This window comes from Cryptomeria japonica, chromosome 1, assembly GCF_030272615.1.
Source record: "Cryptomeria japonica chromosome 1, Sugi_1.0, whole genome shotgun sequence".
NCBI lineage: Eukaryota > Viridiplantae > Streptophyta > Pinopsida > Cupressales > Cupressaceae > Cryptomeria > Cryptomeria japonica.
The window spans coordinates 235,672,726-235,816,904 of record NC_081405.1 but is presented as its reverse complement, the minus strand read 5'-3'; the positions used below and the strand labels follow the sequence as shown (position 1 = coordinate 235,816,904).

At 36.3% G+C, this 144,179-nt stretch overlaps 1 protein-coding gene across 1 annotated transcript; it reads right to left on the bottom strand.

The window, feature by feature from the left end:
• Positions 1-33,543: 33,543 nt before the first annotated feature.
• Positions 33,544-142,698, bottom strand: LOC131857173 (cell division control protein 6 homolog B-like). The gene is made up of 17 exons (XM_059209358.1): positions 142,402-142,698; positions 132,484-132,580; positions 132,136-132,392; positions 131,800-131,874; positions 131,550-131,671; positions 111,787-111,893; positions 111,602-111,661; positions 111,054-111,127; positions 110,807-110,857; positions 108,476-108,479; positions 38,513-38,558; positions 38,051-38,183; positions 37,473-37,568; positions 35,717-35,779; positions 34,094-34,189; positions 33,901-33,983; positions 33,544-33,781 (listed from the first exon to the last, which is right to left on the bottom strand). The coding sequence occupies exons 1-17, from the start codon at positions 142,696-142,698 to the stop codon at positions 33,742-33,744; spliced, it is 1,701 nt and encodes a 566-aa protein (XP_059065341.1). The 3' UTR covers positions 33,544-33,741.
• Positions 142,699-144,179: the final 1,481 nt, after the last annotated feature.

The following is a 144,179-nucleotide window of genomic DNA, read 5'->3' as shown; positions in this document are numbered from 1 at the left end:
TTCAGTCTTTGTCAAAAACCTATAGTTGAATCTGGGTCTGCAAACAAGAGGAGAAAAATAGTGTTTGGGGTTGTATAGGGGTTTGCCTTAGTCAAACCCCATGTTGGGACTCAACCCTACAACAATGATGAATAAGAAATTTTTAATTTGAATTGAAATGATCAATTTAAATTATTATACCTCCAATTGATGATGCAATGCTCTTAGGATAAATCCTCCATGTGTTGATGTAGTAACATAATAAATTATCATAAAACCCATTATGAAATCATTATGAAAACATAGTCTAAGATGCCTTGTTGTAGATTTTTGCTCCTTAGAATCAATTCTCTTCTTGAATTGGGATAGCTCCCTTGAAGTGAAAAAATGATATAATAATGAGATGATAATGAGAACTGATGAAATGAATTAGAGGAGATGTCTTATATAGGGATCTCAAGGTGAAATACACTTTTGGTTGACTTAAAATTATCATTTTTCACATAGATCGATAGTTTTGGAAAATACAAGACCAACTTTTTAACCTCTCAAAATTTTGGCCAAAAGCATCGAACAAAAAATCTAGGTAGGATTGTCTTGACAATCTTTACAAAATAGGCCCAAAATTTTAGGGTCATGAGATAATAGGATCCTAACTCCAAAACTATAATTTATATGGAGTTATAATATTTAAGTGAGAGAAAATTTATTTTGAAATTTGAAATAGGGTAGGGCTTATAATGAATCAAGATGATAAAAGATAAAGGGTATGCCTAAAATTAAGGGCCCAAATAATAGAGTGTTGATGTATTAAATGAAATAGGACTCATAATATTGAATAAAATATTAATTTAAAGAAATAAAAGGTCCTATAATGCATAGAACAATGGGAAATACTAAAATGAGTGCTAGGAATGTGAAATTGGACTCCATAATTAAAGGAGTACAATTTATGAGACTATACTATCTCTTTGCCTATCAATATCACCATTGATATCTCTCTATATCTCCCCCTCTCCCTCTATATTTCTATATCTCTCCTACTCTATATTCCTATCTCTTTTTATCTAAATACATCTCCCTCTACCTCTCTCTATCTTTCTATCTATTTTCACCTCTCTTCCTTTATCCCTATACCTTCATCTCTACCTATATCTTCCTATCTCTCCCCCTCTATCTCTACACATGTCTCCCTCTCTCTATTCATTCATCTCTCTCCCTCTCTCTCCTCCTCTCCCTCTCTATCTATATCAGTCCCCCTTTGTTGCTTATTCACTCCTACTTTATATATCTATTTCTCTCTTTTTATCTCCCTCTAACTCCTCTCTCAATCTATTTATATCAACATATTTATCTCTCTCTCTCTCTCTCTCTCTCTCTCTCTCTCTCTCTCTCTCTCTCTATATATATATATATATATATATATATATATACATATCTCTTTCCTTGTCCCTCTCTCTTTATATTAACCTCTATCTATATCTCTCCCTCTCTCCTTATTCATCTCCCTCTCAGATAAATTGAGCTATCTCTCCCTATCTCACCCTCTTCTCTCTCTCTCTCTCTCCCTCTCCCCCTCTACTTTATATCCCTTCTCTACCTATCTCTCTCCCTTCTTCCCCCTTCCTCTCTCTATCTCTCCCCATCTCTCACAAGTACTCCCTACCACATATCTACCTCTCTATCTATTTTTCTTCCTCTTCCTCTCTAAATCTATCTTCCTTCTTCCTTTTTATCTCTAGACATGTCACCCTCTCTCTATTCATCCATCTCTCTCTCTCTCTCTCTCTCTCTCTCTCTCTCTCTCTCTCTCTCTCTCTCTCTCTCTCTCTCTCTCTCTCTCTCTCTCTCTATCTAATATCTCCATCTATTTCTACCCCTATATCTTTCTCTCTCTACCTCTCTCTATATATTACTTCTCATTTCTTCCTCTTAAATGCTCGCTCTCCCCATCTTCCTCTATCACTCTATTTCACCATATTTATCTCTCTTTATTCATCTCCCTCTTCTTCTATCTCTATCTCTTCCTCTCTATTCTCCTCTCTCTATCTCTCAATATTTATCTCTCCATCTACCTCTATCTCTATATCTTTATATCCCCCTCTTCCTCTCTTGCCCTATCTTCATCTCTACCTCTATATTCCTCTCTCTCCCTCCTATATTTCTAGGCATGTCTCCTCTCTCTCCCCCCTCCCTCTTCTTGGACTATATATATATATATATATATATATATATATATATATATATATATATATATATATATATATATATATATTCCCTATCCACTCCTATACCTAGATCCCTCTCTCTACCTCTTTCTCTACATCACTTCCTATCTCTATCTTTATCTTTTTGTCCATCACTTTGTCTCTCCTTCTATATGTTTATCTCTTGTATCTATATCAAAATCAAAGACAACAAAATTAAGTAAATCAACACAAAAATAATCAAAGGCAATAGAATGAATCAAGGGAAATAAAAATTAAAAATAAAAGTATAATTTTTTAAAGGGGTCAAATGAATGGATAAATCACAAAGATAATTTTAAAAGAGAAAAGTCTATTACATGTTATGAAGTTGTGGAGCAGAAGGGCATACAGGTGATCAATTTCCTAGAAAACCACATGTAGGAGGGCAAAGAAAGTTTTAAGAAAAAAATATAATCAAATTTTGATTAAGAAATAATGAATTTGAATTGTAGCTTTAAGAGATAAGAGTGATGAAATCTATTAATTTTTAGCATATGTATATAAGATAATTTGCAATACTGTAGATTCCGAGTTAAAAGTGAGTTGTGTCATCAAAGAATTGCTCACTACAATCATCAAAGTTTGGCTATGCTTTCAAAAGTTGAATATAATATATGGACTTCCTCAGATTAAGGTAAGCACAAATGTGTCTATAAGATGCATGGTAGGAAAAAAATATAGAGACAAGAACTAAAGGTCTATATATAGGGAAAGTAAATCTCTTCACCTTGTGCATAGTTATTTATGCAACATTCACTATCATAATTGAGCATTAATTTCCCAACATCTTCAATTGCATCTTTATGCTTTTATTAGTGGAGTCTCAAAATTATCTATTAGTAGGTATAATCAAGCATGCATTTGAAATTGATTTTTCATAAGATTTTTTTGTAGATTGTGATGATCCATATTTTTTATTTAGGTGCGCACACACACAACAAAGTTAATATATTAGTCTTTTTTTCTAGTAAACTCAATTTTAATTCATTTACTTACACAAAACTTACAATTATTTATAAATACATTCCTATCAATTAAGAACAAACCCCAATTTACATTCTATTGATCTTTATGTCAAATATTATACTTTATCCAAAAAAATTATCGACGTAGACATTACACACCAACAACGTACAATTGCTAATTATAATTAAACTAAATTTTTAAAAATATATTATTTAGATTTTATTTGTATTCATTTTAATAGCTAAAATCTATACTTCTACTTTTCTTAATGGCCCCAAAATACTCTCAGGAAAGGCTCCCTATAACTTTGGCCTAACCTGAAACTTGTCAGGATCAAAATTTTCTAAAATTTTATTAAGTTTTGTTTCTTGTTTCAACGATTTCCTGTATCGATTACTTTTAGTATATTGAGATGTATGGCAATGCAGACCCTTAAATTTGTTTATCTTTTGGTGGGTTATATTTGTATATAAAATTTCATTCGTTTAGCTTACTAATTTAATCAAATGATATCAGAGATCTTAGAAGTTGTTTTTTTATTTTTTGATGTTACTGTTTGATTTGTTTGATTGATTTTTTATTTATTTATTGTTTCTATTTTATTTGTAATTAATGGATTTTTCTGTTGGTTCTTTTGCTTATGATTTGAATAATATTGTCTTACTGTCTTTTTTTGCTTGTGATATGAATGACAAAATTTCTCAATATTCTTTTGCTTAAGACATGAATGGCAAAATATCTCAATGTCCTTTTAATTGTGATATGAATAAATAACTCAATATCTTTTTTGCTTGTGACATGAATGACAAAATGCCTCAATATCCTTTTACTTGTGATAAAAATGACAAAATTCCTCACTATCTTTTTGTTTGTGACATGGATGACAAAATGACAATAACCACAAACATGAATGATAAACTTGCACACGATCTTATCCAGAAATCTACTACAAGAAAAAAAAATGACAATAATTTTTTAAAACTTTAAAAAATCATTTCTATGAAAACATGACATATAAACCCTTCAATGTGATATTTCATAGTATTAAGCATAAAAATAGTGCACAATCTAAATGTCCAATCCTACTATAACCTTATTTACCCACTTAATCAAAGCTAGTGGGACTAGTTTCTGTGTCTGAACAAATTCAAGAACTCTCCGCCCTTTTTAAAAAGTAGGCAACTCTTGTTGACAAGATACAATAGCAATTAGCCAAAATACCAGAGGTTAGTGATGCTACTAATATTTGGCATATTAGCTTGATTGCATTTAGTTTTAATTTTTGATTGAGAACTTTTCATATGTACTTCTTATTAATGTTTCATAAAGTTTTTGTAAACAATTTTTTTATCATTTGAAGGAATATAAATATTTTTAAACCCAACTGTAGATGTATAAAAATGACCATATTCCTAAATGAATATTTTATGTTCATTTCTCTATTTAATTAAATCCAATTTAATTAAATTATCCACATTCCTCTATTTAATTAAGTAAATTACTCAATTAAATTCACTATACCCATTTAATGAATAAATCATTTTATTCAATTAAATCCCCCCCTATCCATTTTTAATTAAATTCAAATTTAATTAAATAGTTATCCTAAATTAAATAAATCTAATTTATTTAATTGCAACCAAATTGAATGAAATTCATTAAATTCAATTAAATCCTATTATCCCTCCACCCACTTGCAAAATCCTGCATTTCCCACTTGCTTCCTAAACCCCTTCCTAATTTCTTCTAGACTCTTCTAATCGCTTCTAATTAGCCTAACCCATCTTCTAAACTTTGTCACATCCCTAAACAAAGGGAAGTCACTTCTCAAAACCTTAAAGTCTTTGATAACCATTAAAGGCTTCAAATCTTCAACCACTTAATATCCCCAAAGTCTCCCAAACCATTAATGGTTAATTCAACCCTCTTACATGGTTAGAGACTTTTTGCCTAACTTAACCTTCATCCAACCCAAGGGTCTCATCAAGCCTTTGATGCTTTGACCATGATTATCTCTTAATCATTTGCACAAGAGTTTATCCTTGGATTAACTCTTAATCCAGTGGGTAATCTTAACTTAGGCTTAACCCTTACCCTCTAGATAACCATAAGGTCTTCTCAGGCATTTAATGCCTCCAACCCCTTCTCTCAACCCAACCCTATGTTGACACTTGTCACCATTTCATTGGTGCAAATCGCAAACATGGATTCCCAACTTTCAAACTTAGCCCTTGATTAACTCTTTCAATCTTAACCATCCATTGCTCTATTTTTGCTATAAATAGAGCTCTCATTCCTCCATTTTGATAATCCAAGTTTGTAGTATCATACTTATGCTCAAATACATTCAAGCTTTCCTACCATTTTTATGCTCATCATTTTAGCCTCTCTTTAACTAGGAATTAGTCTAAATATGCATGTTTAGAATAATTTCTTTATCATTTTAGCTCAATCATAGACTAATATATCATGTTAGGATAGTATTTATACTAACCATGTCATCTTATAATCTAGTTTATGGCATTTTAAGATCATGCATAGCCTAGGATGCATCTCATATTAAATCAACAAAAGGCATCCCTCGTTCTTGCATTTACCATCCCTAAACCATTTTGCTCAGTGATCTGAGAGCAAAAACATTGGTTTGAGGGATCGTGTAAGATAGAGAACCATGGGACCAACCTTGGGAAGCTGAGTGATACTTCATTACTCCATAGCTTGCACCAAGAAGTCCTGTGGGTGTGTGAGCATGGCTCCATAGAGCTCCATTTTCCACATTTTGAGTTCTATCGACCTGCTTTTCCCGCATACATCAACTATCATCCTCAAGGTGCTTGAATGTAGAGCATATGGAGTCTCTAACCTCTATTTGGTATCACTTATGGAACAATTTGCACAAGCAAATTTGTTGAGTCTAAGTGCAGCTTAAAATTTGGCAACAAATCAATGCAGAATAGTAACATGCCTTCACACATAGAGTTTTGCAAATCAATGTAGAATAGTAACATGCCTTGGCACTTGAATTACAAACTGAAATCATTTAAATGATAATTAGTTTAGACCTAATCATACATTTTTGCAATATTTTCATTTTAGCTATAGCTTGAGCTATTCATATGGCTTTCCCAAAACATACAACATCATTAATTTCATTCAAGGCCTAAATGTTAGGGTTTAAGCAAATCAAGAGCAAATACAAATTGACAATTATACGTACATACAAACACAAAAGATGAAGAAAAAAACATAACATAGATGAGCTACATCCACATAACACAGTCACCCAATCTTTTCTTATTATCCAATAAATCAGTACAACAACATTACAATACCTTTTTATATTTCAACCACTTATAACAAGCAATATTTAGGGCAACACTCAAAGTCCCTTATTTTTTAGGGCACCCCCGAACCCCAGCAAGGATACATAAGAGTGTACAATACTTGCATGATCAATCACAACATATAAACACTAAACCTAATCTAACTCATCTCCAAACCTCACAAAACCAAATCCTCCTGAAAAGCCTGAAAATTTATCCATTACCACCTATGTTCTTCTAACAGATCCATACTCGACAAAAAAAAAATTCTTTTTTCAAAAATCTGAGAGTCTAGGGTTACAACATGTGATAAACCTTCGACAAAAATGTGAAAGGTTGATCCATGTTTGTGTTACCAAAAACTATCCAGTTAAGCTTGAAAAGATTTGGGGTATGATTGCCCAGTTAAAGCTTGAAAAGCTTTGAGGTATGTGGAAGCACTACCTGCATGGTGAGCTTCCAGAACTCTGGCAGCTGCATCATGGCTGCTGACCTCCAAGACCCGTAACCCTTTGGATTCTCCCTTTTTCCTCTAATGGATACAAAATCATTATTAAACCTGTAGATAGGAATCTAGAAATCATCAAAGCAATAAGAAATTAGCCTAGTTCAATCACGAAAACTCAATTGCAGTGACAAATCCTAATTACATTCAATGAAAACATGAAAACAAGACATTCAAAATGAAATCTAAGCAAACCAAATGCAAATGTCTCCTTCATGTGGCTCCATTGTCCTTCTTTCTCCTTCAAATAGCTTTTGTTTTGTGGATCTCACCTTCAAGTGCATACGCATGAGATGAAAGCAAGATTGACAAGATAGCATGACAGCATAAGGGTACTAGAAGCGTGATTGATTCGGCCCTTTTGATAGAAGAAATTCATCCAATTTATAGACAAATCGAAGAAAAGACAAGATTAGCATGACATTGATATTAGAGGCAATTGATTTCAAAAATGGCACAATTGAGTGGAAAGAAGAAGGTTATGACACCTTCTATGTCATGAATTATGACATGTTGCCAATGCAAAGGTTAGAGGACTAAAAGCCTATGACATCTTGCTATGCCAATAGTATGACGCATGAGAAATTCATGCTTCCACCGAAGCACAAAAATAGGGAGAGACTAGAGAGAAATTAATTAGGTGGAAATTGAATTTGACAAATTAGAAAATGAGGAAATTAGAAAATTAGGTAAATTAGAAACTGATGAATTTAGAAAATTAGGTGAATTAATTAACAATTTTTCATTCATTAATTAATTCACAAGAAGAGGGGGAATTAATTAGCCAACTAAATAAATATTTAATTGTGCAAGAAGAATTAGGATAAATAAATAAATTATTTAACCTAGAGGGAAAATGACAATCAAGATTAAATGAATAAATCATAAAATCCTAGAAGATGAATTAGAAATGCAAGGACGACAATTAGGTCTTGACAAAAGATAATTGATGTCGATTCAATCATGATTTTAATTGGCAGAGGATCAATGTTGATAAATGATTTGATTGATAAATGCACCAATTGACGAGGAACAATGATTAATTGATCCAAATTGATATGATTGAGAAGGACGACGATCGATGACAAATCGATCACAAAATGACAAGATTGACAAGTTGATAAGGATCGACCAAAATCATGACTGAAAATTGTTATCGACAAGACCTAATTCGAAAGCGAGAAAAATGAGGAATGCAGAAGAAGGACTCGATGCTCGCAAACGATAAAGACCAAGTGCGCAACATGGAAGAAATGTTAATGCGACGCAAAAACCCTAAAATAAGGCAATGCGCAAATGGTAAAGTATGACTCCGCAAGCATTGACCATTTTTAGATGTCTACAAAACCCATAATCCTAATGGATACAAGGAAGATTTTTTTCATTCATCTAATCCTTGAGATCTTCCAGCGGGTCAGTTCTAATTGGTAAAGACTGATTGCTTACGTCAATGTTTTTAATTAGATCATCAGAAAAAAATGGAAGACATAGCAAGCATTCCAATATTCTCGGCCTGCATTATAAATCTGATGTAACTCACCTTACATAATCCCATTATTTAAACCGTAATAAACCAGAATTCATATGGACACGTAGAGTGTTATTGTGTAGAGATTTGCAGAAATAAAAAAGACAAGTTTTAAATCTGTGTGCCAAGTATTATATGACCTGCCATGGATATCTGCTCTCCAGAAAATACAATTAAATTGATAAAATAGTATACAATTAACGATTCTCTTACAAAATAAAGTAATGTTACAATTCACGATTCTCTTCCAGATCTTTGCAGCACATAACCCCATTCAGCAATAAGTTAAAAATTTGTCAATTTTATTTATCTTACAAAACAAAGTAATGGAATATATAATATTATAAAAAAAATCTAAAAAAATTAAACTTATAATATTTTTTTAAATTTTAATTTATTCCTTTTTTATTTATATCTTATATTGTTAATTATTTTCTATTAAATTAAATATTATTATTCTTATGTTTTATTATTATTTTATTTAAATAATTTTAACATATAAAATATATTCATTTCTATAATGACCACACTTATCCACTACAACTCTAAGGGTAATAGGAGCATGTTGATTTTTTTTATCATTAGACCAAGTTTTCAAGATGCTTTTATTTCATTAAACTTTTGGTATTGTTTTTATTTATTCTCCTATTCTTTCTCCTCTAATTTTAATATGGCCCCAAATTACTCACAGTAACTTGTTACGATACAAAATTTACAAAATTTTCTAAAACTTTATTAAGTTATGTATCTTGTTTGCTCCTTGCTGCTATATCTTCACTGTTTGATTCGCTTCATTGATATAATTTATTGTATGGGTTTCAATCCCTTTCAACGCCCCTCTTTTACCAGTAATTAATGAAATTTCCTCATAGTTCTTTCACTTATGACCTGAATGATAGTTGTCCCAATGTCTTTTGCTTGTGACATGAATCTGTAATGTCCCCATTTGGGATTTCCCTTAATTTAAACCTGAGACAATATCCATTCTAACTTCAAATTAGAATAGTAATATATTAATAAATATAATTTTATCAGAATTAGATATATTTTACTATAAAATTCTGAGATTAATTCGAATAATGGAACTTATCTTTATCAGCTTTCCGGATTTTGACAATTGAAGATATGTTACGACTGATAGAGTTAATGATACCAGCAGTTCTGAAGGTGTCATTCATTGATATGAGTATGCAATTTGTGTCTATGACTGATTTTGTAATGGCAACTGTACTGTCATGGTTTGTGTTATAGTTCTTTGTCACTATGCTATGTATATACTGTCATCCCTGACACCAGTCCATGTATTCATGCGATCTGGTTTACTGACTGTGTGCATGTAGAACCACCCAACTGGGCCATGACCAACCAAAGACCATTGGATATGTATACTTCTCATATATATATAAGTTACCCTACTGATATTAATTTGGAGGTGAATTTAGCATGACATTGTCCATCTTATGTTCATAGATTTAATGTATATTGTCCTTGTACTATTTTTTTTTTGATCGGTAAAGGCAGAGCCAAATTTATATCAATTTTGGTTAAATACAGAGATTACATCTCGCTGAATTTCATAACATTCAAAAAACACCTGTTCTCAGAGAAACCAGCATAACATAGTTCCCTCTGTTGTCATAATTAGTCTTATTCCTTTATACATGTTACACTGCAGTCACTTAATTTTATTGATATTATACTGTTATCATGACATATTTATTGTTGCTATATTGTTGTCACGATATATTTATTGTTACTATGCTATCATGATTTTTATGTCATGTTAAGCAATGTTAGTCTTAATTTGTAGAAATTTTACTCTCTATATCCTTCCCCAACAATAACAATCTCAAATATATTTTCCATGAATGATGCCATGCAATGAGAAATTCACTCAAATTCAACTACACAAAATGGAAGTGCTAACTATATGATTAGCTTATAAGTTTTTAATTTTATCGCAAGTAGGGAGGATGCTAGCAAAGGTTGTTGAATCCGGCTTTTCAACATATGCATTCTATTTGTATCCTGCAATAATGGCATTCCATGAGTGCACATTTTTGTCAAGCATCATGTCAAACAGTTCATATATCTTGTGTATGCTTCCACATTTTGCATACATATCTATAAATGCATTTGTGATTACAACATCTCTAACATTCTTTGATGGATGTTCATTCCCTGTTTCAAAGCTCCCACTTTGCTGCAAGCTAATAGAATACTAGAAAAGGTTATGGAGACTTGTGTTACACCTGCCAATGGTATTTACTTAAAAGTTTCAAAGGCCTTTTCAACAAACTCATTTTGTAAATATCCTGCAATCATCACATTCCATGATATGAAATTTATTTGAGGCATTTCTTTTAAAAGTCTAAAAGCCTCGTCTAGAACACCATTATGTGCATATCCTGCCACCATTGTAGTCCATGAGACAACGGTTTTTTAGGCATTTTGGGTAAGTGCACAAAGTTGTGGTACCAAAAAGGTGCCACTTTTTACCTTTTCATAAAAATGCTTCAATGGCATGAATACGTCGTCCAAACCTTCGAGTTGGATGCCCAAGGAAAAACCAACCCAAAGGGTTGGTATTTTCCCATACAAAACATTTGGCGAGCACCAAATATGGCGCTCGCCAGATTCAAATTTTTGAATTTTCACATTTGGCGCTCGCCAAATCTGAAAAGTTGTTTTTTTCATTTGGCGAGCGTCAAATTTGGCACAAGCCAAACCTGAAAAGTCATTTTTTGCATTTGAAGGATTCGTGAGTGTGCAGATTTCCCATTTTGGGCACAAGTTATACCCATCCTGAAAGGAGAATATATACATGAAATATAACATTTAAGTATAAGAAAGAAGATTCTTATACATTAAGTTATATTTCATGTATATATTGGCAGGAGGTTTGAGAGTTGTTTCAACACTATAGGAGTTATAATGTAGATTTTAGTTTTTAGAGGATCATGTAAAATTTCAGACTTAGCCAAATTTCAGTAATCAACATATCAAATTTTAGTAATCAGCATGCTCCTATTAGCATTATTTAGCTATGTAGATCTAACTCTCTTTATCTTCCCCAAACTTTAGACCTATCTCTATCCCTCTCTATCTCTCTCACTTCCCTCTCCCCTCTTTAGGTATATCTCACCCTCTCTATCTTTTGTTCCTTCCTTAACTCTATATCTATCCTTGACTCCCTCCCTCTCTTCTTCTTTTTCATTCTCTTATTATTTCTCTCCCCTCCCTCTCCATTCTCTTGGTCACTACCTATCCCTTCTATCCTCTCTCTCCCCATATCTAGGGTTTTCCCTCCCTTCCTATTTACCTCATTACCTCTCCCTCCCTCTATTAATATCCACCTCTCACCCTCCCTCTAGGTTTCTCACATATCTAATTGTCCACCCTCCAGTTCTCTTCATCCATCTCCATCTTTATCTCCCTCTCCCTTACCCTATCCATTTATGAACTCTCTCTCTCTATTCTCTCTCTCTAAACCTATCTACTTCATCATTCCTTAGGTATTTGAATTCCTCCATGTCTACCTCTTCATCTATCCCCTCTTACTCATCTCTTTACTCTTCTATCTATTCCCTCTCTTCATTGTCTAGGTCATCACCTCTCCCTCCTACCATCTCTCCCTCTCAAATTTATAGGTTTCTCCCTCATTCCCTCTCCACATATATACCTATCCATCAATATCTCATTAGGAACCCATCTCTATAAACCCCCCCCCCTCTCTCTCATCTAGGTATTTAACCTCTCTCTCACACTCTACATATCTCATCTCTCTATTTATCCCCTCTCTAGTTCTCTCCCTTCCTCTCCATCTATCACCCCTTACCAATCTCCTTTTATAAACTTTCTCCTTCGTTTATCTCTCCTATAACCTCTTTATCTTACATAAACTCGACCTCTCTCTCTCTCTCTCTCTCTCTCTCTCTCTCTCTCTCTCTCTCTCTCTCTCTCTCTCTCTCTCTCTCTCTCTCCATATCTATCCTTCCCTCCCTCCATCTCTCTTCTCCTCCTATCGTTTCTCTCCACTCTCTCTTTGTTCTCTTTATCACTACCTATCCCTCCCAACCTCTATCTCCACACCTATTTTTCTCTCTTATTTTCTTCTCTCTCTCACCTATCTACCCCATCCCTCTTTAGGTCTCTCAGTCACCCCCTACCCAACTTTCCCTCTCTTCTTATCTCTCTCTTTCTCTTTATTCTTCCCACTCTCCTCTTCTCTCTCCCTCCCCTCTCCAGGTCATCACCTCTTCCTCTCTAATATAGTATTTAGATAATGGGTTGTAGGATATAAGATTTACGGTATAAGATACAAAAGTAGTCAATGAGCCTCCTTTTGTGATGAGCAGTGCGCTCTAGGCTGTTGGCCTTCCTGCATGTGCAGGCCCCTTATTGTAATATTTATTCATCTAATAAGTGGATAGATATTGTGGGTCTCCAATCCCACCATGGTTTTTCCTCATTGAGATTTTCCACATATAAATTTGTGGTGTTATGGTGTTCATCTTTATGGTTGCATTGTTACTTATTGTTATATGCTTTTGTGTTTATCAGTTGCTGAGTTGTTGTATTAACAAGGTTTAAATTCATCATTTTGGCAAAACATTGATTCACCCCCCCCTCTCAGTGTTCTTAGATCCCAACAAAATGAGTGCTAGGAATGTGAAATTGGACTCAATAATTAAAGGAGTACAATTTATGACACTACACTATCTCTTTGCCTCTCAAACTCACCATTGATATCTCTCTATATCTCCCCCTCTCCCTCTCCCTCTATATCTCTCTTGCTCTATATTCCTCTCTCTTTTTATCTAAATATATCTCCCTCTACCTCTCTCTAGTCTTTATATTTATTTTCCCCTCTCTTCCTTTATCCCTATACCTTCATCTCTACCTATATCTTCCTATCTCCCCCTCTATCTCTACACATGTCTCCATCTCTCTATTCATTAATTTATCTCCCTCTTTATCTATATCACTCCCCCTCTTTCTCTTATTCACTCCTACTTTATATATCTATTTCTCTCTTTTTATCTCCCTCTAACTCCTCTCTCAATCTATTTATATCAACATATTTCTCTACCTCTATCTTCTAATCTCTCTATATATCTCTCTTTCCTTGTCCATCTCTCTTTATATTACCCTCTATCTATATTTATCCCTCTCTCCTTATTCATATCCCTCTCAGATAGATTGAGTTGTCTCTCCCTATCTCACCCTCTTCTCTCTCTCTCTCTCTCCCTCTCCCCCTCTACTCTATATCCCTCCTCTACCTATCTCTCTCCCTTCCTCTCTCTATCTCTCCTCATCTCTCACAAGTACTCCCTACCACATATCTACCTCTCTCTCTCTCTCTCTCTCTCTCTCTCTCTCTCTCTCTCTCTCTCTCTCTCTCTCTCTCTCTACCTATCTATCTATCTCTCTATATATAATCTCTCCTTCTATTTCTACCCCTATATCTTTCTCTCTACCTCTTTCTATATATCACGTCCCATTTCTTCCTCTTACATGCTCTCTCTCCCCATCTTCATCTATCACTCTATTTCGCCATATTTATCTCTCTTTATTCATCTCCCTCTTCTTCTATCTCTATCTCTTCCTCTCTATTCTCCCCTCTCTATCTCTCAATATTTATCTCTCCATACCTTTATATCCCCCTCTTCCTCTCTTGTCATCTCTACCTCTATATTCCTCTCTCTCCCTCCTATATTCCCTCTCTCTGCCTCTTTCTCTATATCACTTCCTATCTCTATCTTTATCTTTTTGTCCATCACTTTGTCTCCCTTTCTATATGTTTATCTCTTGTATCTATATCAAAATCAAAGACAACAAAATTAAGGGAATCAACACAAAAATAATCAAAGGCAATAGAATGAATCAAGGGAAATAAAAATAAAAAAACTTTTTAAAGGGGTAAAATGAATCGATAAATCACAAAAATAACTTTAAAAGAGAAAATTCTATTACATGTTATGAAGTTGTGGAGCATATGGACATACAAGTGATCAATTTCCTAGAAAATCACATGTAGGAGGACAAAGAAAGTTTTAACAAAAAAATATAATCAAATTTTGATTAAGAAATAATAAATTTGAATTGTAACTTTAAGAGATAAGAGTGATGAAATCTATTAATTCTTAGCATATGTATATAAGATAATTTTCAATACTATAGATTCCTAGTTAAAAGTGAGTTGTGTCATCAAAGATTTTCTCACTTCAATCATCAAAGTTGGGCTATGCTTTCAAAGTTGAATATAATATATGGACTTCCTTGGATTAAGGTAAGCACAAATGTGTCTATAAGATGCATGGTAGGAAAAAAATATAGAGACAAGAACTAAAGGTCTACATATAGGGAAAGTAAATCTCTTCACCTTATCCATAGTTATTATGTAACATTCACCGTCATAATTGAGCATTAATTTCCCAACATCTTCAATTGCCTCTTTATGCTTTTATTACTAGAGTCTCAAAATTATCTATTAGTAGGTATAATCAAGCATGCATTTGAAATTAATTTTTCATAAGATTTTTTGCACATTGTGATGATCCACATTTTCTATTTAGGTGTGCACACACACACACATAACAAAGTTAATATATTAGTCTTTTTTTCTAGTAAACTCAATTTTAATTCATTTACTTACACAAAGCTTACAATTATTTATAAATACATTCCTATCAATTAAGAACAAACCCCAATTCACATTCTATTGATCTTTATGTCAAATATTATACTCTATCCATACACTTTCAAACTTATTAAAAAATTTATCGATAGACATTACACACCAACGTACAATTGCTAATTATTATTAAATCAATTTTTTTTTTAAATATTATTAAGATTTTATTTGTATTCATTTTAATAACTAAAATCTATACTTCTACTTTTCTTAATGACCCCAAAATACTCTAGGAATGACTCCCTATAACTTTGGCCTAACCTGAAACTTGTCAGGATCAAAATTTTCTAAATTTTTATTAAGTTTTGTATCTTGTTTCAACGATTTCCTGTATAATTAGAAATAGATCTATCGATTACTTTTAATATATTGAGATGTATGGCAACGCAGACCCTTAAATTTGTTTATCTTTTGGTGGGTTATATTTGTATATAAAATTTCATTCATTTAACTTAGTAATTTAATCAAATGATATCAGAGATCTTAAAAGTTGTCTTTTGGTGGGTTTATATCTGTATGTTTCTGAGCAGGTCCCTTGGTAGTGTTCAAAACTCTTTGGAGTATTTTGGCTTCACACGGTTTTGTGACTATCAGATTTTTTATTGTTATTTGCTTTTCTTTGAGTATGTTGCATATGTATCATGTTTTCAGCCCTAGACTGTTTGTTTCTTGATGTTACTGTTTGATTTATTTGATTGATTTTTTTTTCATTTATTGTTTCTATTTTATTTGTAATTAATGGATTTTTCTGTTGGTTCTTTTGCTTATGATCTGAATAATATTGTCTTAATGTTTTTTTTCGCTTGTGATATGAATGACAAAATTTCTCAACATTCTTTTGCTTAAGACATGAATGTAGAGCATATGGAGTCTCTTACCTCTATTTGGTATCACTTATGGAACAATTTGCACAAGATACATTTATAAGGAATTAGTTTTGTTAAGCAATTTGATAATCTTATTTGATATGCACTTTCAAGCAAATTTGTTCATACATATTTTTGCTCACTCAATGGAGGATCTTTAATGTTGTGCTTCTAAAGTAGATTAATGTATTGTAATTGGTTGAACTGGTATATCATGGATAGGACTGAGTCCAAGTGCAGCTTAAAATTTGGCAACAAATCAATGCAGAATAGTAACATGCCTTCACACATAGAGTTCGGCAATTCAATGTAGAATAGTAACATGTCTTGGCACTTGAGTTACAAACTGAAATCATTTAAATGATAATTAATCCAGACCTAATCTTACATTTTTCGATTTTTTTTTTTAAGCTATAGCTTGAGCTATCCATATAGCTTTACCAAAACATACAACATCATTCATTTCATTCAAGACCTAAACCCAATCCAACTCATCTCCAAACCTCACAAAACCAAATCCTCTTGAAAAGCCTGAAAATTTATCCATTACCAGCTATGTTCCATACTTAGCACAAAAAAAACACTTTTTTTCAAAAATCTGAGAATCCGGCAGGGTTACAACATGTGATAAACCTCGGACAAAAATGTGAAAGGTTGATCCATGTTTGTGTTACCAAAAACTGTCCAGTTAAGCTTGAAAAGATTTGGGGTATGATTGCCCAGTTAAAGCTTGAAAAGCTTTGAGGTATGTAAAAGCACTAACTGCATGGTGAGCTTCTAGAACTCTAGCAGATCATGGCTGCTGACCTCCAAGACCCATAACCCTTGGATTCTCCTTTTTCACCTTAATGGATACAAAATCATTATTAAACGCATAACCCTAATGGATACAAGGAAGAAATTTTTCATTCATCCCGTCCTTGAGATCCTCTAGCCAGTCAGTTCTGATTGGTAAAGACTGACGACTTACAGCAATGTTTTTAATTAGATCATCAGAAAAAAAAAAAGAAAGAAGACAGAACAAGCATTCCAATATTCTCAGCCTGCATTATAAATCTGATGTAACTCACCTTACATAATCCCATTATTTATACCGTAATAAACCAGAATTCATATGGACACGTAGAGTGTTATTGTGTAGAGATTTGCAGAAATAAAAAGACAAGTTTTAAATCTGTTTGCCAAGTATTATATGACCTGCCATGGATATCTGCTCTCCAGAAAATACAATTAATATGCAATTAAATTGATAAAATAATATACAATTAACAATTCTCTTACAAAACAAAGTAATAAGTTACAATTAACGATTCTCTTCCAGATCGTTGCAGCACGTAACCCCATCCAGCAATAAGTTAAAAATATTATTATAAAAGTTTGGAAAAATTCGTCAATTTTATTTATCTTACAAAACAAAGTAAAGGAATAAATAATATTATAAAAAAAAATGAATCTAAAAAATTAAACTTATAATTTTTTTTAATTTAAATTTATTCGTTTTTTATTTATATCATATATTATTGATTATTTTATATTATCATTTTATTTAAATAATTTTAACATATAATTTATATCCATTTTTATAATGAGCACACTTATCCACTACAACTTTAATTGTAATAGGGACATGTTGATTCTTTTTTATAATTATTAGATCAAGTTTACAAGATGATTTTATTTGCATTAAACTTTTTTTTATTTTTTTTTAAAATTGAATGTTTATTTGTTTTATATTTGATTTGATTATGAAATTGTTATTGAATATTTGATTAGCACAGTGAAGTATTCTTTTATAGTGCTGGTTTTCTTTCTGAGATGTTAATTTGTGTATGGATAATTAATGTTATATATTAGGTTAACTTTGGAAGTGCAAAGAATAAAAAATATGGTGTTTTTCTCTTTGGGGTATGATAAATGTGGTGTGGAATTTGTGGTTGTATAGAAGATGAAAAAGACCTTGCAAGATAACAATAATTTTGTTCTTTGTAAGTTCATATGGAGGTAAAATAGCAAATTTTGCCCCAAAAAAAGAGTGAGATAATGTTTTACGTCATTTTAAAGTATATGGAAAATCGATATCAATATGTATGGTTTTGGTTAATTTTGTAAATTAACAAGAGTGCTTTAATTCATGAATATAACTTTGTTAAATATGTTTTGCAAGGTTGATTTAGAAGTGTTTTTTTTCTTATGGGGTATGATAAGTGTGGTGTGGAATTTTTAGATCTTTGTAAGTTAATATGGAGATAAAATAGCAAGTTTTGAAAAAGAAAAGAGTGAAATAATGTTTTGCATCATTTTAAAGTATATGGAAAACCAATAGCAATATGTATGGTTTTGTGTAATTGTTTAAATTAACAAGGGTGTTGTAATTCGTGAATATAACTTTGTTAAATATGTTTTGCAAGGTTGAATTTAGAAGTGTTTGTTAAGTGTTTGAAAGGATCAATAAAGATGCGAGTAAAAGAACATGACAAAAGAAGATAAATAAATTGATTTAAATTTATTGAATGTTTGGAAATAAGCTAAGTACAATAAAACCCAAAAACAAATATAGATTTATTGAATGTTTTGAAAAAAAAATTAAGTACATAGGGAAAAATATGATATGAATGTATAGAGTATTGCAATTTGGAGAAGCATATGCACAAATAGGAAAAGAAGTAATATTACATTTTTTGTGTGAAAGATTATAGATAAAAGTTAGAAAAGAACAATGCTATGTTAGTAAGTTACAATTATTGTACAATAATAAGTATTTCATATCAACCACTATAGGCAATGAGAACATTTTAAACAATTTTTTTTGTGGTTTCTATGGAAAATTGCAGATGCAAGCAGCTTTAATCTTGTTCTGAAGAAAATGCATTGAGGATAGTTGTAATGTCGTTGGATCCTAGCATCAAAAACCAAAAATGTAAGTGTTAGTGTTTTATAAGAACAAGGAAATGGAAAATAGTAACATGGTAGAAGCATGAAAAGGAAGATTTACCAACAAAAGTAAAGATCACAAGGATGCAAGAAAACAATGGCATATACCTCCAATAAAATCTTGTTTCTACGGAATGAGCAAGTAAATAATTTTATCAGTATGCATTAAGAAGAAGGGTAAGAGTTTTCATGAGAATGGTTGTAGTAATAATTGAAATGTATAGGAATAAAATGTACAAAGGAATTTAAATGTACACAGAGTGAGGTAGCATAAATTTGAAATAAGAACCTACCAATATAAGTAATCAGTGAAAGCAGATAATAATAACATAATGGGCAAGGTAGTGATCTTATCTGCAAGTAATAAACAGGGATAGTAAGCAAGCAAATGGAAATGTATTGAGGAATATAAAAAAAGTGAAGGAATAAATGAAGAGGGGAAGTTATGCGTTAACAAAGTTGCAAATAAGTAAGGATGAATATCCATGGAAGGTGTAGAACTTGTCTTCCAATTAAGAGTTGTAAAAAGATGTAGAGTCAAATAAAGGAGCAAAGATCATAACAAGCTTGTAAATTTTAACAATCTAACAGGGTTGCATTCCAACAAGAGATTGTGGTAGAACTCAGAGAAGTATTCCTGCAATGTAATGTTTAAAATGAGATAGGTACTTGGTGGAAGAGATAAATTGTACATAAGAGCATTGTAATAAGACAAGTGAACCAAAATTGAAGGATTTTTTAAAGTCCAATACTTACAGTTAATGAAATGATCATGACAAGCTTGGCTAATATGTGAAGAAAAGTGTGTGCATGTATACAGTTAAACCTAAAATTAATACAAATGTAACAGTTAAAGGATTAAATGGATGTTGACTATAGATATAATATAGATGAAAAATAGAACTGAAATATTTAATGTTTTGTACCTGGTGAGAAAGCATGTGTTTGTCAATTTGTGTTTTGTGGTAAAGTAGTTCAATACAAATGAATAAATTTGAATCCATAAATAATCTTCAATTGGTAGAACCCCAATTCCCTGCCAATGGTTCTCCACCCTCCTCCGCTGATTGAAGAGAATTATGTTTTTTCTAGTCGCACAATGTTTGAGCAAGATGCACACCTCGGTCAAGTGCACAGTGCTCAAGATGTGCAATGGGTGTTTTGCATTGTGTGGTTCGTGTGCATAGCCAGTGTGTGAGCCATGCATGACATGGTATGTCCCAGAGAAATAGCTTAGCGATTATAAGTGTGAGCTAAAGACAATGCACTTCAATGGTGTGTAAAAAATATGCTATGGAGAGGCACTATAACACCTACCATGACATTTTTTGATGGCTTCGGTTGTGGCATGAAGATCCTGCAATAATTGTGGCTAAAGAGTTGGCCATTCTTAGCAGCCAGTTCTATCATTGCCAATGTAATGGCATATCTGATTATGGATTTTCATTCGAAGAAGGCATGCTAAGTTTGTAAAACTATATATACTTGTGTATATATATAATATACATACTCAAAAGTCCATAGAATCAATTTCTAATTATTTATGCATCCGGTATACTTGTTGCTAGATGGATATAGTGCAGAAGAAAGAAATGAATGTCAACTTCAAAATATAAAGGAAGAGTGTTAGTCAAAGTAGGAAAGTGCAAGCTTACTTGGGTGTTTTTCTTGAGCTATTGCGGAATGAATGTAATCATGATGAGCTTCACTATTGACTGATTGTGCAATAGGCAAACTCAAAAGAGCAATATCAGCAGTGGAAGTCGATGCAATTGAAGTGAAGAGAGAAAGAATCTACAAAATTGCCAATAAACAGGAAAAGTCAGTAAAAAGTGTGAAAGTATAAAAGTTATGGAGGAGAGAAAAGTAAAGCTATGCACCTGCGAAGAACTTGACAAAAGCAAGTGTAACCGAGTTTCTTCTTTTTTCTTAGCGTAGTCAAAGTATTGTTCAACATTCTAGACTACCTTTCAAAAGTGAATGGTGAATGAATTTGTAAGCCTTCAATAGTTTTAGGATGAATTCATAAGCCTGCAATGGTTTTAACTCTAGAAATTGTTGTGAAGGTTAGGCCTTGCCTTTCATGATTGCCAATGTGAATCGTAGAATTTGTTAATGTAAGCCCTTGTGATTTATGAATAGTAATAGCCCATGCCATTTTCAGTGGGAGTTGTGTACAGTTGCCCCATGTTATAGGAGGCACAAGAATGTATTTGGGGTTCGAGGAGGACCATTATAATTGTTGAACTGGATAATAACATAGGCAGACGGATCAAGAGGTTTACAATCACTTTTATAAACAATTGTTTTGATTTGGCCTAGTGATCCATTGATAAGGTCACATTGAACCCAAAGGGTTGATGTTAGCATTACATGTTGTCCAATGCAGAGGAGGAGCTCAAAAGACAGCTGATCATCATCATAACTGGTTGAATTTTGTTGAGGCCTTTGAGCATTGCTAATGGCAATAGGTACATTGAGTAGTTTCACCATTTTTTTGTTGTGTGTTGCTGCTAGTTTGTTTGTTGCAAAGAGATAAATAGTTGACTCAAACTTCTCTCTCTATTCAGTAGATAACATTGCATGTGTTTGATTCATAAGTATATTTCAGTCATGTTCAAAGGGTTCAACATTACGGATATTCTGCAGGATTTTGTGAAATGCTTGTTTAGTGTTGTCACCTTGTTGATGGAATATAGTATTCAAAGTAACAACTGTAGTAAAAGTGTGCCACAAAGGAAGAGCAATAGAATACGATGTATAAATAGGTATATCCATAATCAGTAGTAGCTGACCAAGACTGCCAACAAGGATAAGAGAAGCACCACCAAATGAGTGTTCATGTTTGTGTGGGTATGCTTTTCACAACCGAGAATCAATTTTAAGGAGAAATTTTGGGCCCAAGAAACTCATTTCATCCATCAAGATATGTTTGACATGTTAAACTATTCTTTGAAAACCGTTAATGATTGTCCTTGCAAAGAATTCATTTCCTTAACAGGTATACGCAGAGCAGAATGTATTTTCATTGCATGGATGTTGTAAGAAGCAACACCAGTTGGTGCAAGTGCAAGAAATGGTGTTATGTTACTATTGATTGAGGTATCCAATTCTTCATGCGTAGTGTTGATCAAGAATGATATTCTTATGCCTGTCATGCCCTGAATAATCATACACAATGGCTATTGCAGGAGAGGGTTTTGATGGTGGGTCTTGACTATATTAAGGGCCAATAATTGTTCTAAGGAAAGCTCAAAATTGTTGCTCTATTTGATGATTGTTGGACAAGAGGTATTGAGATTTGTGATTTACAGAGTGAAATGAAATCAACAACAGTATTATCCAGTTCAGGTGGTATAACATGTGGACTCCATGAATGAGCAAGATCAAAGCCTCGTCTGCCCAATAAGTCAAGCTCATCAATGTTGAAGTTGTGTGTTGCACCTAATCTTGATAGCATTTCCCACTCATATTTATATGTCGGAGCTTGACAACTAGTATTGTCAGAATCACTGTCTAACTGTTCTTCAGGGGCAGGTATGGAAGTGGTTTTGTCAACATGCAAAGAATGGTAATTGCCAGTAGCTAGGAGTTTCCAATTTGTTGCAACAACTTCTTTCTCAAGACCTATATCAAGTTGGACATTTCTAAAAGGTTTGTATAACAATAGCCCAAACCAACAAAATGTTTCATAATTATCATCTGTTTCATTTGGTATATCCTTAAAAAGAGGGAAAACAGTAACAACTGTAAAATTAACCCTTAGGCGCCATTTATCTATTTTGTGATAAGCACCATATGTGTATAGTTGTGTTGATCTAAAGAGACACAAGAACTCCATCTCGGAAAGCCTTTGCATATAATGGTGGATGTAAGCAATTGTCAGTTCGCTTTCTTGAATATCAGCTGCAGCTTTTTTTATGCAATGTAAAACTTTCCTTCCTACATTCAGGGAGATAAAATTATGACTACATGTGACAAGTGGCAATTTTTGTAACATGTCGCAAGTCTCTTGAGCACTAATGTCACGGTCAACAACAATATTCATCATAAACTATTAGTATGCTAGCAGCGCTTTATCTTCAGAACTATCTATATTTGCAAGTCTTTTCAAGATAATAGAATATGACTCAGATTTTATTTCAGTTTTTTATGCATATTTAAATATATGACTTAAAACAACTTTCCTGGATGTGATTGGTTGGCAATCAACATTAGCGCGCCAAATTGCAAGCATCTAAGGGTTTTGTATATTTAAACGGTCGTCATTCCTTGCTAGTTTGTAGCTTTTGTTTTGCTCATTATCTATACTCAACGATGAAATGAGTTGTTCATGTCATGGGCTTTATAACGACATTGTAATTGTTGGCCCTTTTTCCTTAGGCATGTGTATTATGTGCACTTTGTATGTCTTTGGATAGTATTTAATAAGGCAGTGTAATCCACCAATGGGTCAATGAAAAGGATATCAACAGCTGAGAGGAGGCACAAATCATCTGCAAGAGTATGGTATGTCCTATTGATTCTTTCAAGGTGGGTGCGTGGGTTCCAAGAAGAAACATATCTGTCAAAGAAGCATTTTGCTTTGCCTATTTCATGCAAGTTGTTCTAGTCAAGTTCATCCATATTTGGGGTACCGGGAAGCCAAATGAATCTGTGGACATGAGCAGATCCACGATGTTGCCATTCATATATATACCAATGATCTTTTGCTTGCAAAAGTTTTTCAATGACGTCCTCACGAAAGGCTGTGAAGCGAAGGTGTAGATACAATGTCGTGATATGTGGATTTTGGATGATATTGTCAGTCAGTTGTTTTCTTGTTCTTTGAGATGCAAGTGCATCAAAAGGTGGAAAGAATCTGTGCAAGTCAGACCATTTAGTATCAATTGAGCTCAAGGTAAAAAAAAAAGTGTGGGTGTGCCTAGCTATTGGATCATTGTTGTCAGCTGGACATGAGATTTGTTCTAGTAAGAGTGTGTACCTTGCAGAGATGCACCAAAGAACATGAGTTGACTTATGAACTGGGAGTTAGGAACATGTTGTACTTCATCACGCAAGGCACCCAAAGAGTGTGGGACCTTGTCTTCAATATTTTCCTTCACAAAAATAGATGCAGTTTGTTGTCTATGATGTCTCATTATAATATTATGTGTAATAGTGGAACCAAACATGGATACCAAATCTACTATCATGGTATCTTAGAAGATGCAATGCATATTCATGCAAATGTATTTGCACAAGCCTCGATTGAAGAGGGAGTGCTTTCCCTATTGGAAACAGTGTTGGAAAAGCCATGGAAAATAATCCTTCAGGGGTAGAGTTTATTTTAGGCCATGTTATATATGATTCATCACAGCCTTGGAAATGAAGCACTTCTTTAATGCCCTACAATTCTCGAGGAGGGTTTGGGATCTTTGTAACAAAAGATGATGAGTTGGCAGGCTCATCAAAGGTATCATTAGGGTCGTTGATGTTGTTGTTGATTGATATCTATCTTGTGGAGTGTGTTGAACAATGTGTAAGATGTTTGATACATCTGTACTTGACTCAAGGAGCAAATTAACAACTTCAAGATCAATGATAAAATCATCATAGTAAGGGTCATTTTGTATTTTATACTTAAGTGCATTAAGCACATTGTATTTGTTGGCATAACAATCATAGTTCTTACCTTCAGTGTTTCTTCTATGAACAATGAGTATTTCTATCTCATGAAACCTGTGAGGCAAAATTTGGACAATGTTTGAGATATCTTGAGGGAAACTAATAGTATGTCCATTGTATTTATACTAGCCACCCCTTGCATGTGTGACTTGCAAGGCAGGTGCCACCCTGGCTATGAGCATTTCTTCAACTTGAATAAGTTGTTTAAGGGCATTGGGTTGTGGACCAGGGTCCAAATTATTGACAAATGAAAAATGATGCGTACATTTTTCAATGTAACATCTATTACAGAAAGTTTCTGGGTGATTTGTTCTTACAGACATGTCAATATAGCTTTCTTTGTAGATGGAACATATATTTTGCATGGACAATGCATCAATCCAGTCTCGGAACCGTTTCAATGATGTAGAGTAAAGTGGTGCAAAAGTATGTTCCAATTGGTGACCAAATTGGGATTCGCTGTTATTGCATTGTTGTGTTGATATTTCCACTTGCAATGCATTATTGTTTGTAGTTGTATGAGCATCTGTTTGCAGGATATCCATTTTCTTTTGGAGCCACAATACACGATGACGTGCAGCTATTTGATCTCTATGTTGGTTGTAGTATGTTTTTTTTTTTGTTTTTTTTTATATTTCTTTGTTTTAATAGGCGAGCACCATATGTATTTGCAAGTTGTGACTGACCATACATTTCCTACAAGGGCAATTGTAGAAAACGGGGACCAAGCTTAAACAAATGAAAACTCTATGTAAAGTAAAGTTAGCATCAATAAGAAACAGGGACTGAGATATATAGACACAAATATGTCTAATTGAGTACATCACTATGCATAAGAATAGGTAATATAGAGCTATACATCTAAATATATACATAGAAATGTGTGTATGCATTTCCTTGTATTCGATTCACAATAGCAGGAGACATTGTTGAAAAGAAATATTTTGTTTGTTCTTTGCATGATATAAGCACAAATGTTTCATGTTGTATTGGTACAGATCACTTGAAAACCTGAGGGAAATCATTAACGGTTTTCCAAGAATTATTCAGCACATACAGGTCTGCATCCAATGATTGGAACAAAGGGTGAGGATAAATCTACATGGTGGGTTGTAGAGGAAAGTAACCACAGTGACCTGTATGTGCAATGGAATCAAGGAAATCTAAAAAATAATTGCAAAGATTGTTTTTTACTATAGAGCACAATGGAAAAGCGCAAAGAATGAAAACCCACAATGAAGTGTCAACTTCATTTGGGCATGGGTAAAGTGACAATCACAGTGGCAAAGTGTAGAGGACACACCATGAAGGATCTAAGTTTTTATGTAGATGAAGGGCAGGTTTTCAACATCACCGAGCAAGACATCCACAAAGGACATGGTAGGCAATAAACGACCTCAACGTAGGTATAAAGGACATTGTTGAAGTTGTGGTATCATTGGCCAGTAAACGGATGTTGTCCACACAGGAACCTGAAAAATAAGCAATAATCAAAAGGTGCACATTTTTTTGCAAGCTAACTACCATGTGAGGAAGACGTTATTTAGCAAACACATATGTACATATATCTACATTCCACCGCAACAGTAGATGTGCATGTGTACACGTGTTTTTACGATACAGAAAAAACATATAAATGTATCATTCAAGCAATATGTTTTTTTTGCAGCTTCACCCAATAAATGGTAATTACCCAGAAAGTACTTTTGCACCACTTCAGACTACAACATGTGTCCACAAACGTAATTGGCCAGAAACTAATGGATACATATTTACGGATAGATCTGGTTGTCATGCGGTATGAACTACAATATGTTCCTGACTGCCAACTCACAAGTATCCACTAAAGGAACACATGTATCCAATAATGTTTTTTTAGAGACAAACACAAATATATCCAGTTATTTATGCATGGATACACAAGCAACACATATGTATACCTTTTCAAGAAACATTGTAGCAAACAATAACACACATGAGCATGGTTATATATGTATTGGCGTGAAAGGGCATTGCCAAAATGGACTATCTCAAAAGCAAACACATAGACACATATGCTTCTCTTTCCATTTCTGCATGCATAGCCTTCCTAGTACAAATATATATACAGTTCAATACACCTACATATGTTCTGTATATGTGCATTTTAACACACTAGTACACATATAGCCATACACATGTGGATGCATGCTGAACAAGGTATATATTTATGCTTTTGCACTATATCTATTTGTATTTTTGCATACAGTGTTGGGTATATATGCATCCATCTCCACAAACATATCTATTTACAAAGCCGGCGAAAACACATATAGTTATACTTGTGTGGCCATACATGTCTATCTGACACATACAGGTTTCGGTATGTAAACATAGATATATGTATGCATAATTACAAATACAAATGTTTTTTTTTTGAAGGCAAGGAACATAGCCAGACTAACCAAGTTCTTAAAACCATTTAATGGAGGTTGTCCAAATGACCAAAAAAAAATGAGTAGAGAACATGATAGGTGCTATATGACCTCACTATCACATTGTTCTCTGGTTTTGGTTGTAGTTGTCTCGTCATCAGCTAGACAATAGACGATGTGGCAGAAGATGTCTTGTCATCACCCTGGAAAGAAGAGCTTGCCAGAAACATGCTGAGAAACAAATTTATATACAGATCTATGTATTGCTATGACTAGCTATTATCCATACCTAGTACGACAATACAAAAGGAGAACATATGATGCAGGGAGCAGCAAATGAACCTTGGCAACAACCTTTGCAATAAACAAAATTCCACATTTACTTATCGATGCATGATGCTATCAAAACACACGAAAAAGTGCAACATCATATATAGAAGAGGGAAATACAAAATGAAGAAGCTCAATTATGTGTATCTATGCAAATGCAGCACCTCACAAACACATAAACCTAGAAAAGCGTATATAAAAGCAATTGAAGGGACACGGAAGAAAACAATTGCAGTAGCACATTATTGACAAGTTGTTTAACAAAGAAAAAGTGCAAACAAAGAACAACTCATTAAACTTACAGGATCATGCGCACAAAGGTCTTTGACAACATGAGCCGGGCGTGGGCCCACCGACATAGCAAATAAAGTATCCTCTAGGGCACATCAAGCAGAGTTTGTTTGCAATTTGTAACAATGCATTCTATATGGTAAAATAACAAAGTAGATGATTGTTTTCCATACATTTTGTGTGCATGTAAAGCTATCAAATACAACAAGTGAACCTCAACATAGACAAAATAGAAAGCAAGCATTTTATTTGTTGGCATCAATGTACATCCACACATATCCATACGTCTATATGTAGCGTCATTGTGAGCAACCACATAGTTGAATATATGTATACAAATGTGTGTGTGCGTGTGTATATATATATATATATATATATAGAGAGAGAGAGAGAGAGAGAGAGAGAGAGCATATTGACAAACATTCCTTTAACTACACCTAGACCTATGGGAATACATATACAGTGTGCATATATACACAGACCAACACGTAAATATATGAACAAATACATGCACAAATATACATTGTGATCACAACAAAGATCAAAATGCAAAGAATGGAAACCCAAAATAAATGGAGGTATAGCATTCACAATGATAGCAGTGACGGAAAGACTGCCCAATTACACGTAACATGCCTAAAGGCAACCAAGTCTTTAGTTGCATCTAATGCAGGTTGTTTATGTGACCACTGAAACAATCAATACAAGACATGATAGGTATATTTCTCTTGCAATCAATGAAAGTATATTTCAAGCTCTTTACATTTTTTAGGATTCGATCATTGTTGGTTTGCATGTATTTTTTCTTTGTTACATGTATATGATGTTAGGGTTACACTATTTGCATTTTCACTATGGGGCTCAATCATTCTATACATATACAAAAATATATATATAAAGGTATGCATACCAATATATGTGTGTATATGAATGCATACCTATATATATGCAAACTTATATATATGTTTGCACATATAACAAAAGCCATGCATAGCAATATATGTATGTATACGAATGCATGTGTGTGTGTGTGTGTGTGTGTGTGTGTGGAGACAGACATATATATGCACATGGACATATTTGTATACGCACATACATATGTGCAAAATATGCATTTATTAGAGTTTCAGCCTTCCACTATGTGCATCTGTTGCGGGTTTTTTTTTGTTTTTTGCTTAATTTAGGGTTTCGAGATATATTGCTATGTTTATTTATTTTCTTAATTGCACTCACAGTGAATGAAAGGACATTTCAGGATCTATGCGTTTTTAGTTAATGAAAGAAAATTTCAAGTTCTCTACGTTTTTAGGATTTTAGGATTCAACTATTTGTATCTGTTGCAGGTTCTATGTTTTGATTGCTTTATTATTAAGAGAAAACAAGTTTTGAAGGGACCTGAAACCCACATCTAAAGATATTCAAGAATAACCACTAAACGAAACTGAACTAATACGAGAGAAAACAAAGCCAAGAAAGGGGATCGAAAAAGTGACCCACCAAAATGAAAAGTTGCCTAACAAATAAAAACATATGCATGGGAAATCTATAGGTAGTCCGATATCCAAAAGGTGAAACAACGAGCAGTAAAAAGTTTCAACTGCCCAAAGGGGTTTTAACAACAGGCCCCCCTAACCTGGAGCAAACCCAACATTAGGATTTCCCTTTGGATCCCTTCTTTTGGGATCTAAGGGTCATGTCAAAAGAAGGCGAAGACCTTTCAAAATGTTTGCTTTTAACTGAAATCCAACCTTAGCAGCCTCAACTTGCCAATCCAACGCAAGAAACCGAATGCCCAAGGAGGGGCCACCAAACAACGAAGAGCTAGCAAGCCCAGCAGATCCAGGGCCAAGCACATCCCTGGAAGAAGAAATAGACAAAGGGACAGCTCTAGCAGACGCATCAGAAGTAGAAATAGGTATAGGGGCAGCACCAGCAGACGTACCATCCAGAATCCTGTCACACCCAGTTGCAGGGGTAGATCCAACAATATGTAATATATCAAGGCCACCAGATGGCTTAAAAGGAATCAAAGTAGGAATACCATTTGAAACGTCAGCAGAAGGGTCAGCACCAACAACAACATCCACTGAAGGAGTATCAGATCCCGTCCCAGGGACCAGGGGGATAGGTCCGGCAAAATCTACCACAGGCCCTTCAGAGCCATTGATAGGAAAATCTTGCCCAACCGTCTGAGAAGAGCTCTTGAATACCGTATAATGTTGAGAAGAGGCACCTTTCCACCATGAAGAGGGCTTCTTCACTTTAACTTTCTCTAAATCAAATTTAGGCGCGACATGCCTAGTCTTGAAGCATCTTCTACATCTACAGGGAATCCCTTCATAATCCAAAGGTTGAATCCAGAAACCCTTGGGGGTCGAAAGTTTGATCTCTGTTGGCAGCCCCTTAGAAGCATCAATATCTACCAATCTACATTTCGATTGTTTTTATGAACATACATTTCCAATTATCTATGTTATATATTTCAAAAATTCAGCATCTATGGAAATATGTATATGTATATATATAGACACACACACATATATATCTTTACATATTTTAAAAGGTATACATACCAATATATGTGTGTATATGAATGCATATATATATATGTGTGTGTGTGTGTGTATGTGTGTGTGTGTGTGTGTGTATCTATATATGTGTATATGTATATGTGTGTGTATGTGCGTGTGTGTGCGTGTGCGTGTGTCTATATGTATATATATGTATGTGTGTATGTGTATATGTATGTGTATATACACATATGTGCACACACGCGTGCGCACACACACAGGCGTATATATATGTGTATATATGTGTATATATATATGTCTGCACGTATGATGTATACGTATACATATATGCAGACAAAAATATATGTGTGCATAGTTATATGTACGTATATATTTATATATATTGTACATATGAATGCATACACATACATATATGCAGACATACATACATATGTACATAGATATATGCACATATACATTTATATATATGCACATACATATGTTCAAATGCACAAATAAATAGAGCCACAAAATGGAAACATGGACAAGGAAACCATAAATTGTTATCAATAAACCGCAAAACTAATGCAAACAAACAACATTTGACAGGCAGGAAACACCCGCTTGAGCCTAAGGCACCAATAAGCGATCCATTAAACCAAACCCAGGAAAGCCCTCAAGAAGCCCAAATACAATGAAAACGCACACAGTTTCAACACAATGAAAACCATAAACAAATTGTGAACTCCGTGTCAAACAACAACAGGTATAAAAAAAGAGTGAATGAAAACCCAAAAAATAATGATGGTATGCCATTCACAATGTTAGCAGTAAGCAACATATGTCTGTATACATATCTATATATGCCCAAAGATGTCCAATGGTGAAAACACGAACAACAAAACCCTTAATCGTAACCAATTAATCACAACATAAAAGTAAAATCGCCAAAACAGCGAAGGTGAAATAATCCCCAACAAATGCAGCTTGTACAAGTCTCTAACCTTAAAATCGCAAACGAAATACAACATTTACAAAGCAAAAAACATAAAAACATAAAAAATGCAAACACTAAAAGGCGAAAACGTCAAATTGAAAAGGTACCTAAAACCAAATAAAGTTGAAAACAACCATTCCAACGAAACCACCAAAAGCCTCAAGAAGGCCAGTGGTAGGTGATATAGGACCTCACCGCCACATTCCTCTCGAAAAAAGCAGTAGACGACGTGGTTGTAGCTGTCTTGTCATCGACTATCCAGCAAACGACGTGGCAGAAAATGTCTTGTCGTCACTCAAGAAAGAAGGGCTCGTCGGAAACATGCCTGAAAACGCATCTTGCCGGAAGGATGACACTTTGGCAGGCAAAAGCCCGCACAAAGAGCCTATTGGCTAATTAGAAATAGATCCATCGAAATTCTCCGCTAACAGTCAGCAATTAGTCGGTGGTCTTTCTGCAGTCAATTCTTTGTTTTAATACATAGAGATGTACGGCATATGAGGCCCTTAAATTTGTTATATTTTGGTGGTTTATATTTGTATATGAAATGTCATTCGTTTAGCTTAGTAATTTAATCAAATGATATAAGAGATCCTAAAAATTTGTCTTTTGGTGGGTTTATATCTCTATGTTTCTGTGAGCAGGTCCATTGGTAGTGTTCAGAGTTCTTTAGAGTATTTTCGCTTAACACAGTTTTGTGACTATTAGATCTTTTGTTTTTCTTTACTCCTGTTTGAGCATGTTGCATGTGTGTCGTCTTTTCAGCCCCAGGGCTGTTTGCTCCCTGCTGCTATATCTTCATTGTTTGATTCGCTTTATTGATATATTTATTGTATGAGTTTCACTCCCTTTCAACACCCCTCTTTTACCTGTAATTAATGGAATTTCCTCATGGTTCTTTCATTTATGACCTGAATGATAGTTCTCTCAATGTCCCATTTGTAACATGAATGATAGTTGTCTCAATGTCCTTTTGCTTTGTAACAGGAATGATAGTTGTTCTAATGTCCTTTTGCTTTGTAACATGAATGATAGTTGTCTCAATGTCCTTTTGCTTCAATATCTTTTTGCTTGTGACAAGAATGACAAAAATACAAAATGACAAAATGCATGTTAAAATGTCTTAACGTACAGGAGCTTTTGAGCCTTTAAAAAACATGTATGCTTAAAAGCCAGGAAATGCTTCTGCTAATATGTTATTTGGCATATAAACCTTTCTTTGTGACATTTCATCATGTTAGCTTTAGAAAATAGTGCACAATGTAAATGTCTAATCATACTATAACCTTGTTTAAGGCTCAAAAGCCAGGGAATGCTTCTGCTAATATGTTATTTGGCATTAAGCCTTTCTTTGTGACATTTCATCATGTTAGCTTTAGAAAATAGTGCACAATGTAAATGTCTAATCATACTATAACCTTGTTTATAACCTTGTTTACCCACTTTATCAAAGCTAGTTGGATTAGTTTTTGTGGCTGAACAAATTCAAGAACTCTCCACCCTTTGAAAAAAAGTAGGCAACTCTTGTTGACAACATACGATACCAATTAGCCAAAACACCATGCTTTCTACTAATATTTGGCATATAAACCTTTTTCACAACCAAATGCCGAGGGTAATTTGCTGTAGTTTGATTGCGTTTAGTTTAAACTTTTTATTGAAAACTCTCCATTTGCAGTTCCTATTAATGTTCGACAAAGGTTCTGTAAACGATTTCTTTACCATTCTCAAACTCACTTGGACCGCAGCATTTTAAATTTCTTTTAATTTATTTAGGTTATCATTATGATTGAATGCATGAGGATGCTTGAATGTAGACTGTATGGAGTCTCTAACTTAACATCAGCAAATATTTACATTCATGAACTCTACTTGGTGTCACTTACAGAAATTTAGGATAGTTTGATTATGTTGAACAATTTGCACAAGATACACTTATAAGGAATAAGTTAGTTTCATTAAGGTTTGCACTTGATACACTTATAAAAAATTAGTTTTGTTAAGGAATTTGATAATCTTATAGTTTGAGTTTGATTATGTTGAACAATTTGCATAAGATACACTTATAAGGAAATAGTTAGTTTCATTAAGGTTTGCACAGGATACACTTATAAGGAATTAGTTTCGTTAAGGAATTTGATAATTAAATTAGTTTTGTTAAGGAATTTGATAATCTTATTGATCTGCACTTTCAGGCAAACTTGTTCATGTATATTTTTGCTCGCCCAGTGGAGGACCTTTAATGTTGTGCTTTTGAAGTTGATCAGTGAATAGTCCATAGAGTGCAGCTTAACATTGGCAGCAAATCAATGCAGAATTGTAACATAATGCCTTCACTCTAGAGTTAAATTGCCATTTGCTCACTAAAGTTTCTCTTCAGTGATACAGCAGAAATGATGGATATAGTAACTCAAATGTAGATGATCTTGTCTTTCCAGTTTTCAAGAAACTAAATAAACCTCTCAAACAATAGGTCCCAAAAGGTGCATTATTGAAGACAGTTTCTGAAAAATCGTATTCCCTGCAACATGATTTCAAAAAACCATCTTTAATAAGAGAAATAAGAGTGATCTAGAAAAGAGATGAAACTAGAGATAAGAGATGCCATGTCATACAAAGTAGGTTGAAAACTTACATACCTGTAAAGGCAAAAATTACATTTCCTTCATCGACCTTCAAGGTTACTCTCTTCAGCCTGTCTTCTCGGGATTGACCTAGGTTGAGAAGGGCCTAATTTGCAAAGCACAAATAAGCATTATATCACAAGTTGAAGCTTTCATAACTTTTGAACCCTATCATGATTGGAATTTCATATGAACCTTAGGGGCTGTCTAACATACCTGATCACTGAGCACCCTACACATAGTAGAAAACTCAGGCCCAGTAAGAGGGTGCATGGATGTGGCTTTACAAAAGTCCAAATATGCTGCATTCAGCTGCATTAAAAACAGTAAAAGCAGATGAAATGAAAATTTCATGAAGATCATAATTACATATATCCAATTTGAGAAAGCTAAAAGATTGTCTTAAAAATGTACCCAACAAAAACATCATAGAACAAATACTTACAAACATGTGTAAAGAATTTAATCCTTACAGTAATTACACATTTCGATATATAATCTATAAAGCACTGTATAAGAAACACTGGAATTTCCTAAATAAAGATATCAATTGCTTTGTATTTAACAACCTACAACGCCATTTAAGGTTCGATAAAAAGTTAAGATAGGAAGGCAAGTTGGACAAACTTGAATACTGTGCTTCACTTTTAAAACACTTGACAAATAATCAACTTTGTGTATTATATGGAAGGCACCTTATAATTACAAGGTTAACATAGAAAGTTTTGTCCAAAATAGGTAGAAAGCTGAAGATCTTTGTCTTCACCCCAAGAGGCAAAGAGATCACATTTTGCTGGACAAAATTTATTGGTCCTTGTACATACAGAGCCAAATACATTTAGAGTAAAAGAGACATGCCATATCATTTATTCTCCCAAAGAGAATATAAGACAGCATTATCAGGTCTTGTTTGAACTTTCACCAAATTCATTGAATTGAGGGTATATTGATGTCAAAGAATAACCAAAGATAGGTCAGTCAAACAGGAGAACATTAGTCCAAATAACAGCCAACAGGAGCATCGAGCAATGGGCAACATCTTCAAAATTTGAGAGTAAAGAAACAAAAAAATACAGATTGAATTGTAGAAACAAAAAACCATCATAGTCCGCTCCAAGATTGGTGATAAAACCAACAATCCTCACTCGGAGATGAAAACATGTCTAAACAAAGTCCCTAGTAGCCCTTATAAATAGGACTGGAGGTTACATCCAAACTCAAAAACTAGATCTCGCACCAATTTAGAAGTTATATAAATGAAAAACTGTCTTGATCTCAGAACTATCACTATCATAAAATGGTTTTCTTACACTTTGAAATGAGTATTGGAACAAACTAAAGCTTTAAGCTTCATTTGTGTCCACACTTTTGTTCTGGAAGCTAATAAGAAATTTGTAAAACCTTTGAATTATCACTGACCATCCTCATCTATAATGTGCCTCATTCCCATCCTTGCAGACAGGCAATGCCATCCATTTATTTGAAAACTCATTGAAGTGGATGGTCAAGGATCTGCAACTGGTACTTGGCATAAAACTGGGTAATCAGAAAAGGAAAGAAGATCAGCAAAAAAACTCCATTTAAACTATGAAGAGAAGCAAAATGAATGATATGCTCCATTCTCAGGCCATACAATTGGCATTTTGCTACTAATTGATCGGTGATATTTCTACAAACTTTAAGTGGCAGTAACAAAATATCAAAAAAGAATGACTATTGAGATCTACAATTCAACCTTTAACAACTATCTAACGAATTCTTATTTTCCATTAGATGTCAAGCATGTATGCTATGGTTATGTTTCATGAACATTTGAAAAATATAAGTTCTTCATCATACCTCCCCTAGTGTAGCATCCTTCTTCCCACACCGAAAAAACTTGACTGCTATACATAGCACTATCTGCACCATAAGTGATATAAATTATAGCCCAACAAATTTTGCCATATCTGAGGAGTTAATAAACACAAGAATTACAATTATAACTTAATACTGAAAAGAAACTGTATTATGATACTTTTTTGACTCATAATGTTATAATCCCTAATAAAACTATGACAAGAAAACCACAGTTAATAAACAAGAAGAACAATATGCATAAGTTGCAGTGATGAAATCCAGATGCTTTGCATAATTACTAGAAACTGTGCTGCACACCAGACAAATGTTACAAAGAGCAAAAGACATGGAAGTTTGTTTTTGGATATGCAACCAAGGCACACCATGACAATTCCACTGACAAGATTTTCCTTAAAAACATTTCCACTCCTTGCTTGAGCTCCTTAGCGAACCCTTCTGAAGGTACTCTTCATTGTTTTACATTCCTCAATGAATAACTCCAATAATTGTTTGCAATTTTAACCAGATCTTATGAATGCCTGCTGTTCTTTTGTCTTATTTCAAATTCATATGATACCATTATTAGGTTTGTGTTGTAGGACTTCTCATATAGGAATTAGTTCTTTTGTAATAGAGTCAATTAAGGATGAGGCTATTTCATAAGCCCGTACCGGTAGGTGAGTTGGCTTGGGCAGTGGGTTTGCTCCCCATCGGTCTTGGGTTCGACTCCCTCTCGGATTTAAGATGGAGGACTGGTTGCGGGCTCTGGATTCTCTCCCTAGGGGACTAGTCTCGCCTCAGTTCGCCCCTTCCTGGGCCCAACTTGGCAATAAAAGTAAGCCCAAGGTAAGGCAGGTTGGGTCGCTGGACTGGGTCGCGGGGATACCCTTGGCGTACTGAAAAAAAAGGATAAGGCTATTTCATAAACAATCTAATAATTAAGAGGTATCCTAATTCAATTCCACTTAAAGTTATAAAGAACATAAGGCAAACCAAATGAAGGACCAACTCTGCAGGCATTGTTTATCCAGATTAACACTGAGAAAGACCGTGTTTTAAAAACCAAATCCAGGGAATGTACAACCTAGAGATATGCAGGGAACCAACCTGTACATTAAGTGAAACACATTTATTGGTATAACTTTTAAACTTGGTTGAAGGTTGCCAGATTGCTTCTGAAGGCAACCACGCAATATACACACAGTATCTCAGCAACACATTCTCATGTAAGGTATCATGCCTCAAATCAACTGGCTATAGAAAGAAGGTTCTGTCTTCGGAACAACTAATTGGTGCCTAGACACTGCAGTATCCTTGGGCATGCACTGAGAGGTGCTTCTGTGAGGCATCAGAATCCATTTCAAAAATATTGCTTTTACGATATGCTTAGGCTCCAACATCACTTGTTTCAACTTAGAGTTAGAACTGATACAAGTTAATGTAAATGGGTATTAAAGAAAAAGAACAAAGTGGATTTGGACTAACAGTTGATATTCGATAGATAAAATTGTAAAGCTCAGAAAACTCAAATTTAAAATTTCCTTAGGCTGGATCCAGAAGCATTATCTGTATAAAAGAAGCCCTTTCAGCAAAATATCGAAATGCATGCATTGATACGATCATATAAGATTCCTATCATGTATGTGACATTTAAAAAGTTCATCTTCATCGCTTCTGCATGCTACCAAACCCAATTAGTAAATAATATAATTGTAAGATGACCATGGATATAGAGCACCACCCAAATAAAATATACTTGTTGGTGTTGGGGTAAAGACTGTATGGTGTCACTGTCAACAACAGCTGACCAGAATGTTCTTGCCAGAGCCCTGGCCATATGATCAATTCTTACCTACAAAACCATATTCCAGCATTTTATCTATTATTAGAAACCTTCCTGGCTATTATTATCAATGCACTCCATCAAATTGTTGTCAGTGCCGTTTTAGAAACAAAATCATCAGCTTCATATGAAAGAATGAATGCAATTCATAGCTACAGAAATACTAAAGTCACAAACTGCCTCGGGCTCTATGCAAGGGGCCATAAATCACCATAGGCTATCAGCTGTGAACCTTTTGGCTTTTGCTATTCAAAGTACTGTGTAGGTTAAATCCCCAATTAGCTTGACCTCAAACCTAGACATGAAATTTGCATCTTAACAGTAGCCTACAAACAGGCAAACCTTACAAAACAATGTGATAATAGTAAGACTAGCTTCCAGAAACTAGAATTTTATACCATGCTGCCACTATTCATATGAACCATTTTGTAAGCTTCCTGAAAAACAAAACCATTGACACTTGGAATCATATATTAGTCTTAAGTACTCACCATGGGCGTTTCCTGCTTTGTTAATTTGCCCTCAATTGACAAACTTGGATCACTAGGCAGCTTTTCAGAAGAAATCTTGTCTGGAGAATACACCGCATCAGCTAATTCAGCTTGAAGCATTTCAACAGCATCTCTATAATGAGCAAAATCACTAGGACATTATAATGAAGTTTTAAGAACTTGTAAAAGCGATAAGAAGTGTTTCATGAAATTTAAACTGAATGCCATTAGAAGTAACTAAATGAAGAAACTTTCAAATACAATGCCACATACGTCTTGGAATAATCAGGCATCATACGTTGTGAAATGCCTTGAGTCTCAAAATTATTGATGACCATAATACTGCTATTGAGACATTTATGTACAAAATGAGAGTTTTTGTTCACTAGATCCAACTGGCGTCAATTTTTAAAATGTGTAACAATTTAAATGCAATTATAGGATTCAATGAAGATAGCAGACCTGCAGACATTAAGAGCTTTCCTCATATCCCCTGATGCAGCAGCTACTTTTTGCAACATCCCAGAACATTTTATTTAGAAAATGAGGATTTTGCTGGTGCTATAATATACACTTGCAATCACAAAACCACATAGCATCAATTTCTAAGCTCCTTATGTAATCTAAAGGAGAAGAAATTCTGTTATTGTCATTTGTAAATTTTGTTGCATCATGCAGTATCATGAACCATCAAGAAATGATCTCAATGCATATCACTCCTTAGAAATGTTGTCACCAAGATTGCACCCATGATGCTCAAGCTGAAAGCTCAACAATCTTGTGAAACATTGGATGATTTCCAGGCCTGTGGGTTGCCTGTGGTGAAAATTGACCTCCAGAGTGAGTGAGTTGCTTCTCTGGTGAAACCTCCTAGAAAAACTAACTTGACTGAGAAAAGGGGTAAAGAGCTTTCTGGAAATGAAATTCTACTGCTATAAGGAAGTGATGCACCAATGGGTTTAATGATATTACTCGCTGTCCTAAATCTTTATCAGCTTCATAAGACTTAAATTCTGATTCACAACTTTCACATCCTATAACTTATTGAAAATCTAATAAACACAGCTCATAACCTGAATTAACTATGCAATTTCCTTGTTAACAAAGCATCCATGAGACAAAAATAAAGGATTTTTTAAATAAAATCACAATACTTTCATCAAATCACTTAATGAAAATGAACAAAACAAGAATATGCTATGAAGGAATCAATAATCTTTATCGATAACTGGTAAAACCTTGCTGCTACAATGTTTCAATCTGAAAAAATATGAGCTACAATTCTTCTGTTGTGTATATGCAAAGAAGAAAAAGAACTAACTTCAAAAGATTGTGTTGACGTGTTTTTTATGACTACGTCGAACACAGAATAAAGTTGCCAACGGTCACCTTACTCTCTCTTGATCAAAGTGCGATTGCATGCTAAGATTGCAAGAAGTTCAAACAATCGACTCCAAGGTTCCTTTATGCTACGGACATGACTCAGTTGGCTGATGTGATTGCTGGTAATCCAAGGGGCCTTACATTTGGATCATTCTTTCACTTCTTTGCTGTGACTAGAACTCCATCATCGGATATGGCAATTTTGCAATGCATTTGCTTCAAACGAACTAAAATGAACCGAAAATAAAGGGGAAAGGGTTTAGAAGGATCTAAATCTACTCCTAAGGGCAATGATATCAATAGATAGTGCTCTGGTAGACAAATTCCAAATAAACCAAGCTCTGCTTCGCCAAGATTAACTACAACTCCACAAGAACCGGTGCAATCTTCTAAGGATGTTGAAGGATTTTCACATTGAGAAAGTGCATTTGAATACCCAACATGACCCATTCCAAACGACTATTCACAATCGAACTTAGCATAAATTTGCGGGTTCTGGCTAACTTTACACTGCATCTTATAATCAACAAGATGCAAAAAGTATGAACCATGGAAATTCATCAAACACCATTACATTCTTCATTGATATCAAAGCACTTTATCTAACAACTGAGAAAATTAAATTCTACTCTAAGTGAGGAAGGTGAAACCATGCAAGTTTTGAAAAATGACTAAGTGGTCAACTTAGCCTGCTTTTCCAGTTCTCCGAATTTAGAAATGATAGCACATGTCTGGTCTTCAATTTCTGCCTGCAAGGACCTACTACAAATAATCTTTCCAAAAATAGAAACTTTTTCAAAATGTCAGCATTAGAGCAAAACAAGAAGCGGGGACACTTTCTAAAAATAGAAAGTTACTAAAAAATAGAAATTACTAAAAATTGTAAGTTTGATTTTCGATGAAATGAAGACATTCTGGGAGGCAGTGAAATCCCTAAAAAATAGGAACTTTCTAAAAATAGAAAGTTTCTCCAAGTTCGCTCAAATATCACATGTCGGATCCTTAAAGGGTCCTGACTCCATTGCAACTTTCAGTTTTCAAAAACCCTAAAAGGAAACCCCTAAAATCTAGGACTAAAGGTAGAAACCCTAAAACTAACAAAACGAGCCCTAGACTTAGCCAAATTAGCTCAAACGAAAAGAAGACTACATCAAATTGACCCCCAAACACTTGCAAAATCAAGAGATAGAAGAGACTGCTGCAAATAGACCTGTTGTGACATATTCACACATCGCCCCATTGCAAATGGGGGGCCCTAATTTCTGCTTTCTAGGGTTTGCTTTTTAGGTCTTTTAGGGTTTTGTCTATTAGCCTTTGCATGCTGAGTGTTGCCAGAGGGATCACTAAGATAGCAGGCTCTATTTTAGCTAAAGGTGAGTCAGCATGTGCTCTAGGTTAGGGTTTCTTTAAAAGTCTCCCTTAGGCCTAGTCTTGCTCTTGTTGCTAATAGTGTCTTGTTTGAGTTTCAGGAGGTCAATGAAGCTTGGTGAGCGAATATAATCTTTGAAGGTCTGAGTTAAGTCAAATTGATGAGTGATGAAGTTTGGAATGTCATCCTGATCTTCAAATGTCCTGAAATTTGGCTGTCTGGAATGTCATCCTGATCTTGAAATTTGACTAAGTCTGGAAAATTGAAGAATCCTCCAAAAACTAGATTTTGCATTATAACTCTTGGAGGTCCGAAACCACTCTCAAACATCCTGACAATATACATGAAATATAACTTAAAGTATGAGAAAGAAGAAATATATAAGGAAATGTCACTTATACTTAAATGTAATATTCCATATATGAATCCTAACAGAGAGACCAAAATGTCAAATTTCGCTCCTGACCCTTCCAAAGAGTCCAAAACGAATTTTAATTTCGCTCCTGACCCTTCCAAAGGGTCCAGAGCGAATTCCTCTATAGGACATTCTACTTTGATCCAAACTTAGAACTAACTCATCCCCAGGCATTATTGAGGGCAAAACACTTATTTGGAGTGAAGAAATATGAAAATGAAGTCAGGTTTTGAGAATAAGGAGGAATTTCGCTCCTAACCCTTCCAAAGGGTCCAGAGCGAAATTCATATGAGACCCTTTTTTTCTTCACAAAACCTTGAAGTGAATGCTAACTTGGACTGGAGGATGATCAGGAGGGGCCTGATAAGTTATATCCAAGCCAAAGAAGAGTGGAGAAATGATAGAACTTGAGCCTAATCAATAATTTCGATCCTGACCCTTCCAAAGGGTCCAGGGCGAAATTCTTAAAACCTCTATTTTGCTCCAATTTTGCATCAAACCTAGTGTTGATTGAGATTAAAGGCATCCTTAGACATGCATTTGAGCAAGTTGTGGTCACAAAATGTGAAGATTTTGTCCTAAAATGCAAATTTCGCTCCTGACCCTTCCAAAGGGTCCAGAGCGAAATTCCTTACAGATCCTGTCCTTGGCCAAGGTCCAAAGTGAAATCCTCTTTTTTGGTCTTTTTGGAGGTCAAATCAATGATGTCTTCAAGAGAAAGCGATTCAAAGGTCAAGAGAAGTTCAAGGCAAGAAGATGATGAAATTTGAGCTAAAATGCAAATTTCGCTCCTGACCCTTCCAAAGGGTCCAAAGCGAAATTCGGGCCTGTCCCTGGGGAGGATCTTGAGCGAATTTCATTCTAATACCTTTTTGTTGATGATTTAAGGTAGAAAATGCTATGGGAGATAAATATATCATATGTACTTAATCATCTTTTGGTTTGTTTTGCAGGTGGAAGAAAATCAGGCCAGGACAAGGACGACCTATTCTAAGCCCATCACCATCAAGGACATTCCAAAGGCATAAAGGAGGACCCAAGGTGTTTTGAAGCGTTGGAAGACTTCAAGTGTTCGAGGAGTTGCAAGCTAGCCTCAAGATCTCATTCTACCACACAAAGGACCCATATGATGACAGAGAAGAATGACCTTACCAACACTTCAAGGCAAGGTATGCTACCGGAGAAAGAACACTTGACAGTGAGGAAGCCTCATCAAGAACATAGAAGATCAAGGAGGTACATCATTCTTCGCATCAAGGATAGAGGAGGATCAACCAAGATACAAACGTCAGACAAGGTGGCATCCCAATCACTTTTCCTCCAGTCAGATTGGTCCACCTCAGCATGTCTAGATTCAATGTACTTGACTCATCGGGGATGGCACAAACTTTGAGGCACCTACCCATGTTTCCTATTGGTTCTCAACTATTGAATGTAATTTTCTCATTGGCTAGGGAAGTTTGTTATAACAAACCCTAATTAGGGTTTTCATCCTGTAATCCTAGCCATCGATTCTAAGTCAATCAGAGCCATCTGTTTGTAAAGGGTTCTCTATATAAAGCCCTGGCTCCTCATTTGTAAGGGTTAATAGTTAATAGTCAGAGAATAGAAAATAGTTAGAGAGAATAGCCAATAAATAGTAACATTTTAGAGTAGAGTAGAAATGGAAGGCAAAGATTGTTGCCAAAATATTGTTGCAAAAGACATGTAAACTTCATTGAAGGAATGGTGAATTCTATGTGTCGATTCGACAATTTGCATGGTCTCTATACTTCTCAAATTTGATTTCATGTTATTAGATGAATGGAAGAAATTTGTATGATCAACGGTGAAATTCGTATATCCATACTACTAGTGGTTTGTTGATTGCAGACTTGCCTTGCGTAGTCAACTGGAATCATTCAGCTTAAGCTTAACTTCAATTATTGCTTCTTCATTGATATGCATCAACCTAACGGTGTCCATGCTTGTAGCGGTGATCTAAATATCATAAAGCTTTCCTCAAAAGATCGCACTAATCTTGTGGAGATGATCCTAGGATGTCAAAGCAAGACTTAGTTAGAATTTCATCAAAGGTCATTCATTGCTCTTACGTTCTTAGTGTTAGAAATAGATCCCATTCCAACCCTTATCCTTTTTCCTTTTTTCAAAATCAAGGGCCGGTGAAATTCCACGTTCTAGTAATATTCAAAGCAAATCAGACGTTGAAGTCGTCGAAAGTAAGTCCCCTTGTGATTCTAGCAAAATCACATCGTACCGCAAAGAGCTTATCCACATGTAGAGAACCTACATATCAGAACCTTGGAGTTACTCCGACTGATCCTTCGGTGAGATGTTCAGCAGTCGGGAAACTTTGTTCAAGAGAGGATAAGGTACCTTTAGGTATTTTATTCTGTGTTTGGTCATGTATAAAAAACACATCAACAAGACCCCGAAAACCTAGACCAAAAGACCGAGAGGGCCTAAAAAGTAGGGGGTCCCCATTTGCAATGGAGTGATGTGTGAAAACGTCACAACAGATAGAAGAATGAATGACTTATAGAGAAGAAGTCTTGGAAAAGTTGAAGAAGAACTGATGTGTCTTTGAGAACTCAACTTCAACTAGAAGTCTTCCTTCTTGGTTCTATCTCCCTCCTGCATGAAATATCTCCTTTGGTCGAATTTGAGCAAAAAGCAAGAAGTGAAGGAGGTGGAACTACACTAAACTGGTTGTAGATGGCCCCAAAAAGTCCCTTAATTGATGCATAACCCATATGAGGCCTTAAACTAAGCTTGAACTATTGCAAACTCCCTCAAAATTCCTTATTTTCAGGGTTAACTGATGTGTGACTTGGAAACTCCACCTATTGCATGATTGTAGGTTTGATTCACTGATGGTCACTAATTGATGACTCCAAGGTAGATAGGGTTCAGATTTAGGCCTTATCATGCAAAGAAAAGGCTCATAACTTTGTCAAATTGACATTTGAAGGCTTCCAACTGAAGTATGCTAGTACACACATATCATGGGCTTCTCAACTCATACTTGGACTGCTCAAAGAACTTCAAAATTTTCCTTTTTACTAAGTCTCAACTCCCTTTTCATCTGTGTGCCTTTTATAGAGTGTTTGTTCAGTGGAAAGCATATTCACTGTCTTTCACTCTCAGTATAAAGCTTTATTCTTTTTTGTCATAATCTATGAAGCTTGTGACTGTAACATATTCTTTCATTGCTATGACCTCCATTCATAACTATTGCAAGTCTTTGGAAGGAGAAAACTATCTTCGGTCCTGCTCACTGTTATCTTAGGTCTGAGACTGTTCTTTTTGATTGTTGGCTATGATGATGCCCAAATCTCTCTATCTCAGTTGTGATGTCCATTGTGTTTGGACTGTTCTATAAGCCTAGGACTACAAATTGCTTAGACACATCATGATATTTTCTTTGACTATCTTCAACTCTAAGGATTGCTATTATTCATCATGCTTTACATATGTAAATAGATTCATCATTGTGTATGCTTTGTTTCTTGAATCAATATGAAGCCTTCATAACATGAGTCCATATCAGAGTTTTGTGACTCGCGGCGAATCACACGAGTCAACGGGCTGGGTGAGCCCTGTCAGGTCACGATGACCCTGACCCGGGCTCGGACAGATCAGGGGGTGTGACTCACCTGACTCGCCGAGTCAGCGAGTCACTCCCTGACTCGCCGAGTCCGAGGGTCGTGACCCATCCGGCGTCACTTAAAAAAGTGCAGTCAAAAAATCAAAAAAAACATAACATTTTTTACCTCAATCCATCATTTCGTTTATGTGTTGATTTCAAAGTGGATGAGGAGGTTCTTAGCGGGCTATATTCAGTAGTACAACGGATGGGCACTGATACCACAGCTACACTACTCGAGATGGATGCATTTAATAATGTAGTAGGGGCGATCTTTGCCAGCCAATTGTGCAAAGAGGGTCGGACAAAATTGCAGCCAAGTAGAAAATTCTAAAGTTTATGACTTATGCATTTTAATTTTTCATTTTATAATCTACCTTTAAAGTTGGAAATGAGACTAATGTTTTTTTCTTTTCCTTATCTCAGATAGATGGTGGCAAATGTTTGGGCCTTCAATCCCAAACCTTCAAAAAATTGCCATCCGCATATTGAGCCAGCCATGCAACGCTTCTGGATGTGAGCGCAACTAGAGCATGTTCGAGCACATCCACTCGAAGAGGCGAAATAGAGTTTCTGTGGAGAGGTTGAATGATCTAGTCTTTGTTCATTACAACCTCCGTCTAAGGACCAAACAGATTTTGGACGCTGACTCCTCTCCGATCACTCTAGAGGAAGTCGACCCTGAGTCCGATTGGCTCATCGAGTCCACCAATCTAGTCTTCATTGATGAGGACCTTGAGTGGGTTGACTAGACAGACAGAGAGGCTGAGGCTGTGGCTATGGCAGAGGAGGATAGAGCACAATCAGGCATAGCACCTATGGCTACTTAGACTGGCACATCACAGGCAGAGACTATGGCTACTTAGTCATCCAGGACCTACCTTAGACGCCTTTCTAGGAGGCAGATAGACGAGGCTGAGCCTGAACCTGAGCCATAGACTTGTTTTTGTTTACACTTTACAGTTACATATATGTTTGGGAACATTTGAAGTCATGGATTTTATATACATTGGACAACATTTATAACTCTATATATCCATGTTTTCTAATTCCTTCAGCTACAATTTACATTTCTACGCATGTGATGGATGTATGTTTATGTATGTGATCAAATTAGCTTCTATTTGATGATGTTATAGTGTCTTTAAGCTTAATTCAATAATGGGTGTATGAAACAAGTTTTAAATCGTTAAAAACCTCTAAATTTCAAGGGTTTTCTTATTTTGCCGAGTCCGAGCCAAGTCACGAGCCAAGTCAGCCTTGCCGATTCAGAGCAAAGTCCGAGTCTAGGAACTTTGGTTCATATATCCACAAAACCCTTGCACCTTTGATAAAAAAGCATCACTGTATTTGTTGTTTTTTTAATGAATGCTTGAAGATATTCTATCAATTTATGACTGTACTTTCTTCTCATGCCCTGATCTAGGGTTTGAATACTTTTCTCATTATCATTTGCCTTGCCCTTTGATAAGGTCTCAGAGCCTTTGCTTTGGAGGCTTGTATACTGCAACAATAAACATTGATGATTGCACCTTACTCTTGTCATGACTGTATTCTTTGATGCATAAGAGCTGCTAATGCTGATATTCAACTCTTCTAGGGCCAGATTATCATTATCTTAAATCAGTCAATAAGACCTCTAATTCTTGTGCTGTCATGACCCCCTTTGATCTCTAAGTGTTCTCAGTCATTGTGTGTATCTAGGACTTTGACTATCATCCTACTATGAAAGGTCGTCCATGATAATGGACTGTAATCTTTGCACTTGACTTGTATCATCAATGGTTTGTCACTTATCCCTCTCAAAAACCTATCACTGCCTAGTGAGGACTGTCAAAAAACAATGTCACAGTATGCTCCCTTATGACTGATATCTCTGTCTATGAATGCTCAGGGATTCTTTTTTTTTATTGACTGTCTACCATATGAGATTCTATCTCATATGTCACTGTTCATCAAAGGTGAATTGCCCTTAGCAATCACTGTCTATATAGTTTTGAAGGGTTATCACTGTCTTTGATTGTATGGGACTGTCATTTGCTTTTGAAGCCCTACTACATCTTTGATGGCTGCATTTAACTGTGTATATGTTTTCTGATAACTGTTCTTTGTTGTAGCATGAAGGTCTGTTCTCTATCCATCATTGATGCAGCTGTCCTGTGCCCATACTTTGTTTTGACAAGATCACAGTGACTGTATCTTTTAGGTGGCTGCTTCTATAGGTTTTGTTCCCTTCAAATGTTGGCTGATGACTGAGCTTACTGTCTATTTATTCCTTTATATTCTTCAAGTTCCCTGCTACTGTCATCTTTGGGGTCTTCATGTTCTTTTCACTGATTTGATGGCTTTCAGGCTGTGTTCTTTGACTGCTTTTTGACAGTGACAAAAAGATCACTGTATTCTCTATTATTGTTGTTATACTTCTTTGTCAGAGAACTTTGTCTTTGAACCTTACTGTCTTGGACCAAATCTTTGGTTTATTGCTGTTATGGAATGCTAAGATTGAGGCTGCTCTTTGACAGTGGTATTATTGTCTCTTTCGTTGTTCATGATGATTCATGGCTGTCATTAGGTCCTTCGGCATTTGTGACTGATTGTGACAAGATCAAAAACTTCTTTGAGGCTGATCATGACTGATTTCTGCTTATGGTGCTCTTGGAGTTCCTTGTGTACTATCTGTATTGTCACCTCACTGTCCATTGGCTTTGAATGTAATTTGACAGTCTGAAACTGTGCTTTTGAACCTCTTTTCCTAGGCTGCAAATGATCTATTTTTGAGACTGCTCTAAGATCTCATCCTCAGCTTACTGTATTTTGTATTGTCACTGTGTGTTAAAGATGCTCACGGTATTTGGTGACTGTAACTGTTCTTTATGATCATTCACCTTTGCTACTGCTCTTGTGATCTTTGAAGCTATCTTCAAGGCCTATTTTCACCGTATCATTCATGATCTTGACTCAGATTTTTGAACTCTGGCATCATCTTTACAAAACTGCCTTGACTATCCCTTGTACTCCTTATAAAGTGACTGCACCAGATTTGCAAGGGTTTGTATGTATCAACAACAGCAGGGTTTGTATGATAAGATTTGACTATCCCTTGTATTTATTAACTTGGTGCCTGTGTATATACTGTTAAACTTTATAATAGTCACAAACACTGTGATTTCTTTGATGTTTGACCTATCTGTGGTTGATGCCATGTTACTCTCTAAGCTTGGAGATCTCTGTACTCTTTCTGTGATTCTCTGTTATTTTCTCTGCTAATACTGTCCTCCTTTTTTGACATGCCCTGAAGATGTTGCTCCTTGTATTAGGATTGTCATACTGCTCTTAATCATTGCAAACTTGATCATGTCTTATCACTCTTTTTATCAATGCTGCTCTGCCTTAATGAGTATTGGATGTTGCTCTAAGATGCTTATACCTTAAGACTGGCCCTAGAGAAGTCACTGTTCTTTGGTTTATATTGCGATCCTTGCAACCTCTAAGTTTCTATGCTTTACACTTTATGATCATACAAATGACTGTGACAGCCATTTATAGACTGAACCATATCTTCCTTTTCCTCGAACTGTGTATGATCTTGTCTCTTGACCCAAAAGTTGGGAATCCCTTAAGGTTTGTGACTGATCCACCATGAGGATCTGGCAAGGGTTTCTTTATTTTGTCTCGGACCTTTATGCCTACCAAAGTTGCAGCTCATCTTCATATCTAATTTATATTCCTCAAGGTTTTGCTCTGTACTTGATTCATTGATCATGATTTTGGCTTTTTTGGCATCACTTTGCTGAGATGTTCTATGGACTGCTACAGATTTAACAGTCATCTTTTGTTGTCCAAAGCTTGTGAATACAAAACCTAGAGGGCTTATTAGAGGCAAACCTTAAACACATAACTAAGAGAAAACCTTCTCATTTCTATAAGACCTCTAAGATTTGTATTTCTATTGAACCCTTTCTCATATTCTTTATGATAGGGCAAGTCATAATAAGGCTTTTAAGAAAAGAATAACAAAAAAAAAAACTCGAGCTTACATACACAAATAACCTCCTTATTATAAAAGAATGAAAACCTGGAAAAGGCACCTGTTTTGAAGGATGAATGAGAAGATCCTTGCATGGTATTCGCAGATTCAAGGATTTGGATCTCTGTAACTCTCTAACTGACTGTCCCTTTTGTTGGAAGTGCTAAAATTTGGCTTTTAAATGTGCCCTTCTTGTGTTTTAAATCCTAGGGTTTAGGGTTTTAATAGGGTTTTGCTGCTGCTAGTTTTTCCCTTTGTTCTCCCGGGCCGTGTTATGTTTTGCAGTTGGCCTACGTTTGCCGGTGTCCTTGCCTTAAGTCATGGTTGGGAGGGTTGTTCATCGTTGGTTTACTGGCCCCAGGCGTTAGGTTTTTATATCAGACCGGTAACCTAAAGTATTGGTCGCCTAAAAGATTTTAAGTATTCCCCTGATGATTAAGTCTGAGTCATAAAATCCCCTAGGGAGGCCCCATCACACGACCACTTTACCCATCATAAGTCACCACGTGCTCTAAATGTTCACTTAAGTGCCGGCCTTGGTATCACAATTGCGCGGGATAAGCAGATACAAAGGAAATGTGTGAGAAAAGCTTATCCCACGAGTGTATCTACAGTAGGTCTCAGTCGCGCGGGATAAGGAAATTACAATACTCGAGAGGAAATGTTATCCCGCGATACATCTGAAGTAGAGAAAGTGCAGCGCGAGATAAGGATAGTCAAAGAACACCAAAGACAAGCTTATCTCGCGGTATCTTCAGGATAGGATAAAGCACCGCAAGGTAAAAGATGATTCAAAGGAACAAAGGAGGTGTTATCCCACGAGGTTTCCAAGATGCTAAAATAGTAGTGCGAGATAAGAGACGGTGAAGGAAGTAACAAGTGCAGAGGCTTATCCCGCAGTATTCTTCATTATGAAGATTGGTTGCGCGGGATAAGAAATAACAAAGGATACTAAAGATTTCTTATCCCACGAAGACTCCCGACTATTCAAAAGGGGCTGTGGGATAAGGGTGCAAGTTAAGGAAGGAAAAATTTCGTATCCCGCACATTCCTACGAGGATAAGAAATAGGATGCGGGATAAGGAAGTACTAAGCTAAGGGCTTATCCCACGTGGGTAAACACATAAAGGAAAATGTGCTCAAGCAGTGAAGAGATAGAAGACTAAGGACACCGTGAGATAAGGGAATGACCTAAAAGTCATGCTCAAGGCCTTATCCCGTGAAGGAAAACTAGGATAGCTGTTGTGACGCGGGATAAGGAAGGATAAAGACGATAGAAGCAAAATAGCAAAGGCTTATCCCGCAATGATGAAAGGGGTGTTCCCGAATGCCGCAAGATAAGAAAACAAAGCAGATACAAAGGAATCTTATCCCACAGAGATCGTTAAAGCTACGAAAGATGGCACGGGATAACTAAATGTGGAGATTTCAAGGCTTAGGTTATTCCGCATGGCTAAGATGGCTAGAATAGCCAAAACTGACATAAAATTTTGACGAGTCAAAGGTGGCCGAAGGAGCTTTAAGAGAATGCCATGTCACTACTCAAAGGACGTCAAAAGATGATCTTGGCCGTTCATTTCCTGATCAACGGTTGAAATTCAAATCTAGCACCAACGACCAACTCTATCCAACATGAATGAATTAATGGCAACGCCATAAAAGAGAAATTCAGCAGCATTCTTCCACACCTTGCATCCGAGAGAATTCAGAGCATTTCCAGAGTGAAGAAGAGCGAGTTGCAGCAAACTAGTGCGCCCTCAAGCAAATTCGGTCAGGCAGAAACCAGTAAGTAAATTATTTCCCCATCCTTTTGCATTGCTAGGCTGTTATAGTTGTGTGTACGCAAAGTCTTTCTGTGTGTGCCCTAGAGTCGGCAGGTTTTGCATCTGACTTAATTTTCTGAGCTTTCTTCACTTTAAGTGTTAAAATGGCCTCCCCTGCTAAGGATTCTACTGTCCCCACTGCTGAGAATGTCCTCAAGACTAGTGCTAGCTCTGCAACACCAGAGATTACCCATGCTATCCCCATTGATGTAATTGTGCCCATGCCAGCTATTGAGAATGCCCCTACAGTCGAGCCAAACCCCAAACCAATCCCACAAACATCCATGGAGGCCGAGGCTAGCTCCCCTCCAAAGGAAAAGGCCGCTAAAGCCAAGAAGAGAAGGGCGCCCCGGAAAGTTACTGTTGTAACTTCAGACAATGAATCTTCTGATGAGCCTGTCCCTACTCCTAAAGCCTGAAAACCTACCCAAAAGAGGAGAGTTGCTCGAAAGACCTCTGCTGAGGCACCCCCCACTAAAGTCCCTCCTCCTGCAGGAAGTGCCCCTGCTACAATGAACCCTCCTGCTGATAAAAGCCCAATTGCACAAGAGACGAATCCTCGAGAGGAAATCCCTCAAGAGCAGCCCAAAGAAGCTACTCTCGCAAAGAAGTCAGCTCCCAAAACTGCTAGGCGGCCCAAGCAACCCTCTAAGGAAGAATCATCTACCAAATAAAGCCAGCAATGAAGCCCACTACCCCTCTTGCTCCTGCCATGACCCCTGAGGAATTACAACAAGAAGTAGAACAAAAATTGGAGGAAGCTGCACAAAGGCCAACAAGACAGACAAGGAGCCTGAACCAAGACCTTCTGGAATTATTTGAGGGCTCCACAATGCATGACAACCTTAGAATTGCTTTCAATCCAACAAGACAGACAAGAAGCTTGAACCAAGACCTTCTGGAATTATTTGAGGGCTCCACAATGCATGACAACCTTAGAATTGCTTTCAATCTAAGTTACCGGTTCGGGTTCGGATTCGCGGATTCGGCAAAAAAAAAAAATCTTGGATACGGGTACGGGTTTGTCCGTGTATATATATATATATGTTCAAACATCGAAATTATAAAATATAATTATATAATTATTAATTTATATACAATCCATACAAAAATAAAATATACAATGTGACTTTCCATACATAAATAATAAATCATAAATCATAAATCCATAATTGCCAATGCCAATAAATATTCATATAAATCATATATCCATAATTGCCAATGCCAATAAATATTCATATATCGCAAATGTAATCAGTAATAAGTTAATAACTAAAGTCTAATATCATATTCATAATTTGCAAAAAAGATAATATTCAAGTTTCAACTGATTCAAGTTTCAAAATGTGAAAATGTCATGACACAATAAAAATTCAAATTACAAGGCATCTATGGGGTTTAAACTCCATATTCATCTTCATCTGAAGCATCCAACCCAAGCCCAAGGTCGTCAAGTGGTTCAAATTCAGCATCAATTGAACCACTATTGAATGGAATGCCACTCCCACTAGCCATGTATCTTTCAAGTTCCATAGCTGCCTCGTCTATAGAGACTTGGGCAAGTTGTGCAACTGTAGCATCTAAATCAGCACACTCATGGGCTAGATCCCAATTCCTTGTTGCACCCACACTATATTCAAGGTCCTTATGTGACAACAAACGAAGGTTGGAGTGTACGTAGACCAAATCCTTAGCTCTCTTTGCACCCAAACGATTATGTTTGACTGAGTGGATGAAGGAGTATGTACTCCAATTTCACTCAGCTGAAGAACTTGCAACTTGTTTTAAATAAAAGTTAAAACATAATTAGAAATTTATAAATTATAAAATAAAAATATGATAGCATCAAATGGAATTGGAAAACTATAAAAATAAAAAATAAAAAATAAAAAGATACATGCTTGGGAGAGAAGTTTAATTGCAAGAGGTTGCAAGTAAACGGAGACTTGACCATGTACATACCACCACTCATCAGCATCCATCCCATATCTAGCATTGAGAGCTACAACATTATGATTTGTTGTCAATACAAATTGGCCAAACTCCCTCATGACAACGTTTCTTGTCTCCTCATCTTCATATATCTTTTTAAAGGCAGCCCTATAGCCAGAAGCAACCTCTGCATCTCTATATGGTGACACCCTCCTTGGTGTTGCAAGCATCTCTGCACTATAAAATTTTGGCGTCAAAGCAAATGCTAAGAGATGTAAGGGGGTAGTCGTCTTGTTCCAACGATCAACAATAATATTCTGCACAACTTTGAAAAATGTTTCCGATGGGTCATTTACTTTTCTTTTTATTACTTCTCTTATTTTCTCCACCATGCAATCCATGCCATCATAAATCTTACCCAAACATGGGCGATCAGTATCAGCATACCTAATCATGCTCATGATGGGCTCAGTGAAATTCAAAACATATTCCACATTATCCCACCATTTCTCATCAAGCATCAATGCTCTTACTTTTAGAGCTCTTTTTGTTTGGGTCTGCTTCCATACACTCCACAATCCGTTGATGACCATAGAACTCAAGGCCTCTCGCACCTTCACAAGTCGTCTTAAGACAAGTGTGTGAGATGTAAATCATGTTTCAGCAACCTAACATGACAAAAAAATACACAACATATATCAATTATAAAAAATAAAAACTAAAAAATTAAAAAATAAAATTTAAATTAGTAATTACCTTCAACAACTCCAACTTGGAGAAGGTCCTAAAAATGGCTTGTGACATATCATAATTAGTCACAAACATTTGAATCTCCTCGCCCTCCGCGTACAGTTTTTTCACCCAATCAATTTGTGTGCCAATCTTTTGCATGATTAAATTGAGTGGACAGCACATGGTGTCCAAAAGATGTGACCATATGTAGCCTCCACTATAGTCCCTTCTGCCCTACAATTTTTAACATTGTTCGTTATGACTTGGACAACATTTTCAGGCCCCACCATGTCAATGCATTCTATGAGGATATTGGCAATGAAACTTGCATCTTTCACTTGCCCCTCACAATCCACCACTTTCAAAAATATTGCCCCTTTAGGGCACACTGCTATAACATTGATCAATGGCCTATTTTACAATCTTTCCATCCATCAAAAACGATGGTCAAACCTGTTTCCAGCCATGTATCTTTGATGACTTTCAACTATGACTCTACAGATGCTTTCTCCTTTGCCAATAAGGTGGTTCTCACCTTTTCATACCCTGGACAAACCTAATCAGAAGGTGTGTTGCAAAGGGTATGTACCATGTCCCGAAAGTAAGGTGATCTAACAAGGTTGAAAGGAAGCCCATTGCCATAAAAGCAACGCCCAATGCTCTAATCTGCAATCTCTCTCATTTCATTTTTGAAGGCATTATCCAATGGGCCTCTTTTCCGTGAGGCCACAACATTTTGATTCTCTAGTGGAACAACTGGTGGTTTTGGCATGAAAGGATGTGAATTGGCTAGTCTTGTGGAGCCAATACTACTAGAAGGCCTCGTAGTCTTCAATCTTGACTGGACAAGAGGATGATCAGTCTTTGCTTTGCCACTTCTCCTATCAGCTTCCTCTTGTTCTCTAATATATTCCAAAACTAGAGCTTTTGACAACCCCTTGCCATCTGATCCCTTACAAAATTTTATTCCATGCCCGGGGATGAAACAAAGGTGGTCTTTCACTCGATAGTATGAGCTGGTATATCAATGCCACAATGGTTACACTGCCAAACAAAACCCCCACCACCAGACACTTGCTTGATCATTGTTTTATAATGCCAAAGTGGTGAATCTTGATCAATTCTAAAGGGGTTATTTTGAGTTCGGACATGGGCAACTGAACTAGAGCTTGCACTTGCACTTCCAGTTCCAGCCATTATGTATGATTATATGAATAATGCACCTAAAATAAAAAGAGAAAACACAACATTATTGAAAAAAATTGATAAAATTTTGGCATTATAACCCCATACTATGCATACAAAGTGTAAAAAAATATACAAGACTTCTTTTAAAAAAAATTAAAAAATTTGAAAAAAACTTCAAAAAAACTTGAAAAAACTTCAAATTCACTCACCTTTGATAGCTAAATCTTCTTTCTCCAATGATTCCTATGCCTTTGATGCATGTCTCACACCTTCATACTCTTCACCTTCGAAGAAAAATGCAAAAACTAAGAAACCTGGCTATAGAGAAAAAATCTTTAAAAATGCAAATGGAATGAGTTGAATGAATGTTTTGATGCATGAAATGCATCATAAAGGGGCGAATTAGGGTATACATGTTTAAAAACTATTAAAAAAAGTGTTTTTTATAAAAAAAAAATTGTTTAATGACCCGTGGGCCCCGTTTTTGGGAACCCACGGCCTGGGTTCACCCGGGTCTGCCTGGGTTTGACCTGGGTTCCACCTGGGTCCTGCCTAGTTGACTGGGTTCCCTGCGTCTGTGTGGCAGGACCCACAAGGAACCCAGCCACCTGGGCAGGACCCGAGTGGAACCCATGTCGAACCTGAGGTGAACCAGGACCCGGACCCAGGCCAAAAAGGGAAGAACCGGTAACTTAGCTTTCAATGATAAAGAGGCGAGGCGCAGAGACACCTTTACAAAGGAGAGGGGCTAGGATACTTTCTACTATTTCTATGGTAACAGAGACAAGCATGTCCTAGTGTCCAATCCTTGGATTTTGAATTTAGGGAAGCTGGCAATACCAAATGTGTTTGTTGAGCCTATGTTGATAAGAGAACTTGCCAAGGCTTATGATTCACCAAGCCAAACTGTGAGAACTATAGAAGGCTATGTCTTATTGGACATCTCTCACAGGGCTATTGTTGAATGTTTTGGCTTAGATGGGTCTTCCCTCAGAGGCATCAACAAGGAGAATTTGAAAAGGGATTATAAATATAAGAGGGACAGGTATAGGAAGGACCCCATTCCTCCCTTCATGAGGGCCATCTGAGAAAGAGCCCTTCAGATTGGAATGTTTTGAGCCCTATTTTAACAAAACATATTATGCCTCGGGCCAAATTCTTGGGGCAGACTATGGGCTAACTCAAATGCCCATTGACTTCATGATGCTAGCAATAAATATCCAGCACCTTTCAATAAATGAATTATATGATTTTGCAACCATCATTCAAGACAAGATTCATGAGGATTTGATTAAAGCAACTAATAAAAATGAGAAGCTGGAATTTAGGCATTATTCTTTGTTGTGTCATTTAATTTTTTATCAGAACAAGGCTTACTAGGACACTGAATTGAAGATAAGGGTCAAAGACCCATACACAAGTTTAGAGTTGCTAGTGCAAAGGTGAACCCAAGTTTGGGACAAAGGGTCCAGATTTGGAGATTATTGTGTATTCTTTGATCATTTTGTTGTGAAGATTTTGTCAAGGCTTGGAGTTGGGTTGCCAAGGCTACCCAAGGGCATCATTAAAATTTTGAGGATAAGAAGTTGCAGGGTTGATGGGGTGGTATATCCAGAAGGGGCCATCACACATAACTTCAGAGATTGCTTCTTCTATGGAAACTGTACAATTATCAGAGTGTATGGGTATGACCAAACACCCCATGTTTTGCCACTCTTTGTTTCCCCTAGACTGGCATTTATTGAATTTATACGGCAAATGATGTGGATGGAGAGGGAGCGGATCAAATCTGATAAGAAAGGGAAGTTCCTCCCTAGGGTAACAGTTTTTGAGGAATTCGTTGTAGGATGTGATGTCCTGGATAAGGTGCAGGACTTTTTGGTAAAAAACTATAGGTTAAAGGTTGCCTGGGCTAGACATTTTGACCCTGAGGGATGCATTAATGACATTAGGGTGAATAAATAAAAGGAAAAGAGTTTCTTCCATTCCTTTGATGAGAGGGAAGATTTAATTAGAAATGCTTATCCAACTGAGGCTACCCGAAGAGGAAAGAATGGGAACTTATGAAGAAGCTAGAGAGGGAAAGGAAGGAAGAAGATCCCAATTTTGAAGGAATTTTTACAAATTTTCACAATGATTTTGCAAGGATGTCATTTATGGTCCGAATGGCTGATGAGATTATAAAAATGGAAATGGAAAGAAAAGAAGCCAAAGAAAAGCGGACAAAATTTGAAGAAAGGCCTATTGAAACAACCCCTAAGGTTTACAAAGTGAAAGGAATGACAACCACAATTGAAGAGCTGCCTCCAGGGACCTCTCAACAATGCACACAAAAGGAAGAGCAACCTACTGCTAAGCAAGTCAGAAGAATTGAGAAAGGAAAGGCAAAGATATCTGACTTTGCTGATATTCAGGAGAATTTTGATGTTGGTATGCCACCACCCTCTCCCCCGCAAGATACCTCTCCCCCGCAAGAAGATGAGGTTGTTGAGGTCCTCAATGATAAAGATAGGGCCATCATCCCAAGCGCAATCCCTGTGGAGGAAGCAGATGATGAGAGGATTGTTGCTTCTAAAAAATTCATGGCGGATGATAATTTTGTGAACACTCCTGAGTTCAAATCTTTTTGCCTTAGAGAAAAATTGAAAAACCTATCTGATGAAGAGATCAGAGATTTTGATAGGGATAGCTTCAAATGCACCCCTGAAGAAGGTAGGGAAATGATAGCAAAGAATGGCATGCTTCTAGTACCCAGTTGGGATTTTGAGAAAATCTTTTTATTAGATCAGATCATGAGGCAAAAGGATCCCAATTTTGCTAAAGAGTTCGGAGAGCATGGGTCAAGTGTAAGCATAAGTCTAAAGGCTTTTTCTCTATGGGTCAAGGCCCCAAATATTCAAAAGCATGTAGTCTTATAGGGTGGGCAGCAAAAGATAGGAGATGCAATAGTTAGGACCTTAGAAGACACTACTACATCTGAAGTTGTGGCCATGACATCCCATGCAGTCCAATTTGCTCAACGAATTGTAGAAGACCTTGAGCAAAAACATGCAAGGCTAAAGGACATGCATGTGGCCCTCAATGCAAGCCTCAATAATTTATTCATTGAAAATGTTGCATTGAAGGATAAAATAAGAAAAATGGCTGCAGAATCTTCAGGAGGAATAAGGCCTGAAGAATTGGAAAAGATGAATAAATAATTACAAAGGATTAAGGATGAAGTTGAGAAGAATTATTTTGAAATTAGAAGGTCTTCAATTTTGAGGATTTCTAATAAGGTCATTGACAAATTGAATGAGGTGCACACCTCTTATTCTTTGACCTCGCAGCTTCTCAGCCAGCTGGATGAGATTCTTTCATTCTTTCAATCTATTAGGCTTACTTGGCTACAAAAGAGTCAAACTTTGAAGGAGGTCTTTTTGGTAGTCAAGAATGTGGCAGCTGCACCCCAATTTGTGGCGGTAACTTGGAAAAAATATAATTTATTGATTAAGGAGTTGCCTCACATTGAGGAAGAGAAGAAGACATTGATGGGCATGATTGACTCCTTCCAGGGGCTACAAAAGTGTGATATTCCCACTATTTTGACAAAGGAAGGACAGATCAAAAGCCTGGACGAATGGAAGCAGGGCTTTCAAGATGCCATCAATGCAGTTTTGAATTCATTAGCCACAAATTCTACCCAAAATGATACATATTATAATATCATTGATAAAATCATGGAGGTTGACTTGATGTATCATAGATTTACTTGGAAGTCGCAACTATGCCTACCCATAAGACAAAAGAAGCAATGAGTAAGCTGCAAGGCTTAAGGGTTTTTGCTTGGCCAGTTGATGAAATAGAAGCATTGCATAAAAAGTATTGTTCTTTGGAGGAGGACCAGCCTAAAGAAGAGGACTAGTCAGAGCCTTTCCATTTTTGTTGCCCCTAAAAGTTTTGTACAGGTTGTCCATTTTGGGAGATTGATTAGAGAACTCAGTCAGCAAGGAATGGTCTCCAAGACACCTGCCACCAAGCGCCAAGCTGCACTTTTTGATCCTGACAAGAGCAGATATTGAAGTACCAATGTGAGGACACTAATGCAGATCCACAGCCCAAGCTCCTAGGATGATGACTTCTCAACTGCCTTCATTTAATGCATCAAAGAAGATTGCATGCAGAGAATCAAGGACAAAAGCCTTAGGGCAGATTGTAATGCAATAGGATTTTGACATGTGCCTTCTCTGGCCTGAAGCTTGTTTTGCTCCCTTGTGTTATAAAACAGAATTCAGGACCAGGAAGATGAATTTAGAAAAATTTTGATTTGTATGTACTAGAAAAGCTAAGAGTAATGCAAAACCAGTTAGTCGTTTTTGCAAGTTTAGTGAGTTGAATAGTTTGTCATGAATGTATCGATCTTATTTTGAAAATCAATGAAGAGAACATTCATTTTCTAGCTCCCATCTCTTGTGTTATATTGTATGAGTTGAAGTGTTAATGACATGTTTAGCTTGTCTTCTTTAATGGAGAATGTGTGTTTCTTGATGGATTTCATTTCAAGTAAATGAATTAAATTTTGTCTTGAACATTGCAATATTTGTGTGAAAGAGTGTGAGAGAAAGTTATGGGTGCATTCTTATTTTGAGCATTTTAAGCAAGTCTTATGTGCTTAGTATTGAGTGTTAATGTTGATATTATGATACTATGTCACTAGGCCTGCTGTTTGACTGTGTATTCCTTTTGGCCTACTATTTGACTATGTATTCCTTTTGAACAAGCACTGGTCGTATTATCTTAAACTTCAAGATCATTCTTACATTCTTATTTCACCTTTTATATTTTTGTTTTTAGTTTTTCTGCATTAGGAGTAGAATAGATTAGAGCCAGCTTTCAATGCAAGCAAGAGTGATATAAGCTAAGGTTCAAGCCAGAATTTGTAATTTATTATACTTTCCTTGGTATATTTTCATTGAGAGCTTCTGCTATACAGCGCAATGTTTGTTTATATGAAGTTAAAATGTTGTGTAACATTGCAATAGGGATACCCACCTAGGTCTTGCAGAGCCTAAAGTGTAGAAGACTACAGTCTGTGACTGTGTCTTGTTCGTTGGCCAAATCCAATCCTAGTTCTAATCATGAGTTACTGGCTATTCCTCTAGGATTTAGGATCTATTGATTTGGGAACCAACACCTTCACTGAAACTCCTTGAGAACTACTCGAAATGCTGAATGAAGTCTTGTTTTTTGTGCAATGTGAAGTGCTATTCATCTCATTCGATTGTTGATTACCACTATCTCTAGATCTGCATGGTGGAACTTACAGAAAACGTGGTGTTCTTTGCATTACACTTGAAAGCCCTTTTCATCAAAACACTGGTTTTGACCTATGCTATGTGTAAAAAGATATTCAATGTGACAAGGCAACTTTAGATCCTCGAGAAGACATGCAATGTGGATATCCTATCTTCTTCAAAACTAATTTCTCTCTAAAAGCTAAGCATGAGCTTTATTTTGACTTTATTAAACATGAGATGTGCTTTTTTGTGTTAGTTTTAGGATCAGACTGTACCAAAAATAGCAATAACTGAAAGCAAAGACAATGTGCACAAGGAACACAAAGAATACCCTAGGAAAACCTCCCTCTTGGAGGTGAAAAACCCAGCTATAGATCTCAGATCTTATTATGCAATAATCAGAAGTATCTTACAATATGGCTTCAACACTTGAAGCAATCGGAACCAACAAACTATGCACAATAGGATAACGCCTTCAACTAAGAATAAATGATAAACTTATCTCTAAGCATAGGGTATCTGCAGTTAATGAGGTTCGCTGCCCCAGAGATAGTGTTTGCTGCTCTAGGATGAAGATCATTGTCATCAATGATAGTTCGGAGCCTTCAAATGAAGCTAGCTGTCCACAAGATGAAGTTCGCTACCCTTGAGAATAGTTCGTTGTCTCTAGAATGAAGATCGTTGTCATCAATGATAGTTTGGAGCCTTCAAATGAAGCTTGTTGTCCACAAGATGAAGTTTGCTACCCTTGAGAATAGTTCGCTGTCTCAGAGAAACAATTTGCTGAATGAAGGAGATAATTTTCTGATTGAAGACAATTCGCTGAGTGTGTCATGATACAATGACTAAGCCTTTGTATATATATGTGACTCAGCCTACCAATTCATTCTAGGTCGGCCCTTTCAACTTGGCGCCAAAACATAGGGTTAAGATTACAAGATACATAAGATAGGGCCTGCCCTAATCACAAGTTACATTCAATATAGGACCACAAGTTACATCACCCAGTTAGGGTCAGACCAAATTACAAGTTACATTTATAGGGTCTGTCCTATCCACAAGTTACATTATATATAGGTCTTGCCCAATATTCATAGCAAGACATAATTACAAGTCCCATGTATTTGGGGCCAGCCCTAAGTTACAATTTAGTGTCACCACATTACAAGTTACAATTAATTTTCTCCACGCTACATGATTGGGTCCAGCCCAAAATTCGATTTACATAATAGATAATACATGTGTATTTTAATTGTCATTGACAACATTAAAATACAATAGATAGGTATTCGAGCTAGCTACTATTTCAACATTTTGGGAGTCTTTAAATTTAACAATAAAACATTTTTAATGCTTTATTAATTTTGACAATACAATCTCAAGACCCTTGAAATGTTTTTTCACTCTTGCAAATCTTTTAAAAGACCTTATTAACTTCTATTTCATACCTAAAGGGATATTTAGGCCATTTTTACCTGAAGGTGAAAAATAGGCAACATGAAAAATTTAAATTTACACGAAATTTTCTTTTTCTACACATTCTCATTTCAAAAGCATAGAAGCAATTAAAAACTGCTAATCTTCTCAAATATGCACAACAAAAGCTCATATAAACAAATATTCCATTAAAATTTGGGAGAATAAATGACATTTTGAGCACTAGATTGAATAAACAAAATATCAGAGGAGATAACGAGGTGTGTTAAAAGGATACTTATGCCCAAGAAAGAAAAATAATGATAAGCCCCCAGGGGAACGTTGAAAGAAATGAGTTAGTGCCTGTTGATGTGTTTTTCATGCACATGCGAACACAGAATAAAATACCTAAAGGTACCTTATCCTCTCTTGAGCAAAGTTTCCCGACTGCTGAAGATCTCGCCGAAGGATCAGTCGAGGCAACTCCAAGGTTCTTGTATGTAGGTTCTCTACTCGTGGATAAGCTCTTTGTGGTATGATGTGATTTTGCTGGAATCACAAGGGGACTTACACTTGATGACTAAACGTCTGATTTGCTTTGAATATTGCTGGAACACAGGATTTCACTAGCCTAGATTTTGAAAAAAAAGAAAAAAGGATGAGGGCGAGGAAAGGATCTTATTCTGACACTAAGAATGTAGGAGCAATGAATGATCTTTGATGAAATTCTAACTAAGTCTTGTTTTGACATCCCAGGACCATCTCCACAAGGTTAGTGCGATCTTTGGAGGAAAGCTTTATGATGTTCAAATCATCGCTACAGGCATAGACACCATCAGGCTGATGCATATCAATGAAGAAGCGACAATTGAAGTTAAGCTTAAGCTGAATGATACCAGTTGACTACACAAGGCAAGTCTGCAATCAACAAACTGCTAGTAGTATGGATATACAAATTTCACCATCAATCAAACACATTTCTTCCACTCATCTAATAACATGAAATCAAAACTGAGAAGTATAAAGACCATGGAAATTGTTGAATCGACCCATAGATTTCACCATTTCTTCAATGGAGTTTACAAGTCTTTTACAACAACATCTTGGCAACAATCTTTGCCTTCTCTTTCTATTCTACTCTAACTGCTATTCTATTAACTGACTTATTCACTATTTCTAACTCCTGACTATTGACTAACTATTCGCCTTTACAAATGAGGAGTCAGGGCTTATATAGTGCCCTCAATACAATTCAATGGCTTAGATCAATTTGAGATCAATGGCCAAGATTTTACAATGAAAACCCTAATTAGGGTTTGTTACAACCAACTCAATTTTGGCCAATAAAATAATTGCATTATTTGGACACATGTCTTCTCTAGAATATTCAACCAATGGATAACCGAGGTAGGTACATCAAAATTAGTGCCATCTTTGATGAGTCAAGTACATTGAATCTAGACACGCTGAGGTGGACCAATCCAACTGGAGGAGTGATGACTAGGACGCCACCTTGTCTGACACCTGTAACTTGGTAGATATTCAATTTGATGTTGCTGAGAAGCTAGCTTTAATTAACTCTTCTGAAACTGTCTGCTTCTTCAACAAACCCTTGCTTTAACTTCCTTTGTCTTCGATGTGGAGGGTGGATGGTGTACCTTTCCTTGGAACGCTGGACTGGAAGATGTCGTCCCTGATGATGCTAGACTGGAGAAGGTCGTCCTTGTTGAGGCTGGACTTGAGAAGGTCATCCTTGTCTTGGCCTAGTCTTCTTTCATCTGCAAGACAAACCATAAGATGATTAAGGACACATAATATAATCATTTCAACATAGTATTTTATACCTTAAACCATCAACAGGAAGACATCAAAATGAAGTTTGCTCAAGGTTCTCCCTAGGGACAGGCCCTATAAGAATTTCGCCCTGGACCCTCTGGAAGGGTCAGGAGCGAAATTTGCATTCCTGGCCAACTTAGACCTCTTTTCAACATTACCTCACAACCAACTCCTCGCCTAGCCCAAGCAAGGTGAAAAATAGTAGTTTCAAAGGATTTCGCCCTGGGCCCTCTGGAAGGGTCAAGAGCGAACTTTCCTTCCTTGGCTTTATTTTGCACTTCCTTTACCTCAATTCACTCTATAAGGCTTAAATAACCTCCCTCCAGTCTTTTCATGCCTTAGGAATCAAAATCTTGTCTTGACACAAAGGGGAAATAGTGATTTTGAAGAATTTCGCTCTAGACCCTTTGGAAGGGTCGGGAGCGAAATTCTAATTTCAGCTCAAAGTTTGCATTTTTAATGATCAAAAATCCTTCCAAGGCATTCCAGATAGCTTCTCTCACCCTAGTCTAGGCCTGACTTTATTCAAAATTTGGAGAAAATGATGGTTTTAGTGTTTTTCGCTCTAGACCCTTTGGAAGGGTCAGGAGCGATTTTCATCATTTGGCTCAATTCCTTCAAACTTGATAATTATTGACCATTCAAGGACATGCCTAAGGACTTCTTTAATCATGATCCACACTAGATTTGGCATGAAACTAAGGGAAAAGATAGGCTTTACACAATTTCGCCCTGGACCCTTTGGAAGGGTTAGGAGCGATTTTCATCATTTGGCTCAATTCCTTCAAACTTGATAATTATTGACCATTCAAGAACATGCCTAAGGACTTCTTTAATCATGATCCACACTAGATTTGGCATGAAACTAAGGGAAAAGATAGGCTTTACACAATTTCGCCCTGGACCCTTTGGAAGGGTCAGGAGCGATTTTCCTTTTCTAGCCCAAAATCATCATTTTTTCAATCCCAATCTTCTTTGCAAGGTGAAATTTCATCTCTTTTCGCCTTAGGAACAGATTTTTAAGCTCAAGCAAGGTTAGAAATATATGCTTGTAAGGAATTTCGCTCTGGACCCTTTGGAAGGGTCAGGAGCGAAATTTCCTTCCTTGGCCAAAACACTCATTCCTTAACTCCTTCAAACGTCCTTAAGGGTTTCAATATGCCCATTCTCTCTTTCAACATGCCTTGGACATCAAAACTTGGCCAAATAAGGAAAGAAATGAGGTCTAGGAGGATTTTCGCTCTAGACCCTTTGGAAGGGTCAGGAGCGAAAATCTCATTCTTGATTTGATCCTTCATCTTTTCAACTCCAATCTTCTTTGGAAGGTAACAAATCATCATTCTTCACCCAGGAGACAAGGTTTGTGGTCTAAGCAAGGTCAAAAAGATAGGCTTGCAAGGAATTTCACTCCGGACCCTTTGGAAGGGTCAAGAGCGAAATTCACCTTCTTGGCTAGAATCCTTCATTTTTTCAAGGCTTTCAAACATTTCCAAAGTCCAAACACGTCCATCCTTCCTTTCAAGATGCTCTGCAAATCAAAATTTGGTCAAACTAGGGAGGAAATGAGCTTTAGGAAGATTTTCGCTCTGGACCCTTTGGAAGGGTCAGGAGCGAAAATCTCATTCTAGGCTTGATCACTCACTTTTCCAACTTCAAACCATCTCAAGAAGCAAAATTAGATCATTTTCCAGCTAAGGGACGAGGTTTCAAGCTCAAATAAGGTAGTAAATGAAGTTTATGATGAATTTCACTCTGGACCCTTTGGAAGGGTCAGGAGCGAAATTCCTAATCTTGGCCAAAATCCTTCACATTTCTACGTTCCATCACCTCAAAAGGCAGAGACATGTTATTTCCTTCCCAAATTCGTCCATGGAACAAGGTTGGTATCCAAAACAAGGGAGCAAATGAGGCTTATGAAGAATTTCGCTCTGGACCCTTTGGAAGGGTCAGGAGCGAAATTCCTATTTTTGGACAAGATCCTCACTTTTCAAAACACTTCTCAAGGCAAGAACACATCAAGACTCACACACAATGCCTAATAAACCAACGCCCATCCAAAACAAGGAAGGAAAATGAGGGTTATAAGGATTTTCGCTCTGGACCCTTTGGAAGGTTCAGGAGCGAAATTCCTCTTCCAGGCTAGAATCCATCATCCCAAGGTCTAAAATCTCTTCTACAAGGCAAAGTTGCATCAAACCTTCTCAATTATGCCTCAAAATTCTACAAACTTGGTCAAGCTAAGGAGAAAAATAGAGGAAATATGAATTTCGCTCTGGACCCTTTGGAAGGGTCACGAGCGAAATTCACCTTAGGCCATGATCCTGACTTCATTTTTTCATATTTCTTCATTCAAACAAGTGCTTTTGCCTTCATTCAAGCCTAGGAATGCGTTAGTTCTAGGTTTTGGTCATAGTAGAATGTCTTATGGAGAATTTCGCTTTGGACCCTTTGGAAGGGTCAGGAGCGAAATTTGACATTTTGGACTCTCCGTCAAGATCATTTTATGGAATATAACATTTAAATATAAGTTATACTTTAAGTTATATTCCATATATACTTTCAGGATGTTTGAGAGTGGTTTCGGACCTCCAGGAGTTATATTGCAAAATCTAGTTTTTGGAGGATTCTTCAGTTTTCCAGATAGTCAAATTTCAGGATCAGGACATTCCAAACTTAGCCAAATTTCAGGGCATTTGAAGATCAAGATGACATTCCAGACTTCATCACTCACCAACTCGACCTAACTCAGACCTTCAAGGATGATACTCACTCACCAAGCAAGACACAATTAGCAGCAAGGGCAAAACCAGGCCTTAAGGAAGACTCTCAAAGAAACGCTAATTTTGGGGCCCCAAAGACTCACCTCGCTCAAGCAAAGCCTACCATCCTATTGATCTCCTGGCGACACTCAAAATGCAAAGGCTAACAGACAAACCCTAAACACCTAGAAAGCAAACCCCAGAAAGCAAAAAAGTAGGGGTCCCCATTTGCAATGGGGCGATGTGTGAATACGTCACAACAGAGCCCCAATCACTTCTAGCTTAAGAGGCTAAGACTATAGTAATACTCAACTGTAGGAATGATACACTTGCTAACATGATTATACCAATCAATTCATATATAGAACAACAACTAGCACTCAGTTTTTGTGTTGCATACTTCATAGTTGAAGTTCAGAGTCTTACACCATCTAAGCTAGTTGTTGTAGTCTAATGTAATATACATATAATGGCACCTTACTATGGAACTGTGGAAGGCCTGCAAGAGAAAACTGTGTAGGGCATGGATAAAGATACCACCTAAAGGACTTCAGTCAAACATCCATCACACATTACTTTTTAATGAAGATTGATAAACCAAGAGACTAAAGTTTGATGAGGTAGGGGTTGTGCTTGTAAGTTTGACAAATGCAGCTAGCAATCTGGCTGCGAATTCAGAAACTGCAAGAACAATGAGCAGTTAAATTTAAGGCAGAGCCCAATCAAATCTGAAGACAAATTCAGTGATAGAACCAGCATTACTCAGGGCTCAAAACAGATGTGTAATGTCCCTTTTCTGAAATAGGATTTAATAATAAATAATAAAAAAAATAAAAAATAACAAATAAATATTATATATTATAATCACAAGTTAATTAAATTTAATTAAAGGTCAAGAGGCATGCCATGAAGAGTTACGACTCCCTCAAACATGAGATATAAAAGAGGGAAGAATTCATTTGAGAAAGGAATGAGGAAGGGGGGAAAAGGATTGGAGCATAGGAATTAAGGAAAGATAAATGGAAGAAGGAATGTGAAGGAAATGAGGAAATAACTCTTTCAAAGGGCAGAAATAATGAAGGGTTGTGACCCTCTCAAAGGGCGATAAATATGAAAGGTTGTACCCTCTCAAAGGGCGATAAATATGAAAGGTTGTACCCTCTCAAAGGACAGAAATGATGAAAGGTTATAACTCTTTCGAAGGGTGATAAATATGAAAGGTTGTGACTCTTTGGAAGAGTGATAATTATGAAAGGTTGTGACCCTTGCAAAGGGCAGACATGATGAAGAGGTGTGACTATCTCTGACATTGGAAGTTATAAAGGGGAGAAGGTTTCATTTGAGGAGGACATCCAAAGGAGATCAACTTGGGGAATCCTAGCACGAATACATTCGATAAGACGTTGAATATACTGTAAAATTCCCTACTATGGACTGTAGATTATCCGCAATTGTTAGTGTTCCCTATGTTGCATGTCGTCAGCGACTCCAACGTCAGCATTTACCAAATGAAGTTTTCGGCGTGTTGCGCTTCCATCCCAGCGTCCACTCACCACTTTGAGACATGTAACATCATGCACCCGATATCGGATTTGTCCATTCACTTATGGTTTACTAGGTACGCAGCTTCTACCGTTGGCTCTGTTAGAGGGTGTTCATGTGCCGAGTGTATCTTTTGTTTCCAAGACCCCACGAAAATGCTCAGGAATTCTTATCACCCCGCAAGATCTCTGAATACACAACTATGACAAATAAGACAATGTGCGGAATGCCTGAAATGCACGATAATGTCCAGAATCGCATCCCTTTTTACCAAAGATGTCTAAATACTTAGCAATGTGCAGATAGGGTCCCGATAAGGCACTGGTTTCTTTCACGGCGATCACCTTTTGCATAGACTTTGCGGTATTTCCTCACTGACGAAGGGCATTTCTGCATGTGATGCTTGTTCCCAATTACCTCCAATGTCAGCTTCCTTTACAACGGTGTGATAGGAAATACACCTTCGTGAATCAACTCTCCAGTTCCAATAGACCAGAGCAAGGCTGGCGAAAGGAAATATCTTCCTCCGTTGATATCCTGTAGATCATCAACTTCCGCTGAGTTATTTTCATAAATCCCAATCCCCTTCCTCCTATCGTGAGCCCATCTTTTATTCACAAAAATTAGTTGAATTCCCGTAATAGTTAGGAATTCCCGTAATAGTTAGACTAATTACGGCTGACAAAAATACATATCTTAAACAAAAATACATATTTAATAAATATTAATTATTTATATCAGTGAATGGGAACTTAATATAAAATAATTAATATTCTATACATGCGTGATCACTTATTAGGGAAACTTATTAGGGGACATTACAGTCTCCCTCGCCCCGTGTTGCTTGCCCTCAAGCAACTCCAAAACCCTCTCATTTTCCCAAGTGGCATCAACCTAAGGCAGATTTTTCCATTTGATAAGATATTCCCTGATAGTCCTATTCTGCAGTTTCCTGTCCCGTGTTTCCAAGATTACTTCAGGTATCATTTCAAGTTTCCCTTTGTCAGTCAAGGGAGGTAAGACTTCGGATACTGACACCTGCTGGCCCAGAGCTTTCTTGAGACAAGATACATGAAATACATTATGTATTTTGCTATCTAACGGTAAAGCAAGTTCATACACCACTACACCAACCTTCCGTACTATCTGATAGGGACCATAAAACCGAGGCTTTAGTTTTTCGGATCCACTACATTTGAGAGAAGATTGTCAGTAAGGTTGCAACTTGAGAAACACCAAATTGCCTACGTCGAACTGACATTCAACTCGCTTTTTATCTCAATAGATTTTCTGTTGATTCTGAGCACATTGCAAATTCTCCTTAAGAGATGACAGAATATCTTGACTTTCTTGAAACCAATCACAAGTTCTAGGTACATTGCTTTGTTCAAAAGAAAGGTCAAGGAAAGAAAGTACATCATAGCCATATAATGCTTTGAAAGGAGACATACCAATTGACATGTGAAAGGTAGTATTATTACAATATTCACCCAAATATAACCAACGGACCCAAGCTTTTTGATGACCGCCTACATAGTTACGAAGATAACCTTCAATCCACTTGTTCACTATTTCCGTCTGCCCATCGGTTTGCGGATGATAACTGGTGCTATGATTCAACTCGGTACCTGTCAATCTGAAAAGCTCTCCCCAAAATATGCTCAAAAATCTGCTATCTCTATCACTGATTATAGTCTTTGGTAAACCATGTAATCTAAAAACCTCTGAAGAATAACTCTGCAATCTGAACCGCTATAAATTATGTAGTGATAGGAAAGAAGTGTGCAAATTTAGTTAATCTATCAACCACGACAAATATACAATCTTTACCTTGGGATTTCGGTAAACCTGTGATGAAATCCATGGATATATTTTCCCATTTCTGATCTGGTATAGGTAGTGGTTGTAGTAAACCGGCAGGATATGTTTGTTTTGCTTTATTTTGTTGACAGGTGGTGCATTCCTTGACGTAGCGTAGGACAATCATTTTTTAAGCCCTTCCAAGTGAACCTTTCTCTTACCTGATGATACGTTTTGAAGTATCTTGGATGCCCTGCTAAAGGAATGTCATGCATAGATTGAAGGATTTTTTCTTTTAACTTCGATCCTGGAGTTAAATAAATCTTGTCCTTGTAATAGATAATATCATTAACAATTTTATATTTATCATCCTGTTTATTACCATCTAGCAAATCACATGCAAAAGAATCCTTTGAATACTCCACTGCCAATAAAGATTTCCAATCAGTTGTTACCACAGATAAAACATTGATTTCAGGCCTTCTAGATAAAGCATCGGCAACCACATTATTTTTACCTTTTACATATTCAATCTCAAAGTCATAAGCTTGAATTTTACTGATCCACTTCTGTTGCCTGTCATTTAAATCTTTTTGACCCAAGAAATATCTCAGACTATTATGGTCCGTTTTCACCACAAATCTGCTACCAACCAAATACTGTCTAAATTTTGTCAATGCATGCATGATTGCCAACATTTCTTTATCATAGATGGAATATAATTTCTCAAGTTTATTAAGTTTCCTGCTTTCATAAACTATAGGATGTTTGTTTTGCATTAAAACTGCCCCTATTCCATCACCAGAAGCATCACATTCCAACACAAAAGGCTGATTAAAACCTGGAAGAGCTAGTACCGGACAAGAACTCATTACCTCTTTAAGCTTCTCAAATACTTGTTGAGCTTCCTCAGTCCATCTGAATGCTCCCTTTTTGATAAGATCTGTTAAGGGTGCCCCAAGTTGTGAAAAGCCTTTGACAAACCTCCTATAATAACTACATAAACCAAAGAATCCCCTTAGCTCCGTAAGGTTCCGAGGTGGTGGCCAATCCAAAATGGCTCTTATCTTTTCTTGATGAACTTGTACCCCTGTTGCACTAATCATATGCCCTAAATACAAAATTTCAGTCATTCCAAATTCACATTTAGACGCCTTTGCATACAGTGATTGTGATTCCATAATACCCAGAACTATATCAATATGTTTCAAATGCTCTTCCCAAGTTTTGCTATAAATCAATATATCATCAAAAAATACTAGCAAAAATTTTCTTAACTGTTTGTTAAAAATATGATTCATACAGGACTGAAATGTTGCCGGAGCATTTGTTAGACCAAACGGCATAACCAAGAATTCATAATGACCATAATGACAACGAAAAGCAGTTTTATGAATGTCTTGTTCTCTTAACTTAATCTAGTGATACCCTGATCTCAGATCAATTTTAGAAAAATAAATGGCTCCATACAATTCATCTAACAATTCATCGATTCGAGGAATCGGATACTTGTTTTTTATTGTTTTCTTGTTAAGAGCTCTGTAATCAATACACATTCGAAGAGTTTCATCCTTCTTCTTAACCAATACTACAGATGAAGCAAAAGGACTAGAACTAGGTCTAATATGTCCCATATCCATTAACTCCTTCATGGCCTTTTCTATTTCATCCCTGAATGTTTTAGGGTGTCTGTAAGGAGTAGTAATTACTGGTTTAGCACCTTCTTCTAATTCAATGGTATGTTCAAAACCTCTATCAGGTGGGACTCCTGGAGGAATATCATTAAAAACCAAATGATGTGAATCTAATACTGTTAACAAATCGGCTTGATAACATTTAGATTCAAAACCTGATACCTTGTTGGAGATTAAACATTGTGCTGACCATGCCACATCTTCATGTCTGAAAATAGCTTCCAATCTTTTCGCACTGACGATCCTGGGCCCACTGTTAGACATACCACGAAGGACTACTTTCTTATCATCAATTTTAAAAGAGAATTCCATTCTTTTAAAGCTCTGTGTATATTCATCTAGTGTTTCCATCCACTGTATGCCCAGAATAACATTAGTGTCAGCCAGATCAGTCACATAGAAATCATCAGTAACTGTGTAATTGGTAAGAGTAATATTCAATTTAGGAACTTTATGAGTGCTAGACAAATTAGTTCCACCTGCTACTCTAACATCAAATCCTTCATGTTTTTCAGTCTGCAAACCACGTTTTTCCACAAGTGCTGCATCTATAAAATTATGCGTAGAACCACTCTCAAGCATAACAATTACATGTTGTCCATTCAAAACTCCCCTAACTCTGAAAATATTATAATGTGGGGTTCCTGTCATGGATGCTATGACTCCTTCTCCTTGTTTGGTACTTGTTTCTGACTAAGTATTATGATGTGTTCGTTCTATGTTAGGATCAACATTCTCTTCATCCTCATTGTCAGACATAACCTCAATATAATGAATTTTCCCCTTTCCTAACATCTGTGTCCAGGCTGCCAAGCTTCCCTACGACTAAAACAGAGTTTTTTCCTTCTGAGCTCTTCTCTTTCTTCTTTATCTAACTTGTTTTTAGGGGAATTTTCTTTGTCGAAAGGTTGTTTGTCCTTTTCCGGTTTAGGAGGTGGTCCTTTGTTAAAAAAAATTCCTTTTGAAGATGGTTCTAATTCTCTTGCTCTTTTGACAGCTGTTTGTAAAGTAAGGGGGTTTAAAGATTTAACCCACCCTTTGAGGGAATCAAACAACCCATCTATAAATATCGCAATCTTATGTCTTTCAGAAATTTCCGTAACTAAGACTGCCAATTTTTCAAAGTCAGAGATATATTGTTCAACAGTTCCAGTTTGCTTAAGTTGAGTCAGATCCTTAAGGTGTAATTCAGGGTCTTTAGAATCAAACCTATCAATAAGTTTCTCAGTAAACTCGACATAAGTGCCTATCAAATTATGGCCCAAGGTTATTTGTCCATGATGCCACCATTCATGTGCTACACCGTCAAGATGTAAGGCAGCATATTTAATTGCTTCTTCTTCCATCATGGGGTTTAATTGGAAATATGTATCTAATTTTTGCACCCAGGCCCGAGCAGTTGTTTTACCTGTTCCGTCAAAATAAGGAATGGACATTTTTCCAATTTTCCTTTGCAATTCACTGTTATTTCCTCGCTGTCCTCATGGCCTATGTTTCATTCTGACATCTAAATATTCTCTAAATTTCATCGTTGATCGGAATTCTTCACTGGAATCTAACCAATCCTGATGTATTTTTGCTTGTATTTCTCCTATTGTTGGTTCGTTTTCAGGTGGCTGGTTTCGAGCAGTAAATGTAGGCATAAATGGTTTGGTTGTTCCTGTTCTTTCTGGCTGATTATTAACTGACTGTTCATCTCTACCCCCATTATTTCCCCCATTATTTTGATGTTGATTATTTTGCCTTCCATTATTTTGGTGCTGATTCATATTATTGGCCATAAACTGGGTCATCAAATTGCTCATTCTGTTAATGTTATCTTGCGTATCATGCTGACTTCTGATTAATGCAGCCAACAGATCCCTATTGTTATTTGGGTCTCCCATGTTGGTTTCAAAGATAATTTCTTCCTCAGTTTCTGTATGGCTATCCTCAATTTCAAACGAAATGGAAGTACTACTCTGTGCTAAAGGAAGGTTTGTAAATCTATTTTGACGGACCCTAGTACTTCGGAAATTATAATTTCCTTGGTGCATACTCAGCTGTGCATTAATTTTTTCTCAAAAATACCCTACAGGCTGGGAGGATTTAGAGCTCTGATACCACTGTAAAATTCCCTACTATGGACTGTAGATTATCCGCAACTGTTAGTGTTCCCTATGTTGCATGTCGTCAGCGACTCCAACGTCAGCATTTACCGAATGAAGTTTTCGGCGTGTTGCACTTCCATCCCAACATCCACTCACCACGCAGAGACATGTAACATCATGCACCCGATATCGGGTTTGTCCATTCACTTATGGTTTACTAGGTACGCAACTTCTACCGTTGGCTCCATTAGAGGGTGTTCATGTGCCGAGTGTATCTTCCATTTCCAAGACCCCACGGAAATGCTCAGGAATTCTTATCACCCTGCAAAATCTCTGAATACACAGCAATGACAAATAAGACAATGTGCGGAATGCCTGAAATGCACGATAATGTCCAAAATCGCATCCCTTTTTACCAAAGATGTCTGAATACTTAGCAATGCGCAGATAGGGTCCCGATAAGGCACTGGTTTCTTTCACGGCAATCACCGTTTGCATAAACTTTGCGGTCTTTCCTCACTGACGAAGGGTGTTTCTACGTGTAATGCCCCTACCCTAGTCGGCCTTGAAAAACCCGTTTGACCTTGGTTGACTTCCTATGTGGCATTCTTGAATGGTCGGTTAACCGTGATGCAATGTTGTAGATTAGATAATATAAATAATTGTGCGTACCTATTATTGTGCTTTTGCATCGATTCTTGTGTAAATGTAGTTGTTTCCTAATTCTTGTTATAAATCTCGAGCTAATGCCTTCATTGAATATATATATATATATATATATATATATATATATATATATATATGCTTGCGTGATTCATGGGTGCAAGAGATTGCAGGTACAACACCGCCTAGGGCGAGGTTCATCTCCTTCGAGATTCGCAGGGTTGAGTATACCTCCTTCATCCTTAGAATTCGGATTTGGTGGTCATAAAACTCTCGTCTTGCCTTAGCCATGATCAGGTGAGCGTCGTGTGTGGTCCAGGGGGTTTTCTTTTCGTTTGGGTTGCGTGTCGTTGGATTGGTGGATTTTCTTGGTTTGCGTGCCATGCATGTGGGGAATGGAGTATTTTATCTTAAGTATTTAATTCAATTTAATGTGTGGATGTACGCATTAGTAATTGAGAAATTTAAAATAGATAGTTTCTTTTATATGATTAATCGTTAATTTAAGAGATCGCTTTATTTATATTTGTAGCAAGCTTAAGTATTTAAATTGAATTAATGTGTTCATTTACGCATTAGTAGTTGAGGAATTAAAATAAATAGGTTTCCTTCATAAGATTAGCCATTTATTTAAAAGATCGCTTTATTATGTGTAGCGAGTTTAATTTAATAGTTAATTTTAAATAACGAATTTAATTAGTTTATGTGTTTTTTTAAAAGGAAGATTTAAAGTCATTTGGAAATAGAAATAATTTAACCACTTTTGCATTTTGGAAAATGAAAGGATAAATTTTATTATTTAAAGAAAAGTATTTTTAATTTGTAAAGTTGATATAGTGTAAAAGGTTGATTTTGGAAATTAATTTAATTTAAATGCTTTACCCTGGTCAATAGTTCGAAATATAATGTAGGCCTAAATTAATATTGAGAAATTAAAATTTAAAATTAAATAAGAGAGAAGCATATTAATTAGAAAATCAAGTTAAATTAATTTAGTAGTTGAAAAGAATTATTAATCCTTTTTATTTTAAAAAGGGCTTAAATTTGGAAATTAGAAATCAGGTCAAATGGGATTCTTTTAACCTAGGTTGGGAAAAATTTTGGATCATCATTTTTCCTTTGAAAAAAAAATGTTGGAAGGGAGATGGAGAGATTTTGGAAAAAGATGGATTTTTACAGCTGCAGATTTGGGGGCTCATCTTCAAAAATTCTTCCAGGAATGCTTATTGAGGTAGGAATCTGTTCATCAGTTTGTTTAAAATGTTTATTTAAAAAAAAGGGGGTTTTGAATGTTCTTCTTGCAAATATGGTTTTCAAATTCTCCATTGATTGTCCATGAATAAGTTTCATATTAGAAATTTGTTAAAGATTGGCTTATTGTAGGATCTTTGTGTGAGAAATGAACTGCCTTATGCCCAAATATTTGTTTAGATTGGGTTTTTATTCATCAAATTCTTCTATTTTTTTAAAACCCTTAACATTTTGGAAATGGAAAATGTCTGTGACTGTAACAAATGGAAAATAGGGGTTTTTACGTTTTTGGGTATTTCGTTTATGTTATTTCAAAAAATTATTGTTAAGTCGAAACTGGAAAAAAAAAAAACACAGAAACAAAAAAATTACCATTCAAAAAAAAAATGATGAAAAAAAAATATATTAATTGGGGTTTCGGGGGGGGGAGCCGAAGCTCAACCCGCCCCTCCCCATGGCGCCGCTGCAGCTACTCCCGGTTCCCACACAATGGGGGTCGGAGGGGACTGCGACTCCCATGGAAGCTGCAGCTGCTCCCAGCTCCACTGTGTGGGGGGCTGAAGGGCCTGCGACCCCACGGCGGCCACAGTACCCCCAGCTCCACTGTAGGTGGAGGCCGAGGGGCCTACGTCCTCCGTGGAGGCCGCAGCCTCTTCGGCTAGGGCAAGACCGCCCTAGGGTTTCGCCGCCCTCTAATTGTTATTTGTTTTTTTTATTATTATTATTTTATTTACATCTAAAACTTGATTATGGTGTGTTCTTTGTAAAAAACAAAAGGGAATATATAATAATATAAATTTATTATAAGTAATATTTTTGTATTATAAATGTGAATTGAGATTTATATTTTTAGCAAGTTATGTTTAAAAAACAAAGGGGGGGATAAATATATATATTAAAATATATGCTAATATAGATAATATCTAATTAGCATATATTATTAATTATATATTGATCATTGGATTCAAAATAGCAATGATTTCCATTATATTTACAATTGTTGAAATGTTGTATTTAATTTTATTCATTTAAGTTGGAAAATATTCGGACTCATGTTTAGATGCTAATGAGTAAATCGAAGGGTGAAATTAGTTTTTTTTAAATGTATGCAAGGGAATCTTAATTTAGCTGGGAGATGATTTTTCCCATTTCTTTATTCACTTTTAATGTATTTTGTTCTTTATAGTAAAAGGGTAATTTTTGTGTTGTTAGAGAAGGGGCTAGAGTATTGTTGTAAAACCAACTTGTCATGGATCTAAGGATTAAATAACTTGTCTAGATGCATAAAACAATCTAAGAAAAGACTGTAATTACACGTTAACGCTTGTGCATGGTTTAATATTTGGTAATCGTTATGTCTATAATAATAGCACGCCCTTGTTAAGTTTGTTGGGTTCCTGTCGTCTGGTTGCTTGTGTCTGGTCATAGTCGGTCATAGTCTCCATTTAGGGTATCGACAGTTAAGTAATCCTCGTAATTGCTTTTGATGTAAAAGTAGAATCTGCTTCAAAAGGGATCATTATGTAATTAACGACCGAGGTGGTTGTTGTATATTGGTTGTGTTTACCTACATGGCAAAGATGTAAAAGACATGTAATTTATGTATTCCTAACTATATTAAATGCTAGAGGGGTCTTGCAGTTGAGCAGACCCGGAGATGTAGCCTTTTAGGGGTGAACTCCGAGATCATATCTGTGTTATGGGTTGCTTCTGGTCTCTCTTATTTCATACTTTAAGTTATCATGTATGGTTGCATTCTATAAGTGTTAAATGGGAATTTAGTGAAGCTAATTTTCAAATGCATGAATATAGTCACCTTGCTAAATGTAGTAATTAGGGTCATAAAAGATTGTAAAAATGATTATGGAAAAGTATTTTGTTAATATTAATTAAAAGAAGTAAAAGTGGAAATAAACTCTCTAGGTACAATTATTGGATTCACTTGTTATAAAGCTTGTAAGTTGAACGAATGTGAATGGGTAACTAGTATAGGATTAACTGTCATAATATCTAAATTGAATTCTAATGGATGAACCACATTCAACTACATATTGTATCATCTTAATAAATGAACATCGTCATGTTAGCCATATTTCACTAAATTGGATGAATTCATTTAGTTATTTATGTTTTATTCTAAACAAATAATCCTTACCAGATTAGTTTTATAATTGGGTGAATCCAAATTGGTTATCCTCATTTTAACCTCAATAAATGATCTGTAATATAATTGAACTAAATTGGGAGAACTCATTTAGTTGTTTTTATCCTAACCATAGCAAATGGATCTCTTTATATTACTTTATTTTAAACTAAAAGAGTGAACTCATTTAGTTAGTTATATTTTAATCCTAATGGATGATCGTCACTATGTACTTATATTTTTAATCCTGAAAGAATGAATATCATCTTACTAACTATATTTTAATAAAAAGGATGAACTCATGTGGCTATATTACATTTTCACCTTAATGAATTGAACTCCATCTCTTAGTATTATTTTTAACTTCAATGAATGGAACCTTTGGCTATTTACATTTTATCCTCTATAAATGAACTACAACTTATTAGTTGGTTATGTTTACAACCAAACGAAGGAACCTCGTTACATTGTTTATATCTTAATTCTTAATGAATAAATTTCATCTTATTAGTCATACTTTTAACTATAAAGCATGATCTCATTGTGGTTGGTTTCTTTTAGAAAATAAGTGAACGTACTTCGTTATATTAGTCGCATTGTATCTAAAATGGATGGACTCATCCAGTTAACCCTACTTAAACCTTAATGGGTGAATTCTTACGCGAATTATGTTTTAAATTGCATTGAGTAAATATCCTCATGTTAGCCTCCTCTCCAATCAAAATAGACGATCGCTTCCTAAAATTCTAAGATGTCAATTCATCGAACATAATATATATCCATGTCTTAAGTATTAACATGCAATTAAGATATCTGTCTTAATTGGATCAATGTCGCGAGTTGGGTTAGATGTAAGGTTACGTAATCACGTTGGGAAACTCCTTAGGTCCGTTTAGTCTTCCGCTGTGTTACCTAAGCTTTAGATAACTCCAAATTATCTTAATGTTGTGACTTATCATTAACACTCTTAATTATTATTATTAAAAAAATATATATTTACACTCCATTTGAATGTTTTTAACTTAAACCCTTCGAGGTTTCCTGGTGGGGCATTACACTTGGTATCAGCAACATTGGGATCTCTGGTTTCGCTTGTGCCCTTGGTGTGTGGTGTGTCGACCTTATGTTGTGTGCTTGTCCTCCTTGATGTGTGAGTGTGATTGAACAAACCCTACTTGTGTGTAACGTATGTGTTCACACCTTGTTTTCACCTTCTTGATGTGGGTGTTTTGGGAATGATTATAGGTGTTTTGTCTGCTTATTGAGGTCTTGGTCTGTGATTTCTCTTACTCTGAAAGGGAGTCGTATGTACCTTTGTTCTTGATTTGTTTTACTCTTTTGACTAATCCATCTGGGTTGGTTGGTAATATCTTGAATCTAAAAGTACGGTATGTGCTTGTCATGGTTATGATCTATCTTAATGATTGTCCACTTGAAAGACTAGTATGGCAAATATTAATGCTTATTGTGTAGTAAATTGAATGATTATGACTCTTCCTCTTCTCTCTCTCTAGTAAATTAAAAGGTTTTGATATGGGTAATTCTCTCTTATTTAAGTTTTCTTATTGCAAGAGAAAGAATGATATTTCTTGAGCCCTTGTGTGAGCCTTATAATGCTTATGTGTTTTAGATTGTGAAAAGGGTTTGGTTTGAAAGTTAATATTGGTTATTGAGAGAAAAATTGTATGTTTACATTAAGGATTCTCCATGTGCTTTGTAAGAGTAATATAATTAAAGCCCATCTTAGGTAAGGTGCAGTAATGTACGCATAGTTGATTTTGTGAAAATTGCTTGCTGTGAAAGGAATACCAAAAGAGAACGTGATAGAGTAGCTTCGGGAGTGTATTAATGTGTTCCTCGAAGGATTGTTTTATGTGCTTATTCAACTAGTGTGATTTAGGACATATTTTGTGACGCACCATTTAACTTGCTTTGGATATAGATAATTGTCTTATTGTGTTTAGAAAGAGTAAATGAAAGACTTGTTAATTTGTATGCACTAAATGTGTAATATCTAGTAGATAGCTCTTCATTTACCTTCTTGTCGTATTATAAATTTTCAATGTTAGATTTGATGTATTATTGTATTGTATTACGAATAGTGATTGCTCTCAAGAAGACTTGTATTACCAAAAAAAAAAAAAAAATTGGTTGTCTTGAATTCTTGTTCGGAAAACTAGAACATTCTATTGCAACAATAATAATTGGAAATGTCATGTTAGGTTGTTTTGGCATCCTCCTAAAAGATAGCGAAATGAAAACTGTGCAACTAAAATGAAAGACTTAAATCTGAGCATACAGTGTGATCTTGTAGGTCTTGTGTATTCGTAGGAAATAGTTGATTTTCCAACTCTCTTCCTCCTCTTGCTTAAATTATAGAATTTGTTGTTGTTGAAATGCTATTAAGAATGTAGTGAATTAAGAAGAATTTTTATAACGCATATGAACTTGTATGTTCGCTTTGGCTTCTAATTGAATGAGGAAAGTTTTTGCCTTGCAAAAGAGAATTGCATAGTTAGTAATGTGAATGAAAATGCTTAGTGGAATTTGAGAAAGATATCGAAATGACGTTATTTCCTTGTGTAAATTTGAATTGTTGAGAATTTCAGTACATGTATCTAGAGTAAAACTTTATTTAGTGATTCATGTGAAAAGCATAATTAAAACTTCCCTTAAGTAGATGATAGCGTATTGAGAAGTACTCCCCGTAATTGTGATTGAACCAGTAATGGTGTTATTCTGTGTGTGTTGTAAGAAACCCGTACTTGCTATGTGTGCCCATGGGATGGTGAAGTAATCAACCATGGGGAATATGTTTGCTTATGAGTATGGGAAACCATACCTATCTATGTAATGATGCATATTTGTTCCCTTACTGAGTGCCAACCCATGGGTTGTTGATAAGTCAGTATGTGGAGGGGTAGTATTAGGAGTCACCATTCCTTGAATAGCATGAACAACGTACGAGTAATGTCGACGCGAAGCGACTTTAGCTTCCCTATCTCGAGGAAAAATATAGTTATATAATGAAACTGTATTATAGGTGTACTCAGTACTTTCCCTTGTGATGAACCGATTTATGAGGTTCATGTGTGCCAGCCTAATTCCTATCCCTAATTTTGAGCATATAGATGACAGTTCTTGAGCATATTAATGTATTTTATTGGAGCATATTTTGCCTTGTCTTCATGAGAGGCGTGTTATTCTCTTACATGAGTTGCCAATTGACTAGTGTTGGTAGACTTGTGGGTAGACCTTAGCCATGTATACCTCTAGCTTACGGCGAGTATCCTAAGAGGAACATCTCTATGCGGGGTGTGACCTGCGCGTGCCTTATCCGCGAGGTACACTGCCATGCGGGATATGTCCATTGCGTTCCCTTTCCGCTTGGAGTATTGCCATGCCATGCTGAGACACGATGCAGGATGTAGAAAACATTGCCATGCGGTCTACTGATAGGTATAGGGTAGAGCCATGCTGTGTGACGACATGATGCGGGGTGATGTCAAGGTGCACACTGTCATGCCATGCAGATGTGTGACTTGGCCACACCACATGATGAGCTAGTGTGATAGCTAGACGATTGTTCCTTCCTTCCTCGTTGGTGGCTAGCTGCTAGTCACGTAGTGATGTAATGTGCACTTATGATCTCCTTTTGTTATTTATTTATTTATTTATTTCCTTGTGGGCCAGCAATTTATTTTATTTTGACCTTGAAGGTTTAGCCACGATCTTGCAATCTTGTTCTTACTTTATTTGATGTTGCAATTCTAGAATTATTTTCTTGCCTTACTGTTGGAATTGACGATTATTATCTTTATTCTTCGATACTTTGGTGGCTAAACTGGTTTATCCTTGTTGTTTTCGTATGCTGGTCTTGTGTTGCAATGTGAATTTCTCTCCAAGAACATAGGAGACGGTCTTGGATGAGTGTATACGAGGAAGTAGACGTAGGGAACCTTGAGGATGGAGGTATGTGAGGCTGTGAGATAGCTAGGATTCACTACCTACCTATGAGTGGTGACTATCTCTTGGAGGCTAAACACCTTATGCAACAAGGGATGTTCACGAGGGACTTGTATGGAAGGTAGCACTGCTATGGTGTACCCTAGCACCATCAAGCCCTTGAGTGAGATGTTGGATATTGATGATCATGTTATTTGTTCTGAGATCAGGCATAGAGATGTTGATCGTGCATGTTATCTTTGACCGAGCATTAGACATGCTCACATGTGGCCTTTTGTGTTGTACAAATCAGTTATGTGGATGGTTATTTTGTGTAATCATGGATTAAATGGTATTAACTTGTCACTATGTTATGGGACATAGTCATTGGAAAAGTTCTTATATGTCTGGAAAGTGTAAACAATTGAGTTATCTACGTTGCTCCTAGTTATTGAAATGTTAACTTGGTTGTAGAAATTAATTTTTGAAGCTAGTCCTATGCGATAAATTGTTGTTAAAAGAGGTATGGGTGAAAGAATTTGATCTTGATGGCATGTTTTCTTGTCATGTTTGAATAGGAGATTATGGTAACTGTTGACTATATCTTGTAATGCAATAAATTGGTGTAATGAAAGGAAGGAAAAATTCTCGTTTCTCTACTATGATTGTGTGTAAATTCTAGAATATTTTAAGAAGTGTATGATTTTAGATGCATTTTGCTAATGGATAATGACATTCATAGAGGATTTATAAATAATGTTTTAAAATGTTGACAAAATAGTTGTTTGTGCAAATTGATAATTGTTAATTGAGTTTAAGGGCTAATACGTGTTGTAAGACTTCCGCTTAGCCTTGCGACTTCCAGGAGTAAGTCGGAGCCTAGGGGGGAAGAATGTAATGCCCCTACCCTAGTCGGCCTTGTAAAACCCGTTTGACCTTAGTTGACTTCCTATGTGGCATTCTTGAATGGTCAGTTAACCGTGATGCAATGTTGTAGATTAGATAATATAAATAATTGTGCATACCTATTATTGTGCTTTTGCATCGATTCTTGTGTAAATGTAGTTGTTTCCTAATTCTTGTTATAAATCTCGAGCTAATGCCTTCATTGAATATATATATATATATATATATATATATATATATATATATATATATATATATATATATGTGTGTGTGTGTGTGTGTGTATGTATGTATGTATGCTTGCGTGATTCATGGGTGCAGGAGATTGCAGGTACAACACCGCCTAGGGCGAGGTTCATCTCCTTCGGGATTCGTGGGGTTGAGTATACCTCCTTCATCCTTAGAATTTGGATTTGGTGGTCATAAAACTCTCGTCTTGCCTTAGCCATGATCAGGTGAGCGTCATGTGTGGTCCGGAGGGTTTTCTTTTCGTTTGGGTTGCGTGTCGTGTGATTGGTGGACTTTCTTGGTTTGTGTGCCATGCGTGTAGGGAATGGAGTATTTTATCTTAAGTATTTAATTCAATTTAATGTGTGGATGTATGCATTAGTAATTGAGAAATTTAAAATAGATAGTTTCTTTTATATGATTAATCGTTAATTTAAGAGATTGCTTTATTTATATTTTTAGCAAGCTTAAGTATTTAAATTGAATTAATGTGTTCATTTACGCATTAGTAGTTGAGGAATTAAAATAAATAGGTTTCCTTCATAAGATTAGTCATTTATTTAAAAGATCGTTTTATTATGTGTAGCGAGTTTAATTTAATAGTTAATTTTAAATAACGAATTTAATTAGTTTATGTGTTTTTTTAAAAGGAAGATCTAAAGTCATTTGGAAATAGAAATAATTTAACCACTTTTGCATTTTGGAAAATGAAAGGGTAAATTTTATTATTTAAAGAAAAGTATTTTTAATTTGTAAAGTTGATATAGTGTAAAAGGTTGATTTTGGAAATTAATTTAATTTAAATGCTTTACCCTGGTCAATAGTTCGAAATATAATGTAGGCCTAAATTAATATTGAGAAATTAAAATTTAAAATTAAATAAGAGAGAAGCATATTAATTAGAAAATCAAGTTAAATTAATTTAGTAGTTGAAAAGAATTATTAATCCTTTTTATTTTAAAAAGGGCTTAAATTTGGAAATTAGAAATCAGGTCAAATGGGATTCTTTTAACATAGGTTGGGAAAATTTTTGGATCATCATTTTTCCTTTGGAAAAAAAAAAAAAAATGTTGGAAGGGAGATGGAGAGATTTTGGAAAAAAATGGATTTTTACAGCTGCAGATTTGGGGGCTCATCTTCAAAAATTCTTCCAGGAATGCTTATTGAGGTAGGAATTTGTTCATCAGTTTGTTTAAAATGTTTATTTAAAAAAAGGGGGTTTTGAATGTTCTTCTTGCAAATATGGTTTTCAAATTCTCCATTGATTGTCCATGAGTAAGTTTCATAGTAGAAATTTGTTAAAGATTGGCTTATTGTAGGATCTTTGTGTGAGAAATAAACTGCCTTATGTCCAAATATTTGTTTAGATTGGGTGGTTATTCATCAAATTCTTCTATTTTTTTAAAACCCTTAACATTCTAGAAAAGAAAAATGTTTGTGACTGTAACAAATGGAAAATGAGGGTTTTTACGTTTTTAGGTATTTCGTTTATGTTATTTCAAAAAATTATTGTTAAGTCGAAACTGGAAAAAAAAAAACAAAAAAACAAAAAAATAACCATTCAAAAAAAAAATGATGAAAAAAAAAAATATTAATTGGGGTTTCAGGGTGGAGCCGAAGCTCAACCCGCCCCTCCCCACGGCGCCGCCGCAGCTCCTCCTGGTTCCCACATAGTGGGGGCCGGAGGGGACTGCGACTCCCATGGAGGCCGCAGCTCCTCCCGGCTCCACTGTGTAGGAGGCCGAAGGGCCTGCGACCCCACGGCTGCCGCAGTACCCCCGGCTCCACTGTAGGTGGAGGTCGAGGGGCCTACGTCCTTCGTGGAGGCCGCAACCTCTTCGGCTAGGGCACAATTGCCCTAGGGTTTCGCCGCCTAGGGTTTGGCCGCCCTCTAATTGTTATTTGTTTTTATTTTTATTTATTATTTTATTTGCATTTAAAACTTGATTATGGTGCTTTCTTTGTAAAAAACAAAGAGGAATATATAATAATATAAAGTTATTATAAGTAATATTTTTGTATTATAAATGTGAATTAAGATTTATATTTTTAGCAAGTTATGTTTAAAAAAAAGGGGGGGAGATAAATATATATATTAAAATATATGCTAATATAGATAATATCTAATTAGCATATATTATTAATTATATATTGATCATTGGATTCAATATAGCAATGATTTCCATTATACGTACAATTGTTGAAATGTTGTATTTAATTTTATTCATTTAAGTTGGAAAATATTCGGACTCATGTTTAGATGCTAATGAGTAAATCGAAGGGTGAAATTAGTTTTTTTTAAATGTATGCAAGGGAATCTTAATTTAGCTGGGAGATGATTTTTCTCATTTCTTTATTCACTTTTAATGTATTTTGTTCTTTATAGTAAAAGGGTAATTTTTATGTTGTTAGAGAAGGGGCTAGAGTATTGTTGTAAAACCAACTTGTCATGGATGCATATCTAAGGATTAAATAACTTGTCTAGATGCTTAAAACAATCTGAGAAAATACTGTAATTACACGTTAACGCTTGTGCATGGTTTAATATTTGGTAATCGTTATGTCTATAATAATAGCACACCCTTGTTAAGTTTGTTAGATCCCTGTCGTCTAGTTGCTTGTGTCTGGTCATAGTCAGTCAAGTCTCCATTTAGGGTACCGACAGTTAAGTAATCCTCGTAATTGCTTTTGATGTATTCAGTAGAATCCGCTTCAAAAGAGATCATTATGTAATTAACGACTGAGGTGGTTGTTGTATATTGGTTGTGTTCGCCTACGTGGCAAAGATGTAAAAGACATGCAATTTATGTATTTCTAACTATATTAAATGCCAGAGGGATCTTGCAGTTGAGCAGACCCGGAGATGTAGCCCTTTAGGGGTGAACTCTGAGATCATATCTGTGTTATAGGTTGCTTCTAGTCTCTCTTATTTCATACTTTAAGTTATCATGTATGGTTGCATTCTGTAAGTGTTAAATGAGAATTTAATGAAGCTAATTTTCAAATGCATGAATATAGTCACCTTGCTAAATGTAGTAATTAGGGTCATAAAAGATTGTAAAAATGATTATGGAAAAGTATTTTGTTAATATTAATTAAAAGAAGTAATAGTGGAAATAAACTCTCTAGGTACAATTATTGGATTCACTTGTTATAAAGCTTGTAAGTTGAACGAATGTGAATGGGTAACTAGTATAGGATTAACTGTCATAATATCTAAATTGAATTCTAATGGATGAACCACATTCAACTACATACCGTATCATCTTAAGAAATGAACATCGTCATGTTAGCCATATTTCACTAAATTGGATGAATTCATTTAGTTATTTATGTTTTATTCTAAACAAATAATCCTTACTAGATTAGTTTTATAATTGGGTGAATCCAAATTGGTTATCCTCATTTTAACCTCAATAAATGATCTGTAATATAATTGAACTAAATTGGGAGAACTCATTTAGTTGTTTTTATCCTAACCATAGCAAATGGATCTCTTTATATTACTTTATTTTAAACTAGAAGAGTGAACTCATTTAGTTAGTTATATTTTAATCCTAATGGATGATCATCACCATGTACTTATATTTTTAATCCTGAAAGAATGAATATCATCTTACTAACTATATTTTAATAAAAAGGATTAACTCATGTGGCTATATTACATTTTCACCTTAATGAATTGAACTCCATCTCTTAGTATTATTTTTAACTTCAATGAATGGAACCTTTGGCTATTTACATTTTATCCTCTATAAATGAACTACGACTTATTAGTTGGTTATGTTTACAACCAAACGAAGGAACCTCGTTACATTGTTTATATCTTAATTCTTAATGAATAAATTTCATCTTATTAGTCATACTTTTAACTATAAAGGATGATCTCATTGTGGTTGGTTTCTTTTAGAACCTAAGTGAATGTACTTCGTTATATTAGTCGCATTGTATCTAAAATGGATGGACTCGTCCAGTTAACCCTACTTAAACCTTAATGGGTGAATTCTTAAGCTAATTATGTTTTAAATTGCATTGAGTAAATATCCTCATGTTAGCCTCCTCTCCAATCAAAATAGACGATCGCTTCCTAAAATTCTAAGATGTCAATTCATCGAACATAATATATATCCATGTCTTAAGTATTAACATGCAATTAAGATATCCGTCTTAATTGGATCAATGTCGCGAGTTGGGTTAGATGTAAGGTAACGTAATCACGTTGGGAAACTCCTTAGGTCCATGTAGTCTTCCGTTGTGTTATCTAAGCTTTAGATAACTCCAAATTATCTTAATGTTGTGACTTATCATTAACACTCTTAATTATTATTATATAAAAAAAAATATTTACACTCCATTTGAGTGTTTTTAACTTAAACCCTTCGGGGTTTCCTGGCGGGGCATTACACTGCATGTGATGCTTGTTCCCAATTACCTCCAATGCCAGCTTCCCTTACGAACAGTGTGATAGGAAATACACCTTCGTGAATCAACTCTCCAGTTCCAATAGGCCAGAGCAAGGCTGGTGAAAGGAAATATCTTCCTCCGTTGATATCCCGTAGATCATCAACTTCCGCTGAGTTATTTTCATAAATCCTAATCCCCTTCCTCCTATCGTGATCCCATCTTTTATTCACAAAAATTAGTTGAATTCCCGTAATAGTTAGGAATTCCCGTAATAGTTAGACTAATTACGGCTGACAAAAATACATATCTTAAACAAAAATACATATTTTATAAATATTAATTATTTATATCAGTGAATGGGAACTTAATATAAAATAATTAATATTATATACATACGTGATCACTTATTAGGGAAACTTATTAGGGGACATGACATATACAACAAAGGAATTAACTAGAGCAGTTTGGTATTGTTGACGTGTTTTTTATGACAGCACCTAACACAAAATAAAGTTTTCCAAAGGTCACTTTACTCTCTCTTGATCAATGTACGACTATATGATAAGACTGCAATAAGTTCAGACAGTTTACTCCAAGGTTCTTATATACAATGGACGTGACTCAGTTGGCTTGATGTGGTATGTTGGTGATCCAAGGGCACTTACGTTTGAATCATTCTCTCATTTCTTTGTTGTGGCTGGAACTTCATCATCGGATATAGCAATTTTGTGATGCTTCTGCTTTGGATGAACTAAACTGGAATGAACTAAAAATAAAAGGGAAAGGGTTAGAAGGATTTAAATCTACTCCTAAGGGCAGTGATATCAACAGATAATGCTTTGTGGACAAATTCCAAATAAACCAAGCTCTGCTTCACCAAGTTTAACTACAACTCCGCAAGAACTGGTGCAATCTTCTAAGGATGTTGAAGCATTTTCACATTGAGAAAGTGCATTTGAATACTCAACACGGCACAATCCAAACGACTATTCACAATCGAACTTAGCATAGATTTGGGGGTTCAAGCTAACTTTACACTGCAACTTATAATCAACAAGATGCAAAAAGTATGAACCGTGGAAATTCATCAAACACCATTACATTCTCCATTGAAATCAAAACACTATACTACTTCTACTCTAAGTGAGGAAGGTGAAACCATGCAAGTTTTGAAAAATAACTTAGCGGACACCATCAGAGAACAATGTTTCACTGTTATTATCTAAAAAACTTATTGCAACAATTTCATACAAATATCCCCTCCCTTTACAAATGAAGGGGTCACCCCTTTATATAGGGGTCAAGCCTTGGCTACATGCAAAACCATAATTAGGGTTTCTCCCTAAAAGATTCCCCACACATGATGCAACAAGATGGGAATCTACAATAAATACCCATGATAACCATACACAATTAATTCCAACCTATTACAATTGGTATCCAAATCGCATTAAATGCACCATTCTTTATTAAATTTGCCCAACATGCGTTGAATATTCCTCCATGCAAAAAATAATCGCCCATGCTGCCATAAATGCCCATTTCTCCTAAATGTGACGGTTGCATGCAAAAGAATCTGTCATAATGTCATATATGTGGCGATTACATGCAAATAGGTGCTCCATCAATTCGGCATGTGTTGACCTGGCTGCCACTTGGTGAGAAACCCTTGGAGAGAGAAAATCCTTGGAGAGAAAACTTACTCCATGAAGAATTTTCTTGAAATTTTGAATTTGCCTTGTTCCAGAGAAGTTTTTCATCAATTTTGCACATTTCCTATTTTTTATTAGGGTTCCAGGGTCCAGGAGAGAGAAAATTCTATCATGAATCCAAATCTATCATCATTTTGAAATTCGGATGATTTTTTATGCCCGAAAATGGATTTTTCAATTTTTTTCCAGGGGTAAATTTCTTGTTCAGTTCTTCCTTGATTCCTTCGTTGCTTTAGAAATTTTATCTTCAATTCATCCTTGGGTGTGATTTCTTCCTTGCTTGGAAAATTTCTTGTTCATTTCATCCTTGATTCCTTCCTTGCCTTAAAAATTTTATCTTCAATTCATCCTTGGGTTTGATTTCTTCCTTGCTTGGAATTCCGTCTTGAAGGAAGGAATTTCCAACACTTAGTCAATTTTTCACCTTTACAAGAATTTTGTCCTTAAGGAAGGAATTTCCAACACAACCAAATTTTCACCTTTTCTAAGAATTGTGTTGTGAAGGAAAGAATTTCCATCACTTACCCAAATTTTCACCTATCCTGGTATTTTGTCCTGAAGGAAGGAATTTCCAACACTTAGTCAATTTTTCACCTTTCGTGGAATTCTATCCAGAAGGAAGGAATTTCCAGCACTTAGTCAATTTTTAACCTTTCCTATTTTTTTGGAATTTTTGCACTTTTAGCTCCAGGATTCAAGTTATAGAAAACTTCTCTCACTTGGCCAATTATTCTTCTCGTCTTGAAATTTCTTTATTCTTTAGCTAATTTCCATACCTGGGAGGGGAATTTTGAATTCTTCCCGAAGGGAATTTTCCTTCTCTCAATTTCTTCCTTGGGTGTGATTTCTTCCTTGCCTTTATAATTCATCCCTCAATCCAACCCTAGGAGTGGAATTTCACCTTGGGAGGAAAAATCTTTCTCTTCCTTGCTTTGGCACTATGCTTTATCCTTGGGTGCCATTTCCATGTCAAGCTGGAAATTTGAACTTTTTAAAACTTCCTCCTTCACCTAAGTTTAGCACTCCTCTACAAGCTTGGGCGCTATCTAGACCACATGGAGGAATTTTGAGGATTCCTTGCTTTTCCTTGACACCCCCCACCAAGTACTCAAGCTTGACCCTGGGCGTGAATTTGATGCAGTGGAGGAATTTTTTCTTCGTTGATCTTTTCCTTGCCACCTTGATTTTGGCACTCCAATACCTGACTGGATGGATTTTAGACGTGATGGAGGAATTTTGGGTGTGGAGGAAAATTCCTCCACACCCCCATTTTGGCACCCCTTTACCAACTTGGGCGCTAATTAGGCATGGTCATGGAATTTTGGGGGTGGAGGAAAATTCCTCCACCACCCTAGTTTAGCGCCCAACTCCCAACATGAGTGTTATTTCCACATGGTCAAGGAATTTTGGATTTTCTTGCTTTTCCTTCCTGACCTCAATTCAGCGCTCACTCCTGACTTGGATGCCCTTTTTGCCAAGGTAAAGGATTTCTTAATTTCTTGCCTGACTTAGTCATTTTTTATCAATCGCCAAGTTGGGATGTCATATTTGGAATTGAAGCGGATTTTCGTGCCTTAGAGGATTTTTAGTGCTTTCCACTTCTGGAATGGGAGTCTGCACTTAGCCATTTTTTATCAGTAGCCTTCTTTTTCAAACTTTCTAGATTTAGACAATTCTTCAGGAATGTTCAGTCTTCAGTGTCTACGTATGAAGAGCTTGCCAAAATAGAATTTGCCAAAATAGAATTTCCCAAAATAGTAAGTGTTTTGAAATGTTAGGGTTAGAGAAAAATAGGATGTAGAGACACTTACTAAAAATAGAAACTGCTAAAAATAGTAAGTTTGATTTTTGGCAAAATTAAACCAATCCGGGAGGCAGTGAAATCCCTAAAAATAGGAACTTTCTAAAAATAGAAAGTTACTTAGAATTCGCTCAAATTTCATGGGTAGATTCCTTAAAGGGCTTTGATTCCAATGCAATGCCCAGTTTTTCCAAAACCCTAAAGGAAAGACCTCAAATCCAAGTATGAAGGATGAAACCGTAAAACGAACAAAACAGGCTCCAGACTTGGCCAAATTTGCTCAAACAAGCTATAGACTTGATCAAATTGACCCCACAACACTTGCAAACCAAGGAGACTGAAGACACCATCGTGAAAAGACCCAACAAACCAAAACCAAAAGACCGAGAGGGCCTAAAAAGTAGGGGGGTCCCCATTTGCAATGGGGTGATGTGTGAAAACATCACAACAGGTATGAATTCTCTATATGTGCATAACAAGTACTATGACTGCATATTTATATTTCTACATATCTATTATTATTAGTGACTACTATCATGATTGGTAATACATATCCAAGTAACAATCTGATTTAATGACATTTTGCAGTTAATCTTATGCTAAGTATTCCTTTATATTTCTTATGCTATGTATTCCTTTATATTTTCTGAGTAAAGCCAAACTGCCAGCCATGGTGGAAGGAGTGTAGGCCTGCAAAAGGGGTACGGTGATGGGGCACTCCTCTATGGTATGCCACCTCTATGAATATGCCACCTCTATGAGGGATCTAGATGGTTCCATGAGGCTGAGGGGGTACAGAAGGTACTACCCTTGGGCCTAGAGGAAATGGCAATCAAAGGCACCCTATTGCAGCCTCATTCCCCTACCATGTTGCAAGAAGACCAATCATAGAGAGAGAGAAAAGGTTGGCAAGATGAGGGGATAACCTTAAAAGTGGGCATGTTGATGTGTTTTTTATGCACATGCGAACACAGAATAAAATACCTCAAGTATCTTATCCTCTCTTGAACAAAATCTCTCAAATGTTGAAGATTAGCTTAAGGATCAGTTGAGAAGACTCCAAGGTTCAAGAATGTAGGGTCACTGTGTGTGGATGAGTTCATTGGTTTGATGTGATTATGCTGAAATCACAAGAGGACTTACGTTCGAATGCCTGAATGCTTGATTTGTTGGAACTCGGTGTAGACACTTAAAAATAATTATTTTAATTATTTTTTAATTCCTCACATAATTAATTAATTAATTATGTTAATTAAAATTCTTCTCAATATTAATTAAATATAATTAATAGTCACTATAGCATATGATTGAATTATTTAATAAATCAATCCCTTTCTTTATTCTTCTAAAAAATCAAATCCTCACAAATCTTCCTCTTAGCTAATTAATTTCAATTAATTAGTTAACCTACATGATTCCTACAAATCATCTTCTTAATTCATCATTAACCTAATAAATTCTTCTAGAAACTCCCTAAACTCACTTAACATTATTCTTTTAGTCAAATTCTCCTACAAATATAAATCCCACCTAACATTTCCTCTAATTCCCCTCCTAATGAGTCGTTAATGGCTAATCATCATGATTAGCCACAAAGTCAACTCTTTGTCCTTTCATCCAGCCACTAGCTTTAAATGCTCTTTTTCTAGATGAATGTAAGATTTTCGAAATCTTACATTCCTCTAGGCATTTCCCTCTCCCAAGGAATTTTTAATTCATTTTTATTCTTCTAATCCTCATAATATCCATTTTTGGAGAATTTTTAATTCCTCAAATGCATCTTGTAGAGTGTGGAGATACGAAATGTCTTTAAGGCATATTTCTTGGTCTCCACACCCTCTCTTGGACCTTGTGTGACCTCACAAGTAAATCTTAGCCCTTCATCTCGAATTCATCCTAGCCATCCGTTTTCCTCTCCTCTTCCTATAAAATAGGGTTCCATCCCTTCATTCAAAACATCTTGAAATTCAGTAAGCTTATGCTGCCCTTTTGAGCCCAGGAAATCATCTTGGCAACTTGATCATCTCATCCTTATCATTTGTGCACAATATTGGAGAGTCATCCACATCCAGCAATCAAAGGAGCACATCAAGTGGAGCATTATCAAGGGGCACCTTCACTTCATCAAGCTCAATCCGAAGGAGAAGGAAAAATAGCAAGGTGAAATGGTCTTTTTATGATATTTTAGCATTCTGCATGTTTATTTCGTTATGTTTGGATCAGTTTACCTTTCAAATCTATTTTTCCCTCTTCATTTTGGCACGCTCGGTGGGACTCACGTCCCTGAGAACTAATGTTATTGTTTTTTTTTAAGGTTTTTATGAGTTGTGAGACGCAGGTTCCAGAATAGCGCGACTGCGGAAAATAAAAATAAAAATATGTATATATCTTTTTCGCAGGTTCCAAAATCGTGGCTCTGCATTTCTGCGCGATAGCTCCTCCTTATTCTGTTCTGTTTCTTTTGCAGCACGACAGCTTTGTTATCTGATTTGTTATTTGATTTGTTGTTTGTTCTGTTTTAGTATAATCTGTGCGAAAGTAGGAGAGTATGCTCTTGTCTATATAGACAATCAAAAATCTAGACTTTTCACTTTTCTATTCTATTTAGCATGACTGTATGCTCTGACTGCAGGAAAGTGTGAAAATAGGAGAGTATGCTCTTGTCTATCTAGACAATCAGAAATCTGGACCTTTGACACTTTTCTATCTGTGTAGTGCTACTGTCTGCTTTGTTAATCTGTCTGAAAATTGTAGGCGCTAACTGTAGTCTGCATTTAATTTATTTATTTCTTGTTATCTGCTCTGTTTAAATATAATCTGTCTGCCTGCAGGAAAGTGTGAAAGTAGGAGAGTATGCTCTTGTCTATCTAGACAATCAGAAATCCAGACCTTTGACATTTTTATTTTATTCTATTTAGTGAGACAATTCGCTCTATTAAATCTAGGGTTTTTGTCTGCTCTGTTAAATTTAGGGTTTCTGTTCTGTTAAATTTAGGGTTTCTGTTCTGTTTCTGTCTGCTCTGTTAAATCTAGGGTTTCTATTTTGTTAAATTTAGGGTTTCTGTACTGATAAATTTAGGGTTTCTGTTCCGTTAAATCTAGGGTAGGTTAAATTTTTATTTTTATTTTTAAAAATAAATTAATTAATTTTTTTATGTTTTTTCGCCATATCTTCTTTATCTTGACTCCATTTCCCTTCAAACTTCACCATATTCTTTACATTGCCATTTTCCACATTTTCTTCCTTGGAGGCCTTATCTCAAAAATCCACTTTTTGAAGCCCAAAATCCCATATTTCTCTATTTTTAGGGTTTGCCATAACTTCTTCCCTTTTCATCCAATCACCTCCAAATTTTTCCCATATTATCCATCTTCAACTTTTGCTTCTTTGTCCCTCTTGGACAAATTTTCCCATTCCTTCATCTCTCCTCCAAAATCCTCATTTTTTCACTTGGATATCCCTCAGAAAGTGGTAAAAACCTAGTCAAACCCCATTTACCCATCAAAGTTTTCTTCAAATCCACATTTGTCATTAGTAAAAAAGTTTTTATTCATGTTTTTCTATTTATTCCCAAAAAATTAAAAAAATTAATATTTTTGTCATTTTGTTGATTTTTTGCAGGACACTTGTTGAAGACTATTTTTTCCAAACTACTAATCAAGTTGTTTTGCAGGACGCTTTTTGAAGACTCCATTTTTCAAACTACTAATCAAGTGGTTTTGCAGGTTGCCTAACTGATTCAACCAAATATTGTGCATTTATTTAAATTAGGCACCTAGATATTAATTAAAATGGAATGAACCATTGTCTTATGTGTCTTTAAGAAAAGTGTAAAGGTAGGAAAGTATGCTCTCGTCTTATTAGACGATCAGAAATCCAGACCCTCCAACCTTTTCTTGTTTGATTGTGTGTTTATCTCTAGCGGGCCTGCCCTCCCAACTTGCTCCTTGAGAAGGTAAGAGGGGAACGACCCAATTGAGTACACCCGGACTTGGGGTTCCCAACTCACTATAATAAATAGGTCATTGACTACGAAAGGGTTAATGGTTGGGGCTATATGAGAGTTCACTCTCACATTGGGTGCTTAGTAGGATCCTAGAGATCTCAATCATGCTTGCGTGACTACTAAGTTCTTGGTGCTTCGTTGGGCTATAGGCCTCAATTGCGCAACTTCGAAGGGTAGCTCCTAACGGGAAGACTTACTAAACACCTTGTTCATAGTGGCCAAAAACCCTCTAGTCATTGGTGCAGGAGGTCGGACCTCTGAAGCGGCCCATATTCTTACGGCCCTTAGTAGAGACACAAAGTTCGCCATGAGGAGTTTTCATGGGAATTGATGCTTGGCTACCCCGAGAAGTGAGTGTCGTGGAGGGGAGCCAGTGGGGTCAAGCATCTAAGTGTCTGCTCTGGGTAAGCGTAGATGGAAAACCAATTGGGATTCAATGACTATTGTCCTTGCCAGCCTTAAAAATGTTGTATATGAGCATGAGTGTCTTTGAGATAATATGCATTTAATCATTGTGTTTTCTTTGTTTGATACATACTTGCCAAGAGTAGACTAAAAACACATCACTATCCCCAAAAAACTTTGCAAAAATATTTGTCAAGACACAAACAAATTGTCCAAGTTATTACCCACACCAAGTTCAAAATTGCGTCAAAACTCCGTCTGTCCCATTTTTCATAAGCCTAAGAGAAAAGCTAAGAGTTTATCCTCTACGTCAACATTCAAGTTTGTCCCTTGAAACACCTACTATCATCCAAATCAGGGTGGTCATATCCCTTCATACAATTTGCCATTTAAATAGATCCTTCATGTTCATGCCAAAGACAACCTAGTCATCAAGTTTTCTTCTAAACCATCACTACCATACCTTCTTCATCAATCATCCTCAAATTTCTTAAGTCCTTTCATCCTCAAATTTTCTTAAGTTCTTTCATCCACAAATTTCTTAAGTCCTTTCATCACAAATTTTTTAAGTCCTTTCATCACAAATTTCTTAAATTCTTTCATCCACAAATTTCTTAAGTCCTTTCATCCTCAAATTTCTTAAGTCCTTTCATCACAAATTTCTTAAGTCCTTTCATCACAAATTTCTTAAGTCCTTTCATCCTCAAATTTCTTAAGTCCTTTCATCACAGTTTTCTTAAGTCCTTTCATCACAAATTTCTTAAGTTCTTTCATCCACAAATTTCTTAAGTCCTTTCATCACAAATTTCTTAAGTCCTTTCATCCTCAAATTTCTTAAGTCCTTTCATCACAGTTTTCTTAAGTTCTTTCATCTTCAAATTTCTTAAGTCCTTTCATCCTCAAATTTCTTAAGTCCTTTCATCACAAATTTCTTAAGTCCTTTCATTCTCAAAATTTCTTAAGTCCTTTCATCACAAGTTTCTAAAAACCTTCCATCACAAATTTTCTAAGTCATTTCATCACATTTTTCCTAAGTCTTTTCATCACAAATATCGTGTATGGTCGCAACTCAATCCCAAAAGAAAAAGATGGCTGATCAACAATATGGCATGCCAGACATTGGTGTCCTATATGAAGATCCCACGCAAGATCATACACAAAGTGGGCAACCAAGCGATCAAGATCAAAGCCAAAATCTTGACATGGTTAACCAAGATGAACTTTGTCCGGAAGTGCAAACTTTCCTAGCGGATTCTTATAACCAAGAGATGGTAGAAAAGTTTATTAAACACAATCCTATTGCATTTCTGAAAACTCTTCTTGAACATGGAGCTCAACTTCCACCTGAATTTAATAGATCCGCTCTTGTCCAACAACCACAAGGAAACCTCGCTCTCACACAAAGTGTTGCACCTACTATTCAAACTCAATCAATTGCAGCTCCATCAATCATCCAAGCCCAATCAATGCCACCCGCGACACCTCCCACCACGATCTCCATCCCACCTTCTTCCTCCTTACCATCCATACCACTATCAAATCCAATCTCATCCATTCTCCAACAAACTTCTATACCACCTCCTTCTATTCAACCACATATTTCTATTCCACAAACTTCTCTTTCTCCCAACAATGTCGCAAATTTTATCCAGACCGCGTTCAATCCCGTCACAACAGTTGGCGGATCACAACCAACTATCACACGAACCCCAGCAACATTGGTCATCACATCCCACGTTCCCACTTCCTCATCATATCAATATATTGGTGGTGGTGCACCTTTTTTAGTTCATCCAATGCTTGGGGCAAATACAATTCATCAATATCAAAGTCCACAACAAGACCTCATCAAGGAAATTCAAGACATGAAGAATATCATCAAAAACATGAAAGAAAACACTAATAAAAGGAAAGCTTACTCATTCGAAAAGTTTTGCCCTTGTCCTTATGACCCATCTATATCAGTTGCACCGTATCCCCCGGGATTTGAGATCCCTAAATTCACCAAGTATGAAGGCAAAGGAGACCCCCGCGACCATGTCCGCAAATTCCACATCTTATGCCAAGAAGTCTCCTATAGTGACCTTTATCTTCGCAAACTCTTTCCCAAGAGTCTCACGGGAGACGCCCTGGCATGGTTCTCATCTTTACCACGAGGTTCCATTGTCTCTTTTCCAGACTTGGCAGAAAAATTTGTGGCCCACTATGCATACAACATGGGTAATGATGTTTCTATGATGGACCTATGTAATACAAAACAAAGGCCTGGAGAAACCTTCGCCAATTTCCTACAAAGATGGCAACATCTTATCAAAAAATTCCAGTGGGACATGCCAGAACAACATCAAATTGAACTATTTCAAAAGAACTTGGTGCCTGAACTTTCAAGACCTTTAATATCTCAATGTATCAAATCCTTCCAAAAATTGACCGATAAGGGCCTCGCCCTCGAACGTGTCTTTTTGGAGGAAGGAACCTTGAAACATTACCAGAAGTCATCACAAAGTTCTTCCTCTTATCATAACGACAAGCCAAAATTCTGGGCTAAAAATAAAAACATGGTCAATGATGGTGTAACTGATGTGAAGCAGGTCCAAACCGTGGCCACTCCCCCAAAATCCACCACCAATATTCATCAATTCAACAATCAAAATAATTCAAATCAATCTCAAAAACCTCACAGCAATGTCTCAATCCAAGGACGACCACCCCGATCAAATAATAGGACTCTAAGAGATTTCACTCCTCTTGCTGAGCCTATTGAAGTGGTGTTTCAAAAACTTGTCCAAGAAGGTATAGTGGTTTTTCCAATCACTCGCCCGTTTGATCCCAATCAACCTAAACCAAGATGGTATAATGAAAATGAGTATTGTGAATACCATCGTATCAAGGGACATGATACACGAAAGTGTATGAAATTGAAGATCTACATACAAGATCTCATTGATAGAGGTGAGATTGAGGTAGCAAATGCAAAACCTGGTAATAACAATGACAAACTCAAAATGTACCAAGAACCCTTCCCAAAGCATGATAAAGGAAAAGGCTCATCATCTAACGTAATGGATTATGACTATGCTAATCACGTAACCGGTTTTGATTTTTTGGTAAGTCGCATTGAACCTGCAGACAATCATGTCAATGTCATAACCATCCAAGGAGTTAATCCTCCTCCTTCCCAAAGCAGACCAAACCCAGCTAGAATAGTCATTCAAGGTGCCACGCCTTCCACCTCCCATTTCCAGAATGACTGTAATGCAACTACACACCAAGGAAGAGTCACCATCCAAGGAGTTCCTCCCCCACCAAACCCTCCACCCATGTCTTCCACCCGCCGATATGACCTCCTTGATCAACTTGGGAAAACACCCGCGCAGATCTCCATTTTGGAACTTCTCAAGACTTCTCCAGTCCATAAAGAAATTTTGAACAAGCCCTTCTCCAATCACGCGTTCCTGATAACATCAATGCCACCCAATTTCAAACCCTCATTGGAAACCTTGTTGCCCAGCAAAACATTGTATTTAACTCCAAAGATGCTCCCGCAGATGAGGACCATAACAAACCTTTGCACATCGAAGCTCTCATCCACAAGCACAAGGTCAAACGAATCCTGATAGACGGTGGATCCGGGCTTAATCTGTGTACATACAAATTGATAAAACAATTGGGACTTTCTGAGGATCTAATAGACACATCAAGAAGGATCACAATAAAGGCATATGATGATGCAGAAAGAATTTCAAAGGGCGTGATCACCTTACCTCTTCAAGTGGGCCCCATTATAGTTGAAACCCCTTGCCAAGTAATAGATCTTGATCTCCCCTACAACATTCTCCTCAGGAGGCCATGGATTCATTCCTTGCAGGCCGTACCCTCCACCTATCACCAATGCATCAAATTCCCCTATAATGGAAGAGTGATCACTATCAAAGGTGATCCCCAACCTTTTCAATATTGTAAACTATTAGAGGGGAAGCATCTGTATCATTGCCCACTAAATAGACCTTCGCCATCACTTCCATCTGACACATCAAATGTTTCCTCCACATCATCCCAACCAAATAATCAAATCAAGATCTTGGATAATGGCTGTGGAGAATACAAATTGGAGGACGTCTTATTAATAGGAAACCTCCCTCTCTCTCCTAAGTCATTTGGCAAACCAAAAGAGCTAAAAAAGGACCCGAAACCAGTCATGCAATGCCAAAGCACCACCTTCCAGCAATGGGGCCCACTTGATAATGAGAACCTCGAAACAGATATCTCTTCATGGCTGTACCAGGAAGAGGACGATGATCCAACAAGAATATCCAAAGAAATGTATCCAAAAGCATTTGCCATAGTTGAAAAAATGGGTTACAAAGGACGCGGTCTGGGACCAGAGGAAAAAGGAAGAAAAGCACCCATAAATCCTATCTCCTACAGATACAATAGAGGCTTGGGGTACACCCCGGTGCCTAAGATTACTATCGTTGGTGCCCCTTCTAGTCCTTCTTTGGATATCGAAAGCACTGACGAAGAGGAATTCCATGAAATGCCTTATGAATACGAGAAAGATACCTTCTTCGATGCTTACATCAATACCATCACCCCTGTAACCCCTCCCACTTCACATGAGCTACATCTTGTCCATCCTAAACTCATTGACTGGGGCCAACGAGACAAACCCAATTTAGATATCTGCGTCGACGATAATGCTCTCATTGCTCTCCTAACAACGCAAAATATGGAAGATGGTAATAGAATTGAGGGTATTCAACTACACGAAAAGGGATACTTTGGTAAAGTCAATGCCCTTATCCACAAAAAAGATAATAAAAGAAAAAGATATGATTTCCTAGGTGAAAACCTCCCTGAGGCGCCTTTGGATGAACAAGAAATAAAAACAAAGGGCATATCTGAAAGTGAAAACCTGGAAAAGGCACTTGATGATGAGGGATTTGACCTCCCTACCATTGGTTACCTTCCACAGGACAAATCAAATTTGTTGATAGAAGAAACAGATAGCATCAAGATGGGCACTGAAGTCATTCCAAAAAATGTGCTCATTGCCAAATCCCTCACCGAAATCGAGAAACAAGACTTCATCAACTTCCTTACAGAGGTTAAAATCAATTTTACATGGTCCTATTCTGATATGCCAGGGTTGGATCCTGCCTTGGTGGTTCACAATCTCATCGTCCGCCCAGATGCAAAACCTATAAAACAAAAACTTCGCAAAATGCACCCGCATATTGCTCTCTTAGTCAAGGCAGAACTTCAAAAGTTGTTAGACGCAGAATTTATCAAACCCATAGACTATGCTGAATGGGTCTCCAACATTGTGCCTGTCGGCAAACCTGCTAGGGGCATCCGCATTTGCATAGATTTCCGAGATCTAAATATAGCTTGTCCTAAAGACGATTTCCCGCTCCCAAACATAGATATGATTGTGGATCTTACAGCAGGACATGAAATGCTATCACTAATGGATGGGTTTTCTGGATACAACCAAATCAGGATAGCAGAGGAGGATCAGCATAAAACCGCATTCACAACACCATGGGGTACTTTTTGTTACCGGGTCATGCCTTTTGGCCTTAAAAATGCTGGAGCTACATATCAACGGGCAATGACAACAATTTTTCATGACCTCTTGCACAAAATTATGGAGGACTATGTGGATGATCTGCTAGGCAAATCCAAGACAAGACAAGAGCACATCCCTATTCTAAAACAGATCTTCGAAAGATTGGAAAAATACAAGCTGTGCCTAAATCCTAAAAAGTGTGTGTTTGGCGTCACATCGGGAAAACTACTAGGATTTATTGTTTCCCGCAGAGGCATTGAGGTTGATCCCGCAAAAGTAAAAGCTATTATGGAAATGCCTCCGCCAAAAACTCTCAGACAACTACGTAGTCTCCAGGGAAAACTCCAGTCTGTCAGGCGTTTCATTTCACAGCTAGCCGACAAGTGTCATCCATTTGCACATTTGTTACGTAAAGACACAAAATTCAAATGGGATTGCCTCTGTCAAAAGGCCTTTGAAAAATTAAAAGAATATCTAGCATCACCTCCAGTTTTGATGCCACCTACCCTTGGAAAACCCCTCATTTTGTACATATGTGCTACTACAGTGGCATTGGGGGCATTGCTGGCGCAAACAGATGATCAAGGGAAGGAACACGCCATTTACTACATCAGTCGGACGCTAGTAGGATATGAACTCAACTACACCCCCATTGAAAGAGCATGTTTGGCATTAGTATTCAGCACACAGAAACTACGACACTATATGCTAAACAACAAGACAAAATTAATTGCTAAAATTGATCCACTTAAATATCTCCTGTCAAAAGCTGCTCTCATTGGCAGAACGGCTAAATGGGTCATGCTCTTAAGCGAGTTTGACATTGAATATGTGGACAGAAAGGCAATCAAGGGACAAGTCATTGCAGATCAACTGGCTGAAGCTCCACTTCCAGGCGACCATCCTCTTCTCACAGAATTACCAGATGAGTTCATTATGACTGTTACCACATCCTCCACATGGAAATTGTATTTTGATGGCTCCTACACTCAAAATGGATCGGGGGCAGGAATATTATTGGTCACACCACAAGGAGATGGCATCCCCAAATCATACAAGATAGCCTTTGCATGTACTAATAACATAGCAGAATACGAGGCCCTCATCACAGGTTTACGCTTGGCTATCCATTGGAAAATAAAGGAATTACAAGTCTATGGCGATTCCCAGCTTGTCATAAAACAAGTCAATGATGAATACCAGACAAAAGATGATAAACTCCTTCCCTACCGTACCATGGTTGAAGATCTTAAGCAACATTTCACGGCAATCAAGTTTGATCAAATCCCACGAACAAACAATAGGGCTGCAGATGCAATGGCCACCATTGGCTCCCTCCTTCAAATGCCAGCACATAGTCAGAAGTGCGAGTTCTTGGTCGAGCAATTGTTTATACCGACATACGACCTACCAGAATCTGAAATGGTGTGTGTTCTTGTTGGTCCAGAGTCCCCTTGGTACCAAGAAACCTTCGCTTTCCTCAAAGACAACACCATTCCCCCACATCTCACCAAAACCCAACAAAAAACTTTCATCCGCTGATGCGCCCGTTACACCATCCTTGCAGACACCTTGTTCAGAAGGCATTTTGATGGTTCCCTCCTAAGGTGTTTAGATAAACAAGAAGCCGAATGGGCATTACGCGAAGTACATGAGGGCATCTGTGGGGCACACTCAAGTGGACTCACATTGGCTAAAAAAAATTTGAGAATAGGATACTATTGGCCTAAAATGGAAGAAGATGCATACAACTATGTGAAGAAATGCATCCCTTGCCAGCAACATGGTGACAAGATTCATGCACCGTCACAAGAATTGTAGCCATTCATTACACCATGGCCCTTCTCGCAGTGGGGGCTCAATCTCATTGGGAAAATCCACCCTTCATCTTCCAACGGACATAAATTCATTATCACCGCCACCGAATACTTCACCAAGTGGGTAGAGGCTATCCCTCTTACTTTCACTACCGGCAAGCAAATATCCAAATTCATCTTGAACTACCTAATCTGTCGATATGGCATCCCAAAAGTTATCATCACAGATAACGGTAAACAATTTAAAAACTAGGATGTCAAAGAACTCTGCCAAAAATTCAACATCCAACACCGCTTCTCCACTCCATATTATCCCCAAGGCAATGGCCAAGCTAAGGCTTCTAATAAAACCCTAATAAAAATCCTCAAAAAGACAGTCAATGAAGCGGGCCGTGATTGGCACCTCCAAATCCATCCTGCATTATGGGCCTACCGCACCCCCACAAGCGCCACTCCTTATTCCCTAGTATTTGGTTCTGAAGCTATCCTTCCCCTTGAGATCGAGATCCCCTCTCTAAGGGTATCGCTGCAAAACATCCTACCAGAGGAAGAATACAGAATTGCCCGCTTACAAGAGCTAGAATTGTTAGATGAAAGGTGCCTTAAGGCCTTGAATCATCTCCGAGTATATCAAAACCGTTTGCGCATGAGTTATTATAAAAAAGTCAGAACCCGAGAATTCCAAGTTGGTGATCTTGTCCTCATGGAGAATCAGAAAAATCTACAAGAACGAGAAAAGAAAGGCAAGTTCGAGCCTAACTGGCTTGGACCATATGTAATCACAGCGAAATATGGATCAGGAGCTTATTAGTTGGCTACTCCTGAAGGCGATCCTTTGGATGATCCGATGAATATCATGCACCTCAAAAGGTTTTATACTTAGTCCTCAGAAAGTCTTAAATTGTCAAAAAAAAAATAATAAAAAAAAAATGAAGAAAAAAAAAGATCCTAAAAAAATTGTCACTTTGGTGCAAACCTGGCAAACAGGCACCTTATGATACAAAAAAAAATTAACAAAAAAAAAAAAGAAGAGAAAATCAGAAAAAAGAAAGAAAAACAATTCGTGGCGCTATGGGCAAGTATCCTGGTGAAAACCTCTGTGCGGGTGCCAAGGTAAATAACCGGATCCACTGTCTATCAGGTCAATACTACAAATCATCTGTCATCTAGCCCACTCATGCACAACATTCCTTCTTTTCCGCCTCCCAATAAAACATGCGTATGATGATGAGTCTTCACCTAAGTCATGAACAAGAAATGTCCCAGTGAAACTGAGCTTTCATGCCTCTGTATAAGCTTCAAGAAGTCTTGAGAAACAATCCCAAGTCCATCTTAGTTCTACTCTTGGCAAGAGGTATCATTTGGTCGCAAGGAAGAGACTTGTTAGATTTTGTTAGATTTTTTTATTTTTTATTTTCATATAGGCTTGCATCTTTTGCTCTACAAATGCCACTATTTACGACTACCTGGGTCCTTCCATATCCAGGTATGTTATGATAGGTGCATACTGGGGCATATTTCATAGTATGGCATGTTTCAGATCCTTCTTGTATAAATCGGCGACCTGGTACTAGTGTTTATCAACACTTACCTTCTCGTATACAAGAGGTATCAGTGTGTTTGAGGGTTTCCTTGCACAAACCCACAACTTTGTATTAGTGTTTCTTAACACTTGCATCGTTGTGTGCAAGAAATTCCCGTTTGTCTACAGAGTCAGTCCACACCCTGGGTTTCTCATAGCATCCTGATTTCTATAAGCAGTGGTGCAAGTCACTCAAGGAAACATCAAACTAGGTTGGCTCTCCACATTTGTTGTGCACAAAATCTCACCATCATTCCATCAAATCCTAAACTCAATAATCTCATGGAGTTCTCAATTGCCCCCATTTTCCTCCGCGGTCTCGCATCTCTTATTCTTCTTTCCAAATACCTCACGGCTACTTCATATATCTTCCTCATTTATCCCTTCCACCCTAATTTTTCTTCCTTCCTTTATTTATTTATTTTCCTCACATAATCAATTCTGATTCTAATCATGTCTTATACAGGATGAATCCTTCCTGAAACCAGACGTTGTGATCTGATCACATCTTATACAGGATGAATCCTTCCTGAAACCAGACGTTGTGATCTGATCGTGTCTTATACAGGATGAATCCTTCCTGAAACCAAACGAGCTGATCATGTCTTATACAGGATGAATCCTTCTTGAAACCAAACGCTCTGATCATGTCTTATACAGGATGAATCCTTCCTGAAACCAGACATTCGTTGTGATCGATCATGTCTTATACAGGATGAATCCTTCCTGAAACCAGACGTTGTGATCGATCATGTCTTATACAGGATGAATCCTTCCTGAAACCAGACGCTCTTATCATGTCTTATACAGGATGAATCCTTCCTGAAACCAGACGCTCTTATCATGTCTTATACAGGATGAATCCTTTCTGAAACCAGACGTTGTGATCAATCATGTCTTATACAGGATGAATCCTTCCTGAAACCAGACACTTTGATCATCTTTGTCTTATACAGGATGAATTCTTCTTGAAACCAGACTGAATCTAGATCTTATCAATCGAATCAAATCAAATCTATCGGGATATCAATTTCGCAAAACTCCAAATATCAAATACCTCAATTGATCTCCCGAGGGGGCATCACCATACCGTAATTTATAAATCAAGAGCCGGGGCATCCTATCAAACCAATATCAACATCAAAACAAGATTATTCTTTGAATCAATGCGTCATCACACCTCACTTGAAAGAGGGGCAAAATGTAGACACTTAAAAATAATTATTTTAATTATTTTTTAATTCCTCACATAATTAATTAATTAATTATGTTAATTAAAATTCTTCTCAATATTAATTAAATATAATTAATAGTCACTATAGCATATGATTGATTTATTTAATAAATCAATCCCTTTCTTTATTCTTCTAAAAAATCAAATCCTCACAAATCTTCCTCTTAGCTAATTAATTTCAATTAATTAGTTAACCTACATGATTCCTACAAATCATCTTCTTAATTCATCATTAACCTAATAAATTCTTCTAGAAACTCCCTAAACTCACTTAACATTATTCTTTTAGTCAAATTCTCCTACAAATATAAATCCCACCTAACATTTCCTCTAATTCCCCTCCTAATGAGTCGTTAATGGCTAATCATCATGATTAGCCACAAAGTCAACTCTTTGTCCTTTCATCCAGCCACTAGCTTTAAATGCTCTTTTTCTAGATGAATGTAAGATTTTTGAAATCTTACATTCCTCTAGGCATTTCCCTCTCCCAAGGAATTTTTAATTCCTTTTTATTCTTCTAATCCCCATAATATCCATTTTTGGAGAATTTTTAATTCCTCCAATGCATCTTGTAGAGTGTGGAGATACGAAATGCCTTTAAGGCATATTTCTTGGTCTCCACACCCTCTCTTGGACCTTGTGTGACCTCACAAGTAAATCTTAGCCCTTCATCTCGAATTCATCCTAGCCATCCGTTTTCCTCTCCTCTTCCTATAAAATAGGGTTCCATCCCTTCATTCAAAACATCTTGAAATTCAGTAAGCTTATGCTGCCCTTTTGAGCCCAGGAAATCATCTTGGCAACTTGATTATCTCATCCTTATCATTTGTGCACAATATTGGAGAGCCATCCACATCCAGCAATCAAAGGAGCACATCAAGTGGAGCATTATCAAGGGGCGCCTTCACTTCATCAAGCTCAATCCGAAGGAGAAGGTAAAATAGCAAGTTGAAATGGTCTTTTTATGATATTTTAGCATTCTGCATGTTTATTTCGTTATGTTTTGATCAGTTTACTTTTCAAATCTATTTTTCCCTCTTCACTCGGTCATCTAATGTTGCAATATGGTGATGCTCTTGTCCTAGACTAGCTTGACTTTTAAAAAATGGCAAAAGGTAAAGGGTTGAAAAGGTCTATTCTAAAGCCTAGAATGTAAGAACATAGATGAATGACTATATGGAACCCTACCGAGCGAGGTCTCACCATCAACTTGAACAATTTGATGCAAGATGAGTGCAATCTTTTAAGGACATTTCAAAGATTTTCAAATCAATACCATCAAACATTGATCACCATCCAAGTTAACGCATAAGCAATGGACGTATAACGATTAGAAGTTAGGCTCATATCACTCCAGTTGACCACACAAGGCGCACTTACAATTAGCAAGAGGCTAGTGGTATGGACTAAATAGACTCCACATGAATGCATTCAACAAATTCCTCCATTCAATCTAATTAATTTATCATCTAACATGAAGATCCAACAAGAAACCATGCACATTGTAAAGAAACAACACACTTCACCATAACTTCAATGAAAATGGAGTTCATTTACAACTTAGGCAACAATTTTTACCTTCTCTTCCTACTCTACTCTAACTTCTATTCTACCCTCTTAAGACCATCTATTGAATATTAACTCACTATTAGCTATTAACCTTTACAAATGAAGAGTTTGAGCTTTATATAAATTCTCATTTACAATTAACAGCCAAGATCAAATCTCTATCAACGGCTAAGATTTTACAATGAAAACCCTAATTAGGGTTTTTTACAACAAACTCTCCTTAGCCAATGAGATAATTACAACACTTTGGCATGACCAATAGATAACAAGGGAAGGTGTCTCGAAGTTTGTGCCATCACTGGTGAGTCAGGTACATTGAATCAAGACGAGTTGATGTGGAACTTCTTTGATTGGCGAGTGGTGACTAAGATGATGACTAGGACGCCACCTTTAACTTGCACCTTTATAGACTGGATAGATTCATCATCATGAAGAGATATCAAGAGATATCTCTTGATACTCAATATTATCTAGCTTGCTCAAAGTAGTAGTGATGGGAATTATTCATATAACTAAGTCCTTCATTTTTGACATACTTGATGAATGGTGCACCTAATTGAATGTAGCTCTTCGTCGTACTGACTTCAATTCTTTGATTCCCAAAGGGAATTTAAGATTGTAAAACATCCTTCCATCATGTAGGTTATCCTTCCTTGATGCTCTAGAGTTTGTTGATGAAGCCTCTTGATCTTGCATAGTGGTTATAGGAAGTACGTGTCATGGTCAAGTCATTCCTTCTATCCTTGCTTGTATATCCTGCCTTATGATGATTGTATGATCTCTCCTTTGTCATCTTATGATCTAGTAGCACTTTGAGTCTTCTTCATGTATTCGAGGTGTTCTTGATGTTGATGAAACTTCTTGAAGGCATCCTCTCCTTGAGATTCTTGTTCTGATCTTCCTTCAACCTGGCCCATTTGATTTCTCTCCTTGTTTCCTGCAAAATAAACAATTGGGCATCAAACATACATGGTATATAACCCTTACATACTATCATTTTGACTTAATTCCTCATTCTGATCTTATGATCAAAAGAGTATTGATAATAATCAAGGAACTTCGTTGTAGCTGAAGGGATTTTGCCTTGTGGAAGATGAATTTGCTGCTCTTTAGGTGAATTTGGATAGCTCAATAGTGAAATTCGCTTCCCTTTTGATAAATTCGCTCCTCCTAAACATCAGATCCACATCTTCAATGCTCGAATTTGTCTTCCTTGATCATCAGGTCCGTACCTTCAATGTCTAATTTCACCCTTGTGCTGCAGCAACTCACCTATATTCTGATAAAATTCGCTTATGTGCTGACAAAATTTGATGTCTAGTTGGAGAAATTTGTTGTCTTGTTGGTCAGATTCAGTAGGTCTACTCTCAAATTCGCACTTGGAGAGAAGAATATACTTATTAATGGTTGAGATGAATGTTTTAACTTCTCCTTTATAGGCGCTTAGGGTAAAGATCATATCTTTTGGGTATAAGGCCAACTTGCTAAAACAATAAATTGCCTTCCTCATGCTGGACGACTCAACACAAACTCTCTTCATCTCCTTTGCAATTCGAATTTTGAATGAGTTTAGGCGTCAAAAAATGCTTGTTCGCTTTAGGTCCCTTGCAAGGTACACATGATTCGCTCAAGGACCTTAAGGAGGACAAGGCCGAGGTGATAATTTTGCTCTATGTCCTTGAGAAGGAGAAGCCCTATATCAAAAATTCGCTTGATGACCTTTGGGAGGTACACCATCTTCACATCAATTCACTTTATGTCCTTTGTAAGGACAAGTTCAAGGTAGGCATTTCGCTCTATGTCCTTTCCAAGGACAGGCCCTATATGACAATTTTGCTCTATCACCTTAAGAAGGACAAGACTCAAAATGAGGTTCGCTCTCTATCCTTTGGGAGGACAAGTCCTAAGACAAAACTCGCCCTCTGTCCTTTGGAAGGACAGGCCCTAAAACAAAATTTACCCTCTATCCCTAGCAAGGGCAGGCCCTAAAACAAAAATTCGCTCTATGTCCTTTCCAAGGACAAGACCTATAATGTTGCTCGCTCAATGTCCCTTGCAAGGATAGCTTCAAATGATAAAGTTTGCTCTTGGACCATGGAAAGGTACGCTCATAATTCTAAACAAAGTTTGCTTCAAGACTTCTCCAAGATACATATTCAAGTTCACTCTGGACCCTCAGCAAGGACAAGGCATGGTGATAATTTCACTCCATGTCCTTTGGAAGGACAGGACCTATATGGCAATTTTCACTCCAAGACCCTTCTAAGGACAAGACTTAAAAATGGAATTCGCTCTATGACCTTAAGGAGGACAGGCCCTATAATAAAACTCGCTTCATGCTCTGTCCAAGGACAAGGTCTAAAAGATTCGTTCCAAGTTGAGGCAAGGTACGTGGTTAAGTGAAAAATTTTGCTCAATGTCCTTTAGAAGGACAAGGTCAAGATAGTTATTTCGCTCAATGTCCTTGATAAGAATTTCGCTCCAAGACCTTGGTAAGGACAAGACTCAAAATGTAATTCACTCTCCGTCCTTTGGAAGGACAAGGTCAAGTAAGAAATTCACTCTAGGACCTTATGAAGGACAAGACTCTCCAAATTCGCTCTTGACCCTTGGCAAGGTATGGGAGCTAAATGTAAAATTTCGCCCTAAGTCCTTAGAGAGATACATGATCTCAAACAACCTTAAACTCAAACCTTCACTTTCCTTCACTCTACTAGATCGTATCCCAAATCTTCACGAAACGTGTTAACTTTTACCCTTCAAGAACGCTCAAGGGAGGAATTCCCTATTTTTCTTGAGGCAAAGGATGGGTCTAAGGCAAGTTTCTCTATCAAGGGACATGACCCTATGTAGACACTTCGTTCAATCTCTCCCCTTGCCTATACTTTATTCATCCAAACTTCCAATTCTTGAGTCACTTCAATGTCCATGTCAAATTAATCTTCAAAAGTGACCCTAGGGAAGACTCCTCATTCAATCCCTTTCCACCTGAATTGATGAATTCTCTGGCTACTCAAGAAATTCTATCTCTTCAATGCAAAGATTAATAGCAAGGACTCTAAGACAACCTAGGACAAAGCAAAAAGGACTAATCCTAGAAAGCGAAAAGTGGGGGTCCCCATTTGCAATGGGGCGATGTGTGAATACCTCACAACAAGACACCTCACTGGGTAGACCACTTCATATGGATGGGCCACATGAGGCCAAGAGGGATGGTATATCCGCTCTTCAGCCTAGGGTAGAGGGTCCAAGACACCCCATCAAAGTCACACCCTCCCTTGTTCTCGAATGGTTGAGTCCTCCAAAGATATTTAATATTTTATGACTGACCTAATAGTTCTGCTATGAATTAGGGGTGAACCATGTAGTACAATAGTTAAAACACTTGCTTGGTGAAACTGCCACCAAGGTTCAAATCCCTGCTGAGCAGCTATGCTCACAGGCTTGGTACTTTCACTGGGCTGGTGTGCTCGCGGATTTGAACAGCAATAGTGTTTGGCACCTTAAAAAGTGCCCATTACCCATCAAAAAATAATAATAATTCTGCTATGAATTTACTGATTATGATAATCTAGTTATTGCTGTAAATCTGATTTAATTTACTGATTATAATACTCTGATTATTGTTGTAATCTGATTTTTGGAATCATTGTTGTAAGGGGCTTCTAATCTGTTTGCATGGTTTAAATCTGGGGAAAGGTATACTCTAAACCCACTTGTCTATTTGGAAATTGAGAATTAGGGCAAATTTAGGGCATTCCCAATTAGGGGACATTACAAGATACAAGACTAACCAGACTCGAAAGATCATTCCCAAGTAGATTAGAGCAGATTCCAAGGGTAGCCAAGAAGACTTGAGCAACAACATGAAGGAACCCAAGGTAATCATTTACCAAATGCATTGATGAAAAAAAAAAGCACCTTGAACTTCAAAAGCACCTGCATCTTAAATTCTAATTAAGTACTTCAGATTATGTTTGAAAGCAATTCTTATATTAAAAAGCTCTACTCTGGAGACATTGGACCTGTTATGATTATTGACATTATTCATGAACCTGCCCTAAATATAAGAATGTGAAGAACGCATTAATAGATGGGATTGGACAGAGCCTTCATTATATAAATCAGCTCAGATTTCAGCATAAAAACGGTCCTAATATAGTTATCGAAATCCTTTTTCAACTTTATACAATCAAAGTATCAAACTAATGAATATAATTGAAAGACAAAAATTGGGAACTCTTGAAAGGAGGATTATGAAGTCGTTTCATCATTGCTGCTCACATTGTAATTTGGCATTTTCAGCCAATATTATGGAGGTCCGTGTAGTTGATTACTTTGAAAACCTTCAAAGCCTGTATGTTTGATCTGCTTCAAAGGCATACTTTTATTCTTCATTAACTTTAGGAGTGAATGCATGGCTTCTGATTAACCCGGCTACATTTTTTTACTGTTTACATGTAACAAAGGTGGAAAAAATGTATATTTAAATGACAAAAGACACAATTACACCATAAGATTATTTCGTTTCATCGAAAAGATAAAATCCTTCGACATAAATTGTTGATCCAAAAGGGAACAGAAATCACCCTTGCACAAAGCTCCAATGCCTGAGGTTGAAAAGCTTGAAATGGAAGACCCTAAAACCAACAAGACATATATAAGCTTGGAGAAGCTTCAAAGGATTTGGCCCAAAATAACATAAAAATGTTTCTTAAATGGAAAATGTGATGACAATAACATTATTTACTATACTCTCGACAAATTTCGATGAAAATACATATGAACAGTTATCAGCAGCAAGGAGGCAAAGCAATTCAAATCACAATAGATTACCTTCAATCTTTCCTGAAGTATCTTAAGTATCTGGTCTTTTGAATAGGCACGAAATGTCATAACAAGAGGTTCACCTGCTAATTCATACATTAAATAATAAAGTTGTTATCAGAAAACAAAACACCTCTAAATATTAGAACGAGGCAACAGACTATAATTCATGATAGAAAACCTCTAATTAATGCTGGCAATCCAGTGTTCAACTACCATAGTTTACAATAGCATGCACCTGATTATCTACAAAGATGTGGGACATGGTAAAACCATTTCCTTGTTAATAAACCAGTTCATCCTGATTTGACATTTTATCAATAAAATTTACAAGATTAATACAATTCACAGTTGAATTAAGAAAACTACATATTCCACAATTAAAGCTCTTTAAAAGGATTGATAAATCCAAAACTAAACGTTTGATGTCTGCTACTCTAAGAATTCCACGACTTATTGAAGTTGAGTGGGTTAATCGAAGTCCAACTACTTATGAATTCCCTCCATTTGTGTATGTTGTTTCATAAAAAATACATAGAAATATCAAGAGCTCGTACGGTTTAGAGATTGCAACTTGGGAAGAAGCCGATCAGTCAAGTCAAATGCAGTTGAAATTCCTGCAGGAAAAAGTAGAAAAGTATTAATTATATAAAGAATTCCATAGAAACTTTACATAAGATCTAACTATTTTCAGCAACAACTAAAATGAAGGATTCACTTTCCCAAATCCTGATCAACTTACCTATTAGCATACATTGTGAATTTGGGAAAGTAGGAAGCCTGAAGAGATCATACAGAACTGATTGATCTCTACTAATTAGAAAATCCATCTCATCAACAATCAGCAGCCTTTTCATAAGAAAGCATAGAAGAGTTTAGTAAGAAGCCCCATTTTAAAAACATCTTCAATCCTAACAATTACTGATGCATTGCGAAATGGGGGGAGATTAGACTAGAACCTGTGGTCGTATAACACACAAAAAACCAAGAAACTGTTAATGTTAATCAACCAAAAACTAATCTAAGTAGGCATATCAAAAGAGACGCCAAAAACATGAAAGAATATTTAACTAGGAAAGTAAATATAATGAGACATTTCCAAATGCCTCCTAACATGCTCTTAGCTCTTTCTCATTTGTTCCTCTCCTCTTCAAGTTCCAAACTAGTGTAGCTCTCAACAGTTTTTTGCACTATGGATGCTTATGGAGGTTCAAGATTGAATGTTTACTCTAAAATGCTATGCAAATGTGAATAAAAGTTGATATTGGATGCTATGATGCTAAAATGATTTATTTTAGGCCAAAATAACAAGATATTAGTGATTTATGTTAAATGCTCTGTAAAATTCTCTATAACTTAGATGCATACCAGTTTTCAGGATCTGGGTTATGAAGAAATGGGCTCTATTTATAGGAAAAATGGAGCAATGGATGGTTGAGATTGAGTAATCTCAACAAGGGTCAGGATTGAATGATATGTGAAGGCTTTCAACCCAATCCCATGATGACAAGTGTCAATGTGAGATAGGTTGAGAGGAGAGGGAATAAGCATTAAATGCTTGACATGACCTGAGAGTTAACTTGGGAGTTAAGATCAAGGTTGGGTTGATTGAATAAATTCTTTATTCAAAGAATAAAGCTTTTATCCAATGGATAAACTCTTGTGCAAAGGCAAAAGGGATAACCATGGTCAAAGCAAATAAATGCTTGAGGAGACACATGAGTGCAAGTTGAATTAATCATAAATGGTTATGTAAGAGCCATTAATGGTCATGTAAGAGCCATTAGTGGTTTTGGAAGACTTTAGAGGTTAGATTGTTGAACACACAAAGCATTAAATGCTTTTTAAAGACTTTGAAGTCTTTGAGAAGTGACTCCAAGTTGCTTAGGAATGTGACAATAATTAGGGGATGGATTAGGTTAATTAGGAAGGGTTTAGAAAAATCTAGAAGGGGGTTAGGATTGTTGGTGGGTGAGAGAAAATAAGATTTTTAATTAAAATAAAATTAATTTATTTCAATAAATGTGTGCAAGTTGCATTTGTAGGAAAATGCAAGTGGAGGGGATAAATGATTTAAATAAATATTTTATTTAATTTATTTAAAAGAGGAAAAAGGGATTAAATAAAATAAATATGATTTATTCATTTAATTGATTGTGAATTTGGTTTGAATAAATTAATTAAAATAAATTGAATAATTTATTTAATTAATAGAAGAATGTTTGAAGATGAATTAATTAAATATTAATTTAATTAACTGATGGCTAGTGGATTTTTAATCAAAAAAATATGAAATATTCATTTAATTAAAATGGACAGATTTATGTGACTACAGTTGCCTCTCTTTGAGATGATGCAGTTTATCGCGTCGTTTCAAAGAAAGAAAAATAATAGGTGTGAAGAAATGCGCAATAAAATGTTAATTTAATGGGTGGTATGCCCCCTCGAGAGATGGGCCGAAGAATTTTGAAAAATCGGGCGATCTCGCGAAAAAGAATGAAAATTGGCAGGGTGATAGAAGAGAAGAAGTTAGCCATGCCGATGAAAAATAGAAGGAATCGGAGATAAAACGGAGAAATGGGAGGCTAGAGAAGTTTACGAGGAGCACGGCGGTGAGCGGGGAAAAATTAGGGGTACGGCGAAAGGTTTATACGGGGAGAAGGGGGTGAAAACAAACTCATTTGCATCTGTGACCATAGTGAAAGTATAGCTATGATAGTGACTTTTTGGAAGAGCAAGGAGTAGTCAGGATGTCGGTACCCGCAGCAGAGCATCGATTAGAGCGAGTTCGACGATTTCAACGGTCAAATGACTATGGACCAGCGGTATGTGAATTTGAGTTTTTGAATTTTGCGCATTTTTGATGTATTTTTAACTAGGTCCAAGTTGAGTCAAGACAATAGTGCTAAAACTGTGTTTTGGCGCTTTTGTCGATTTAATTACCGCTTTTGTGCCGCAATGGCACTATTGTGCAGTCGTTTGAGTGTTTTTGCAAATAGTAGCGCTATTGTATAGCTGTTTGAGCGCTATTGCTGGTTTAGCACTATTGACGAGTTAATTGAGTATTATTGATGTGAAGCAGCGCTATTGTATAGTTATTGTAGCGTTGTTGTAGTTTGAGCGCTTTTGCAGAGTTGTTTAAGTGTTTTTGTTAGGGTAGTGGCACTATTATTAAGAGATAGCACTTTTGTGTGCAAAATAGCGCTTTTGTGCAGAAAAATAGGTGCCCTAGTGTTTGAACAAATAATCTCTGGATGCCAATGATGGATGGATGGAGATGTGAAGTGAGAGTTGTTTTGAACCATAGCAGCCCTAATGAGACTTAGGTCATTAGGATAAATGTATGTTGAAGTATAGGTGTGTCATGATTGCTTACCTGTTGAGACCCGAAGATACTTGATCAAAGTATTTGTTGATAATCTAGGTTTAAACTTAAGAAAGTTTGAAACAAAACAACTGATAATGATGGTTGATGCACTTGTGTAGGAGGATCTGCGCGTTTTACAGTTGCGCAAGAGACATCCTACCACACAGGGGTTGCGTGATCGGCTGACAGAGGCTAAGGTGGATTGCATTGCAACGACTGGGTTGTATAATGTGATGCATATGCCTATGATTCGGATGAATCACGATTTGATAACAGCATTGGCAGAGTGTTGGCATAGTGAGACCTCCACATTTCACTTGGCGCAAGGGGAGATGACTGTGACACTAGAGGATGTATGGCGCATCCTACATATTCTCATTCGAGGTGAGCTGGTTACATATGATAGAGCATGGGGGACCCTATCGATGTAGAGATTCTTTAATGAGGATGTTTATATTGATGATGGTTTGATAGCCTGGGAGGATATCGCTGCATTGTATGAGCCACTACCAGCAGTTTTGTCAGGGATCGTGGGGAGCCTACTGTGCCTAGATCGACGATCACATGGACTTGCAGTTGGTTGGGGGCAGGTGATCAAGCAAATGATGACAGAGGGGACCCAATTTGCCTAGGGACCGTGCATGTTAACACACTTATATCAGGAGCTGCATGAGGTAGTATACTGAGGGAGGGGCTCATTGGCGGTGGGAGTTACGCTGCTGCATATTTGGATATGGGAGCACCTACCAGTTACCCGACCAGTGAGTCTAAGATTTTGGGCAATCAACCAGCCATATATGTATATGTATAGCGGTATGATGATTCAGCCCCACCCGGGGAGGTTAGAGTGGTGGCGACGGGCACTGGATGATCTGGATGCAGTGATTTGGAGACCCTATATTGAGTGTGAGCCTTGGGAGGATGATGCAGAGGCGTTGTCGTATGTATTCATAACCCGATTCCTCATTGGGAGGACGGCCTACCATGTGGAGAGACAGTTGTCGGGCATAGTTTTGAGACAGTTTGGACGGTGGCAGGGGTTGCCTAGGGGATTGAGGGAGTATGTCAGGGTGGTCCGGGAGAGGTACGCATGGGGGGCAGTACTTCCTTATGATCAGGCTTTAGCAGAGTTTTGGATGATACAGGCGAGACCATGGGATATACGACCGAGGATGATAGATGCAAGGGTGGCGGAGGAGTATACGCAGTATATGGCAGCTCGTCTAATTCCTCAGATATCAGATCCAGCAGAGTCGATTCCATATTTTGAGGAGGAGAGGGGATGAAGACGGAGGAGGAGAGGAGGTCGAGGACCTATAGTAGATGGAGGAGGGAGAGGGAATGGTGGTGATCGAGGAGGTGGTGATGGAGAAGGGGGAGGGGGGGATGGTGGAGGTGGCGGTGGTGGTCGAGTTCAGCAAAGAGGGAGAGGCGATTTGCCATTGTGGATATCATAGGGACCTCTGATGCAGGGAGGAGTTAGATTGGGTGGGAGAGGTATGAGAGAGAGGGAGGTACCGATGGATAGAGGGGAGGGAGCCACTAGAGAGGGAGCTACAGGTGAGGCACCTATGGATACAGGGGAGGGAGTCACCAAAGATCCTTGGGAGCATATGATATTACAGTTGCAGACTCGACTTACAGCAGCCAAGACACAGGTGGAGGATCTAGAGGCGGAGGTTGCAGCTAGAGATGTGCAGCTATTTGCACGAGAGTCAAAGCTGACTGTAGTGCTACGGAAAAGGGATGGTGTGGTGGAGAGAGTGCTTCAGTTGTAAGAGAGCGTGTGGGTCTTGGAGGGAGTACCGGGACAAGGGCCGGCTGTGGGGGCTTTGGTGAGGGAGGTTTGGCAAGCACAGGATGAGATAGAGTATTGGCGGGGTTTATATGAGCAGGTGGTGCCAACTAGTCAGTGAGCACTGAGTTATTCATAGATGTGGCAGCCTAGATCAAAGTGGTCTCAAAGGATGCAGAGCAGTGGGGGTGTGATGGGTCCTCTATGGAGAGATAGGTTAGGTGGCGCAGGAGCTAGTGGGGGTTTGATGGGGCCTCCACGGAGAGATAGATAAGATGGTGCAGGGACTAGTGGGGGAGCAGGTGGTGATGGTGGTGCAGCATTTGGTCAGAGTGGCATCTAAGAGAGCATTTTGCATGCATGTATTTATATTGTCATTTTGGACTACGTCTTGGATGGCTCTTGGTAGCTGATTTTGTAGACTTCATTGTACTCTGATACATGAGATGATATATATGAGGAGATCCTATATTTTGATGATATGCATTTTGATATGTTTGGAGTTTATGCTTAGATGGATACTTGTTCTTTGCTATATGTATCTATTTATGAGATGATTCCTATATGCATGTGTTTATGATGATTTATTCTTACATGATGTCTATATGCATTGTTGTATGATGTTGGATGCTAACATGTGGATGCAAGTTGATATATGTGTGCTTTTGATGTTTTTTGGGATAAAATGTCGGATGTATGAAATGTCATGATGTTTATGTATGCATAATAAAATGATGATTTATGATGGTATAGATAGTAGTTTGTTCTTTATATTAACACAAGGATGGGATAATGATATGTAATGATGTTAATGCAAATGCTTTTGAATGAATGATTTATTTATGTATATGCATCTAGATGGTTTAAAAATGAATGTATATGTGGATAAACAAAATGTAAAGTACAAATGTTTAAATGATGGTTTCTAAATGAATGCATATGGAAAATGGTTAAATGTCAAAATATGATGAAGTAAAATGATAATGTGATGATAATGCAACTCATGCTTAATGAATAACTGCACCTTAATGCAATTAAGAGGGATAATGAATGCAATTTAATGAATCCTAAGTGAGATAAAATGGATGAATGAATGCACTTTAACTAATGAATAGATAAATGAATGTATGCAATTTATGGAAACCTAAACAAATGTATGATACATAAGTGTGAAAATGATGATAAATGATGATCACTAACGGATGTTAAAAATGAATGTATAGTAATGAGTAATCATGGTAGGAAATGCAAATAAGGACAATTATTTATGTAAGTGAATCTAAATGTCATGAGTGTAATAATGAAATGATATAATGATACTAATGCAAGTGAATGAACTATATGTGGTAAGTGTAACTAAATGATATTAAATGCACGCTAATGAATGGCTAAAGAATAATGCAAATGCAACTAAAATGTAATAGAATGATGATGGAATGATGATAGATGAATGCAAGGTTGTTTTAGACTGTGCATGATGCACGTGATGATGTATCAGAGTACTCTATCGTGATTTGTATCCAAAATCTGCTTAAGTTTCGCATAACTGCTCATATTTAACTTTGTTCACACTTGCATGCAAAATTATGTAAATAAATGAGTAAATGGATGGACGATATGCAACAGAATGCAATATAAACAGATGAGATGAAATGACGATCCATAGCACGTTATTTTTCATCATCGAGCTTTAAAATGTTGTAAGAAAATACAAGCAACTTGACATAATGATTCAAGATGACTTGAGTATTCCTTACATGGATTTTGATATAGAAAGTTAATACAAACAACTTGATATAATGGGTCAAATTAACCTGAGTATTGCTTGCGGAACAGACAAGGATCATCTCCTTTCATGCATGACTTGGATCGTCCTCCTTGATCTTGGGCTGATCATATCCTGAGACAAGTTCATACCGTAATAAGAGACAAAAACCATTATCCAATTTGGATGAGGTAGGAGGAACCAAAGAAAGAGCATTGTACCTATAAGCATACATCATACATAAAGAATAAAGAATATGGATCCTTGGTAATGGTTCATGCTCATATGGTCGAGGTATACACTGTAGTCAGCAAGTCGTAGTGATCTATGACTTTATTTTGCTTATGATCACGTAGCTTAGTGAACTTCCCATGTAGACACCATTAGTACATGCCCCAGAACTTCATCGGAATAATGCACCGAAGATACACAAACAATGTTGTAGGAACCTGATATGAATAAATAACCCACAAATCAACCAAGTATTTGATAGCTTAAATAGAATTTTCTTGTCAAAGAAAATGTCATTTTGTCTTTGTTTTGGTAAGGAAGGATGCATCCTTGTTGAAGACAGTTTGAGTGTTGATGTCGATTGTTTGGTCGATTTGAGAAGTGATCATCATGCGAGTATTTTTTAATGCTTGTTTGGTATCTGCTCGGATGAGTATGTACAATGTGTTGCCATGTTTTTGTTTGATTTTCGATGTTTTCTGATGTTTTTGGATTTTGTGATTTTTTTATTTTTTTTTTATTTTTGAATGTTTTTGGTATTTTGTAAGATAGTTTTGAATGTTTTTGGTATATTGTGAGATAGTTTTGAAATGAAGAACGCGGTGAATCACAAAATAATGTAGAATCCACTTCCATCAATAGGTGAAGGGCATTGCCCCCAATTTAGACTTGACTATGAAAAAGTGGGATGCAAGACGCATGAAGTACTATCTTGGATTGTAAATCAATAAGAAGCCATGGTTTGGACTGATGGATGTGTGTATGAAATAAATGTCATCGCAACAAACCTGAAAGACAATGGAGTCATAACCTTTACGAGTAGCGCCTGTTTGCCAGGTTTTCACCATTGTACTTACCCAAGGTGCCACCAGAGTGGTTGTTCACCGTTTGGATGCATGATTTTTCTTTACTATTTTCATGTTTTTGTATTTTCTTCAAGATATTTATTTGAATGTTTTTGGTGTTTTTGCCGGTATGTATGGGAGCCTGATGTTCTATGCAGCTTATGTATAAAACCGTTTGAGGTGCATGTTGTTGATCGGATCGGATAGAGGTTCTCCTTCTGAATTAGCCAACTGATATGCCCCAGACCCAAATACAACAATGATAACATATGGACCCCGCCAATTTGATTCAAACTTTCCCTGATGTTCGTAGTTTGGTTGGTTACAAGGATTCTCTCGAAGAACAAGATCACCTACCTCGAATGTACGAGGTCTAACCCAATGATTATAACTTATGCTCATGCGTTGCTGATAGGCCTTGGGGTGAAAGTATGCAGCTTGTCGCTTCTCATCAAGTAGCTCTAAGTCTTTAAGACGTGATACTCTGTATGCCTCATCATTGATAAGATTGTGCAAGGAAACCCGTAGTGATGGTATCTCGACCTCAATAGGTAAGATAACTTCTGCGCCATAGACTAGTGAGTAGGGAGTTGCTCCTATAGGGGTTTGAATGCTAGTTCAATATGCCCATAGTGCTAGATTTAATTGAACCTGCCAATCACGACCGGCATCATTGACTGTCTTCTTTAGGATTCTCAATATGTTCTTGTTTGATGCTTCAGCCTGACCATTGCCTTGTGGGTAATAGGGCGTGGAAAAGCGGTGTTGGATGTGAAATTTCTCACAAAGCTCACGAACATCCTGATTCTTGAAAGGAAGACCGTTATCTGTGATGATGGACATGGGTACACCATACCCGTAGATGATGTAATTGAGGATGAATGAGGTGATCTTCTTGCCGGTGACTTGGGTAAGTGGAACAACTTCGATCAACTTTGTGAAGTATTCGATGGCGGTAATAATGAATTTGTGGTCATTGGATGAAGATGGATGAATTTTACCCACAAGGTCAAGTCCCCATTGACAAAAAGGCCATGGTGTTGTGATTGGTTGCAATTCCTGTGACGGTGCATGTATCAGGTCTCCATGAACTTGGTATTTCTTGCATTTTCGGACAAAGTAATAGGAGTCTTTTTTCATAGATGGCCAATAGTATCCAATGCGTAGGAGTTTCTTGGCTAGTGACGGACCGCTTGCATGAGTTCCACAAATTCCTTCATGTACCTCTTCCAAGGCCTTTGTTATCTCATCCCATTCCAGGAATCGAAGGAGAGTACCATCAAGACTGCATCGGTAGAGGGTTTCAGCAATAATGTTATATCGAGCAGTTTGGGGAATGAAGGTTTTACGTTGGTTATTCGATTGGTTAGGAGGAAGTGTGTGATCCCAGAGGTAGGTATAGAACTCATCGTACCATGGGAATTCAGAACCGATAAGGCTACATATCATCTCGGATTTGGGAATATCATAAGTGGGGATCCAAAGCTATTCTACCAAGAACTTGTAGTGTGTTGAATTTTGTGGAAGATCTAGGAGAGATGCAATGGTAGCCATAGCGTCAACAGCTCGATTCTGATCTCTGGGTATCTGCTCAAAGCTGATACTAGTAAATGATGCTTTTAATTTGTCCACCATTTGTTTGTATGGCATGAGTTTGTCATCTTTAGTTTGATATTCATCAGTTGCTTGGTGAATGACCAGTTGGGAGTCGCCATATACTTGTAGTTCTTGTAACTTCCATTGTATGGCTAGCCTGAGTCCTGTGATCAAGGCCTCATACTCTGCTATTTTGTTGGTGCATGGAAATGTGAGCCTGTAAGACTTCGGGATGTTGTCACCTTGAGGTGTGATAAACAAAATGCTTGCCCCTGAGCCATGCCTAGTCTATGAACCATCAAAGTATAGTTTTCATGGTTGTGCTATTGTGATCATGAATATCTCTTCATCTGGAAAATTGGAAATGAGAGGATGATCGCCTATGAGGGGAGCATCGGCCAACTGATTTGCAATAACTTGTCCTTTGATATCTTTACGGTCCACATACTCTATGTCAAATTCACTTAGAATCATCACCCATTTGGCCAAGCGGCCTGTCAATGCTGCTTTACTAAGTAAGTACTTGAGTGGATCAATCTTTGCAATTAGCTGTACTTTATGTGTCAACAGATAGTGCCTCAGTTTAGTGGCTGCCAAGATTACTGCTAGGCAAGCTTGCTCAATAGGTGTGTAATTGAGTTCATAGCCAACCAATGTGCGAGAGATGCAGTAAATAGCACACTCTTTCCCTTTTGCATTGTGTTGTGCCAGTAGCACTCCCAATGCTGTATTTGTTGTTGATATATAGAGTAGTAAAGGTCTACTCGGATCTGGTGGAATCAGCAAAGGTGTATTCATGAGATAGTCTTTAAGCATCTGGAATGCTTGTTGGCAATTGGTATCCCATTGAAAGCGGATGTTCTTGTGTAACAGGTGTGTAAATGGGTGACACTTATCTGCCAGTTGTGCAATGAATCTCCGAATTGATTGTAATCGTCCTTGTAATGTCCTTAGTTGATTGATGTTCTTTGGTGGTGGCGTGTCCATGATTGCTTTGACCTTTGCAGGATCAACCTCAATACCTTTACTTGAGACAATGTATCCTAGAAGTTTCCCTGAGGTTACTCCAAAGACACATTTCTTTGGGTTGAGCCAAACATGATATTGTTCCAGTCTGACAAAGATTTTCTCCAATATGTCTAGATGACCTTCTCGTGTGAGTGATTTTGCCAGTAAGTCATCAACATAATCTTCCATTATGGTATGCATCATGTCATGGAAGATGGTGGTCATTGCTAGTTGATAGGTCACTCCTGCATTCTTGAGACTGAAAGGCATTACATTCCAGCAATATGTGCCCCATGCACATGTGAAGGTCATCGTATGTTGATCTTCTAGTGCAATCTTTATCTGATTGTATCCTGAAAAGCCATCCATGAGTGAAAGCATGGCATGTCCTACTGTTAGGTCCACTATTATGTCGATGTTTGGTAGGGGGAAGTCATCCTTAGGACATGCTTTGTTTAAATCTTTGAAGTCCGCACAGATACGGATGCCCCCATTTGGTCTGCCGACAGGCACAATATAGGATATCCAATCTGCATAATCAATTGGTCGAATGAAACCAACATCCAGGAGTTTCTTAAGTTCTGCTTTGACTAGTAGTGCAATATGAGGATGCATCTTGCGAAGTTTATGCTTGACAGGTTTGGCTCCTTCTACTACGGTGAGGTGATGCATGACTAAATCAAGGATGTCTTTGCGAAGTGGAGGTAGTGATGTGTCTTCCTCATCTGAAGTATTAAGCTGGATGGAATCTGTAGTCACACAAATCTATCTAGCTTAATTAAATGAATATTTCATATTTATTTGATTAAAAATCCACTAGCCATCAGTTAATTAAATTAATATTTAATTAATTCATCTCCAAACATTCTTCTATTAATTAAATAAATTATTCAATTTATTTTAATTCATTCATTCAACCAAATTCAAATCAATTAAATAAATAAAATCTATTTATTTAATTAAAATCTCCTTTTCCTCTTTTAAATAAATTAAATAAAATATTTATTTAAATCATTATCCCCCCCCCCACTTGCATTTTCCTACAAATGCAACTTGCACACATTTATTGAAATAAATGAATTTTTATTTTAATAAAATCCTATTTTCCCTCACCCACCAAATCCACTTGCAAAATCTAATCCCCTTCTAGATTCTTCTAACCCTTCCTAATTAGCCTAATCCATCCCCTAATTATTGTCACATTCCTAAGCAAAATGGAGTCACTTCTTAAAGACTCCAAAGTCTTTGAAAAGCATTTAATGATGTGTGTGTTCAACAAATTAACCCCCAAAGTCTTCCAAGACCACTAATGGCTCTTACATGACCATTTATGGCTCTTACATAACCATTTATGGTTATTTCAAACTTGTCCCCCTAAACATTTATTGTTTTGACCATATTCATCCATTTCACATTTGCACAAGAGTTTATCCATTGGATAAAAGCTTTATTCTTTGAATAAAGATTTTATTCATTCAACCAACCTTGGCTTTAACTCCCAAAGTCATATCAGGCATTTAATGCTTATTCTCTCCCCTCTCAACCTATCACATTGACACTTGTCATCCTGGGATTGGGTTGAAAGCCCTCACATGGATTTGAAATCATTCAATCCTGACCCTTGTTGAGATTGCTCAATCTCAACCATCCATTGCTCCATTTTTTCTATAAATAGAGACCATTTCTTCATAATCCAGATCCTGAAAACTTGTATGCATTTAAGCTATAGGCATTTTAAGAGAGCATTTTAGCATAAGCAATCTAATATCTTGTTATTTTGGATAAAATAAATCATTTTTAGCATCAATAGCATAGTATTAGCTTTTCATTTCACATTTAGAGCTATACTATAATCTCAATCCTCCATAAGCATCCATAGTGCAAAAAGCTGCTGAGAGCTACACTATTTTGGAACTTGGAGAGGAGAGGAACAAGGGAGAAAGAAACTAAGAGCATGTTAGGAGGTATTTGGAGATGCCTCATCATGTTTGCTTTGATAGTTAAATATGCTTGCATGTTTTTAGTGTCTCTCTTGGTATGTCTTTTTAGATTAGTTTTTGATTGACTAACACTAACGGTTTCGTGTCTTTTGTGTTATTTATCATTTGCTAACCTTGTGCTATTTAGGAGGGCATCAGAATCAAATTCTCATTCATGTGAGTCAGTCTCTGAGTCACTTTCCAGTATCCGATTACTATACCATACTGGGATGTCCTTTGAGTTAAACACTGCAGGTGTGACCAGTTTTGTAGATGAAATTATTGGTGTTGCAGGAAGGATTATGGGGATCAATGAATCCGATACGGGAAGTATCGGTAGTGTTGACTCTACTGCTTCTGTTGAAACTACTGGTGTCGTAGATACTGTTGTGGGTTCTGATACAGTTGCTACTGCTAATGGTGCTATTGATATTATTGATGTTGTTGATGGGGTTACTGGTTTGATTGGTGGGATGATGGGTATTGCAGATGGTTTTGCTGGGATTTTTAGCCTTAATGGGGCAGTTGGTGTGGTTTGTGGTGCTTCTGATATAACCGAAGGTGACCTCTTTGTAATAGGTTGATATAGTGGTTTGCTGGGTTTCCCTTTGAATCTGAGTTTAGGAAAGATCTCCTTTTGAAAGCCTAGTCCTGTATTATCCTTGGGCTTTAATTCTGACTGCAGCGGTTCATGTCTTCCTTGCTGGCAAGGTCCCAAAACACTCTGACCATCATAACCCATTCTTTGCATAATGAGAAGGCCTTTGCCATACTGATATGTGGGAAGCTTAGCTTGCGGAATATCAATGGTGATGGGATCTTTATAGATCCATTTTGCTAAGTCCTCATCTCTTGTTTCTTCTTCTTGACTCTTTCCTAGGATGAAAGGCGTCAAAGTACATGCTGGTTTGATCAGTGGTTGTTGAAGTAACCGTTAAGGTTTACCATGTGTTCTAGGAGAAGTAGGCATTTGTCCTACACAAAAGAGTTGGCTGAGATTGTATTCCCCGGGACCTTCTTCTAATATTTTCATTTTGAGCTTCTCTTGCTTGGGTATAGCGGTGTTTGAACTGGAAAGAGAGGTTGGACTTAGTATTATGTGGAGGAGATGGCTTCTCTATTGTTAGGAACGGTAATCTCTGGTTGATGACTTATATTATGACAATATGCAAAGAGGTTTGCATCTCCTAGGATTGTGATCTCTACACCATTATGCAGGAACTTGATATACTGATGGTAGGTGGATGGAACGGCTTGCATGGCATGTATCCAAGGTCTTCCTAACAATAGATTGTATGGCAGAGGAAGGTCCAGAACTTGACAGATGATGTGTTTCACCATAGGACCCACTCGGATTGGTAGCACCACAACTCCTTTGGATGAACGTTCGGCATCATCATAGGCTTTGATTGTGATCTTCTTGTGGGGCTCCACTGATTCTATTGCATATCCCAAAGTTTTGACTAATTGTAGAGTACATATATTTAGGCCTGCTCCATTTTCAATCAAGACTCGTTTGATCCTATGTTGGTTGATAAACCCTTCAATATAGAGTGAGGTGTTATGAGGTTGTTGGAAGGAAGAGTTGTCACTTTCCAAGAAAGTGAAACAAGGTGATGATCTTAGATTTCCAACCATGGCTTGGAACTAATCTGTATTTAGATTTGCAAGGACTGACGCCTCTTGGAGAGCTTGATCCAAGATTGTTTTATGGGATGGAGATAGATGCAATAGCTCTAAGATAGATATCAGTGTGGGCATTTTGTCTAACTGTTCCACAAGGTTATACTACTTTGGGATAGAGGGGGTGCCTTGTGGAGCTGCTTTTATAGTAATCTTGTTGCGACATGTAACAACATTGCAAGTGGAGCTGGGATTTTTTATGGTTATAGTTGCAATCTGTTCTGGCATCGTATAGGTGATTCATAGTATAATTATACACGGCTTGCGTATAATTGGTGGTATCTATGTTTCTCCCTGAAGTGGAAGGACCCCTTTGATATTGTGATGGAAGTGGATTTTTAAACATGAGATGATCATTGTTTGTTGTCTTTGGGTCATGTCTTTCGATCTCGATTTCACCTCAGTCAATAAGATCCTAAATAAGACCTTTCAATCTATGACAATTGCTTGTCTTATGTCCTTTCCCTTGATGGAAATCGCAATGTTTAGTATCCCTCCACCATGAAGGTTTGACTTGAGGTTCATAATTTGATGTTTTGGGTAAGGTTACCAGATTTTGATAAACCAGTTGACGTAATACTGTTTCGATGGGTTCCCCTAAGCGAGTGTATGTTCGCTTTGGTTTTTGTTGACGTTGTCTTGGTTCATCTTGAGATGTGATGCAGCCTTGATTTGGAGAAGCAACTGTGTTAGTCTTAGGTGGGGGATTATGTCCTGCAAATCAAACTATAGGTTGTGCACTTTTGATAGTTCTTGCATCCACAACCCCGTCATTGATGATATTTTTGTTTTTGTTCTAGAAGTTTGGTTTGTCACTATTGAAGCGTGGGCGAGGGTCGTCCTTTGGCTCATTATATATCTTGATAAGCCCTTTTTTGATGAGAGCCCGCTCACATTTTAAGCCTTTGGTGATCATGTCATTGAAAGAGTCTGTGTCTTTTACGTCGAGGTGAAATTTCATTTCATCATTTAAGTTGGAAATAAATATTTCCACTAGTTCTTGTTCAGGTAACTGAAGAGAATGTCTGCTAGACATTTGACGCCATCGTTGCAAAAAGACTGAAAACAACTCACCCAGTTTTTGTTTAGTGTTACATAGATCAGCCAATGTGATATCACGTTCAATGTTGTGTGAGTAATGTGTCAAGAATTTCTGGACTAACTCTTCAAATGTCCTAATGCCACCTGGTAATCGAAAAAACCATGATGTGGTTGTTCCTCCCAAGCTTTGGGGAAAAAGTCACATTAGGTATGTATCCTCATATGCCACTTCGAAGCAAGCTGAATGGAATTCTCTAACATGATCATGAGGATCTTCTTTTCCTCTATACTTTTTGAACCTAGGTGTTTCGAACCCTCGCGGAAAAGATGGCATATGAAGATTCTTATCAAAGGGATAGGGATAAATGTCATTGAGTGAAAATTGATTGGTTTTTACACCACTATGAAGTTGTTGGGCGAGATTTTTGACTTGTTGCCACAACATGTCTATTTCATTTGGAGGAGGAGGAGGAGGGGGATTACCTTGATGAAATTTGTATCTAATGTGTTCTCGACCTCTTTCGTCCTTATTACGACTTTGGCGTTCTAATGTTTGTCTTAGTTGTGCCAGATCAAAGTCAGAGGGGAGTTTGGCTCCTTCTTGAGCAAGTTTTAAAAAGTGAGCATCAGCATTACTCTTGAGTATCTCATCAAAAAGCCAATTGAAGAGAGGGTTGTGTTGCGCCCTTTCTATTGTCGCAGGAGTAGGAGTGCCTGGATTTTCATCATTTACATTTCCTCCAAGGGCTTCTTGGAACTCATTGATATTTTCTTCCTCTTCTTCTTCAATTTCTTGTTGTCTGGATCGTGATCTGGTATGAGCCATTTTGTTTACAAGTTTTTGTTGAAGTTTGGTGAAAATGATGATGAGTTGTTGATGAAATGAGAGATTTATGGTTGGTGTGGTGTGTTGCATATGGATCTCTAGCACTTTAGAGGTAGATGTGACCAAATTTTTCTTCTTGAATTGCTTGTTGTTTTTTATAAGGTTTGATGTGATAAGGTTTAGAGAAATCTGAGATGTGTTACAAACTTAACTACCTAGTAATGAGAGAATTCACTCATAGACTAGTTTTAACCTACGTAGAAATGTCTCTTAGGACAAGTTTATCCTAGATATAGAGACACTCTAAAAAGTGATGTTTTGCGTTTGATTCAAGCAATATTACAATAGAACTTAGGACAAAAAAACCTCTTGGGTGTGTTGAGAGTTGGAATGGAGTTGATGAGATATGGATATGATAATGGATGAAATGTTTAACTTCAATAAAAGCTTTGTGTCACATATGGGACAAATTATTCCTCTTCTCTTTCGGGAGTTGGTGGTTCTTCCCAAGCTACGTTATATGTGATGCAACTGTCTGGAAAGAAGTCAGGATTGATCTTGCCTTCTTTGTTTTTGTGATAACTCAAAGCTCGATATTGTGTGAAAGCTCTGCGGTTTAATGACTCTGGATCAAATTCGTTTGATTTCCCTTGAAGATAAAGATGCATGTGACGTAAGAAGGCTCTATGAGAGACAAAGATTTGTCTATTAAGACAGAAGAATTTCCTCCTTTTGATAAGAGCCTTTGAGCTCAATGGTCTTTTCTTCAAGTTGATGTTTTGATGAATATTCTTCTTTCTCAAGATGTAAAGAATAGTCATATAGTTTGATACTCTTGCTCTTTGTTTTTGATCTTTTGTTGGTGTTTGGAAATGTTTATGTTGGATGAATACGTGTTCTTGGAATTTGATTTTTGATTCTTTCTTTGACAAGAAAACAAAGCAAGCACACAAACACAAGAATGTTGCCTCAAAAGGCACAAATAAGTATGGGTCTAGATCAACCCAATCCTTGGACTTTTTATGACCCTTTCCTTTAAGTTTATTTTTAGGTGTTTTCCAAAGCCTGAAGTCAGCTCAATTTGCACTAGTCTTGACTCAAAAACGAAAACACTTCAAACACTCTTTATCCCTAAGGTCAAATGGCTAGTTGCAATAAATTCAGCCCACATCTTGATATTTCTTCGACTTTGGTACTACATACCTTATGAATCTCGTCGTGGCAGGTAAGGATGTGATATACTAAGTCTTGCACGAGCATAACAAATAAACGATCCCTATGATGGGGGAGTCATCACTTTCATCAAGCCACAAGTGACTTTTCAAAAAGCTATGTTTCTACTCAAGGAAATATGTATGGTGAGTATCTTGGGAGTAAAACCATCTATGCTCTTGCACTGAATTTTATCACAAATATCTTCAATCAATAGAACGAGTGGGCTACTACTTAAAGGTGTTTAGTAATGTTCGATGTTTTTGGACATAAGTTCATTCTGCAGTGACTCACTTAAGAGCCTTGTAACTTATAGTGGGGCCCATTTGTCCTTTCGGTAAGTTACACTGTAGGAACAACTATACCCAAGGCTACAGCTTTCGCTCTCACCTGATTTCTATAGCGGCTCGAAAGATTTACCGCGTGAGGTCATTCTCAAGAGTGATGTGTCTCTTGGCAAGCCTCTCTTAAAAAGATAAAACTTGAGTGTTACTAACACTTTTCTCTTGCATCTAGGACCATGAAAGCCAAGGGAGAGGATAGTGTGTGTTAGAAGTAGGACCACTCGACCAGCTCTTTTGCACAAGTGTGTCAAACACAAAATACACTTGTTCTTTTTAACTTGTCATTGCAATAATGTTTTATCTATTTGGAGATGTTGCTCCAACAACCATGATGTTCTTTTTAACTTCAAAAGCAATGTGTTTGAGTAAACTAGAATTTGAAATCCTGGTCAACTGAAATGAGAGCACGTATGCATGAAGTAAATCGTTTGGCAAAAATAAGACAAGTTGATTGTTTTTTTTAGTTGCCCAAAAGTGGAAGTGTGGATTGTGAATTCTTAGTTTGATGCAAGAAATGAAGTTTTGCTTTGTCTTGTTTTAAGCACCAAAAAGAGAGTGTATCCTAATTTGTAATGAAAGAAAATTTGTGTTGTTCAGTTTTAAAGCACCAAAACAAAATTCATCCTAACTTGAAAGAAATGAAAATTTTGTGTTGTTCAATTCTAGAGCCCCAAATGACAAATTTTAACTTTTAAACAACAAAAATAGTTAGTTTAAACTTGCACAAGAAACAAATAGTTAGGAAAATCCGAACCTATGGTGGGCTTCTACAAGCCTAAGAAAATTTACTTTTTCAATTACATGGTCTTTTTTACAACATTCTGTTACAATAGCGCTACTCTGTGTGCAAACAGAAGCGCTATTTAACACAAACGCGCTAAAACGAAAACAAAAGCGCTAAAAGCAAAATTTTAATAGCAAAAATAGAAGCACTAAAACATGTGCAGATGCGCTACTTAAGCCTCAAAAGTGCTAAAAGATGGGCAATAGCGCTAAATTTGAGACAATAGCGCTATTTTGAATACAATAGCGCTAGAATATCAAATTGCAATAGCGCTAAAATGTGATCAAAAGCGCCAGAGCGCGACCTGTGTGTCAAGCTAAACATTCAAACAAGTTAGTTTTTTTTTTTAAAGATTGTTTTTGGGTGTTTGGATTCACATCGGGTTCACCAAATGATTCTCTGCGAAACGGGGGAAGATTAGACTAGAACCTGTGGTCGTATAACACACAAAAAAACCAAGAAACTGTTAATGTTAATCAATCAAAAACTAATCTAAGCAGGCATATCAAAAGAGACACCAAAAACATGAAAGAATATTTAACTAAGAAAGTAAATATAATGAGACATCTCCAAATGCCTCCTAACATGCTCTTAGCTCCTTCTCCTTTGTTCCTCTCCTCTCCAAGTTCCAAACTAGTGTAGCTCTCAACAGCTTTTTGCATTAAGGATGCTTATGGAGGTTCAAAATTGAAATGTTTACTCTAAAATGCTATGCAAATGTGAATAAAAGTTGATATTGGATGCTATGATGCTAAAATGATTTATTTTAGGCCAAAATAACAAGATATTAGTGATTTATGTTAAATGCTCTGTAAAATTCTCTATAACTTAGATGCATACCAGTTTTTCAGGATCTGGGTTATGAAGAAATGGGCTCTATTTATAGGAAAAATGGAGCAATGGATGGTTGAGATTGAGTAATCTCAACAAGGGTCAAGATTGAATGATATTCAATCCATGTGAAGGCTTTCAACTCAATCTCAGGATGACAAGTGTCAATGTGAGATAGGTTGAGAGGAGAGGGAATAAGCATTAAATGTTTGACATGACCTGAGAGTTAACTTGGGAGTTAAGGTCAAGATTAGGTTGACTGAATAAATTCTTTATTCAAAGAATAAAGTTTTTATCCAATGGATAAACTCTTGTGCAAAGGCAAAAAGGATAACCATGGTCAAAGCAATAAATGCTTGAGGAGACATATAAGTGCAAGTTGAATTAACCATAAATGGTTATGTAAGACCCATTAATGGTCATGTAAGAGTCATTAGTGGTTTGGAAGACTTTAGAGGTTAGATTGTTGAACACACAAAGCATTAAATGATTTTCAAAGACTTTGAAGTTTTTGAGAAGTGACTCCAAGTTGCTTAGGAATGTGTCAATAATTAGGGGATGGATTAGGTTAATTAGGAAGGGTTTAGAAGAATCTAGAAGGAAGTTAGGATTGCAAGTGGGTTTGGTGGGTGAGGGAAAATAGGATTTTTAATTAAAATAAAATTAATTTATTTCAATAAATGTGTGCAAGTTGCATTTGTAGAAAAATGCAAGGGGGGGATAAATGATTTAAATAAATGTTTTATTTAATTTATTTAAAAGAAGAAAAGGGGATTAAATGAAATAAATATGATTTATTCATTTAATTGATTGTGAATTTAGTTTGAATTAATTACTTAAAATAAATTGAATAATTTATTTAATTAATAGGAGAATGTTTGAAAATGAATTAATTAAATGTTAATTTAATTAACTGATGGCTAGTAGATTTTTAATCAAAAAAATACGAAATATTCATTTAATTAAAATTGACAGATTTATGTGACTACAATTACAATGACTTATTTACATTTCGTTCGCAAGGTTATTGGAAACTAATAGAAGTGGATGGACACTTAAAAGCAAATTGATATTTCATCTCATATTGATAGTTCTGTTGTCAAGGTCAAGAGACAAGTTGCACAAGTGGAAGTAATATGACTGTGAACCAAGGCAGAGAAAAGAAATGCTTTGCACAAGTAGTTACACAATTACTCACATCGACTTTTTGGAATCTGATTTTTTCTTCTGGCACAATAAACTTATGTAGAGTTCTTTTTCCTTCCTTGGCATTGTTCTAGTATCTATTAGAAATAGATCCAACATATAAGATATTAGAAACTGCATACCAATCTTATATAATTCAAAGTTCTGATTCAGCTATCAATCAGTATGAATCTGCTGTAAATGAATACTGTCAAAAGGTCATATTTTAGGGGGAAAATTCTCTCTTTTTCTATTGTACTGACCCTTTTGAATATGTCTGAAGTGTTTGTCAAGAAAGTGCAATTAAGGACCAGTGAATCTGGGGCAGGAATCCTAGCCTGCTCACGTGGGAATCCAAATTTTCAAAAAACAAGTTACAACTGAATTGACTGAATTCGTATCGGGTATTTCTTAGAAATGTTGTAGGCATTCTGTAATTTACAATTCGCATCCAATTAGATTATATTAAGGGAAATAAACCCATCAGAAAACCACCAAATATGTCCAGGAACTGTTTTATGATTCAGTAGAGACCCTTATAAATTATAACAAAAAATCAGTATCCAGCTCACAAATGATAGCAAAGAACTTCAATGCACTTCTTTAGCCCGTTCCATAGAAAGTGATTTAACTTTCTCCAATAGCAAAGACTTTCCAGTTCCTGGGCATCCACATACATACAAACTTCCACCTTTTTCTTTTTCGATAAATGTCTTGCAGAAATCAAATAACTTTTTCTGCTCTTCTTCACGGCAGATAAGTGATTTTGGCACTTCAGACAAATGCAAAGCTGTCTTCACCGCAAGAATATGTGAGGAATCTGTAATAAAATGATTGAAGTACTCTAAAATATACTCTGAATAATTTCAAGATGTTACTTTTAAACTTCAATAACCAAAGACCCAAGACCTGTTAAAGGCTCCTACATCTATGAGGAAGCGCAACACCTGTAGGATTCCAATCTGATATTTGGTTGGTTAAATTATCTAGTTTATTTCTTGTAGACTTTGGCTTTGGAGGGACATCAGCTTCCACGCTTGTTACCTATCAATCAATAACTTACAATTAATCGTCTCCTGAACACTAAAATACAAAATTAGATAAAAAATTCACTTTGATTACTTCCACGTTTCACACACTCTCTTTGGCAACTACTCTTACAACTGAAGCAGTGAGGGACATTCAATGGACACCACTCTAAACTCGTTGAATTTGGGTGTTATATTGTCATTACTCTCTTTTTGGATCTTGATATGACTTGTTATTATTATTATTATTATTATTATTATTATTATTATTACTACTACTACTATTATAATATTAATTTTATGAATAATGTTAGAAAGAAAAGATAAATTGAAATGAGGTTGAAGTTTTTAAATAAAAAAGAATTTAAGTGGTGACACATACATGAGGTCATAATTTATTTGAAAATTGCTTATTTTCTCAATATCCTAATTGAGCACATGGTGTAGAAGAAATAAGAAGATTCTAGAAAAGAAATTTAAAATTTAAAATATTAAAGAATAAATATTATATTTAGCAAATATATATTAGCAAATATATGACATGGGAGTTACAAAATTATTCTATGACAAGAATAACTCTATTCATGGCATTTTTATGACAAAGGAGTTACAAAATGCATTTTTGGGGAGAATTCAAATTTGAATTTCAAATGCATGGTCAAGTGTAACCCCCACTATGACAACAATCATTTTGCATGAAATTAATTTTGAAAATTCTTATTTTCTCAATATGTTAATTTAGCACATATCGTAGGAGGAAATAGAAGATTCTAGAGGTAAAATTCAAATTGCATATTCTTGCATGTAACTCCTCCACCGAGTGATCAATCAATTTTGCATGAAACCAATATTAGAAAAGAACCTCCATTTTCAATTAATTATCTTGATAGTGGAATTGGTGCATCTTTTCTATATAATGTATGCAAATCTTTCAAAAAAAGAGTTCATAGTTTAGGAATGAAAAGAAATTTTCTAGAGTTCTTGTTCTTGTTGGTAGAAGTAGAATTTGGTAGTCACTTGTATAGTAGGTTTCTTTTAAGTTTGGTTGAAAAAAATTTCATGAATCTACAAGGAAGGATCTAAGAAGGATAGCTGGAAGATTGGACTCAACATCAAGCTTCGACAATTCAGGTTCTCATCCCTTGCATTCTCTCATTTACATATGAAAATTTTGTATTTTTTTTATATATAGATTGTATCTCTCTGGAATCTTCATTTATTTATATATATAAGTGCTCATCTTAATTGTTTAGAAAGATTAATCAAAAGAAAATCTACTTTCATTATAAATAAAAATAACTAAATAAAAAAAAAGTAATACACAGATAAAAGTTATTTTTCAGAAAAATGCATATGAATATTCTTTTTATATATTTAATCTGTTTTAGAGAAAAAGAAAGAAAAATCAAATCTTTATTTTTGCTTTCTTGAATTTTAAAATCTAGAAGAGATCTTTGTAAAAAAATAAAAAAATCTTATTTTCCATATGTAATTATCTCTATGTGAATGAACTTATCTTTCTATGAATATATGTTGATCATTTGTGTATAAATCCTTAATTTATTTATTTTATTACTTTCATGTGAATAAACTTATTTCTGTGAGCATATGATTACTTGTGTATAAATATTACTTCTCTTATTTATTATTTTTCCGCGAATAAATATTTTCTCTGTGAATATAAATTTATTCATTTGTGTATAGATCTTGTTTTACTCTTTTTGTGAGCATAAAACATAAAATTGTTCCTCTGTGTAAACATCTGTGAATATAATCTTTCCTTGCCTGTAAATAAATTTTACTCTCTCTGTGAATTAATTTAATTATTTTTTTGTGAACATATACTTGTTCATCTATTCAGAAAAATGTGTAGCTCCCTGGGAACATGTGTTTTTCTTTCTCCTTGAATAATATCACTTCTCTGAGAAACTTAAAATTTCTTTTTTTACCCATCTCGAATGCATCAGAGATAAATTTATTTATTTACTTATTTATTTTCTTTCACTTATTGTTCTCTATGAATTAATTATATCTTTTAGTGAATATATTATTTAATTCCCAAGTCTATCTTTGTTTATTTATTTTTTATAAACTCAGATCAAATCAATATATATAGATAAATACATTAAAAAAATATATAATTATCCATGTTATATCAACTGTTATAACTGTTGTTATTTTTATAATTTTGTTTTTAATTTAGTTATTAATAAATTATTAATATAATTGATATATTATATATAGTTGACTATAATAAGTTTAGGATATAAAATAATATTGGTATATGTTGTCTTAAAATTAGTACTAATTGATTATAAATAACATCTTGTTAATGTTAAATTGATTTGCTTTGATTCGAGTTGAGTGAATTAAATTATAATTTATTAATTGTTGAATGAATGAATTTTGGCCTTATTAAAAGTAAAATACAATTAGGATTTACAATTAAAATTTATTTTATGTATATATACTAAGGGGTTTATTTAGTTAAAATTTATTCATTAGAATTTGGTAATTAAAATTTATTTATGTCAATATGGTTGAAATTTAATTTATAACCTACTCTTATAAGAAGAGATTTATTCTTTAGTGTATAGTAAAGTTTGTTTATTAAAGAAAATTTTAAGAGGTGATTAATCCCTTAGGGGGAAAAATGATATTTCACTAATGATACACTTATTCCATAGTATTGGTTTTTTCTTCTTCAAGTGTCTCTCTTTAGTCTCAAATTGTACCTAGTAGTAAGTAGATTTTCCCAGGACATTTAATACATTTCAAATATCTAAGTTCTTTATTTATTTATTTTTAATTTTTGGACTCCAAACTATCTTTTGTATGTTTCAATTAGTACAAGCATCAAATGTTAAAGGAATTTACCTAACAAGTAGATGTGTTTAGATTCATAGTAACCATTTTAGGTATTTCAGCAATATGAGTTAATGTTAGACAAATTTTTGCCTCAATTTGAAAGGTTGATTATTTGATTTGTTTCTTTATTAGATTCCAAGATATGAGTATATAAGGTATTGTGAATAGTCACTTCTTTTAATAGTTAAAATCATTTACCTTCTAGCTAAAAGAAACATAAGACTAGTAAAAAGGAAAAGTTACACTTAATAATACAAGTAATTAGTAAGGATAAATTTAATTAACATTAAAATTAGAGGTAAATTGCATAGTTAAATATTCATATGGTAATAGTATTAATTAGGATGCAAAGAGAGTTTATTCAAAACCGAAATTGTTTTAGCAAATGAGTTTCAAGAAACCTATTCCGTGATCACTTAGAAAATTAAATAACAATTATAATTGAGGGTAATTTAAGGAGCAAACATTAGCTCCCTTTGAAGTATTTGAAATTGATAAAGAACTATTATTTGTAGAATGTATCCAACAATAAAGTTAACGTTACTTCAAGTGGAAGGAGTAATTAGTTATCACTTTATAATCTTGCAAAGATATTAGTTCAAAAACAACTAGAAGTTTATTGATTGGAATTGTTTATTAGGAAACTTAGTATTATTTACTTGGTTAACTAGCAAGTGTTTACACTCTTGTCTAATCTCTTTTTCAAACAATTAGTAACTAAGAATAATGTGGTTAATTTGAAGCTTACAGCTGAATAGTTGTTTCCTTTTCCCTTCAACAAGTGAGTATTAAATTCATTTCCAAAATATATTTATTTGATAATTTAAATTCTATTTCAAGCAATTTAGTAGCTTTCAAGTATTAGGATTCACATTTAAAGTAGTGTTATCATTTGTAGATGAAATTTGTATTACTTCATATGGGATAATTAGTTGGGATTATCATTAAGTACTTTTCACTTCAAACAAGTAGGTGTTAAAATTCATTTCCAAATTCTTGCTATTCAATCATTTAATTTTTTTCAAGCAAATCAGTACTAGGATTCATACTTATTGTGTAATGGTTTGTCCAAAACAATTATATCTTGCAAGTAATTCAAATATTTTTCATAAGTTATCTTTGAAAGTATCATGGTTTCCAAGCAATTAGTAATTTCATGTATTTAGTTTAAGTTTTCGAATTTTTAATTATCATAACTTTCCTTCGAAGAAAATACTATTCCAAGTGGTCGATTTGTTTATGTTCCTTTCAATTACGTAAAATTCATAGTTTAGTTTTTAAATTCAAGCGATAATTCCTTGTATATAATAGTTTCTTTTTTCATAATTGTATTGGTATATTGCTTCTTTAGTGATTCATGAATTCAAAGTTAAATTCCTAGTTAGATAACTAAACAAGAGGAGTTGAAACCAAAAATTAGCGGTGTTCGATATCTATGGTGCCTCTGGGTCACACTTACGGGTAATGTCATTGTGTTGAACTAATGCACTTAACGCCTAATAAAGCTGCAATAATGGCATCTGTGGCATCATCCCTCTAAATCGCCAGGGAGAAATAAGGGTCATTTGGAAGCTAAAATCCAAAGGGCGGGTAATCCCCCTTGGATCGATAATCTAAAAAGATTAATTTTTAAATAAATTTACATCTGCTCAATTAAACCTTAGAAAACCCCATTAGGGTTTGGCGGTGTGTGATAATTTGGAATTTATCTATCTTGATGGATTTTTTTGAAAGTATGATAATGGATTAAGGGTGACGTATTTAATAGAAAATATGACCTAGTTTTTTTAGGCCACAAGCATGAGGTCACCTTGAGCCTTTTTGCTATAGAGCTACCATCGTGGGTAGCAACCGCAGAGAAACTGTCTGGGACATTGACCCTAGAAAGGGTTGCGTACCCACCAAATAGTTTACATTAAACCATAGTTAGAAACCAAAACTACATACTTTACGTCTTGATCCCGTGCCGAAACAGATATGTAGGTAGTCTAGGGATGGAGTTGTCCCTTGTACTCAAGTGTTTGGGGATGGGGGTTAGGATTTGGTTATGGGTGAGTAGTTGGTTCTTGAAGCTCCTTGATCTTTTAAATCAAATGGTGCAAATAATAATTGAAATGTTAAAATTAATTCAATGCATACTCAGAAGGAATCTCGTATGGATTCGCTTGACTTCCCGAGGCTTCAGGCCGAATTTCAAGGCGGAACTCAAGCTTGTTAATGTAATTATTTTTATACTCCTAAGGATGACGACCTCGGTGTACTCCTAGTAGGGGAGTGTAGTCTTTAGAGAATGGCTCAGGACCCGGATGGTCCCGATGAGTCTAAAGTCTCTGGACAGAGCATATCCTATTCTTATGAATAGATGCCTACCCTGTTTGGGTAGATGCCTATCCCGGATTGGATAGATGAAACCTCTTGTCCCGTATGGACAGATTCCTAACCCGTATGGTTAGATTCCTAACCTGTATGGTTAGATGCCTAGTCCCGTATGGATAGATGCCTAACCCGTATGGTTAGATGCCCATCTCAGTTGGATGGATGCCTATCTCATTTGGATAGATGTACCTGAGTATGTGATTGAATCAAAAATAAATAAGAATAAGTAAGAATAAGAAATCAATATTTTTATGCATTAAAAAAAAAAATCAGTTGAGTTTTTGGATTAAATGGGCTACTACATATATGTAGAAACAAACCGTAAAGAAACATCACAAACAGGAATAGCATTCATAAATACACTTAAAAGTATGTTTTACTACATGTACATTACACTCCCTTTAAAGAGACCGGTAATTGTCTATACTAGCAATCGCACCTTGGTGTGCAATGGGTACGTCGAAGAGGTTTGGAAGCTAAATCAGAGAAAATGATGGTCTATTTTTTGCATACTTTTGTGTAGCATGTGAGATCAACCGGTAGGCTATTTAGCAAATGATGTTTGTGTAATGAAGGTCTCAATGGAGAAGTGATAACTTTAAATCAACTATGCATCCACTTATATGGATCCAAAAATGACTAAAATAAAACCTCTGAATCATGAAGATAATAAAGCTCCATTATAAATAGAATCATGTTATGTTTATAATAGGGATATATGGAGAGAGAGAGAGAGAGAGAGAGAGGGGGGGGTAAGGAGATAGAGATAGAGATGGAGATGGGGATGGAGATTGGGGGAGATAGATAGATAAAGATAGAAATAGGAAGTGATATAAACTGAGAAGAGGAAATGAGATGGAGATGTAACACACACGAGAGAGAGAGAGAGAGAGAGAGAGAGAGAGAGAGAGAGAGAGAGAGAGAGGAAAAATATGGAGAGATAGAGATACAAAGAGATATAGATATAGAGGTGTAGGAAGAGGGAGATGGATAGAGAGATAGAGAGGAAGAGATAGAAATGTATGAAGGAAAAAGGAATAGATGGAGATATATAGAGGAAGAGCGAGAGATAAATAGATATATAGATGATGAGGTGGAGTGAAAGAGACCTAGAGATATACGGAAATATAGAGAGAGGGGGAGAGAGAGAAAGAAAAACCAAAAAATAAAGAAGAAATACAATTAGATATGAAGAGAGGGAGAGTGATATAGTTGGGATAGAGAGGGGGAGATAAAAAGGGAGAGATGGATATATAGGAAGTGAAAAAGAAGGAGATAGATATATTTTGGAAGAGAGAGAGAGAGAGAGAGAGAGAGAGAGAGAGAGAGAGAGAGAGAGAGATGGATTGAATAAGATTAGTAGAGATATTGAGATATAGATAGAACGGGTGAGGGATAGAAAGAGGGGGCAAGAGTGAGAGAGAAAGAAGGTGATAGATACATGTAATAGAGAGAGGGAGAGATAGATGGAAAGGAGGAAAGATAAAGAGATAGAAATAGGGAAGGAGAGACATAGAGTGTGTGTGTGTGTATGAGAGAGAGAGAGAGAGGTATATATATCAATAAACAAAGAGAGGGAGGGAGAGGGATGCGAAGAGAAGTAGAAAGAGGGGAGAGAATTAAAGAGATATAGAAAAAGGGAGTGGTAGAGAGAGAGAAACATACTAAGGGAGAAATGAAAGGAGAGATGAAGAGAGAGGGATAAATAAAGATAGAAAGAGGGACACAATGAGAGAGGGGGATATGGGTAGATGGAATGATCAAGATATGTGAAGTGATATATAGAGAGGGGTAGAGGGGAACATATAGAGAGAGTAGGAACGATAAAGTGAATAAGAGAGAGATATAGAGATAGAACATGGGAGAGACATGCAAATAGAGAGGGGGCAAAGTAGCTCTAGAGATATTGAGGGAGAAATGAAAGGAGAGATGAAGAGAGAGGGATAAATAAAGATAGAAAGAGGGACAAAATGAGAGAGGGGGATATGGGTAGATGGAATCATAGTTTTAAAACCCGTGGACTCGCCACGGACTTGTGAGTCCATGGGAGCCATGAGTCGACTCGCTAAGGACTCGCGAGGCGAGTCCTGGCAAGTCCATCTGAAAGACTCGCAAGTCTTTTGCATGGACTCGCGAGTCTTTCAGATGGACTCGCGCTACCCAGAAAAAAAGTCATGCAAGCTTTAAAATTGAGTTTTTTATTAAAAAAAATTGCCTTCATTTGGTGATGCCCCTTGACCCCAACTTGGGGGCGCTGCCCCCAAACCCCCGTCGAAAAATATAGGGGGAAATTGCGCCGATGGAAGTAGGGAAAATTTAACCTCTAAGTCTGATTAGGCTCCATATAAAAGCATAATTAGCATTGAAGAAATCTTGGTATTATACATTTTAGAGTTGAAAGTTTGAAACTATGAGTATGTGACATGTGTAATATTTCAATTATGGCTCTTATGTTCTCTAAATGCATTAATTTCTTTATGTTTTTTTGTAAAACTACGGGTTTTTTTTTGGCCGAGTCTTTCACGAGTCTTTCACGAGTCCGAGTCCGAGTCCAAATTTTTGGTTTGCCGAGTCCGTGGCAAGTCCGAGTTTTTCAACTATGGATGGAATGATCAAGATATATGAAGTGATATATAGAGAGGGGTAGAGGAGAACATATAGAGAGAGTAGGAGCGATAAAGTGAATAAGAGAGAGATATAGAGATAGAACTTGAGAGAGACATGCAAATAGAAAGGGGGCAAAGTAGCTCTAGAGATATGATTTTATTTTTTAAATGATTATTATACAATTATTAAAATTTTAAAATAAACAATTTTAAATTAAATTATCCTTATAACTTTTAAAGCATAATCAAACTTCTCCCATGTTTGACTTTCTTAATGCATAATCAAATAAAAATGGCTTTCAGTGCTCTAATTTAATTTGTTTGATCTTCTCGTCTTTTTCATTTTCCTTATTGAATTCATATCTTCCTCCATTGGTGTGGGCAGCAATACCAAGTGAAGAAACATGATTAAAAAGGATTGTCTGTCTTCTCACTCACCGAAAGATAATATTATTTGGTGTAATCTTTAGACTCCCCTGGGACACCTTGCCACAAATGATGATCAATGCGCTGTGCATCACAGCAATCTTTCTCATTTAAGACAATAAGCCGAAGACCACAAAGGTCATTGATTTCATCAATCTTTTGCTTCTTCACACTTGGAACATCAAAGGCATGAAATATATATATAAGCGCATAGAGCGTGTTAATACTAACGAACACAGAAAGCATACTTCAACATCTTCAGATAAATGTTGTACAAGAAACATTGTATGAAGACGGTCTACTTCAACACTATTGCTTGCTGTGTTGTTGTAATGGGCAAACTGACTAATCTATTGTTCTACAGTGATTTCCATGCTGAAACGACAGATGACTTGGATCATCCTCTTGTGTTGAAAAGGCAGATGGCATTAACACGGGAATTTACTTGCATCGAGCAATGGGAAGTGTAAAAATCCAAGGGTTCAGATGGTTATAATCGTCTTGCATCCCGTCTCGTAAAACGTGAGCCGTAGGTGTGTAAAGTTAACCGATTTACTTCATAGAGGGAACGCCTTCGGCGTCTCAACTTAGAGGTGTATAACTGGGGAAAAAATTAATTCGGCTCTACAAACACTGAAATTCTAATAAACTGGCCTCTGCATACCTGGCAAAAGGGTTTGCCCTGCCTGAATGAGCATTGATTTTTCCAGTTCAAAGCCGACCTGCAGAGGAACCATCTATGTAAAGATATGGGCAATCATCGACCCGGGAATTCCACCCAACCTCAAGAGAAGTTACCTGAGTCCTACAAATGGATAAGCCTTATAGTTTCACCTCTACATACCTCGAAGATGAGCTCGCCCTGCTCTATTGGGCCATCTCAGGGGCATATTCTGTGTAACACTAAGACCTTTGGAGGCTTCCCAAACCCTAGAAGTATCATAAGGGCTGTCAAAGGGGTGGTTGTGAAATGGCAAAAGGGTACGTTTGTAAAGAGTAGATATTCCATGTGATGCTGAGATGTATGTTTATATTAGTAAATTCCCACGCCCCGAAGGTATTTTAATCTAGATTACTCCCTAGCATGCGGATAATCTGTCAAAAGAACTGGTGAAATTTTCATTAGATATGCTCAAGAGAATAACACTAAATATAACATGTAATTGTAGATTATTGAAATACTGATAAATGAGATTGTTGATTATTGAAAATAATTGCTATGCAGTCCGATCCAGGAACAATTAACAAATCAAGGCACTGCTGACAAACTACTTTAAAGCAAAATTATTACTGAACTGTCCAAAGGGTTGGTGGAATTGTAAATGTACATGCTAATTATAAGAATAGAACCAAATAGAACATGTAACTGTACAGTGTCGAAATATGAATATATGATAATGTGGAGCATTGCTTAAAAAACAAAAAAACATCACCGTCTCAATGCCAAACTCTTTCAGTAACTTGAAAAAGTTAAACAAAAGCATAATAAATAAAATTAGGCATAACACTTTTCACTCACCTTTTTGGGTGATCTAGAGCTGCCAATGCCTTTAGTCTAAACTGCGGATGCCATGTTCTGCTTATTCTCCTTTCCAAGAGCGCTCTTGCAAGGAATCTTTTTATTTTTTATTTTCTCACTATTCGAAAGAACCTCAGTTTCAGATCCTTCCATGTTTAGACTGCGACGAACTCTACTAGGGCCCTTGTACATTTCGAGTTCTGCTCTCAAGCGCCTTGAGTCGGGTGTGGTGCATTCCTCCTCCAAATGCCGTGAAGGGCTTTCTCGCTTCAGCAATAGCCCATCGGAGTTAAAAATAGTTGGTGGGCTATTAAGCCTAGATGACCTTATGGGTGTCATCTCTGTTAAGCCTTGGATTTGTTGTTGAATGGGGTTACGTGCTGCAACGATCTCCCTCTTCATCCACACAAAGAATCGTTAATTGTATATCATTTTATTGATTTAATTGCATATAAATTGTAATTGTATTTTGCGGAGAGCAGATATCCGTGGCAGGCCGTATGATACTTGGCGCACGCATTTTATAACTTGTCTTTATATTCCTGCAAATCTCTACACAGCAGCACTCTACGTGTCCTTATGAATTCTGGTTTATTACAGTATATGAATTCTGGTTTATTACCGGGTCCTTATGAATTCTGGTTTATTACAGTACAAACAGTGAAATTATGTAAGGTGAGTTATAGGAGATTTTAAATGGAGGCTGAGGCTATTGGAATGCTTGCTCGTCTTCTTTTCCCAGATGATCTAATTAAAAACATTAATGTAAGTTTTTTATTTTTGTTTTGGATTGTGGCATACAAAATAAGCAGTGTGATTAATTTAATTACATTTGAGATTGAACTTTCTCTTGAAACCTTTAAATGGGTTTTCATTGAATTTCATTGAAAAGAATCAATCCAACATTAATTAGAATGTCTACTGTGTGCTGAAAAGACATTAGGAATCTGAATCAGTTTTTTAAAAAAAAAAAATTAAGTGAGTTTTATGGGGTTTTGTAAAGCCCACTCGGAGGATGTTGGCATCGCCATGGTCGTTTGACAGAGCTAGATTCAATGTTCTATTTTTTCTGTTTGTGAAATGTAAATCTCAAAAATATAATTAGTGGTTTGACAGAAAAACTAGTTTGATTTGTGATGGCGGGAAATAACGCTAAAAGCACAAACATTTCGTTGCAGTCCCCTCTTTGGCCTGGTGAAATATTTTAAAATGGGCAAGTTTCTTTGAACTTGGTGTTGGCAGTTAACGGTCATTTTTTATTAATTGTATAATTTTTATTTTATTTCAATAAAAAAAAGTAGTAGATTATGTGGCTCCCATAAGTAATTGATTTGATTTGTGTTTTTTAGAGTGAGAAAAATAACTGTTTTGGTTTTGGTTCATTCATGGTTGTTCTTTTAAAAGAACAATTAAGAATTAAAATAAAATACGTGTCGTCTAATGAATCATAGTTTATTTAGTTAAATTATGCTAGTTGTTCATTAAATTATATATTTTGTAGGTAGTATAAAGTTTGAATTGTAATGTAAGTTGAGAAACAGTGACATAAAAGTATTGGCTAACATTTTGATTTTTGAGAAAAATTGATGTTGTTTTCTTATATGAAGAGTTGAGATGGCAAGATAGTTATGCAACAAGCGGTCTAACCAATGATAATGAAATGCAGGACAAACAAGGATATTAAAGGAGACGATGGTAAAAGCAATTATCTTAATCAACATACAAGCCAGATGGTAGGGAAAACAATTAGGGCAGAAATCTATGGCTATAGTGCAGAGGTGAAAAGCTAAATGTAAATAGCAACCTACAAAAAAAATGCT

Bases quoted from the DNA above. Each gene is read 5' to 3' on its own strand.
- LOC131857173 (XM_059209358.1), bottom strand. From the start codon at position 142,698: ATGACACCCATAAGGTCATCTAGGCTTAATAGCCCACCAACTATTTTT. The intron at 131,875-132,135 runs GTGCATTGAAGT...CCACGTGAGCAG, and splicing joins CTATGGAACGGGCTAAAGAA to GCTAGGATTCCTGCCCCAGA. The intron at 33,782-33,900 runs CTTTACAGGTAT...TTTTGAAATCAT, and splicing joins GAAGGAAATGTAATTTTTGC to GTTGCAGGGAATACGATTTT.